We start from the raw sequence: 122,520 nt of genomic DNA, 5'->3' as shown, positions 1-122,520 counted from the left end.
CTTGGGCTCAGGTGATCCTCCCAGAATTATGGCCCCTTTTGATTCCTAGGCAAATTATTCAGACTTCTTAGCCTGGGTGGGTGTGGGTGTGGGTGTGGTTGTAGGTTTAAATAACTGGATCATAGCTTTTAATTATTTTTTTTTGGGTGTGACAATCTCACTGTCGTCCAGGCTGGAGTGCAGTGGCACGATCTCAGCTCACTCCACCAGGCTCAAGCTCCAGGTTCAAGCTATTCTTGTGTCTCAGCCCTCTGAGTAGCTGGGATTACAGGACCCCGCCACCATGCCCGGCTAATTTTTGTATTTTTAGTAGAGACCGGGTTTCACCGTGTTGACCAGGCTGGTTTCAAACTCCTGACCTCAAGTGATCCGCCTGCCTTGGCCTCCCAAAGTGCTGAGATTAAAGGTGTGAGCCACTGCACCCGGCCAAGCTTCTTAATTTTCTGAGACATCAATTCACATTTCAGGAATGATAACACACTGGGAATAGGCTTTTGGCATATACCCAGTGAATTCACTTGTGTTGGCTCATTTGTTACCCAGAACTACCCTGGGTGCCACTGCAAGTGTATGGCTGTGAAATTAGGAGTGACAGCTGTACCTGAGGTCCTGTGGGTAACTCACTGATAACCCACATCTGCCTACCGGAGTTTGGCCTGCTCACACCAACCTGCTTTCACACTGCTAGGAGACCATAAGAAACTAGGCTGAGCGGCAGCAACCAACTCTTCAGCACACATTGACCAAGCACTTTTATTTTATTTTTTATTTTATTTTATTTTATTATTTATTTATTTATTTTGAGATGGAGTTGCACTCTTGTTGCCCAGGCTGGAGTGCAATGGCACCATCTTGGCTCACCGCAGCCTCCACCTCCCGGGTTCAAGCAATTCTGCCTCAGCCTCCCAAGTAGCTGGGATTACAGGCACGTGCCACCACGCCCGGCTAATTTTGTATTTTTAGGAGAGACAGGGTTTCTCCATGTTGGTCAGGCTGGTCTTGAACTTCTGACCTCAGGTGATCTGCCCACCTCGGCCTCCCAAAGTGCTGGGATTACAGACATAAGCCATGGCACATGGCTGACCAAGCACTTTTAGTGTGGCAGTTACCGAACGCAAAACAAAACGAAATTTTTAACAAACTTTTGGCACAGATATGGACAAGATCAGAACAGTCAAGCTTGCTCTAACGGTCACTGAAGAAGGAGGAAGGTAGATCCCCAGAAAATTGCCACTATTTCATCCTTGTTCCTTCGGCATCATGTCCCATTACAGGTGCAAGAGTAGCTTTGTTTTACTGTTTTGCAGATCTCTTGGGAGCTAAGACATGTACTCTGCTTAGGTGTCCAGTCTGTTGTGGTAAGTGTTTTCTTAAGGCAGGGTCCCGCTGGGTCTTGCTCTGCCTCACAGGCTAGATAGAGGGCAGCAGTTCTATCATAGCTCACTGAAGCCTCAAACTCCTGGGCTCACGTGATCCTGCCTCAGCCTCCCGAGTAGCTGGGAGCGCTACCATCCTGGGCCATTTTACTTAATTTTTTTGAGATGGAGTCTTGCTCTGTTGCCCAAGCTGGAGTCCAGTGGTGTGATCTCGGCTCACTGCAACCTCCACCTCCCAGATTCAAGTGATTCTCCTGGCTCAGCCTCCCGAATAGCTGGGATTACAGGCGCATGCCATTATGCCCGGCTAATTTTTTTGTGTTTTAGTAGAGACGGGGTTTCACCCTGTTAGCCAAGATGGAATCGAACTCCTGAATTCAGGCAGTCCACCTGCCTTGGCCTCCCAAAGTGCTGGGATTACAAGCGTGAGCCACCGTGTCCAGCTGGGCCATTTTATTTTTTAGAGACAGGGTCTTACTATGTTGTCCAGGCTGATCTCAAACTCCTGGCCTCCAGTGATCTGCCTCAGCCTCCCAGGGCACTAGGAGTACAGATATGAGCCACTGCACCTGGCCTGTTTTGATACGTTGTTTCACTTGAAGTATTTGAAAAAAATACAGTATCACACAAATGAGTAGTTGGAAAGGGGTGAACCTAAACAGTTGAAGTTGAATGGCAGAAGCAGAGTAAGGTTAAGAAAGTTCTCATTAGGTGGGTGCGGTGGCTCACGCCTGTGAACTTTGGGAGGCTGTGGTGGGCGGACTGCTTGAGCCCAGGAGTTCAAGACCAGCCTGGGCAACATAGTACATAGTGAGACCCCTGTCTCTACAAAAGTTAAGTGGGCATGGTGGTGTGCACCTGTAGTTTCAGCTACTCAGGAGGCTGAGGTGGAAGGATTGCTTGAGCCCAGGAGGTTGAGGCTGTAGTGAGCTGTGATCCCACCACTGAATTCCAGCCTTGTAGACGGAGCAAGACCTGCTCTCAGATACAAAAAACAAAAAAGACCTCATACTACATGAATTAAATCAGTCTGTAGATCAGGCACCAGTGGTAAAGGTCTTTTGTGCCTCTTTTTCAGTGCATTGTAGAATTTTAAAAATAACTGATACTAGGCCTAGTGTAGTGGTTCATACCTGTAATCCTAGCATTTTGGGAGGCCGAGGCAGGCGGATCACCTGAGGCCAGTAGTTCGAGACCAGCCTGGCTAACATGGTGAAACCCTGTCTCTACTAAAAATTTAAAACTTAGCCAGGCATGGTGGCACGCGTCTTTTATCCCAGCTACTTGGGAGGCTGAGGCAGGAGAATCGCATGAACCCGGAGATAGATTGTAGTGAACAGAGATCGTGCCACTGCACTCCAGCCCTGGGCAACAGAGCAAGACTCCATCTCAAAAACAAACAAAAACTGATACTTTGTCTGTAAGGTGATTAAAAATAACAGTGTGAAACATCAGAGGTCTCCATACCAAGAACTTCAGGTCAGGGGTAGAGTGGAGAGGCCATAAATGAGGTAATTCAGTGGGACCTTATAGTACAGCAAAGCATGAAAGCAGTTTTCCTCCACTCTATTTGTGTGTGTTGACCACATGCATTGGCCTCCGCTCTGGTCAGCTGAAACTGTATGTTGATTCACTGGGTGATTTGAGTGACTAAGAATGGCACCTCCCTCCTGGGTGCACAGTTCCCAAAGCCAGCTTGGAGAAACAACCTTCTGAGCACTAGCTGGGTAATCCTGTTCCAGGAGTTGACAATAAGTGGTCAGCAGCCTAATCAGAACATTCACATGTGGCATACCAGCTTGCTAATTAGCCCACTGGTTTGAATTTTCCAACTGTGATGTGGATACATGTGGTTGAATCGGAATGGCCACAAGCTCTACCTCTCATTAACCACACAGAGCTGTGGTCAGTGAGGAGTTAGGGCCAGAGTGGCTGGATCACACTGGCAAGACAATGAGTCAAGATATCTTGGCCAGGTGCGGTGGCTCAAGCCTGTAATCCCAGCACTTTGGGAGGTCGAGACGAGCGGATCACGAGGTCAGGAGATCGAGACCATCCTGGCTAACCCGGTGAAACCCCAGCTCTACTAAAAAATAAAAAACACTAGCCGGGCGAGGTGGCGGGTGCCTGTAGTCCCAGCTACTCGGGAGGCTGAGGCAGGAGAATGGCGTAAACCCGGGAGGTGGAGCTTGCAGTGAGCTGAGATCCGGCCACTGCACTCCAGCCTGGGAGACAGAGCGAGATTCCGTCTCAAAAAAAAAAAAAAAAAAAAAAAAAAAGACATCTCAGGTTATGTAAGGTACTCACGTGGCACTCTGTTATCCAGAGTATTGGAGAGGAAAGGCTGTAGGAATTACTTTGAGGAACACTATGACTTGGGCTTTTTTTTTCTTTTTTATTTTTTTGGAGAGACAGAATCTCGCTCTTGCACAGGCTGGAGTGCAGTGGCATGATCACAACTCACTGCAGCTTCTACCTCCTGGGCTCAAATGATCCTCCTATATCAGCCTTCTGAGTCACTGGGACTATAGGTGTGCACCACCACCACACACACCTGGCTAATTTTTTGATTTTTTTGTAGAGTTGTGGTCTTGCTATACTGCCCAGGCTGGTCTTGAACTCCTGGCCTCAAGCAATCCTCCCATCTCAGCCTCCCAAAGTGCTGCGATTACAGACATGGGCCACGGCACCCAGCTGGTTTTTGTTTTTTGAACTGGCAGTGCACACACGTTACAAAATACAGAAGTGTGAGGCGGCCATATGCAGTCCACGAAGCTTGACATATTTACTCTCTGGCCAGTAGTTAGCAGACCCCTGGTGTATCAGAAACTCTCCCAGCATGCCCATTACCCGATCACCCATTCATTGCCATTCTTAGAGGTAACTACTGCCGTCCATTCTTCTAAAATAGTTGAGCTTGAAATAGGATTTTTGCTGCCTTTGAGCACTGATGTGACTCTGGCCTTGTGATTTTAAATATGGACAGTTGAAATGTGGTGGTCCCAAAACAGACATCTTGAATTAGAATATTTAATTCCATGTAAAGGGTAGGTAGGTGGGTAGTATTGGGGCGCTCGAATCCCAAACACAGAAATTGAAAAGAACATTACAGTGATTGGCTACAGACCCACTCCTTGATATGGCCAGGTACATTCCTCTGTGTGTCGTGGAACCTTGAAAGTAAGTCGCTGTTGGCATTTTACTCCCAACGTTCGTATTTCTCCTTACAAAGAGGAGATTCTCGGCCAGGCACAGTGGCTCACACCTGGAATCCCAGCACTTTGGGAGGGAGGTGGGTGGATCACCTGAGGTCAGGAGTTCGAGACCAGCCTGGTCAACATGGCGAAACCCTGTCTCTACTAAAAATACAGAAACAATTAACTGGGTGTGGTGGCTCGTGCCTGTAGTCCCAGCTACCCAGTAGGCTGAGACATGAGAATCACTTAAACCCAGGAGGCAGAGGTTGCAGTGAGCTGACATAGCGTCACTGCACCCCAACCTGGGTGATAGAATGAGACCCTGTCTCAAAAAAAAAAAAAAAAAAAAAAGGACATTCTCTAATATAACCACCATACTGTTATCACCCAATTAATAATTCCCTAATATCAACCCATATGCAAATTTAGAGAAATTGTCCTCAGAATGCATTTGATAGCTTTTTCTAATCCCCCTCCCGCACCAGCTAGACTCCCATTAAAATTCATTAATTGCATTTCAAGATTAGGTTTCTTTGCCTTTTTTTTTTTTTTTTTTAAGAGACAGGGTGTCAGTTGCCCTGGTTGGAGTGCAGTCAACAGTCATAGCTCACTGCAGCCTCCAACTCATAGATGCAAACAGTCCTCCCAACTCAGTCTCCGGAGTAGCTGGGACCACAGGCCTGCACCACCACTTCCAGCTAATTTTTTTCTTTTTTTTTTTTCAACATGGCCTTCCAATAAATCTATTTTTATTTTTTGTAAAGATGGGTATGCTGCCTAGGTTGTTCCTGAATTCCTGGCCTCAAGCGATCCTCTCACCCTGGCCTCCCGAAGTGTTAGAATTAATGGGCATGAGCCACTGCGCCTGGGTCTGATACTGGCTTCTTCGAGACCAGGCTACTGGCCAGTCTTAAGGCCCCACGTTCTGGGTGTGTCCAGTTTGTGCCTATGTCATTTAGCTTGTTTCCTGTCCTTGTTGGGGTACTTTTTTTTGTCTTGTGTAAAAACTTTGCTTTCTCCTCCATTTAACCTTCTCACTGGTTCACTTTGTGCTCTTAAGCAGCTACCAGCAGCAGAGCCTGTTACCTAAGTGGACAAGGCCAAAGCCACTGCTCTGACAGGCCAGAGGGACTGGCCACTACCCATGGGGACCATCTTGTTTTCTGACTGGAGTCTTCTGGGCTCGGGGATTTGCCTCCTCAATCCTCTCCAGCCTCCCCTGGATGGGAAAAGTACAGCATTAGGTGCTTTATTTTTTAATTTTTTTTTTTTTTTTTTGAGACGGAGTCTCGCTCTGTCACCCAGGCTGGAGTGCAGTGGCCGGATCTCAGCTCATTGCAAGCTCCGCCTCCCGGGTTTACGCCATTCTCCTGCCTCAGCCTCCTGAGTAGCTGGGACTACAGGCGCCCGCCACCTCGCCCGGCTAGTTTTTTTTTTTTTTTTTTTTTTTGGTATTTTTTTTAGTAGAGACGGGGTTTCACCGTGTTCGCCAGGATGGTCTTGATCTTCTGACCCTGTGATCCACCCGTCTCAGCCTCCCAAAGTGCTGGGATTACAGGCTTGAGCCACCGCGCCCGGCCAGTATTAGGTGCTTTAATAAGCACTGGCTTTGACTTACATCCTCACTTGGCCCGCTGGGTCCTGGTGGTCTGCAGCTGTTCTGCCCCTATGGTGGGGAGACAGCACAGCCCATCTTATTCACTAGAGTTAATTCAGGAACCAGAAGCATGCCTGAGACGCTTCCTTCATACTGGAACTGCAATAGGGGAATCACAGTCTTGGTGTTAAATTAGTTCTTCCCACTGTGATGGGTAAATTACCCTACCACTCATTGGCTCTTAGGAGCTGATAAGATACATGAAAGTCTTTTTTTTTTTTTTTTTTTGAGACAGAGTCTCACACTGCCTCCCGGAGATGGAGTGCAATGGCGCCATACTGGCTCACCGCAACTTCCGCCTCCCAGGTTCACGCGATGCTCCTGCCTCAGCCTCCCAAGTAGATTACAGGCACACACCACCACGCCTGGCTAATTTTTTTTGTATTTTTAGTAGAGACAGGATTTCTCTATTTTGGCCAAGCTAGTCTTGAACTCCTGACCTCGTGATTTGCCCGCCTCGGCCTCCTGAAGAGCTGGGATTACCAGGCATAAACCACCGCACGTGGCCACATGAAAGCCTCTTTTTACTTTCTTAACCTGAAGCCAGATTTTACAGATGAGGTTTCATTGGTTGTCAGTTTTTTTGTTGTTTTGAGATAGGATCTCGCTCTGTTGACCAGGCTGGAGTGCAGTGGTGCAGTCATAGCTCACTACAGCTTCCACCTCCTAGACTCAAAGCAATCCTGCCTCAGCGTCCCAATTGGCTGGGCTGTCTGGCCTGGCTAATTTAAATTTTTTTTTTTTTTTTTGTAGAGACTGGGTCTTACTATACTATGTTGCCCAGGCTGGTCTTGAACGCCTGGGCTTAAGCGATCCTCCTGCCTCGGTCTCCCAAAGTGTTGGTTACAGGTGTGAGCCACCACGCCCAGCTGGGTTGTCTGTTCTTTAAAGCCAGATAGGAAACTCATATTTTATTCCATTAGGTTTATCAAAGCAGACTGCCTTCCAAGAGACGGTATTTTTTGGTGTTATAGTTGACAAGGGGTTTTGCCTGCTAAGTTTGCCGAGTAAATCCTCGGACAAGGAATGTGGGTACTGGGCAGACCAAGAGTGAAAAATATTCTCTTGCCCTAAATCAGGAGACTACATTAGAAGCAGACAAGATAGACTCAGGAAATAAAGGCTAAAAGGTATAAAGGACAGGGCAGCTTGTAGCTGACTGCAAGCATTTGGGGTGAGTCTTTTTTTCATGTAATCTCCCTAAATACCGTCCAAATCTCCAAAGTCAAACAAATGCCACCTCCCGCTGCTGGGGCGGGGGCAAAATGAGTAATAATCATTGCTCCCCGTGGTATGTTAGCGCTTCGATTTCTTTCGCTTAGTGGTGATAGCCAAAATGAAACAGTAAGTACAAAACACAGCAAAACAGCATTGGCCCCATCCCTCAGGGCCTCAACCACGCACCAGCCACAGCTGGTCTGGCCGCCCCTGCCCCATTCCTTGAGCTACAAAATGCTGCAGTGATGCTGGTTTGCAAGGCCCCGGAGCTTGGTGCTGGAGATTCAGCATCCCTCCTGGCACAGGTCTGGGCCCCCTCCCTACCCCCACCTGGGGGCTCCTGCAGTAGGTCCCTTGCAGACCCCTCCCGGCTCTGAAGCTGGCTTTCCCGGGGATCGCCTCTTCCAGACCCCGGACTGCAACAGCGCCCTAGAGCCCAGCCACCCACGGCTCCAACCCACCTGGGAGCTCCATCCTCGGCCCTATCTCTGAGCACCTCCCTTCCCCAAACGCCCAGAACCCCTGCCAAGGAAGCCTTTTGCTGCCTGTCGTCTCCCCAAGGGGCCTCCTTTGCACTGGCGAGCCGTTCGGCCCTGGCCCGGCACGCGCTGACTCGCCTCTGTCCCCCGGGTTCCTCGACGTAAGACCGGGTACCGGGACCACGCAGAGGCCAGGGAACCCAGACTACACGGAAGCCCGGATGTGGGCCGGGCGGGGCAACGGCTTTGCTTCTAGCCCCGCCCCGGGGGCGGCCGCCTTCCCCTCGGGCATGGTAAGAGCCAATCACAGGCCAGCGTGTCCCGCTCCGCCAATGGTCGGCCTGTTGCTAGGGCCTGGGTCTCTGCCCCGGAATCGGCCCGCTCAGCGGCCCCAGGGCTTCATTTGTTGCAGACGCGGCCTTCCATCCACTGGGGAGCTTTATCTCCCAATTTCACCCGCTCCTCTCTCCTCTGTCTTTCGCCTGCACCTTGGTTACGTGCTTGGGAGGACGGAGCCTTGGGCTCGTGGTGGGCCCTTGGTCCCACGCCTGCCCTTCTTTTCCCTATCTGAACAGTGACGTGATCGCTCGTGTCCCGCCCCGCACTGGTTTGCTACCCTTTCTTACCTACACATCTCTCCTTCTGGAAACAGCCTTGGGAGGTCTGCGTTATTCCCAGATTGCAGAAGAGGAAACTCCTGACCCCCGATGCACACAACAGCTGGGCGGTTTCTGGTGGTGACCTGGGTCTGACGGGTTCCATCACCTTACACGCGGGAGCCATGGTGCAACAGTGAGGGAGGGAGCAGATCTGGTGTCCTGGGGACACTGAGGCCAAGCCCTGCCTCTCTTTGGTATCCCAGGCCCTCCACAGCTAGGTCCCACCCTGCCTGTCCAACCTCGGCTGCCCGCATGCCCCAGGTGTTACAGCTCCATCAGCCTCCTGTGTGCCCTCCAACGTCCTCTGCTCGAATGCCCTTCCCTCCCACCATGTCCTGGTGGTGATAATTTTGAATCGAACAGCGGCAGCCAGCCAGCGCCAGGGCTCTCCGCCATCATCAGTCCTGAAAGATGTCAGAAATTGAATAAAAACTCCCAGTTTTTTGAATTGAATAAAAACACCTTCCCATCTCCTGCCTATAGAGTTGTATAATCTCAGGCGTAGAGGGAGATGTGTTGCGCAAGTCACTATCAAGGCTGGATTTAGGAATTAAAAATCAGCTTCAGTGTGGCTGCTGACTGTTTAGAAAAGTGGGATTTCTGTCACTCAGCAAAGTCTATTTTATTTTTCTTTCTTTTTTAGAGACCAGGTGTCACTCTGTTGCCCAGGCTGTACCGGAGTGCAGCGGTGCAATCATAGCTCACTGGAGCCTCCAACTCCTGGGCTCCGAGTAGCTGAGACTATAGGTGTGCACCACCACACCCAACTGACTTTCTTTTTTTTTTTTTTTTTTTTTTTTTTTAGAAACAGGGTCTCACTGTGTTGCCCAGACTGGTCTCAAATACCTGACCTCAAGCCTCAGTCTCCCGAAGTGTTGGGATTACAGGTGAAAACCACTGTGCCCAACCCAATGTCTCATTTTTCTGAATAAAGGGCTGTTGGGGAATGAAAGCTTAAGAGCTCAGGATTTGGATTCTCATCCCACCATGTCCTAGTTAAGTGACATAACCTCCCAAAGTATTTAGCCTTTTAGAGTGTCAGTTTCCACATCTGTAAAATGGGAATAACACAATCTACCTCAAAAATGTCTAGCAGTGACTGAGTGCTTACTATCTGCTCTGGGCAGCATTCTAAAGACTTCACAGTGGCCGGGTGCAGAGACTTAAGCCTGTAATCCCAGCATTTTGGGAGGCTGAGGCAGGAGGATCGCTGGAAGCCAGGAGTTCCAGACCAGCCTGGCAATATAATGAGACCCTGTCCCTGCCAAAAATTACAAAATTAGCCAGGCATATTGACAAATACCTGTAGTCCCGGCTACTTGGGAGGTTGAGGCAGGAGGATAGCTGGAGTCCAGGAATTCAAGGCTGCAGTGAGCCGTAATGGCACCACTGCACTCCAGCCTGGTCAACTGAGCAAGATTCTGTCTCAAAAAAAAAAAAAAAAAAAAAAAAGACAAGCATGGTGTCTCATGCCTGTAATCCCAGCACTTTGGGAGGCCGAGGTGGGCGGATCACCTGAGGTTGGGAGTTCGAGATCAGCCTGACCAACATGAAGAAACCCCATCTCTACTAAAAATACATTAGCTGGGTATGGTGGCGGATACCTGTAGTCCCAGCTACTCGGGAGGCTGAGGCAGGAGAACTGCTTGAACCCAGGAGGCAGAGGTTGTGGTGAGCCAAGATCATGCCATTGCATTCCAGCCTGGGCAACAAGAGTGAAACTCTTTCAAAAAAAATTGATAATAATAAGAATACTTCTTAGGTATTAATTCATATAGTCGCATCATTTGCAGATGAAGAAACTGAGACTTAGCAACATGCCCAAGGTCCCACAGCTAAAAAGTCAGTGGCCAAGTGGGATTGAACCCAGGCAGTGTGACATGAGTGCCTGCAAGCATAACTGCGATCTCATGCTGCCTCTCAGTGGAGTGGGGTTGCTATGAGGATTTAATAAGCTAACGAGTGATTGGCAGCTAGCAGGTGCCTCCTAATACGTGCAGTTCTGATTAGGATCAGAAGGGAAACAGTGGTCAACTCTCCTGCAGCAGAGGGTGCGACAGGGCAGGGCAGGCTCCCAGGGCCCAGGTTTTGGCTGCCAGACCCTTCCAAGGCAGAGAGAGTGGGCTGGCTCCTCCAGGAGGGAAATTCAAGGAGGCTTGAAGGCCCTTGGAAACCGAGGCCCAGGGCAGAGAAGAACTGAGCTAAAGGCACGCTGGGTGTTGGGCTGGGGCGAGGGCGGTGGAGGAGGTGTCAGTTTTTCAAGACTGGGCCTTTTTCTTTTTATTGTTGTTGAGACAGGGTCTCACTTTGTCTCCCAGGGTGGAGTGCAATGGCATGATCTCGACTCACTGCAACCTCCACCTCCCGGGTTCAAGCAATTCTCCTGCCTCAGCTTCCCGAGTAGCTGGGACTACAGATACCCGCCACCACACCCGGCTAATTTTTGTATTTGTAGTAGAGACGGGGTTTCACCATGTTGGCCAGGCTGGTCTCACACTCAGGCTCAAGCGATCCTCTCGCCTCAGCCACCCAAAGTACTGGGATTACGGGTGTGAGCCACCGCGCCTGGCCAGGACCAAGTCAATTGCCCCTGCTTGCGCTCTACAGGGCTCAGAACCTGTGGAGAGATTCCTGAAGGTTCTGGACTGGGCAGTGTCGGTGCCTGAGGAATTCATTCTCTCTGGGAGGGCACCAGGGGGCGGTCGCTTACTGTCCTATCTGGGCCTGGGAGTGGGGCGATGTGGGTGCGCAGCCCCAGGGCGTCCTCTAGGGGGCAGTCTCGGGCCTGTCTGGGCAGAGTTCCATCCTCCGTGTGGGAATGAGGCTTCCTGCCTGACCTTGACCTGAGCCCGGGTGGGGATTGATTTATCTTCCTCCCACCCAGAGCCCACCGCCCCCTGCTGAGGGGATCGGTCTGTGGGGCTGCTCCCAGGGTTCAAGGCTTTCAGGCTGGGCAGACCTGGAGAAGAGGGGTCTTTGGGGCCACGGGAGGAATTGCAAAGGGATAGTTTGGGCGTCAAGGCTCAGAGACAGGTGGGGTGGGATTCAGAGAGGGAAGGGGCCTCAAAGAAGGGAGAGGAGCCTGGGGAGGTGAGGAAGTGCAGTCGTGGGTTGGGGGCTCAGAGAAGACAGGAGAACGCCAACGAATGGGGATTTCAGGCCAGGTGAGGCAGCTCACATCTGTAATCCCAACACTTTGGGAGGCAGAGGCAGGAGGATCACTTGATTCCAGGAGCTTGAAACCTTCCAGAGCAACATAATGAGATCCCCATCTCTACAAAAATTTAGAAACTTACCAGGTATAGTGGCGCACACCTGTTGTCCCAGCTACTCGGAAGGCTGGACAGGAGGATTGCTTGAGCCCAGGAGTTGGAGGTTGCAGTGAGCTATGATCTCACCAGTGTACTCCAGCCTGGAGACAGAGTGAGACCCAGTCTCTAAAAAAGAAAACAAAAAGAAAAGAAGAGGCCAAGCACGGTGGCTCATGCCTATAATCCCAGCACTTCAGGAGGCCAAGACAGGCGGGTCACCTGAGGTCAGGAGTTCGAGATCAGCCTGGCCAACATGGTGAAACCCCGTCTCTACTAAAAATACAAAAATTAGCTGGGTGTGGTGGTGTGTACCTGTAATCCCAGCTACTCTGGAGGCTGAGGCACAAGAATCACTTGAACCCGTCAGGTGGAGGCTGCAGTGAGCCGAGATGGTACCATTGCACTCCAGCCTGGGCAACAGAGCGAGACTCTGTCTCAAAAAAAAAAAAAAAAAGAAAAAGAAAAAGAAAAAAGAAAGAAGGAAGGAAGGAAGGAATTCCTGTGCGAGGAGGGACTTGGTGGTGTTGGGAGGGGTGCAGTCAGGTAGTGGAACTGAATCAGGGAGGGACAGAATCAGTGGGGCAGATGGGGACTCACAAGGGGTCCAGTGAGGGCATGAGGGCCGAGAGAGGGTAGGTGACCTCTTGTCTTTTTTTTTTTTTTTTTTTTTTTGAGGTAGAGTTTTGCTTTTGTTGCCCAGGCTGAGTGCAATGGCACCATCTCAGCTCACCACATGAGCTCAGCACCATTCTCCTGCCTCAGCCTCCCAAGTAGCTGGGAGTACGGGCGCCTGTCACCACGCCTGGCTGATTTTGTATTTTTTGTAGGGATGGGGTTTCTCCATGTTGGTCATGACTGGTCTCGAACTCCTGACCTTGTGATCTGCCTGCCTCGGCCTCCCAAAGTGTTGGGATTACAGGTGTGAGCCACCGCGCCTGGCCGACCTCTTTTTTTTTTTTTTTTTTTTTTTTTTTTTTGAGACGGAGTCTCACTCTGTCACCCAGGCTGGAGTGCAGTGGCTCAATCTTGGCTCACTGCAACCTCCACCTCCTGGGCTCAAACGATTCTCATGCCTCAGCCTCCCGAGTAGCTGGGACTACTGGTCCCCACCACCATGCCTGGCTAAGTTTTTTGTATTTTGGTAGAGATGGGGTTTCACCATGTTGCCCAGGGTGGTCTTGAACTGCTGAGCTCAAGTGATCTTCCTGCCTCGGCCTCCCAAAGTGCTAGATTACAGGTGTGAGCCACCGTGCCCGGTGGGAGTAACCTCTTTGTCATCCATACCCCTGATTAAGTTTTCAACCTCCTTATCCTGTGGTCCCGCCAGCCTGAAGACATAAAGCTCCCAGCCATTCCTAAGAGGACTTTGAGGAGCGCATCATATGGAGAGCAGAACGATGTAGGGAAAAAAGGGGTTACTCAGTGCCTGCCCTGGGGTCAGCAGCCAGAATGAAGGCTTTTCTCACGCAGGCCCTTGTTGGTCATGCACAGAAATATCCACATATCCTCGAGTCCCCCTGGAACTTTGGTCTTCCTACAATTGTTTGGGGACCTGGGTAGCTTCCAATATTCACGACTCCCCCTTGATCTTCACCCTGCATGGGACTGACAACACCAATTGACAATCAGAGGTCCCCCAGAAGTGAAGTCTCAGAATGGAAACCGAGCCCAGGGCCAGGCTGCACCCCAGCCCATGTCTCCGCCGGGGTGCATCGGGCCCAAACCAAGGTCTGGTCCCAGCCCAGGGCTTTTTCAGTTTTGTTTTTGTTTTTGTTTCTGTTTTTTTTTTTTTTTTTTTTTTGAGACGGAGTCTTGCCCTGTCACCCAGGCTGGAGTACTAATAGCGCTATCTCGGCTCATGGCAACCTCCACCTCCTGGATTCAAGAAATTCTCCTGCCTTAGCCTCCTGAGTACCTGTGATTACGAGCATCCACCACCACGCCTGGCTAATTTTTTTGTATTTTCAAGTAGAGGTGGGGTTTCACCATGTTGGTCAGGCTGATCTCGAACTCCGGACCTCAGGTGATCTGCCTGTCTCGGCCTCCCAAAGTGCTGGGATTCGAGGTGTGAGCCACCTCGCCTGGCTGGCTTTTTCCTAAACACAGAGCTATTGCAGCCTCCTTGATCAATTCTTTATTTTTTTTAGAGACAAGGTCTTGCTCTGTCACCCAGGCTGGAGTGCAGTGGCATGTCCATAGCTCACTGTAACCTCGAACTCCTGGGCTTAAGAGATTCTCCCCCCGGCCGGGCGCGGTGGCTCAAGCCTGTAATCCCAGCACTTTGGGAGGCCGAGGCGGATGGATCACGAGGTCAGGAGATCGAGACCATCCTGGCTAACATGGTGAAACCCCGTCTCTACTAAAAATACAAAAAACTAGCCGGGCGTGGTGGCGGGCGCCTGTAGTCCCAGCTACTTGGAGGCTGAGGCAGGAGAATGGCGTGAACCCGGGAGGCGGAGCTTGCAGTGAGCCGAGATCGCGCCACTGCACTCCAGCCTGGGTGACACAGCGAGACTCCGTCTCAAAAAAAAAAAAAAAAAAAGAGAGATTCTCCCGCCTTAGCCTCCCAAGTAGCTCTGACTGCAGGCACCACCAGGCCCAGATAATTTTTTATTTTTAGTAGAGCCAGGGTCTCGCTATGTTGCCCAGGCTGAGTGCAGTGGTATGATCATAGCTCACAGCAGCCTCAACCTCCTGCCTCAGCTTCCTGAGTAGCTGGGACTATAAGCACATGCCACCATGCCCAGAAATTTTTTTTTCTTTGAGACGGAGTTTCACTCTTGTTGCCCAGGCTGGATTTCAATGACACGATCTTGGCTCACTGCAACCTCTACTTCCCAAGTTCAAGAGATTCTCCTGCCTCAGTCTCCCAAGTAGCTGGGACTAGAGGTACCCGCCACCATGTCTCGCTAATTTTTGTATTTTTGGTAGAGACAGGTTTTCACCGTGTTGGTCAGGCTGTTCTCGAACTCCTGACCTCAGGTGAACCACCTGCCTCAGCCTCCCAAAGTGCTGGGATTATAGGTGTGAGCCACTGCGCCCAGCCCTAGCTAATTTTTAAAAACGTTTTTGGTAAAGATGGGAACTCACCATGTTGCTTAGGTTGGTCTTGAACTCCTGGCCTCAAGCAATCTTCCCGATTCAGCCTCCCAAAGAGCTGGGATTACAGGCATGAGCCACTGTGTCCGGCCTTGATTCATTCTTTAATCCCAGTCCCTCCTGGCAGGCTCTGCACCCTTGTTCAGTCCTGGGGCAGGGGGCGGGGAGGGGGAAGGCTTCCTTCTACCAGAGTCTGCTGTTGATACCGTTACTGTCATCCTAGGCTGGGCAGCCGCTGTACCCAGCTGAGAAGAAGGGCGGGAGGGGTTGTTTTGCTCTAGGAACCCTGGCCAGAGGGAGTCTGTTTTTCCCAGGGTCCCCAGCCGTGCTCTTTTCTCCCTGGGTTGAGAGTAGGGAGCCCTGGCTGGACACTTGCTTTTGGTTTGCAGGCCAGCCAGGGAGGCTCTCCCACCCTCGTGCTCCTGCCCGAGGCCATCCCACGAGTCTGTTATTGATCCAGAGCCATCCCTTCTCAGCCAAGCCAGGGATTCCCGGCACTTGTCATACTGCCAACTCTCCCAGCACCAACTGGCGGTTGGCAGAGCTATCTCTTGTAAGCAGCCCGCGAAAATATGGCTCGTCCTTGAGAGGCACAGTTAGATGGGCTCGGCGAGGTCCAAAGTCACCTGGCGAGTTGGAAAGCGAAAGAGAACCAGAGGTCTCGACCAGGAGGAGCGTGCCAGGAATGGAGTGATCTCTGCTTGTGCATGGGTCTCCATCCCTGGGTTCCTCAGCACTGGCACCCAGGGCATTGGTTGATGGGTAGAACAGTGCACCCTTTGGGGTGGAGTGCACACACCCCGCTCCGCCTCTAGCCAGACCTGCCGGGTGACTCTGGCCAAATGCAGTCCTGGTTGGGCCTCAAGTTCCCCTCTGTAAGCTGAGGGGTTGGGCCAGCCAGTTTCTGGGAAAGGTACCTGCCCAAACAAATGAGTTCACTGAGGCATGGAGGGAACACCTTTTCTTTTTCTTTTTTTTTTTTTTTGAGACGGAGTCTCGCTCTGTTGCCCAGGCTGGAGTGCAATGACATAATCTCGGCTCACTGCAACCTCTCCCTCCCAGGTTCAAGCGATTCTTCTGCCTCAGCCTCCTGAGTAGCTGCGACTACAGGCATGTACCACCATGCCTGGCCATATTGGCCAGGCTGGTCTCGAACTCCTGATCTCATGATCCACCTGCCTTGGCCTCCCAAAGTGCTGGAATTACAGGCGTGAGCCACCGCACCCAGCGGGGAACACCTTTTCTTTTCTCTTTAAAAAATTTTGTTTGTTTGATACAAGGTCTTGCTCTGTCGCCCAGGCTGTAGTGCAGTGGTGTGATCGTAACTCACTGCAGCCTTGAACTCTTGGGCTCAGGTGATCCTCCTGCAGGTGCACACCACCACATCTGGCTTTTTTTTTTTTTTTTTTTTTGCAGAGATGGGGTCTCACTATGTTGCCCAGGCTGCTCTCTAACTCCTGGTGTCAAGCAAATCTCCCGCCTCGGCCTCTCCAAGTGCTCGGATTACAGGTGTGAGCCCGTGCGCCCAGCCTGCAGTGCCTTTCTCTAATTTGCACTAGACATTTACAGAACAGGGACAGTTTTTGTTTGTTTGTTTGTTTTTTGTTTTTTTCTGAGAGAAAGTCTTGCTCTGTCAGCCAGGCTGGAATGTAGTGGCCTGATCTCAGCTCACTGCAACCTCTGAGTAGCTGGGATTACAGGTGCGCGTCACCACACCCGGCTAATTTTTGTATTTTTAGTAGAGATGGGGTTTTGCCATGTTGGCCAGGCTGGTCTCGAACTCCTGACCTCGGGTGATCCGCCCCCTTCAGCCTCCCAAAGTGTTGGGATTCCAGGGGTGAGCCACCATGCCCAGCCAGATCAGGCACACTTATAGCTGTGATGCTGTTCCCCACCCATCCCCCATTGCCTTGATGTGCCCTCCATGCCCAGGGGAGCTACACTCAGAGATCTCCCCATATTCCCTGGGGGCAACTTCCCTGGGAGGGCAGTATGAGCTTAGCTCGCATATCAGGGATTCTGAGCTTTGAGGGCCAGTGACAGACTGGCTGAGACCAGCCCAGCCTCACCCACATCCCTCTGCTATTCTGCTTCTTCCCTCCCCTCCCTCCCCTGCCAACCCCTGACCTCTGGCACTGTCACAACCCCCCAGGTCCTGGTATGTGCATGTGGGAAGGGTGGGGAGGTGTATAGGGGGCCAGACTGATCCCTGCCCTGCCCTGCCCTGGGCTCTGCCAGGGTGGCACAGGGCTTGTGTGGTCTGGGGCTCTGTCCCTGGGCTGGAGCTCCAGTTCCCCCAACCCTCCTGTCCCTCCTCCTCTCGGTGGCTCTCCCCATCACCAAGAGGCTCTTTGGACCCAGCTCTGGGGTCTCCTGTCACCTTTCTGTGGGCAGCTTTTGCTTGTCTCTCCACCCTTTCGATGGAGCAGTTAAAAGCTGCACCTGCCAAACCCTGAGTTGATTCTATAGCTGGAGTGATGATGGCGCCTGGAAATAATTCACTCCTGGGCAGCCAGGGGCTGCCTGATCTTACAGACTGTGAGGTCAGCAAGCCCCAGACAACATCCCTCCTGGGGTGGAGGGGCAGTTCCAGGCCTCTACAGGCCTGTCCTGCCTTTTTGTTTGTTTGTTTGAGATCTTATCTCACTCTGTTGCTCAGTCTGGAGCGCAGTGGTGCAATCTCGGCTCACTGCAACCTCCGCCTCCCGGGTTCAGGCAATTCTCCTGTCTCAGAATTTGAGACCAGCCTGGCCAACATGGAGAAAGCCTGACTCTACTAAAAATACAAAAATTAGCCAGGCGTGGTGACAGGTGCCTGTAATCCCAGCTGTTCAGGAGGCTGAGGCGTGAGAATCACTTGAACCCAGGAGGCAGAGGTTGCAGGGAGCTGAGATTGCGCCACTGCACTCCAGCCTGGGTGACAGAGTGAGACTCCATCTCAAAAAAAAAAAAAAAAAAAAGAAAGAAAGAAAGAAAGAAAAGGCAGGACAGGCCTGGAGAGGCCCGGAATTGCCCCTCCACCCCAGAAGCAGCACAAAGACTCCACAAATCTCCTAACATCCAGCAGAGACCCCCAGATCTGGGCCAGCCTGCCCTGTCCTGCCAGCCAGAACCCACTATGCCCAGAGGTGCTGCCCCAGGCTCACATCATCTGAGCTGAGCCCTGGATCGAGGGCTGGGACCTGCTGTGACTCCCCACCCTGCTCCAGATGTGGGTCTCTGGACAGGAAACCCACGAGGGAGTAGACGTAAAAAGGCTGGGCCGGGTGCAGGGGCTCACTCCTGTAATCCCAGCACTTTGAGAGGCCAATGCAGGAGGATGGCTTGAGCTCAGGAGTTTGAGACCAGCCTGGGCAACATAGCGAGACTCCATGTCTACCAAAAAAGAAAAAAAAAAAGTAGCCAGGCTTGTGGTGTGCTCCTGGAGATGCCTTGAGCCCGGGAGTTCCAGGCTGCAACACTTTGGCGTGGTGCACCAAGATCTCACTACTCCACGCCAGCCCGTGTGACAGTGGGAGACTGTCTCTAAAAAAGAAGCTGGGGCCGGACGCGATGGCTCACGCCTGTAATCCCAGCACTTTGGGAGGCTGAGGCGCCGGGCAGATCACCTGAGGTTGGGAGTTTGAGACCAGCCTGACCAACATAGAAAAACTCTGTCTCTACCAAAAATACAAAAATTAGCCGGGTATGGTGGTGCACGCCTATAATCCCAGCTACTCGGGAGGCTGAGGCAGGAGAATCACTTGAATCCGGGAGGCAGAGGTTGCAGTGAGCCGAGATCACACCATTGCACTCCAGCCTGGGCAACAAGAGCAAAATTCAGTCTCAAAAAAAAAAAAAAAAAAAAAAAAAAAAAAGGCAGCAGCAAGGTGGTGTGGGGTGATATTGGGGGTAGTGTGGACATGCTCCAGGCCCTCGCCTGCAGGGTACCACCACCCTTCTTAGGGAACCTGGCAAAGTCAGGCTGTGGGCTGAGAAAACAACATGGGAGTCTTTTTTGTTTTGTTTTTTTTTTTTTTTTTGAGACGGAGTCTCGCTCTGTCACCCAGGCTGGAGTGCAGTGGCCGGATCTCAGCTGGCTGCAAGCTCCACCTCCCGGGTCTACGCCATTCTCCTGCCTCAGCCTCCGGAGTAACTGGGACTACAGGCGCCCACCACCTCGCCCGGCTAGTTTTTTGTATTTTTTTTTTTTTTGGTAGAGACGGGGTTTCACCGTGTTAGCCAGGCTGGTCTCGATCTCCTAACCTCATGATCCGCCCGTCTCCGCCTCCCAAAGTGCTGGGATTACAGGCTTGAGCCACCGCGCCCGGCCGGGAGTCTTTTTTTTTTTTTTGAGACAGAGTCTCGCTCTGTCGCCCAGGCTGGAGTCAGTGGCGGCGCAATCTCGGCTCACGGCAAGCTCCGCCTCGAACATGGGAATATTTTGCTACAGCCTCAGACTCTGGGTCCCTCAAAAATTTAAGGACCTTGGGACTGAGCTCCAAAGCTCCCATCTGCTTTTTTTGTTTTCAGACGGAGTTTTGCTCTGTCTCCCAAGCTGGAGGGCGGTGGCATGATCTTGGCTCACTGCAACCTCTGCCTCCCGGGTTCAAGCGATTTCCCTGCCTCAGCCTCCTGGGATTACAGGCACCCGCCACCACATCCGGCTAATTTTTATACTTTTAGTAGAGACGGGGTTTCACCATGTTGGCCAGGCTGTCTCAAATTCCTGGCCTCAAGTAATCCACCCACCTCGGCCTCCCAAAGTGCTGAGATTATAGGTGTGAGCCACCACGCCTGGTCCCCCATCTGCTTTCTATCTCCACTACTTCCCCTGGGCCTGGTTAGAGGGTGGCAGCTAGGGCAAGGGCAGGCAAGGGAAAGGGAGACTGGGCCCTTGGAAGCCTGACTACACCTGGAGGGAGGCCAACTGGAAATAAATACAGGCAACAAGAACTGCTGGCCCAGCCAGCAGCACAGGTCTGAGCCTGTGGGTCGGCCAGGGCACTGCCCAGTCTCCCCACCCCAAGACTCTGCGGGCTCCGTTCTCACCCCAGTTCTGCTTGCCAGTTCCCTTGTGACTGCCAACAGGGATGCCCTGGCCTCAGGGGGTGTGGCGGTGAGAGACAGATACCTCAAAGCTTGCCAGGTCCACTGCGGTGCCCTTGGGGTGTGCTCAAGTAGACGCCAAGCTTTTGACATAGTAATCCTCCCATCAGCTCTGTGGGGAAGTTCAATTACCTCTGTGCCCCTTCACCTGGGACCCAGCCTAGGTGCTCCTGGGAACGCAAACCTCAGGTGCTTCTCCTAGTTCCTCCTCCTTCCTGACCTTACAGCTTTATTGCAATCATAACCTTGCAATCATGGCTTTTTTTTTTTTTTTTTTTTTAAAGACAGGGTCTCACTCTCTCTGAGCTTTTATTTTGTTTTTTTTGAAACAGGATCTTCCTCTGTTGTCCAGGCCGGAGTGCAATGGCACGATCTTAGCTCACTGCACCCTTCAACTCCTGGGCTCAAGCGATCCTCCTGCCTCAGCCTCCTGAGTAGCTGGGACTACAGGCATGCAGTACCACCCTGGCTAATTTTTTTTATTTTTCAGAGACAGAGTCTCACTACGTTGTCCAGGCTGGTCTAGAATTCTTGGCTTCAAGCACTTCTCCTGCTTCAACCCCCCAAAGGGCTGGGATTACAGGTATAAGCCACTGCGCCCGGCCCTACAACCTCTCTTTATGAATGTGAGTCAGCCCGTGTCCAGCAACCTACATCAGTGTACCAACATGGCCCAGCACGGGGCTGGGCACACAGTACACCCTGAGTAAAGGTGACTTGTGGAAGCCAGCAAATGGCAGGTGCCTGAGGCTTCCTTCCACAAATACCAGGGTCTGAGCCAGTGACAGGTGGGTTACTTGGAACTTTATTTGAGAAAAGCAAGATAAACGTATCAAAAGAACACACAGGTTGAGGGTGGGGGGGCGCAGCCAGTGGCGGCAGCAGGGGTGGGCATCCCGGCTAAGGCTTTACTTGGCGGCAGTCTCGTCGGATTTCGCAGCTTCTGGGCCCCCAAGCTGGGCCCGCGACTCGAAGGTGACCGGGATGGTGATCTCGTTGGACTGTGTGGCTAGCTTGGGCATGGGGGCTTCCACAGTCAGTGTGCCCTCAGGGGACAGGGAGGAGGAGACCTGGGTAGGGTCCACACCGGGGGGCAGCCTGGACGTGCAGAGAGAGAAAGCGAGCGTTACATTACACACCGGGTGGGTCCCTGTGCCCTCCTCCCTGACCCCCGCCCCCCGCCACCCACCCACCCACCCCGATCTGGCGCCAGGACTCACGTGTATTTCCGCGTGAAGCACCGGGAGATGTAGCCATGCTCGTCCTGCCGCTCCTCGTGCTTGCCTTTTGGGGGAAGAGGGAAATCAGACTATGGGGGAGGGGACCGCCTCTCGGCCCCGCCAGGCCAGAGGCCCCACCTCCTGCTTGGAAGCAGCCAGGACTGCAGGCCGGCAGGGATTAACGGAGGGGGTTGGGGGTGGGGGCGTGCCCGCCTGTCCGGGCTCTCAGAAACTTCCGGAAAGTTCCTCGATTCAGAGTTTTGGGAGGAATGGAGCAGGGCGCCGAGCTGGGTAGTGAGCAGTGCGCAGGCGCACTTGGAGCCGCACGCACGCCCTCTCCGCGGCTAGAAACAGGGAACCCGCTTATCTGGGGATGGGGTTGTGGGTGGGGAGGGGGCTCTGTGGAAAGGTGCATTTTCTCTCTTCATTGATGGTCTTTAAAAAAATTTTTGTGGTTGCTTTTTAATTTTTTTGTAGTGGGGGGGCGTCTCGCTATGTTGCCCGGGCTAGTCTTGAACTCCTGGCCTCAAGCCATCCTCCCGTCTCGGCCTTCCAAAGCGCTGGGATTACAGAGCACAAAGCGCCCTTAGAAGCGACCTGCACTCCCAATTCCTGAGCAGGGGAATCAGGGATCCTGTTTTTCCCGGTGCTGGGCTAACATTTAACTCCCCAGGCCCCCGGGACCCCCGTTTCAACCGCACCCCCCCCAACGGCCCTGCCCGCCCCGCTAGCCTCCTCCCCTCCCCTGCAGGACAAGGGGGACTCACCGGTGATCTCCACCACGCCATCCTTGGTCTTAACCGTTAGCTCGTCCGGGGCGAAGTGGTTGACATCCAGGGACACGCGCCAGCGGTCCGCCGTGTGCCGGATCTCCGAGACCCCGCTGCTGAGCTGCCGGCTGAGCGCGCGGCTGTAGGCGGGCGCGGCCACCGCGGGGCTCTCGATCGCGGCGGGGGGCAGGGGACGCACGTAGCCTGGCCAGCTGCTGCCGCCCAACCACTGCGACCACTCTTCGGGCAGCCGGGGCAGCCCGAAGGCCTGGTCGAAGAGGCGGCTGTGCGGGTACCAGTCGCGGAAGGGGTCCCAGCTGGGGCCCCGCAGGAGCGAGAAGGGGACGCGGCGCTCGGTCATGCTGGCTGACTCTGCTCTGGACGTCTGCTCGGAGAAGTGCGGGGCGCTGGGCCCGGCTGCGCTTTTATGCGCTTCCAGTCGGGTATTTTTAGCAGGCGGTGTTTGAGGTCTCTATTAATGGCAATGACCCGTTTGAGGGCCGCCCCTCCCCATGCACTCCTCCCCTAGCGTTCAGGGGCCGTGGGCGGGGCGAAGAGGGTTCTGCCCTCATCTGGAACCTTCTCTCGTTAAGGAAAACAAATGAGTTCGAGAGCTCGAAGCTGGAGCCGTGCCACGGCAGGGCACTCGCCGGCCCTGGTGCTTAAGAGCTGCCGACTGTGACCCGTGGCCAGGGCCGTCCTTTTGTTAAGGAGGACAGAGCCAGACAGGTTGGGTTGGGGCATACAACTGAGAAGTAGCAGAGGCAGGATTGGAATCACAAGCGTGTGAGATGGAATGTGATATAAAGCAGGCTGGTGCTTGAGCCCAGGAGTTCGAGGCTACAGTGCGTTATGATCTTACCACTGCACTCTAGCCTAGGCAACAGAGCAAGGACCTGTTAAAAATTTTTTAAAAACGGGCTGGGTGCATGGCTCATGCCTGTAATCTCAGCACTTTGGGAGGCCAAGGCAGAAGGGTCCCCTGAGGCCAGGAGTTTGAGACCATTCTGGGCAACATAGTGAGACCCTACCTCTACCAAAATTTTTTTTTAAATTAGCTGGGCATGGTGTGCACGCCTGTGGCCTCAGCTACTCTGGAGGCTGAGGCAGGAGGCTCCTTTGAACGCTGGTGAGTAGAGGCTTTGGTAAACCTGGATTGCACCACTGCACTTCAGCATGGGCTACAGAGCAAAACCCTGTCTCAAAATAAGTAAATGAATAAATACAAATACAAAGATAAAGCAGTCTGGGCTGGGTGTGGTGGCTCACCCCTGTAATCCCAGCACTTTGGGAGGCTAAGGTGGGAGGATCACCAGAGGTCAGGAGTTTGAGACCAGCCTGGCCAACATGGTGAAACCTCATCTCTACTAAAATTACAAAAATTAGCTGGGTGTGGTGGCCGGTGCCTGTAATCGCAGCTGCTGGGGAGGCTGAGGCGGGAGAATTGCTTGAACCCAGAAGGCAGAGGTTGCGGTGAACTGAGATCTCACCACTGCACTCCAGCCTGGGCGGCAGAGCGAGACTCCATCTCAAAAAAAAAAAAAAAAAAAAGCAGTCTGGTAATCTGGTACTGTTGTTAGGAGTGTGGACTTTGAAGCCAGACTGCCTGAATTCACATCTTGGTTCTGTCACTAAGCAGATGAATTTGTGCAAGTTAGATTCTTTATGCCTCTGTTTCCCCATCTGGAAAATGGAGATTTTGATGATGGTAACAGTCATGCATTGCATAAAGATGTGTAGGTCAGCAAGGGACCTTATGAAGGTCCCATTAAAAAATATGAAGGTGGTCCCATAAAATTATATTATTGGCTGGGTGCAGTGGCTCACATCTGTAATCTTAGCACTTTGGGAGTCCGACGTGGGAGGGTTACTTGAAGCCAGAAGTCTGAGACAAGCCTGGGCAACACAGTGAGACCCCATCTCTACTAAAATTCAAAACAAATTAGACAGGTATGGTGGCATGGACCCGTAGTCCCAAATACTCAGGAGACTGAGGTGGACGAATCACTTGAGCTGAGGAGGTCGAGGCTGCAGTAAGTCTGATTTTGCCACTGGACTCCAGTCTGCGTGACAGAACAAGACCCTGTCTCCAAACAAACAAACAAACAAAAACAATTATATTACCGTGTTTTTACTGTATGTCTTCTATGTTTAATTAATTAATTAATTAATTAATTTAGAGGTGGAGTCTCCCTCTGTCGCCCAGGCTGGTAGTGCAATGGCCCGATCTAGGCTCACTCTAACGTCCACCTCCCGGGTTCAAGTGATTCTCCTGCCTCAGCCTCCTAAGTAGCTGGGACTACAGTGCCACGACACTGGCTAATTTTTGTATTTTTAGTAGAGATGGGGTTTCACCGTGTTGGCCAGGCTGTTCTTGAACTCCTGACCTCAAGTAATCCACCCGCCTGGGCCTCCCAAAGTGCTAGGATTACAGGCGTGAGCCACCGCGCCTGGCCATCTTCTATCTTTAGAAACACTAATACTTACCATCATGTTGCAGCTGCCTCCAATATTTGGTGCAGTCATATGCTGTAGAGGTTTGTAACCTAGGAGCAGAAGGCTAGACCATATGACTTAGGTGTGTAGTAGGCTAGACCATCTAGATTTGTGTAAGTCCACTCTGAGATGTTCCCACAATGATGAAATTGCCTAACAAGGCATTTGTCGGATGTGTCTCTGTTGTTAAGTGACTCATGACTGTAATGGGTTGGCCTGAGGATTCAGTGACCTAATGCAGGTGATGACTTTGGCCCAGAGCCTGGTACATCATAATTATTAGTTGTTACCTGCCTGGGATTGAAGAGAGGGAAGAGGAAGGAGAATTGGTGGGGTTTGGCAATTTTCCCCCTTCCCCTAACAGTGGGGCGGGCCCAGATAAGAACCTCCAAGGCACAGTGTGCTGAGAGGGGCCAGGAGGAAGATTACTGTCACATCTCCTACTATATGTATCTTTCCTTAAGAAGCACTGGTTGGGCCGGGCGCGGTGGCTCATGCCTGTAATCCCAGCACTCTGGGAGGCCGAGGTGGGCGGATCATGAGGTCAGGAGATGGAGACCATCCTGGCTAACACGGTGAAACTCCGTCTCTAGTAAAATATACAAAAAATTAGCCGGGCATAGCCAGGCTGGTCTCGAACTCCTGACCTCAGGGAATCCACCCACCTCGGCCTCCCAAAGTGCTGGGATTACAGCCATGAGCCACCACACCTGGCCTATGGTGGTGCATGCCTGTAGTCCCAGCTACTCAGGAGGTTGAGGCAGGAGAATCGCTTGAACCTGGGAGGCAGAGGTTGCAGTGAGCTGAGATTGTGCCACTGCATTCTAGCCTGTGCAACAGAGCAAGACTCCGTCTCAAAAAAAAAAAAAAGAACTGAGCCCTTGAAGATGAATGTGAATTCCAAGGGAGTGAGCAGAGTGTATGGGTTTTGTGCCTTGAGTTGCACAATCTCTCGGGCAGCAGGGATAGATCCAGTCTGTCCTGATTTCAGGCAAGATGAAGGGAGCTTGTGTCTACAAAGGGCTGGCAGCTCCCATCCAGAGCGTGGCTGGGCCTGGTAGAGCCACACCTGGAAGCGTTTATAACCACACCTGACAGCTCCCTCTGGGGTGGGGCACCCCGGGCTCCCGTCTGGACCAAGGTGAGCAGGCAGAGACAGATGAGGGCCCTCCCTGGCTCCTGACCTCACCTCAATTTTATACAGCTGGGGATGGGTGGGGCTGGGAGCGCTGGGGAGCAAAAGCCTGGGGCTTTCTGATGCTAAGTCCCGTGGGATATCAACCAAGAGCTCCCAAATGAGACCCACTTGGCTCATGACAATGGCCCAGCCAGGGAGGTGAGGTAGAAGTCAGGGGTCCTGTCTGTCTCCCACCATTGGCTCCCAAGAGTCCCAGGAGTTCAGAGGCCTTTCCAGGAGTGATCTCAGATTCATGGTCCAGCCCCATTTCTTCCCTGATAGGGAGCAGGTGGGTAAGATAGAAAGGCATCTACGTCGGGCACAGTGGCTCACGCCTGTAATCCCAGTGCTTTGGGAGGCCTAGGTGGAAAGATCTCTTGGGGTCAGGAGTTCAAGACTAGCCTGGGCAACATGGTGTGAAGCCTGTCTCTACAAAAAATTTTAAAATTAGCCAAGTGTGGTGGCACACACCTGTAGATCCAGCTACTAAGGAGGCTGAAGCAGGATCACTTGAGCCCAGGAGGTCAAGACTGCAATGTGATATGATCGCTCCACTGCACTCCAGCCTGGGCAACACAGCGAGACTCTGTCTCGAAAAGAAAAAAAGAGAGGCATTTATGAGCTCTCTCTCAAAAAGGAAACTGAGGCTCAGAGAAGGCATGGGGACTTGCTGCTACCCCCAGCTCATCAAAGTGAGTGGCCTGGAGTCTGCCCGGATTCTAGGCCCGGGCAGGGCAAGACCTTAGTGGCCTTGGCTCCCCATAGAAGTATGAGGAGTGGAGCCTCAGCCCCAGGATAGGGGCAGCAAGTACAGTGGGACAGAAGTGGGAGGCCCTGGGTACTAGAGAGGCAGGAGGTTGGCTCTGTGAGTCCTTTACAGGAGACAGCAGAAAGCCATTTAATTTCCGTGCACATCGGTTTCCTTGTCTTAAAAAACAGGGATAACAGGCCGGGGTGCAGTGGCTCATGCCTGTAATCCCAGCACTTTGGGAGGCCGAGGCAGGCGGCTCACTTGAGGTCAGGAGTTCGAGACCAACATGGCAAAACGCCGTTTCTACTAAAAATACAAAACTTAGCCGGGTGTGGTGGCACACGCCTGTAATCCCAGTCACTTGGGAGGCTGAGGCAGGAGAATCACTTGAACCCAGGAGGCGGAGGTTGCAGTGAGCTGAGATTGCGCCACTGGAACTCCAGCCTGAGCAATAGAGTGAGACTCTGGCAAAAAAACAAAAACAAAAACAAAAACAAAAAAAAGGGATCACAGGACCTAAGTCAGGGGACAAGGAAGACTGGAATGGCCATGCCTACGAAGACAGGAAAGAGGGAATGTCAGGGTTGTGGCAGAAGACTAGGGCAGCACCCTGCCTGCAAGCTGGGCGATGGGGGCCAGGATCCCATTGGTGTTCAGATGGATGAGGTAGGCTCGAGGGGCAAGCTCCAGGCTCTGAGCAAGTCTGTGCAGACTCTACTACTTGGTGCTCCCCTCTCCCTCTGTGATATGGGTATCAAACTCTGCAGAAAGGGAAACTGAGGCCTAGAGAAATGAGGGGCTTTGCCCAGAATTACACAGTAAATCCAGACTAATTCAATTTTGCAGCATTTGAGGTTCCTGGCCAGTGTTCCTTTTTCTTTTTTCTTTTTTGTTTGAGACAGAGTCTCGTTCTGTCACCCAGGCGGGAGTGCAATGGCACTATCTCAGCTCCCTGCAACCTCTGCCTCCTGGAATGATCCTCGTGCCTCAGCTTCCCCAGTAGCTGGGATTACAGGCACCCACCATAACGCCTGGCTAATTTTTTATATTTTTGGTAGAGATGGAGTTTCAGCATGTTGGCCAGGCTGGTCTTGAACTCCTGAACCCAGGCAATAAGCCCGCCTCAGCCTCTCAAAGTGCTGGGATTACAGGTGTGAGCCACCACGCCCGGACAACCAATGCTTCTTTTCTTTTTTATTTTTTTATTTTGAGACGGAGTCTCACTCTGTCGCCCAGGCGGGAGTGCTGGAGTGCAGTGGTGCAATCTCGGCTCACTGCAAGCTCCGCCTCCCGGGTTCACGCCATTCTCCTGCCTCAGCCTCCCAAGTAGCTGGGACTACAGGCATGTACCACCATGGGCCGGGCACGGTTTGGGAGGCCGAGGTGGGTGGATTCCCTGAGGTCAGGAGTTCGAGACCAGCCTGGCTAAGGGCTCAGTTCTTGAGGGACGACTCTTAGATCACCCACAAGGGAGGAGAGATGGGTAGTTTCTGGCAGCATAGGGGTGAGGTGCGTGGTGGGGCAGAAACTGGGTTTTGGGGACAGATAGGGCGGGGCTTGAATCTGGGTGCTGCTGGCCTGGTGACCACTCTGAGCCCACATGTCCCTATTTGCAAAGTAGAACTAGCAACGCCCCTGCCTGTCTGACAGCATTGTGGTCAGTTTCAAGTGTGTGAATATGTGTGAAGTGCTCGGGGTACAGTAAGTCCTCACGGTGACTGCAAGGGCCTTTAATTGTGGATACTGAGCCTTAGAATAATCCGAATTACCCAGTTGTGTGTTTTTTTGTTTTCTTGGGGTTTTTTTGAGTTGGAGTCTTGCTCTGTCGCCCAGGCTAGAGTGCAATGGCGGGATCTTGGCTCACTGCAACCTCCGCCTCCCAGGTTCAAGCAATTCTCCTGCCTCAGCCTCCCAAGTAGCTGCAATTACAGGCGCCTGCCACCATGCCCAGCTAATTTTTGTATTTTTAGTAGAGATGGGGTTTCACCATATTGGCCAGGCTGGTCTCTTGGCCAGGCTGGTCTCTAACTCCTGACCTCGTGATCCACCCGCCTTGGCTTTCCAAAGTGCTGCGATTACAGATGTGAGCCACCATGCCCGGCCATATGTGCTTTATAGAGCATCAAAGTATCCTATCAGAGTCACTTTTTCTTCCTTTTTTATTTTTTATTTTTTTGAGACAGAGTCTCGCTCTGTCGCCAGGCTAGAGTGCAGTGGCACCATCTCAGCTCACTGCAACCTCCACCTCCTGGGTTCAAGCGATTCTCCTGCCTCAGCCTCCCGCCACCATGCCCGGCTATTTTTTGTATTTTTAGTAGAGATGGGGTTTCACAATGTTGGCCAGGCTGGTCTCGAACTCCTGACCTCAAATGATCCACCTCAGCCTCCCAAAGTGCTAGGATTACAGGCGTGAGCCACCATGCCCAGCCTCCTTTTTTTTTTTTTAATTTTATAGATAGGGTCCCCACTCCTCTGTTGCCCAGGCTGGAGTGCAGTGGTGCAATTATAACCCACTGTATGCTCAACGTTCTGGGCTCATGTGATCCTCCCTGCTCAGCCTCCTGAGTAGCTGGGACTACAGGCACTTGTCACTATACCCAGCCAATTTTACAATTTTTTATAGAGAGGAGGTCTCACTATGTTACTCAGGCTGGTCTTGAACATCTGGCCTCAAGCAGTCCTCCTACCTTTGTCTCCTGACTACCTGGAATTATAGGCATGGGCCATGGCGTCCAGCTAGGAGTCCCATTTTTGAGATGAGAAAACTGGGGGTCTGAATGGCCCCAGGGTCACAAAGCTGGTAAGTGTCTCAGACCTTCCTATTCTCCACCCAGCAAAGGGGAGACTTCCCAGACAGTTCAGAGAGGCCTGTGGGCTTCCAGTGCACAGGGGCAGGAATGCACCTCTTCCACCCTAACCGGGTACCATTTCTCCAGGAGGCTGCACTCTGCCCTCCCCACTGGGCAACCGAGCTGGGCAAGGGGGCCAGGGCTGGGTGGCGGCTCCCACGTGACCCCTGCCCAGCTGTTCTCTGACAGTGTGGCTGGCTCCAGCATCCAGAGCACTGAGCTGCCAGGGGTGGTCTTTCTGGGATAAAGAGGAAAATTCAGACCAGGCGCGGTGGCTCACGCCTGTAATCTCAGCACTCTTGGAGGCCGAGGCGGGTGGATCATGAGGTCAGGAGTTCGAGACCAGCCTGACCAACGTGGTGAAACCCCGTCTTTATTAAAAATATAAAAATTAGCCAGGCGTGGTGGCACATGCTTGTAATCCGAGCTACTCCGGAGGCTGAGGCAGGAGAATCACTTGAACCCAGGAAGCGGAGGTTGCAGTGAGCCGAGATTGCGCCACTGCACTCCAGCTTGGGCAACAGAGCAAGACTCTGTCTCAAAAAAAAGAGGAAAATTCTAGCCCCAGGGATTTCCAGGGCTAGAAAAGCCCCGGAAGCCACCATGGAGTGGGGTGGGGGGAGGGGTGAGAGGGCAGGTCATAGCTCTTCCCCCTCTTCACTGCCCACTGCAAGGTCCAGGGAGTCCTTCATCAGACGGTCCCTCCCCTCACCTCTAGCCCCCAAATCTGGGGTGCTCAGCAGCATCCCCAAGACTAATCCCCTTCCTTTCACTGCGCCCAAGGCCTTGACCACGCTAGCCACGCCTTCTGCAGGCCTCTGCCAACCGCAACTGAACCAGCCCCGCCTTCGCTGGCCCGGCCTCAGAGAAAGTGCCAGAATCTCCAGGCAGCTGCCCGAGCTCCCCAGAGAGACCTGACAGCTGATGGATGACTCCAGCCCCCGGGCCTGCTTGGAATTGAAAATGTGGACAACAGTAATCAGAGCACCGGGGGTGGGGTATAGAGGACGCTGGGTCTTTCTGGAAACATCTAGACACTGCCTCTCTGGGAGTTCACTTCTAAAAACCCACCTCCAGCCTGCCCCACTCCCTGGACCTCTGGTTTCTGGCTGGACTGGGAGGGGGCCACGCCACCCCCATCACCACTGAAGTGGGGGCCACAGAGGGGCCAGGTGGGAGGGCTGGGAATCTGTCCTCCCTCCCCTTCCACTCTGACTGTCTAGCTCTGGAGTCTGGGGACCTGGGTGTCTTTGACTGCAGCCTTGGCCAAGGGCCGGCATCCGTGACTCATTTTCTTGATCTGTACAGTGAAACCATTGGACTGGATGTTCTAAGTCTCCTTCCAGGGCAGTGAATCAACAGTTTCTCCTCCACTCTTCCCCTCCCCTCCAGGTCCCCTGCATTACCTACTCCACAGCCTAAATGCTGCAGGAGAGGGGTGTGCACATGGGAAGGGGTGACAAAGATTCCCTGCTTGACCAAACTTTTCTCAGACTCTGGAACCTCCTAGGCCCCTCTGCATAAATCTAGTCTTTTTTTTCCCCCCCCAGACAGAGTCTCACTGTGTTGCCCAGGCTGGGGTGCAATGGCTCGATCTCAGCTCACTGCAACCTTCCCGGGTTCAAGTGATTCTCCTGCCTCACTCAGTTTCCGGAGTAGCTCGGATTACAGGCATGAACGACCATGCCTGGCTAAGTTTGTATTTTTAGTAGAGATGGGGGGGGTTCACCATATTGGCCAGGCTGGTCTTGAACTCCTGACCTCAGGTGATCCACCCGCCTTGGCCTCCCAAAGTGCTGGGATTACAGGCGTGAGCCACCGTGCCCAGTTCGTAAATCCAGTTTTTGCAAGAAACCTGTGGAGTCTGTTTAACAAGAACCCCTCACCCTCGACATCTGATCACCCTCCAGATCAGGTTCCTCATCCTCTACCATCTCCAAGGTGATGTCTGATCTCCCTGGCTGGCCTTCAGCTAGAATCCTGCTAGGTCGGTTGAGCCAGAACCCCCTGATATTTGCTCTTAGTAATTTTCCATCCACTCACCCCACCCTACTCCTGGGCCATAAATTCTCACTTGCCCATGCTCTATTCAGAGTTGAGCCCACTCTCTCTTCCCCCACTGCACAATCCCATTGCAGTCCCACCTATATAGCTCTTGTGATGGTCCTGAATAAAATGTTCCTGCTCATGCTTTAATGAGTATCATAGAATCATTTTTTAAACAGTGGAGGTAGGAGTGAGGGGAGGACAGGAGACACTCACCAGGCTTGAGAGGGGAATGTTCCCTCCCTGTCAGCCAGTTAAGCCTGGATGTGACCTGCGCTGCTTTAAATCAGAGTGAGATGGAGAAAAGGGGTGAATGGAGTCCTTCCTAAGCCTGCGGAAGAGTGGGATTCCTGTCCTGAGATAGATTCAGGTTTCCCCCTTAAGAGAGCCCTAGAAAGTGGGTAGGTGCAGGGGGAGGTAGGAGACCCCCAGGCATCCGGGTCTCTAAGATGCCTCCTTGGGTGGGTGGAGCCGGGCCTGGAGGCCAGCAGGTACCTACTGATGGGGCCAGTTTGCCGAATACTCCCTCAGCTGAGAGAGGAAGGCAAGAGGCCTGGGGCCTTCTAGAACATCTCAAAAAAAGGCAGGCAGGCTGCTCGAGGTGGCTCATGCCTGTAATCCCAGCACTTTGGGAGGCTGAGGCGGGTGGATCGCTTGAGGCCAGGAGTTTGAGACCAGCCTGGCCAACATGGTGAAACCCCATTCTTTTTTTTTTTTTTTTTTTGAGACGGAGTCTCGCTCTATCGCCCAGGCTGGAGTGCAGTGGCGCAATCTCGGCTCACTGCAAGCTCCGCCTCCCGGGTTCACGCCATTCTCCTGCCTCAGCCTCCCGAGTAGCTGGGACTACAGGCGCCCGCCACTGCGCCCGGCTAATTTTTTTCTATTTTTTAGTAGAGATGGGGTTTCACCATGGTCTCGATCTCCTGACCTTGTGATCTGCCCGCCTCGGCCTCCCAAAGTGCTGGGATTACAGGCGTGAGCCACCGCGCCCGGCTGAAACCCCATTCTTTTTTTTTTTTTTTTTTTTTTTTTTTTTTTTTTTTGAGATGGAGTCTCGCTCTGTTGCCCAGGCTGGAGTGCAGTGGCCGGATCTCAGCTCACTGCAAGCTCCGCCTCCCGGGTTTACGCCATTCTCCTGCCTCAGCCTCCCGAGTAGCTGGGATTACAGGCGCCCGCCAACTCACCCGGCTAGTTTTTTGTATTTTTAGTAGAGACGGGGTTTCGCCGTATTAGCCAGGATGGTCTCGATCTCCTGACCTCGTGATCCACCCGTCTCGGCCTCCCAAAGTGCTGGGATTACAGGCTTGAGCCACCGCGCCCGGCCTGAAACCCCATTCTTAATAAAAATACAAAATTTAGGCCAGGCGTGGTGCGCCATTGCACTCCAACCTGGGCAACAAGAGTGAAACTCCATCTCAAAAAAAAAAAAAAAAAAAAAAAAAAACCCGCAAAAATTAGCCGGGCATGGTGGTGCACACCCGAAGTCCCAGCTCTTAGGAGGCTGAGGCACGAGAATTGCTTGAACCTGGGAGGTGGGGGTTGTAGTGAGCTGGGATTGTACCACTCACTGCACTCCAGCCTGGGCGATACAACGAGACTCTGTCTCCAAAAAAAAAAAAAAAAAGTTGGGGGTGGCTGGGGATGGGGGACAGGCTGGGACAGCCAAGCTGGGCAGGTGCCTTGTGTCCTGTCACCCTTGGTCTGGGGCTGTAGGAAACTGATTAAGGAGAAAGGGGAAAATACAGTTGGGAAAACAGGAAACAGGAAAGCTCTGTCCGGCCTCCTGGCTGTTGTATGTGTTGGAAGGAAAAACGTGGTATGGAGTAGAGGCTCCCCTGGGCCCTGCCTGAAGAGAGAGAGGGACCACGACAGGACCAGAGTCACTCCAAACCAGAAGAGTGCGCCCCAGGCTCAGGACCCTCCGGCGAGAAATGCCCATATCCTGAGGACGGTCCTCTGCCCACTGCTCCAGGATTAGTTTCCTGTTTTCCTGCCGGCCGTCCTGGTCCTAGTCTTCCCTTTCCCCAGGGTATAGAGCATAGTTCAGTTGGCTGACTGAGTTCAGACAGGAGGGGCCTGGTATGCTCCTCACCCCTCCCCCACGAAGCTGGGACGGGCACGCAGGATGAGGGCTCGGGGCTTCCAGGCTGGGAGGAACCCTGGCCCAGGCGTCTGTCCTTTGCTCCAAGCCTGTTGGTCCTGGCTGCATTTTTTCCTTACTCTCTGTCGTCCTCTAGTGTCATCTTGCCGCCACCACGCCTCACCTTTGGTGCCCAGGCCTCCCCCAAAGTTTCTGCAACCATTCCTCTCTGTTCCCTCCTTCACTCGCTGACTCATTCAACAAACATTTCTTTCTTTCTTTCCTTTCCTTTCTCTTTCTCTCTCTCTCCTTTCTTTCTCTTTCTTTCTTTCTTTCTTTCTTCTTTCTTTCTGTCTTTCTTTCTGTCTTTCTTTCTGTCTTTCATTCCTCCCTCCCTCCCTCCCTCCCTCCTCCCTTCCTTCCTTCTTGTTTTTTTTTTTTTTTTTTTTTTTTTTTTTTTTTTTGAGACAGACTTTCTCTTTTGTTGCCCAGGCCGGAGTGCAATGGCGTGATCTCGGCTCACTGCAACCTCTGCCTCCCTGGTTCAAGCAATTCTCCTGCCTCAGCCTCCCTAGTAGCTGGGATTACAGGCATGTGCCACCATGCCCGGCTAATTTTGTATTTTTAGTAGAGACGGGGTGTCTCCACGTTGGGTAGGCTGGTCTCCAACTCCCGACCTCAGGTGATCCGCCTGCCTCAGCCTCCCAAAGTGCTGGGATTACAGGCATGAGCCACCGCGCCCGGCCAACAAACATTTCAAAGTGGCCTACTTGGGCGATCCAGAGACAGAGAAGACATGTCCTGGCCTCCAGAAGCTCAGAGCTTTGGGGAGAAATAGACATGCTAGCAAATAAATCACTGGAAGAAGAGACTGGGCCCTAAACACAGGCTCCCAGAGGACCCCAGAGACAGCAGTAGTCACGGCATCAGGAAGGCTGCATGGAGGAGGAGGTGGCTGAGCTGGGCCTTGACCTGTGAGCTCACCTGAACCCGTGGAGGCAGAGAAGGCATGAAGGGGCCAGGTGGGCTCAGGGGTATTGGAATCAAGGGCAGTGATGGGAGATGAGGTGGGAGGGCGCCCCGGGAGGAGCCATGGATGGCACGTGCCAGGCGGTCACTCAGAAGGCCTTCCAAGGCCTGTGAGCTGGTGGATGTGGCCATAGGAGGCAGGTTCTGCACAGCAGGGAGTTCTTTCTCATTTATTCTGTACTGTGTCCTCAGAGCCAGCAACTCTGCCGGGGACATAGGAATTGTTCAATAAGTATTTGTGGAATGAGTAAATGGGTGTTCAGATTTGCCTGTTAGAAATAATGGGAGTGGTCGGGCACGGTGGTTCATGCCTGGAATCCCAGTGTTTTGGGAGACTGAGGCAGGAGGATCACTTAAGACCAGGAGTGTGAGACCAGCCTGGGCAACATAGCAAGATCCCATCTCTATAAAAAATAATGGCCAGGTGCAGTGGCTCATGCCTGTAATCCCAGCACTTTGGGAGGTCAAGGCAGGTGGATCACTTGAGGTCAGGAGTTTGAGACCAGCCTGGCCAACATGGTGAAACCTCATCTCTACTAAAAATATAAAAAATTAGCTGGGTGTGGTGGTGCATGCCTATAATCCCAGCTACTCAGGAGGCTGAAGCAGGAGAATTGCTTGAACCCAGGAGGCAAAGGTTGCAGTGAGCCAAGATTGCGCCACTGCACTCCAGCCTAGGTGACAGAGCGAGACTGTCTCAAAACAAAAACAAAAAATAAAAGCAAAAATTAATGGTGTGGTGGAGTGCACCCGTAGTCCCAGCTACTCAGGAGGCTAAGGCAGGAAGATCTCTTGAGCCCAGGAGATCAAGGCTGCAGTGAGCCATAATGGTGCCACTGCACTCTAGCCTGAGCAACAGAGTGAGACCCCATCGCAAAACAAAACAAAACAAAAAAGCAGGAGGGATTGGAAAAGGCAAGGAGGCAGGCTAGCCAGTGAGGAGGCTGGCAGGGCCAGGTGCTGAGGTGAGGTGGGAAGGAAGCAATTGCAATGCCTGGGAGCAGCCTGGCTGTGGCGTGCAGAAGGCGGCAGTCAGGCTGGGCAGTGATAGAATGGGATGGGAGGTTGGGGGACGGAGCAGCTAGGCAGCAGAGTCCCTAGGCCCAATGCCATGCTCAGTGTGAGACAGGCTGAGTTGCAGGCCAACACCTCGGTGTGTTTCACACATCTCTAGCACAGGGCCAAGTCTGCTCCCCATAGCCCAGCCCCTTGCCTGAGGCCAGTTTTGTTTAACTTGTTAGAAAGGGTTACAGAGATCTTTTTGTTTCCTTTTTCTTTCTTTTCTTTCTTTGTGTGTGTGTGTGTGTGTGTGAGATGGAGTTTCACTCTTACTGCCCAGGCTGGAATGCAATGGCAGGATCTCAGCTCACTGCAACCTCTGCCTTTCGGGTTCAAGTGATTCTCCTGCCTCAGCCTCCAGAGTAGCTGGGATTACAGACACCCGCCACCACGCCCGGCTAATTTTTTGTATTTTTAGTACAGACGGGGTTTCACCATGTTGGTCATTCTGGTCTCAAGTGATCCACCTGCCTCGACCCCCCAAAGGACTGGGATTACAGGTGTGATCCACCACACCCAGCCAATCACCAGGGCCTCTGTGAACAGCTTCCGTGGATCGGAAACGGAGCCACTGGCCAGGTGCCCCTTCTAGTTTTGAAGAAAAGAAACTGGAACGGGGTCATGTCATGGCACAGCCCCAGCTCTGGGGACTGGGCCAAGGACACCTGTGTCATGGCCCACGCAGAGGTGGGAGCAGGGGCCACCTCAGCCGCACCCTCACTGGAGTTGGACCGGGGTTCTTAACTGGTGGGGCGCTAAAAGCCTTCGGAGTATCTGTGAGATAGATCCAATGTTACAGGCCACACTGCGGGCATGTGCACATTCTTCTGGGAGAAGGGTTCTCAGCCTTCATCGGATTCTCAAAGAAGACCTGATTCAAAACAAGCTTAAAACCCACCACTCTAAGACAGAGAAACAAAGGAGAAGAAGGGGAAGGAGGAGGAGGAGGTGAGAGGTTAAGAAAGGAAAGGAGGAGGAGAAATTGTGTATTTCTTTTTTTTTTTTTTTTTTTTTGAGATAGAGTCTCACTCTGTCGCCCAGGCTGGAGTGCCGTGGTGTGATCTCGGCTCACTGCAAGCTCCGCCTCCTGGGCTCAAGAGATTCTCCTGCCTTAGCCTCCCAAGTAGCTGGGATTACAGGTGTCCGCCACCATGCCCAGCTAATTTTTTTGTATTTTTAGTTGGGATGGGGTTTCACCATATTGGCCAGGCTGGTCTTGAACTCCTGACCTCAGGTGATCCACCCGCCTCAGCCTCCCAAAGTGCTGGGATTACAGGCTTGAGCCACTGCACCCGACGAAATTGTGCATTTCTTTAGATCTAATAAAAGTAAGAAATACAGGCCAGGGGCAGTGACTCATGCCTGTAATCTCAGCACTTTGGGAGGATCGCTTGAGCTCAGAAGTTCGAGACCAGCCTGGGCAACATGGTGAAACCCTGTCTCTACCAAAAAAATACAAAAATTAGCTGGGTATGGTGGTACATACCTGTAGTCCCAACTACTAGGGAGGCTGAGGTAGGAGGATTGCTTGAGCCCAGGAGGTTGAGACTGCAGTGAATGGAGATCATGCCACTGCACTCCAGCCTGGGCAACTGAGTGAGACCCAGTCTCCAAGTTTTTTTTGTTTGTTTGTTTTGTTTTTTTTTGAGACGGAGTCTCACTCTGTTACCTAGGCTGGAGTGCAGTGGTGCAATCTTAGCTCACTGCAATCTCCGCCTCCTGGGTTCAAGTGATTCTCCTGCCTCAGCCTCCAGAGTAGCTGGGATTACAGGTGCGTGCTACCATGCCCAGCTAATTTTTGTATTTTTAGTAGAGATGGGGTTTCTCCATCTCTACTAAAATGGTCTTGAACTCCTGACCTCCCAAAGTGCTGTGATTACAGGCCAGGAGCCATGGCGCCTGGTCCTCAAATTTTAAAAAATAAATAAATAAATAAAAAGGAAATTCACTTCTCTAAATCATTCTTTCCAGGCCCCTTGCGAGCTGGTAGCCAGAGGCAGGCACGGTGTTTTCCGTAAGTGGCCACCATTTTTTTCTTTTCTTTCTTTTTTTTTTTTTTGAGATGGAGTCTCACTCCGTCACCCAGGCAGGAGTGCAGTGGCTCGATCTCGGCTCGCTGCAACCTTTGCCTGCTGGGTTCAAGTGATTCTCCTGCCTCAGCCTCCTGAGTAGCTGAGATTACAGGCGTGCGCCACCACACCTGGGTAATTTTTGTATTTTTAATAGAGATAGGGGGTTTCACCATGTTGGTCAGGCTGGTCTTGAACTCCTGACCTCAGGTGATCCATCCACCTCAGCCTCCCGAAGTGTTGGGATTACAGGCGTGAGCCACCGCGCCCGGCTGTGGCCACCTTTTAAATGCTCACTCTATGCCAGTCACAGTCACCAAGCTGAGGACTATCAGAATATTTCATGCCCACCTGATCTCAACCCTGTGTCACATGGCTGGGAGGCACAGGAGCCAGGACACATGCCCACATGCTGCCTGTGACCGTGTCCCAACCACTACGCGACACCCCACCATGTCGTGAGGGTCCCCTGTGCCTGTGTCCACCCTGGGTCTCCTCCCTCTACCCCGTCCCCACCCACTGCTGAAGGTAGTCTGGGTGTTTGGACTCAGGCAGCCCACCCTGCGGGGTGTTCAAAGTCCACCGGGCCTCCAGGCTGGGAGGAAGGTCCCTTTGGGTCCCTGTTTTAGCCTCAAGCTCAGAGGCAGGGGGATAGACACACTGGCTCCCGGATGCCAGCTCTTCTCTCTGGGGTCCCAAGGAGCAGTCTGAGCATTTCTCCTTCCTTGGAGGAAGACCTCCAGCCCCGCTGCCCTCCTGAATCTCCCGGGGTGCCCACATGCACAGAGGCCTGGTCTCACCACCTGCCATCCGGGCACCAAGGGTTTTATTCGAGTCCAATTTTTATCCGCACCGCGGAGAAAGAGGGAGAGGGGACACAGAGAAAGCGGGGAACCCGGACCAGACCCCAGACCCCTCCCCCCACTGGAGCCCGGGGCATCTGCCTGGTTGGGCCAAGGAAGACTTTGTGAGATCCCTGAGGGCCCCAGGAGGAGGGGGCTGGGAGCAGCAGAAGAGGACTGGGGGCCACCACTTCCCCATGGATGCCCCAGGCCAGGGCCCTCAGTCTCTTTCCTCCCCTCCCTTCTGAGGGCTGCAGCCTCCATCTCTGCAGAGGCTCGTCTGGCCACGGCCCCATCAGACCCCCAAGATACTCCCTCAGCAGGTCCAAAGCACATGTTATCCTATGCCTGTGACCCTGGGCTGCCATCCAGTCCATGTCCCAGACCACAGGCCCATGCTGCCCTCCTCTTGGGTGGGGCTGGGGGCACTACTGACCTGTCACCTGCTCCCTCCCCGGGGATCTGTCTCTACTCCCCGGGGGCTGCTCAGTCAGTGGACAACTTAGATGTTCTCTTTCCTGCAGATTCCACCCCCCATCTACCCCTTTCCTCTCCCACCTCTTGACCGAACCCCTTTTGACCTCAGGGTCAAATGTACCTGAGGTCTGTATCCCCCACCTCTTGTCATGCAGAAATCCTGGCTGGTAGGACCTCAGCCCAGGGCACGGGGTGAGGACAGCCTGGCCTGGAGAGGTCGGACCAAGAGTGAGGTGCCTAGCTCCCCAAGGCTGGGATTTTGGGGGCCACCGGTCTGGACACTCCTGGGTCAGTGGAGGAGCTTAGGGGAGGCTGTGGGGCCAGCCACCAGCCCTCAGCCAGGGTCCTCCTGCAACCAGCTCAAAAAGACACAGCTCCCCAGCTTGGATGGGGGTGCACCAAGGGTTAGGCTGTTCTTTCTGTCTAGCTCTGATCCCGCGTGCCGTACCACCTCCTCATCTGCCCAGTGATAAGAGAGGAGTGGAGGAAGCTGTGCAGTGGGGAAGAGGAGCTCCCAGGGCTGGCACCTTGCAAGGTGTCCCTGGCTGCACTGAGCTAAGGTGAAGTGACAGAGCAGATCGTGGACTCTGGTACCATCCACCAGTAGCAGTCCCCAGCCTGGTGAGTTGGCATCAGCAGGAAGGGGGATGGGGAGATCCCTGTGTTCGTAAAGGCTCTTTGTTCCCCGGGCACAGTAGGCGGACACGAGGTGGGAGAGGACACCCATAGAAGCAGCACATCTGGCTTCTCCTTGTCCACCGGGTGCCCACCCTCAAAGTCTTCCCTGGTCCCATCTGCCCATGCACTGGCCCTGAGACCTCTTTGTAGCCATGGGGGCAAGGAGGTACAGCCCCCTCCCCACCGGGGTCCTGGGGCCCGCCCCTCGCCTCTCCCAGTGCCAGGGGGGCACCAAGCTGAGTCTGTCTGGGCTCAGAAGCCCCCGCTCTCAGAGCTGCTCCGGCTGTGGTAGCTGGGACTGGGGGTCCTCGAGGGGCTGCGTGTCCGGCTGCGGGTCCCGTGACTGCGACTGCGGTAGCTCTCATGGCTGTGGCCAGGGCTGGGGCTGCGGCTGTGGCTCCGGGTCGAGTAGTCGCTGCTCAAGCAGCTGGAGGAGGAAGAGGGGCTGGGCCGGTAGTACGGAATAGGACGCTTGCGGGCGCTGCCGGGAAGGAAAAGCTGATTACAGGCCATCCCAGACCCTGAGAACCATCCCGGCAGCGGCCAGGGCTTCCTGCCTCAGTTTCCCCTGAGCCCTGGCCTCAGCGACACCTGCCTCCTCCAAATGGAATCTGATGGTCAGTGGTTACTTGCAAATTCCATGTTGATCGTTTTGCTTTTCTTCACCTCTGCAGGGAAAGGAGCCCACGTTTCTGCCTGATCCAAACACTTGATAATAAATACTGGTTGAGGCTGGGCACGGTGGCTCACGCCTGTAATCCCAGCACTTTGGGAGGCTGAGGTGGGCAGATCACTTGCAGTCAGAAGTTTGAGACCAGCCTGGCCAACATAATGAAGCCCTGTCTCTACTAAAAATACAAACATTTGCCGGGCATGGTGACAGGCACCTGTAATCCCAGCTACTCGGGAGGCTGAAGTGGGAAGATGGCTTGAACCCCAGAGGCGGAGGCTGCAGTGAGTGGAGATTGCGCCACTGTACTCCAGCCTGGGTGACAGAGCGAGACTCCGTCTCAAAAAAAAAAAAAAAAAAAAACTTGTTGAATGAATGAAACTTGCAAATATGGATGGCTCCCATCACCCAAGCAGGTGTGGAAGTGTCTGTGACTACATCCCAGCCCTGCCTCTCTGTTTCCATCCCCTCTGCAATCAAGGAGTTTGTTGCTTTCAGGTCACTCAAAAGGAACAAGGAGGAGAGTCCTGGCCGCTGCTCACGCCCACGCCCACGGTCCGGTTCAGTCCCAACGGCCCCACTCCTCACTCAGCTACCTCCCACTGGCCCAGAGTTAGTTGGAAGCCAGGAGGCTATGACCCAGAGAAGAGAAAAGAGAGGTTAAGGGGCAACACCGCCCCATCGCAGGGTTAATTCTGAGGAAGAAAACAGGTATACATTAGTGGAGGAGGAGGCAGCCTGGGAGAGGGGCTGAGTGGGTGCCAGGTGGAAGGTGTGAGGGCCTGGCATACGGGCAGGGTGTGTGACCTGTTTGGGGGTGTCCCCAGCCTGGTGAATTGGCATCAGAAGGAGGGAGGGGCAGGAAGATCCCTGGGTTTGAAATGACTTTGTTCCTTGGGCATGGTGGCTGGACAAGAGGTAGGAGAGGACATCCGTTAGAAGTAGCACAATCTGGTCGGGCACGGTGGCTCACGTCTGTAATCCCAGCACTTTGGGAGGCCAAGGCGGGGTGGATCACCTGAGGTCAGGAGTTCGAGACCAGCCTGGCTAACATGGTGAAACTTCATCTCTACTAAAAATACAAAAAAAAAAAAAAAAAAAAAAAAAATTAGCTGGGCATGGTGGCAGGTGCCTGTAATCCAAGCTACTTGGGAGGCTGAGGCAGGAGAATCACTTAAACCTGGGAGGTGGAGGTTGCCGTGAGACGAGATCGTGTCATTGCACTCCAGGCTGGGTGACAAGAGCGAAGCTCAGTCTCAAAAAAAAAAAAAAAAAGCACAATCTGGCTTCTCCTTCAAGGTGGTCTGGCTTTGAGCTCTAGGGCAATGCCCCCCCCGCGCTTCTTGGTTATCTGGATCACCAAGGATTAGGAGGGGCTAGTTTGAGAATCATACCCTGTTAGAACTGAAAGGTTGCTCATGAAACCCTGGTTATTGTACAGGTGACAACCGAGGCCCAGAGAGGCACACCGATCTCCCAAGGCTGCCCAGCAAGGCAGTGTTGGGCTCAGAACTTTTTGCTTGTGTTCCCCCCACCCCCTGCCAGTGTAATCTAGGGCTTCAGGGTGATTTCCACAAAGGCAATCCATAATGTCACCCGGAGACCCAGGCCCAGACACTTCCAGTCCTAGCAGAGAAACGGATCATGGCTTCACCAGCCACGCCCTGGGCACAGCCCCACAGCTGTGTAGGGCAAAGGAGAGTGGCTGGCTCCTCTGACAGCTGCCCTAGAGACCAGACTGCTGTGCCCCCTCCTCCAAATCCCCCAGGTTAGTGAGAAAGAGAGAAGCAGACAGACGGACAGCTGACCAGGGCCAGACCAGCTCACTTGGGTATCTCCCAGGCGGCCTGTGCAGAGGGGTCCGCCTGGCCCCCAGGCTGACCACAGGCCACTCAGCAGGCTGGACCTTGAGATGAAGGAGAAAAGGAGACATCATTGTCCGGAGACGGATGTAGGGAGGGCAGGAGGGGCTCCGGAGGGATGGCGGGACTCTTGCAGAGCTAAATTCCATGCCGGCTGCTGCTCACCCAGACCGAAGTACAGAGCTCCCTCCCCTTCATGGGCCCTCAGGTCCCCACCGGGACCCTTCCCTCTGAGGCCTCCTGCACCTGTCTCTCTGATCGCCCCCAGCACCTCCAGTTCTAGCCCCCTCCTCCCCTGGCCCCCTACCCTGGCAGAACCCACTCATTGTCCTTTAGCCCCTCCACCCCGCTCCCTGTGCCAGGTTCAGTGGATCCTCGGAGAAGGTCCCCGGGCCGAGGTCTCTGTCCCTGATCCGGGTCAGCGGCCCCAGCCCTGAGCCCCTGGCCCCCCAAGATCCTCCATACCTGGTGATGCGCCGCGGCTCCATGAAGCTCGGCGAGTCCCGGCGCCGCTTGCGGATGGGCGAGTAGCTGCGGGAGCGGCGCCGGGCGCGGGTGGCCTCGGCCTCAGAGTGCCTTGCGCGGCCCTCGCCGTCCTTATCCCTGCGGGGCCGGCCCAAGGTAAATGAGCGACGCTGCCCGGCCGCTCCACCCCACAGCCCGCCCCGTCGGCCCTGTCCGGGCGGACACTCACCTGCTGAGGGGCTTCTTGGGCGACGGCGAGCGGCTGGGGCTGCGGGGCCGCTTCTCCGCGGAGCGCGAGCGCGATTTGGAGGGCGAGCGGCTGGAGCTCCAGGAGCGGGGGTGCGGGCCGGGGCTGCGCGACGAGCTCTCCCCTTCCGGGCCGCCGCGCCGGCCGTGCGCGCCCGGGGACGGAGAGGTGCTGGCGGGCCGCGCGCGCGGGGGCCGCTCCTTGGCCCTGGAGGAGGAAGACCGCGCGGGACAGGGCTCAGCGAGCAAGGAAGGGGGGTGGAGGTGGGGAGGGTTCCCTGGGGCGGGGCTTAGGCAGAGGGGCGGGGTCCGTGTAGTTTGTGTTCAGTTTGTGCAGAGTGCGCAGTGAACGCGGAGCCTAGTGAGGGGCAGGGGTCACTTCAGGGGGAGCCCCGTGATGGGGGCGTGTTGGGGGAGATCAGTAGAGGAGATTGGTCTGCGGGATGGTGGGGAGAGTGATCAGTAAGCGGGGAGCCTCATGGGAGGAGAGGGGGTTCCCGGGGGCAGCGATCAGTAAGGGGAGAGGGATCTGCTGTGGGGAAGGGGTCAGGATAACCGGGGGTCGCTCAGGGTTGGGGAGGGAGCTCCATGGGGGCTTGACATCAGTGGAGGGGGACTGGGATCAGTGTGGGGAGGGAAACTCCCTAGAGTTTGGAGGTCAGTGGAGGGGGTGTAACTCCTTAGGGAGAGTTGGGGTCCCCCCTGTGAGAGGGGAGTTGGGATCAGTGTGGGGAGGAAATCCATGGGAGGATCCATGGGGTCCATAGGGATTTGGGGTCCATGGAGAGGGAGGGGAGCTCCGTGGGGGTTTGGGATCCGTGGGGGGTTGGGATCTGTGGGGCGTAGATCACTGGGGAGGGTGGGATCCGTGGGGGGTAGCTCATGGTGGGGTGGAATCCGTGGGGGTAGCTCCGTGGAGGGGGTTGGGATCCGTGGGGCGGGGGTTGGGATCCGTGGTGGGTAGCTCAGTGCGGGGAGGGATCCTGTGGGCGGGTATCCGCTAGTGGAGGGGAGTCCTGTGCGGGATGGGGGCGGGAGTCCAGCTCGGGGTCCGAGCACGCTCACCGTTTCCCGTGTCCGCCGTGGCCTCGCTCGGAGCCGGGCTCGGGCCCGGGGCCGGGGGCGCCGCCGCCGCTGCCGGAGTCGCTGCTGGAGTGGGCCCTGCTGAGCGAGCGCGACGAGCCCCGAGGGGGCGCGGGCCGGGCGCGCCGGCGACCCCTGCGGCGGGGCGCGGACGCCGAGGACCGCGAGCGCCGCCGCCTCCGCCTCCGCCGCCGCCGCCGCCTGCCCGCCCCGCCCGCCGCGCGGCCTCCGCGACCTTGGGACGACGGCGCCGAGCGCGGGCTCGGGCTCTCCTTCCCCCGCGCGGGCGGCGTGGGTGCGGCGGCCGCCGCCTTGTCACGGGCCCTGGGCGAGGGCGAGTTGGGCTTCTGACGGGGAGAGAGGCAGAGAGGGCACGGAGGGGGGAGAGGGAGACGAGAGAGACAGAGAGAGAGAGAGGAGAGAGGAGACAGAGAGGAGAGAGAGGGAGAGAGAAAGAGAGAGAGAGAGAGACAGAGACAGAGAGAAAGAGGAAAGAGGAGGGAGAGACGGAGAGAAAGAGAGCGAGAGACAGAGAAAGAGACGGAGAGAGAGAATGGAGAGAGACCATAGACAGGGAGAGAGAGAGAGACAGGAGAGAGGGAGAGAGAGAAGAAAGAAAGAAAGGAGAGAGGGAAGAGGCAGAGAAGAGAAAGAGGAAGAGAGAAAAAGCGGGAGAGAGAGAGTGAGAGGGACAGAGATGAGAGAGGGCGAAAGAGTGAGGGAGAGAGATGAGAGAGAGAGGAGAGAGCGAGACAGGAGAGAGAAAGGAGAAGAAAAAAGGGGGGAAGAGAGAAGGGGATAGAGACAGTGAGAAGAAGAGACAGAGGAGAGACGGGGCGGGGGAGGGGACAGGAGAGAGAGAGAGAGAGAGAGAGAGAGAGAGAGAGAGAACAAGAGAGCGAAAAGAGAGAAGGATGGAAGCCAGGGAGAAACAGAAAAAATCCAGACAAGCGGGGGGCAAGAGTGGAGGCAGAGAGAGGACAGAGCAAGAGGAGCGAGAGGTTGGGGTGAGAGAGCGGGCGGGTAGGGTGGGGGGAGAGAAGGAGAGAGGGCTTTCACCGGGCCCGGACCGGGGGCTGCCAGTCCCGGAGCATCGCACACACGGTTCCCCGCGCCTGCCCTGCCTCTGCCTCTCCTGGGTGTCCACCTTCTGGCCTCAACAGTGCAGCTCATGCAGGGTTCTTGGCATGCAAAACACAAGAGGGACGGAGCGGTGGGGGGCGGGGGCCAAAGGGGGAGGGTCTCCAGGACAGGCGTTGGGGCTGGCATTGCCCCCCGATGGGACGGACGATTCCCGGCAGAGAGAAGAGAGAGCGGCACCGGGAGCGGGGCCAGGGCCAGCCCACCAGGCCGGGCCCCCAGCGCTTGGGGGTGGGCGAGGGGATGGAGGGGGGGCGTCACACGGCACACAGATGGGGGAGGGGGCGAGGGGGACAACTGAACTCAAAACTGAACCGAAGAAAGGAAGGAAAAACAGAAATAAAAAAACAAAATCCACAAATGTCATTAGATACCAAAAATCAAAAACAATATCTGATCCTGGGGAACCTGACATTTTTCTGTTAATATTTTTTTTGTTTTCCGGCCCTGCAGAGAGCTTTGGAGCTGTCAGTAGCACCCGACTGTCTTTCTGTTTCTCTCTTTTCTTTTTCTTTTTCTTTCTTTCTTTTTTTTTTTAAGTTCTGATTTTTAAGTCCCTCTTGGTTAACGTCCACTTACCAATAAAGTGGCACTTCCTCCTTTAGTAGGTAAGGTGTGTAAGAGAAGGGAAAAGTGTGGTAGTATAAGTTCATCATTAGATTCACAAAAATGCAAGAGAGAGATAGAGAGAGAGAGAGAAACGCAACCACCCCATTCTAGGCCTGAGAGGAGGCCACGCCACCTCTGGAGGAAGGGCTGGCAGCGCCCGGCTCCTGAGTGGGCACCTCTTAGGTGACCGCTGGATAGAGATGGCAAATGTTTTTCCAAAAGTGGAGTTAGGACACAAGGATTGGAACACAGAAAACCAGGAAGCTCACCTGGCACCATCAAAAGGGCCCTGGCTGGGATTCAGGAGTCTGACAGCCTGCCTCTATCTCACCGAACGAGCGTGGCCATGTCAATTCCCCAGTCTGGGCCTCAGTTTCCCCATCCACAAAATGAGAAGGTTGACTTTTGCTTCCTGATGTCCCTTCCAGGGCAGAGATTCCAGGATTCTCTGCATGCCCCCTGCCCGTCCTTCCCGTCTCCCTCCCTACACACAGCTGATCCCTCCTCCTGTCCTTGGCCCTCTATCTAGTAACAGTTGACTGTCCTTGTCTGTTTATAGGTCTGCTCCTCCCCGAAAATCCTCCGATCACCACTCCCAACTTGACTTTGAGCACTTCCAGGGCAGATGTGGTATCTGATTCACCTCTGTAACCTCACTTTTTATCACAGAACTTGGAGCCTAGTAAAACCTTGATTCTGTTTGCTAAGGAAGGAAGAGAGTCCCAGAAGCCAGGTGGTGCCTGGACCAAGCTCTTTTGGCAGGCTGTTTCTTTTTTCTTTTTGAGAAGGCATCTCACTGTCTCCCAGACTGGAGTGCACTAGCGTGATCTTGGCTCACTGCAACCTCTGCCTTCCAGGTTCAAGCAATTCTCCTTCCTCAGCCTCCCAAGTAGCTGGAACTACAGGTGTCTGTCACTACGTCTGGCTAATTTTTGTATTTTTAGTAGAGATGGGGTTTCACCGTGTTGGCCAGGCTGGTCTCGAACTCCTGACCTCAAGTGATCCTCCCCCCGGCCTCAGCCTCCCAAAGTGTTGGGATTATAGACGTAAGCCACTGAGCCCAGCCATTGGCAGGCTGCTTGGATGAGAAGACAAAAGCTGCTGCCACCTCTTAGGGCACCTTGCTGCCAGGGACTGGAAGGAGCATGGTTTCCTTGGCATGGCACTGGGTGTTTCCTGCAGAGGGCAAGGTGGTGCCCAGGCCTTTCCCTGCAGGGCTGGAGTTGAGCTGAACATGGAAGTAGAACCAGGAGGTCAACCTCATTGGTGGAAAGGCACAGATGGCTCCTGATTGGTGCCTACAGCAGCCAATGAACACTAGCCATAGGTGCCCAAAGTCAATCAGGCCATGAAGACCTGTCCTGGGAGAGCTTAATGTCTCCATTTGGGGCAGAGGCAGGCATAAGTGGGCACAATGGATGTTACCTGGTATTGGGGTGCCCCTTTGAGCACCCCTGACTCTCCTGATCACAAGCTCACCCCTCACCCTAGGCTAGGAGAATTGGAGGCTGGATTGGCCCCTCTTTTTTTTTTTTTTGAGACAGAGTCTCACTCTGTTGTCCAGGCTGGAGTGCAGCGGCATGATCTTGGCTCACTGCAACCTCCGCTTCCCGGGTTCAAGCGATTCTCCTGCTTTAGCCTCCCAAGTAGCTGGGATTACAGGTGCGTGCCACCACGCCTGGCTAATTTTTGTATTTTTAGTAGAGACAGGGTTTCACCATGTTGGCCAGGCTGGTGTTGAACCCCTGACCTCAGGTGATCCACCTGCCTTGGCCTTCCAAAATGCTGGGATTACAGGTGTGAGCCATGGCGCCTGGCCTTGGGTTGACCCCTCTGAAATGGCAGTTCTATTCCCAACAGGAGACCCTCAGTCCCCTGACACATACTCCCGCAACTCCAGAAGGCAGCGAGGCAGCCAGTGCCCCAGCACTTTCAAGCGCCCCCAGCTCATTCTTTTCCCTCAATAGGAGGCAAATGAGAAAGTTTCTGGGATTGTCGTATTTGCAGTTTCTGTCCTATACCCTGGGTCGTCAAAGAGTGCAAAGTGAACACATATGAGGTGGGGGAAGCTTGGGAGCCAATTCACAGTAGCCCACAACTCAAGGTGACACTGGTCTCCTTCTTTAAGAAATCTTTGCTTGCTACTTTGGTTACGGGAGGTAGCGCGGCAGGGCTTAGGAATCAGCCTGGCTGTGAACCCTGACTCCAACTCTGAATTTGGATCTGAGCCAGCTACTTCCTTCCTTTCTTCTTTCTCTTTCTCCTTCCTTCCTTCCTTCCTTCCTTCCTTCCTTCCTTCCTTCCTTCCTTCCTTCCTTCCTTCCTTCCTTCCTCCCTTCCTTCCTTCCCTCCTTCCCTCCTTCCTTCCGTCCTTCCTTCTTTCCTTCCTTTTTGTTGTCTATTTGTTTGTTTTGAGACAGTCTCACTCTGTTGCCCAGGCTGGAGTGCAATGGCGCAGTCTTGGCTCACTGTAACCTCCACCTCCCAGGTTCAAGTGATTCTCCTGCCTCAGCCTCCTGAGTAACTGAGGGATTACAGGCGTGAGCCACCACGCCAGGCTAATTTTTTTGTATTTTTAGTAGAGATGGGGTTTCACCGTGTTGGCCAGGCTGGTCTTGAATTCCTGACCTCAAGCGATCCACCTGCCTCGGCCTCCTAAAGTGCTGGAATTACAGGCGTAAGCCACCACGCCTGGCCTGAGCCAGCTGCTTCTGACTCAAAGAAACGAGTTAACAGTAGGTGAGGAAGACCACGGGCCATGATGGGTCCTTCCCACAGATGCTGCAGAGCCCTCCTGACTTCCCACTACCTTATGCTGAGAGTGGGGTGGGAGTGTTAGGAGCCAAAAGGGTCTAGGTTGGGTGGCTGTTCACCCCCATCATGGTCCTGTCCCCTACTATGAAGGTCCAAGCCCCCAGGTCCAATCCCCTGTGCTGATTCGGATACTTCCTGCCTGCTATTTTTGAAGACCAAGTTCTTCCCTACTTCCTTCTCATCTCCTCCAAGTCACGGTCCTGCCATGGCCCAAGATGATAGTCATTGGAAAAGTGGAACATCCTGGAATTGGCCTTGGTAAGAGTTTGCTGTGAGACCTTATGGAGGTCACCTGACTGTGGGGAGCCTCAGTTTCCCCATTGGTAACATGGGGATAAGCGGAGTCTTTGCTGGGTCAGCCTATATTGGGGTTGGGAGACTTTACAGAGCACAAGCAACTAATGGTCTCTTCACAGGGTCAGAGCAGTGCAGGAAGGACTGGGGGATCCTATGGGGTGTCCACCAAGTACCAAGATAGCAGAGGATGGGAGGAAGGCACCTCTCGTGTCCTCCTCCACCCATCCCTCTGGAAGTCTTCAGGAAGGGGTCACCATGCACCTGCCAGAGTCTGAGCCTCGTCCTCAGCTTGGCTGGGTCTCATTCTTCCTGGGAATTGAGGAAGATCCAAGGCCAAGCGCTATGGGATTTCATAGGATGCTCAGAGACCTCCAAACCTCCCCTCCAGGAAGCTGCTCTTTGTGCCTTGGTGCCTCTTGCAGGGATCTCCTCTCCCCACCTCCCACCCACAGCCTGGTTAATGCCTATTGGCATCCCTACCCTCAGCTCCAGGGTGCCTTCTCCAGGCTGCATCACATCCGCTTCTCTATGATCCCATAGAACCTGGTTCCTTCCTTCCCATAGGGACTCTGCCAGGCTGTGCTAGCCAGGGGGCTGCTGTGGTGAGCAGGAGCTTCCCACTCACATTTCAGCTTTTTCCCTCTCATCACACTCAGTGTTCTTCATCTGTCCTCCATCCTGGGAGGCCCAGGTCGGCCTGCCTCTCTCCTGGCACGGACATCCAAATGGGGCCTGGCACAGAGGAGGTGCTGGGCACATGTCTGCTTAGTGTATGTGGGAATGAATGAATGAATGAGTGAGTGAGTGAATGAGGGATCTCGCCTGCCTCTGAGCTGTGTTCCCAGGAGCCCCTCCTCTCCTTTTTACCACTTGCTAGCTGACATGTTTTCTTTTGCTTGTGTTATATATATATACATACACATATATATATATATATAATTATTTGTTTGTTTTTTGAGATGGGGGCTGGCTCTGCTGCCCAGACTGGAGTGCAATGGTGCAATCATAGCTCACTGTAGCCTCCAACCCCTGAGCTCAAGTGATCCCCCCACCTCAGTCTCCGCAGTAGCTGGGTCTACGGGTACACACCACCATGCCTGGCTATTTATTTTATTTTATTTTTAGTAGAGATGGGGTCTTGCTCTGTTGCTCAGGCTGGTCTCAAACTCCTAGACTCAAGTGATCCTTCCGCCTCGGCCTCCTAAAGCATTGGGATTACAGGCAAGAGCCACTGCTCCCAACCTTTGGGTAAGAAATGTCTGAGGGTCAAGTGGAAAAGATGGTGGAAGGGAGTAGTAAGGGGGCAGTGTGCTCACCTGGTCCTGGTACTCTGAAGGACAAGAACAGGTAAACACCTGAGATGCTTTACTCTTGCTTCCTTTGAGGACTTAGACGACCACCCACCTCTAACTCAGCGTTTGAGATCCCAGCTTGTGGGTCCCTGGTCATATCAGAAACTCCTCAAGGAGGGACCCTCCCCTTCCTCATCAGGCTTCAACAGAGTTTCTCCTGTCAGATCAGCAGCACTTTCCTTCTTTTCTTTCTTTCTTTTCTTTTTTTTTTTTTTTTTTTTTTTTTTTTTTGAGGGAGCAGGGACTGAGTCTCGCTCTGTTGGCCAGGCTGGAGTGCGGTGGTGCAATCATGGTTCAGTGCAGCCTCAAACTCCTGGGCTCAAGCGATCCCCCTGCCTTAGCCTCCTGAGTAGCTGAGACTACAAGTGGTATCACCTCACCTAGCTTGCCCTTTCTCCCTTTTTAAAGAGTCACTTGTTGGCCAGGCACAGTGGCTCACGCCTGTAATCCCAGCACTTTGGGAGGCTGAGGTGGGCAGATCACGAGGCCAGGAGATCGAAACCATTCTGGCTAACATGGTGAAACTCCATCTCTACTAAAAATACAAAAAATTAGCCAGGTGTGTTGGCGAGCGCCTGTAGTCCCAGCTACTCGGGAGGCTGAGGCAGGAGAATGGCGTGAACCCGGGAGGCGGAGCTTGCAGTGAGCCAAGATCGTGCCACTGCACTCCAGCCTGGGTGATAAAACAAGACTCTGTCTCACAATAAATAAATAAATAAATAAATTAAAAAAATAAAGAGCCACTTGCTGTCTCCCCTCTTGGCACCACCCAGTGTTGAGAAGGATGTTCTGAGTGGGTGAACTCCCTGACACCTGTCCCCGGGATAAACATGGGGTGGGGTAGGGACGAGTGGCTGGGCCTTCTCTTTTCAAAGCTGAAGATGGAAGTCGTGGAGGCCTCATAATGGTTGGAATGCTGAATGCCCTTTTTTTTTTTTTTTTTTTGAGACGGAGTCTCATTCTGTCGCCCATGCTGGAGTGCAGAGGCACGATCTAGGCTCACTGCAGCCTCCGCCTTCCGGGTTCAAGCGATTCTCCTGCCTCAGCCTCCCAAGTAGCTGGGATTACAGGCGTGCACCACCATGCCCAGCTAATTTTTGTATTTTTAGTAGAGATGGGGTTTTGCCATGTTGGCCAGGCTGATCTCGAACTCCAGACCGCAAGTGATCCGCCCACCTCGGCCTCCCAAAGTGCTAGGATTACAGGCGTGAGTCACCGCACCTGGCCAGAATGCCACATTTCTCTAGCTGCTCCCAGGTGGGAAAGGAAACAGTTTAATAGGCAGGGGTGCGGAGGTGGGGTCCCCTAGGGTCCACCTCCAACTCTAGTACCCTCAGTGTGGCTGGATGAACCCTGGGCTGAGAGTCACAAGTCCCAGGACCTAGTCCTGGTTCTGCTGCAGCATCCTGTGGGCCCCTAGCCCCTGCTGGTTGTTCGTTTGGGATCCTTCTGCTCTGAGGGTCCACATTAAGCTGTTCAAATTCAGAAGATGGAAGGATGCTGAGGGTGGAAGGAGCCCCTGTCTGGGTTGGATCATGGACCAGGCAGCGCGGGCAGGTAAATTACCTGTAAATTACCTCACAGAGACTTTGCTAAGTAGGCCCTCTAGGTTTCAAACCTGCTCCTGGCCAGCTCACTGCCCTGCCCACTGTCACCCCAAATGAATCTACTATCGCACCCAATAGATGGAAGCTGGAGGCTCAATCCTGGTGCCCGTTTCTCCTCCAGCGCCCTGCAGCTCCCACCCCAAAGCTCCGTCCTGCAGCCAGGGAAGGATTCGAGGAAGCCCAGAGTTCCCTTTGGCTCAGTAGGCCCCCGAGGATGGGATGGGGCTTTTCCCTTGTGCCTGACCTTGGCCAGAACTTCCTCCAGGATCTGGAGGCCAAGAGGCCCCACAATGGCTCCTCTGCCACTGCCTATTGCCCGAAAGGGCCCTGAAGGCCAGCGGGGTGACCAAAGTCCCAGGGGCTGGCAGGGATGAAGGGTGAGGAGGGGCTTCGCAGCTACTCCAGACAACAGAAATCAAATTGGCTTCACTGCAGCATACAGTTCAGGAAAGAAACACAAACTTGGAATGCTAAACCACACAGAAATGCATTCGGACAACAGAATGAGAAAGAAGGCGTGAAGGAGGATTTAGGGGTGGAAGTCAGGGATGGAGAGGAAGAAGGAGGGAACAGGGAAGCTGGAGAAGGGGGGGAGATGGGCTAGAAAAGTTGGTCGGGGAAAGTCAAGAAAACCAAACGACAAACCAGGAAACATAGCTTTGTAGCTCATTTGAAGAAAGTGCAAGTTACAAATGAGTAGTCACTAAAATAAAGAAAGAAAAGGGAGGAAGATGAAACCAACCAGGGCAAGATCGAGAGAAAGAGAGAGAAAGAAAACCACATTCAAACCAAGCAAAGTGGCGGGGCTTATCTGGAGATGGGAGCGAGAGCGCACAGCGGAGCTGGGATACCTACCTTCTCAGTGGTCAGGGACAGGAATGCAATAATAAAAAAGAAAAGAAGGTCTCCGCATTGGGAATGCAGAATTGGGGAAAGACAGTGACCCTAAACTGTGCTCCCCCTCTGAGCCAGTAGATGGGTGGCCGATGTGGCTTTTGTCTCATCCCAGGGATGGGAGGGGGCTCTTGCCCGGCCATTTCTGTTTGCTCTTTTTTTTTTCTCCGTTTTAAACAATGGGCTCCACTAGCCAAGCTTTCTTTACTGTTCAAACAACAGAAAACCTCCACAGAGCATGCAGGAAGCAGCTGATGGAAGAGAACCACAGGGCGGGCTACAGAAGGTCTGGCAGCATGGGAGAGAGGCCCATGCCGGGGGAGAGAGATGGAGAGGAAGAGAGAAAGGGACAGGAGGCAGACAGACAGAGAGACAGACAGACGAACAGACAAAATCAGACAGAGATAGAAATGGGAAGAGAGGGAGAAAGAGAAACAGAAAGACAGAGACAATGACAGAAGCAAACAAACAGAGAGGCAGGAAGAGAGAAAGGTGCCCCCAGACAGAAAGAGGAGACAAGCGCTGTTTAAACAAGGCCAATCGGAGTGGACAGATGGGTGAAGGGAAAATGTGCATTTAAAAGGGAAGGCAACCGATCTGGAGGAGTGATCCTGCCTCAGGTCAATCCCACTCCTTTCCCTCTGGCTTCAGCATCATTTTAGCAAAATTCATCCCTTTTGCCTTTTTCTGTTCCTGGATAAGGCAGGTCAGTGGGTGCCTTGGTACCTTTTCTTGGGGGTCACCCGAGGCTGGCCATTACTTGATAAAATTTGGACCAGAGAGAGAAGCCAGAGAGAGCCTGGAGGCCATGATCCTGAGCCTTCTCTGCCACCCTCAGCTAAGGGTGTTACCTTCCAGGCAGCCCCTGACACTGTGGGGTTTTTTTGGTTTTTGGGTTTTTTTTTTTTTTTTTTTTTTTTTTTGAGATGGAGTCTCGCTCTGTCACCCAGGCTGGAGTGCAGTGGTGTGATCTCAGCTCACTGCAACCTCCACCTCCTGGGTTCAAGTGATTCTCCTGCCTCAGCTTCCTGAGTAGCTGGGACTACAGGCAGGATGATAGCTCACTGTAGCCTCCAACTGCTGGGCTGAAGTGATCCTCCCACCTCAGCCTTCCAAGTAGCTGGGATTATAGGCATGCACCATCATACCTGGCTAATTAAAAAAAAAATTTTTTTTTGGAAGAGATGGGGGTTTTGCTATGTTGCCCAGGCTGATCTCAAACTCCTGGTCTCAAGCAATCTTCCTACCTCGCCCTTCCAAAGTACTGGGATCACCAGCATGAGTCGCTGTGCCTGCCCCATCCCCTGAAACTTCTAATGCTAGAGACTTCTAAGGTGAGCAAGCAGTCCCTGGGATAGGAATGCAATAATAAAAAGAAAAGATGGCAAAGTCTGTCTACTCTTTCTGGGCCTTGGGAGGGTGAGCCTAGCACCAGGCTGTGCTGGTGGGGGCTGGTGGGAGGCCAGTGAAGGTACCAGGGAAGACTGGACAGAAGGGCTTGTCCCAGGAGGTCTCCTGATCCGTTTCGTCCTCTTCCATCCTACATTGTGTGACCTTGAGTGACTCTCTTCCCTCTCTGTGTCTTGATATTTATTTTCCCACATGTATGAACTGTGAGGGTTTAGGGTTCCCTGAGTCACTGAAGCAACAATCATATAGAGTGGGTTTCTGTAATGTGGGGGCCACCTGCACCCGGGTCGCTCAGTGTGGGCAGACCTCAGTCTAGGGACATGAGAGAGCAGGAAGCTGATTTCTGGAGGGGTCTGATGGGGGAAAACAGGAGCTGAGACAACCAGCATCCACCTCCCAAATCCTCCTTCTGCTCAGGGCTCCTGGACTGTGCTTCCCATTTTTCACCCTCTCCACAGCTTGGCTGGATTCTAGAGGTCAGAGGGCTGCAGTCTATTTTTTTGTTGTTGTTTTTTGTTTTGAGACAGGGTCTTGCTCTGTTGCCCAAGCTGGAGTGCAGTGGCGCAATCATGGCTCACTGCAGCCTCAAACTCCTGGGCTCAGGCAATCCTCCTGTCTCAGCCTCCTGAGTAGCTGGGATTACAGGTGTATTCCACCATTCCCAGCTTTCTTTTTTTTTTATTTAAATTTTTGTAGCAACAGGGTCTTGCAATGTTGCCCAGGCTGGAGTGCAGTGGTGCTATCATGGCTTACTGAAGCCTTGGACTCCTGAGCTCAAGTGATTCTCCTACCTCATCTCCCTCAGTAGCTGAGACTACAGGCACATGCCACCATGCCTGGCTCATTAAAACAAAACAAAAAATTTTTTTTTTCTCGTAGAGATACAGTCTTGTTCTGCTGACCAGGCTAGTCTGGAACTCCAGGCCTCGAGTGATCCTCCTGCCTCAGCATCCCAAAGTGCTGGGATTACAGGTATAAGCCACCGCACCCTGCTTGGGGTCTACTTTTGGATCTACCTCTAAATAGCTGTGTGACCTTGAACCAGTCACTTGACCTCTCGGAGCTGCAGTTTCTCCTGTAAGCATCAGAATCCAGAAATTCCTGTGGGGTTCAACCATCACCTGGGAGTGACCACATCACTGGCCTCAGTCTCAAGACCAAGACGGATTTTTTTTTTTTCCAAGATGGAGTCTCACTCTGTCACCTAGGCTGGAGTGCAGTGGCATGATCTCCGCTCACTGCAACCTCTGCCTCTCAGGTTCAAGTGATTCTCCTGCCTCAGCCTCCCAAGTAGCTGAGATTACAGGCACACACCACCATGCCTGGCTAATTTTTTTGTAGTTTTAGTAGAGATGGGGTTTTGCCATGTTGGCCAGGCTGGTCTCGAACTCCTGACCTCAGGCAATCCACCTGCCTCAGCCTCCGAAAGTGCTGGGATTACAGGTGTGAGCCACCATGGCAGGCCGAATTTTTGTATTTTTAGTAGAGCTGGGTTTTCATCATGCTGGTGAGGCTGGTCTTGAGCTCCTGACCTCAGGTGATCCGCCTCCCCTCGACCTCCCAAAGTGCTGGGATTACAGGTGTGAGCCACCATACCCGGCCCAAGATGGAATTTTTCTCTTGCCTGGAGTGTCTCAGCTAAACTCTGCCAGGTGCCTTCAGACCTCTCCCTCCCCCACAGTTACCTAAGGATCTGAGTCTGAGGTCTGACACTGATGGTCCTGAACAACCTGTCCCGCTTCCTGTCCCCCGTGTCCAGCCCATTACACTAAACTGAACCAAGGAGTAGCAGCAAGCTCCAAGAAGCTCCCTGGGAAACCCAGGACAAGTCTCTTCCCCTCCCTGGGTCTCCCAGCTTCTCTCCAGCTTCCTGGGGAATGCAGCAGCACAGGCTGCACCACTGTAGTTAATTTAAAATCTGCGGCAGCTCCAGCCTGTGCTTGGAGTTGAAAGGAGGATTTGCTGCCACTGCTGACTTGGCAGGAGCTGTTGGTGTGGGCGTGATTTTTTTTTTTTAGAGTTATCTTCCCTTTTAAATTCAGATTACAAAGGAAAAAAAAGTATATAGAGATGTGTATATGATTAATGTTCACTTAAAATTCAAAAGCCATCTCCGCATTAAGAGGAAAGGTTCCCACAGTAACACACACAAAAAGAAAATTCTAGAACATAGAAGATAGGAAAAAAAAAAACCCAGAGAGATAGTTTGCATTTCTGTACATTAAAATAGGGAAAAAAAAAAAAAAAAAAGGAAAAGGGAATACAAACAAAAACAAAACAACAGAAAAAGTTACATAAACTTGCCCACCCTCTTCCCTCACCAGCTAAACAAGAAATGGAATCACAGTATTACCACGTTTCAAATGGGAGGCTAAAAAACAAACAAAAACATAGACGGGGTTAAAAAATGTTGAGCTTTCCTTTTTTTCCGTTTGTTTCTCTCTCTCTGTTTTTTTTTTCTTTTCTTTTCTTTTTTTTTTTTTTTTTTTTTTTTTTTTTTTTTTTTAAGGTGTCGTCCAAGAATACCACCCCCAGTATTTTTTCCCAAAGACAGTTTCGTTCATGGTAAAGTCTGGGACCCCTCTCCCATCCCCCATCTCACTTTTCTGCATATGAGAGAGAACTAGCCTCATTTGACTCCTCAGAGGTCTTTTTTAGGCAAAGAGGCAGGGATCTGAATGCAGGTTTGAGACCCAGGATGCTCTGAAGTCCCAGATCTCCCAGGACCACAAGGGTGAGGGACAGGATTTGGGGACCATGCTTGGTGAAAGGAGTCACAAAATGCCGTCTCCAAGAAAACTCCCAGGGCTGTGCCAAACTAGAGTCCGATGCTGGGAGGGAGACAAGATGTGGGTGCTTCAGAAACTCCCGCCCCGAGGCTGGTGGTTGGGTCCCCTTCCCCACCTGCCCTATCCCGGGGAGTCTGCCTAGTGGCTGTGGCTATTTTGTCTGCATTGGGGAGGGGGTGGAGGTGGGATCATTGCTCAGGACTCCAGGGCTGGAGAGAGGACCAGAAGTACGAAGGAACCCACTTTCAGCCCTGACTTGAGAGAACCTGCCTCTCTGTGTCTCTCGGGAGGCCCCAGGAGGGGGGTTGAGAAGCTAGCAAGAAGGTGTTTGGGGTCCTGTGCTCTTGGGACTCCATGCCCACAGGGGTGGGGGATGGTGGGTGTCTCTCTTGTGGGTTTGTTAATCCTCTCCAGCCTCTGCCATGCCACCCTCAGCTACCTCTGCCTGCCCTCAACCCCCTCCCAAGACAGATCAGGGGACATCAGTGTCACCCTCCCTGGGTGGCCCAACCAAAATCCCCCGGAGCCTAGGAGCCTGGTGCCTGGTCAAGGTGGGACAGTCTAGAGACAGGTAAATGTCCTTCAATAAAACTTAACCTTGAGACCAAGAGCCTTCAGTCAGCTGCCCTTGACTTTCCTCTCTGAGGCCGTGGGAGTAAAGGGTGTTTGAGAAAAGAAAGGGAGTGAAAGGAAACAGCCAAAAATCAAAATGAAACTGACCAACACGTACATGTTTGCTGCGGAGACCTGAGGTCTGGGGAGGGGCAGCTCTCCCACTCCCAGCTGAGGCTTTGGGGTTGGGTGGGGGGCAGTCTGCGGGTCTGGGAAGGAACCTGCAGGCCTCCCCACCCCAAGCCACACCCCCGCCCACCCCAGTGCCCCTGCCAGCACTGCAGCCCCCTCTCTCTGAGGGGTCTCAATCGTGTACTCTATAATCAACAGACCAGAAGGGGATGTGGACCTTCCCTGGGGTCTGGGAGAAGCCCCCACCCAGGCCCAGTCCATCCACCTGGGGACAGACTGAGACGTCTTTCTCCTCTGCCAGCTCCCCCATTGCACCTGCCTGTAGGTCTTCGGACATCTGTGCCCCTCTTGGAGGAAGGGTGGGGACAGTTTTGGGGGGGGTGGTGTTGGTGTGGGGTCTCTGAGGCACCCTGGCAGGTGCCTCAGGAGGGTGGCCATGGGAAGAGGAGCCGGCAGGTTTGAGACACCTGTCCAAGTGTGGGCGGTGCCTGGAAAAGGGCAGAGTCTCCTGGGAGCAGGGACTTTAGAGGGCAGAGGGACTGAGATGGGGGAGGGGGCTAAGGGAGGGAGGGGCTGGGGAGAAGGTTAAAGGAAGGGTAGGTGGGTGCTCAGAGGTGGGGCCAGGGCTTGGTGGGAAGAGGGAGACTCAGGGCCCAGGTGATGCCCAGCAGGGGGTCCTGTCTCTGGAATCCTGCTCCTGCCTGGGACTCCTATCAATGTCCATGCCCCTCCCACTCTAATATGCCTGGGGAGGGGACGAGACCCTGATTCCTCCCCAGCCCTGTACCCAACTCAGTGCCCCGTGGTCAACCCCCCTCTGGCCTTCAGTTTGCCAAGCGCAAAGGGTGGCCCAAGACCGCAGACGCCCCTCACCCTGACACTAGGGCCAGGTGGGCGCACCGGCCTAGCACTCCTGGCGGCTCCCGAGCCAGGACGCCCCCAGCGGGGAGCCGAGGAGGGAGGAAGCGGCCGCCCCCGCCCCCATGCCACACTTATCGCCCCCTGCCCCTCTGGCGACCCGCCCAACCCCGCACGGCGCAGCCCGCGGCGCGGGAACCCTCCGCAAAGCGAAGTGTACGTACATCGGCCGGGCTGTGCGCCGAGCCGGGGCGGCCCCCGTGCGCTCCGCTCCGCTGCCCGCTGCCGCCGTTCCGCTGGGGCGACCCCCATCCGCTGCCGCCCGACGGGGAAGGCGACCGGCTTCCGCTGGACCGCTGGCTGCCCGTCTTTCGCCCTTCGTCTCGGTGCTTGGGGCTCAGCCTGGGGTTGGGCGCCAGGGAGAATGGGGGAGCCGGCGTGGGACACTCGCTTTGCAAGCAGTTGCGCCTCCACTTTCCCCCCTCCCCCGCATTTTTTCCATCTGGGCAAAATGAGCTACCTTTAATGGCCTGATTCCGTGATTCTAAAAGGCCTAGTGTGCTAGGGCGGGAGGGAAGAGGGCAGCTCCCCACCTGCCTTTTCACCATGCTGAGAACCTTTCCACTTAGAGAGGACTTGATCAGGGTGAGCCAGTCAGGCTGTGCCTCGATTTCCAATTCAGGCGGAGGCTTAGGGGCCTTAGGGCAGCTCTTCCTCAAGTTATCACTCCCCTGGTATATTTCTCTTTTTTAAAATTATTATTAGGCTGGGCTTGGTGGCTCACGCCTGTAATCTCAGCACTTTGGGAGGCTGAGGCAGGCAGATCGCTTGAGGTCAGGAATTCGAGACCAGGCTGGCCGAAATGGCGAAACCCCATCTCCACTAAAAATACAAAAATTAGTCAGGCATGGTGGTGCACGCCTGTAATCCCAGCTACTCAGGTGGCTGAGGCTGGAGAATTGCTTGAATCCAGGAGGCGGAGGTTGCAGTGAGCCAAGATTGCACCACTGCTCTCCAGCGTGGGCAACAGAGCAATATTTGTATATAAAATATATATATATATAATATATAATATATACAATTATTATTATTACTTTTAATTTAATTCAATATATTGCCCAGGCTGGTCTCGAACTCCTGGCCTCAGGCGATCCTTCTGCCTTGACCTTCCAAAGCGCTGACATTACAGCTGTGAGCCACCACACCTGGCCACCCCAATAAATTTCTACCCACTGATGAATTGACATTCTGTCCACCAGTCCTGCTCCCCAGCCCTTGGAGGGTGTTTAATCTGCAACCCTTAAACCCCATCAGGAGAAAGCCTCCCAGAGGCCCAGGCCTACCTGCTGGGAGATCTGGAATCACTGTAGTGGGAGGAGAGGGAGGGGCTGTGGGAGCTGCCACTGCTATGGCGATGAGACCTCCGGCCTGGGGACTCTGTGTGAGGCCTGGCATGGATGAGGGAAATCAGCCTGTACCTCACTTCTGCCCCTCATTCCCCCTCACAGCCCCCAAGTTGCCCAACCTCCCACCAGGATCCCGGTGGAAGGCTACTGAAAGCCAGTGTTCATCAGTCCCCTAAAGTGTCCTATAAAAGGTACATCAGCAGTGTTCGTGCTGGCCGCAGAACCTATCTGGTCCATATGGGTCATCTGTGAGAATTAGGAAAAGGACCCCTTTTCTCTAGACAACCCCAGCCTCCCAAGACCCCCCTCAGCCCTCACCAGGTGATCCTGGGACTTGCGGGGTGGGAGGAAGGAGGGTGGGGGAGTCACGAGGACTGGGCTTGGAAGGACCCTGGATTGGAAGGCAGGAAGCCTGGGTTTCGATTCCAGCTCTGACTGAGTGAGAGCCCTTGGCTTTCTCTCTAGATGGTAATTTTTCCATCTGGGCAAAATGAGCTACCTTTAATGGCTGATTCTGTGATTCTAAAAGGCCTAGTTTGCTAGGGCGGGAAGGAGAACAAATAGGGGGGCGCTGGAGAGTAGGGAGGGCGTTTACCTCTTCCTCTCTTTGTTCTTCTCTTTTCTTTTGCTCTTGGAGCTTCGAGATCTGCAGAGAGCAGAGATCACAGTGATGGTGTGACCCAGGGAGGGTGTGGCCTTCATGCCCTGGAGCCTGGGTATGCACAGGTGTGGATCTGAGATTTGTTCCACTCTAGGGCCTGAGCCCCCTGGCTGGTGAGGACTTTTCCATACTACTCCCCTGCTTTGTCCCTTTCACTTGGCCAAGGCTCAGTCCTTCCTCCTCCTGGAAGTCCTGGCCCGTGAACACCTCCTCCCTGGGCCACAACTGCTGCCCAGTCTGGGAGGGCCACAGAAATGTGGCTGGCCCCAGATAAAGGGGGGTGCTGTAGCCGGGCGCAGTGGCTCACGCCTGTAATCTCAGCACTTTGGGAGGCTGAGGCCGGTGGATCACTTGAGGTCAGGAGTTCAAGACCAGCCTGACCAACGTGGAGAAACCCTGTCTCTAGTAAAAGTACAAAATTAGCCAGGCGTGGTGGTGCACGCCTGAAATCCCAGCTACCCGGGAGGCTGAGGCAGGAGAATCACTTGAACCCGGGAGACGGAGCCACCAGATCCCTTCAGAGGTTGCGGAGGCCGAGATCGCACCTTTGCACTCCAGCCTGGGCATCAAGAGCAAAACTCCACCTTGGAAAAAAAAAAAAAACCAAGAAAAAAAGGCGGGGTTTGCTGTTTGCAGGTGTAGCAGCCTCAAGCCTCAGGTCTGGGCCAGGTAGAGATGGTGATTTGCTCTGGTATTGGACTTGGGACATGCTCAATACTCATTCCCTCGAGTATTGGGATATGGCCTGATAGTCATGCCTCCTGAGCCCCCTTCCTCCGTGTGCTCCTATACTGGCCCAGCCCTAGGCCAGCTCACCAGGGGTTTAGGAAAGAAATGCTTTCCCAAGGACATGATGTCCCTGCCTTTTTTTTTTTTTTTAGTCTTGAGATGGAATCCCACTCTGTTGCCCAGGCTGGTGTGCAGTGGCACAATTTCAGCTCACCGCAACCTTCACCTCACCGTTTCAAGCAATTCTCATGCCTCAGCCTCCCAAGTAGCTGGGATTACAGTTGCCTGCCACCATATCTGACTATTTTGTGTGTGTTTGTTTTAGTAGAAACAGGATTTCACCATGTTGGCCAGGCTGGTCTCAAACTCCTGGCCTCAAGTGATCCACCCGCCTCAGCCCTCCAAAGTGCTGGGATGACAGGTATGAGCCGCCGTGCCTGGCCAATCTCCCTGTTTTTGAATGACAGCTCTGGATCCATCTCCAGGGCTGCCCCCTCCCAACTCCCACAGCTTTCCGTCACATCCCATCCAGTCCTCTGGGGCAAGTCCCCCAACCCAGCAACCTCTAACTTTGATGAAAAGCCTGAGAAGCTTCTGGTTAGCCCTCAAAGGTCTCACCCAGCCCCAGTCCTCAGCCCCATCCTTCCTGGTGCCACCAGATCCCTTCAGTCCTTCTGACCCCAAAACAAAGCCATGCTAAGAACTACAGAAATGTGCTTCCCGCAGGAGCAGAGTGAGTGCAGGGCAGGCCCGGAGGCTAAGGATTTGGGTGCTGGAGGCTGCTTTGGGCTTCAGTCTCCCCATTGGTAGCTGGTCTATTCCTAGTTCACTTTTAGGACCTGTCCAGGAAGGATGGGAGCTGGCCATAGGGTGTGTGTAAGCTAATGGTGGCCACTGGGGGGCAGTAGGGACTCACACTGATCCATAGATGCTGGGAGGCCAGGGGAAGATGAAAAATTGGGGACATTGGAGGGGCAGGATTAGGTGTTTATGTAGGCTTCTCCCTACTTGGCAAATTCCCACTGCAAGGAAGGAACTCCGGACTCTGCCCTTCCTCTGGGCTGCTGGGAGGGAGTCTGGCTCTGATGCCACCCCTGGAATGTGACTGCCCAACAACTTTCTTCCTTCCAACCTGACCTCTCCTCTCCTCTCCTCTCTTCTCCTCTCCTCTCCTCTCCCTTTTCCCTTCCCTTCCTTTTCTTTTCTTTTCTTTTTTTTTTTTTTTTTGAGACAGAGTCTTGCTCTGTCATGCAGACTGGAGTGCAGTGGTGCGATCTCAGCTCCCTGTAATTTCCTCCTCCGGGGTTCAAGCGATTCTCCTACCTCAGCCTCCCAAGTAGCGGGGATTACAGGCGCCCATCACCATGCCTGGATAATTTTTGTATTTTCAGTAGAGACGGACTATGTTGGCCAAGCTGGTCTCAAAGTCCTGACCTCAAATGATCCACCCACCTCGGCCTCCCAAAGTGCCGGGATTACAGGCATGAGCCACTGCGCCCAGTCTTTTTTTTTTTTTTCCTGAGACAGAGTCTCGCTCTGTCACCCAGGCTGGAGTGCCATGCACTCCACTGCAACCTCTTGGCTCACTGCAACCTCTGCCACCCTGGTTCAAGCGATTGTCGTGCCTCAGCTTCCCGAGTAGCTGGGATTATAGGAGCTCGCCACCACAGCCAGCTAATTTTTGTATTTTTAGTAGAGACAGGATTTAACCATGTTGACCAGGCTGGTCTCAAACTCCTGGCCTCAAGCTATCCGCCGGCCTCAGCCTCCCAAAATGCTGGGATTACAGGCGTGAGCCACCGTGCCTGGTTCAGGCTGTTTTCTGCTTTCTCAGCAACCCTCTTCTCCTGCATCACTCTGCCCCTGCCTGGAATCCTGTCTTTCACTTCCTCTCCCCTCCCCCAGTCCACCCTGAACAAGCCACCGCCCTGCTCAGAGCTCCCCCACGCTAGCCCCCAGCCCTTCTGGGTGGAGGATGTTCCATAACCGGGCAGTCAAACCCGTTGGGAGGCTAGCATCTGTCCCCGAGAAACTCTACCTCTAGCCACAGCTCCCCGACCCCGCCTCCTATCCATGGAGCCTTCCCAGCTCACGATGGAGGTCCTCCTGCCTGGTGAGCTCTTTCCCCGCAAATTCGGGGTCTTGGTGTTTCTGCTTGTCTAACCGGCACCTCCACAGACAGACACACCCCTTGGGCATTGGACCTGCCATGTTGTCTAGAAATTCTTGGGGTCCCCACGTCATGGCTGACGCATGGGGCAGGTGAGGGTTGCAAACAGTTGGTTTTCCTGTTCCTCCTCCACTGCCCAGTCCTCCCAGCCTGGCTCTGGGAAGGAATCCTGGAGCTGAAGGATGGAGCCAGGTGGGACCCTCAAAACCGCCTCCCATCATTGTGTCATTTGGGCTTTGGTCCCTTAAGGGACCACTGACCGTGTCCTCTGCAAAGCACCGCTCACCTGTGCCGTCTCTTCCTCCGGGACCCAGAATCAGACCTGTAGGGCAATAAAGAAGTTCTCTTGAGCCTGCCTGGGGTGGCCCAGGGGGACCTATGAAGGGCCACAGCCCTGGCCCTGGGCCCCACGGGAGGAAGAGGCGGCCCCAGGGTGGGGGCAGCAAGGGTACCTGTCTCGGCGATGCTTCTTCACACTCTTCTTCTTCTTTCGGAGGGGTGAGGAGCTCCCACAGCTGTGGACACAGGGAGGTGGGCTCTAGTGAGCTGGGGTAGGGGGTGGGGGGCTGGAAATGGCTAGAGAGGCCTGGGTGCTTGGGACCTTGAAGCTGGAAAGGGAATTCCAGGCCATGAAGCCCCAGGTCCCTTGTACAGAGTGACCCGAGGCCCCAAGCGTCGCCAAGGTCCCTCAGGGTAGTTGATGGCGCTGCCTATGTTGTCCCCAAGTCACCCTTCCAGCCCACCCCCGGCATTGTAGGCAAAGATAGTTTCAAACCCAGAGGTCAGAGGCTCCAGTGGTGGGACTCATGGCCTCTGTAGGGGCAAAGCTTGCACCCTGGCGGTGTCCATGCAGGCCCTGAGGGTCCAGGCCTCCGGCATCTGGGGAATGGCCTTGGAATCTCTCCCACCCACAGACATCCCCTGCCCTGGGCCCAGCCAGCTGTGTCCCCACTGACCTGCACTCGGACTCCAGTCTCCTCTTTTTGCTGACGGCAGATGCCAGGAAGAAAGGACAGACAGACGGATGGGGTTAGTTGGGGTCCCAGACACTTGCCATGGTCTCACACAGCACAGGGGAGGGTGGACAGAGATTCGGGGATGGCAGATGAGGCCCCTCCTCCCCAGGACCACTCGCACTGGTGTTGGTGGGCACGGGACCCCTGGGGGAGGGCAGAGGGGGAATGGGAGCAGGCGCTGGTAACACATAGGCCGGGTCAGTGAGTCTGGCTCTGGGGGATTCAGTGAGAGGCAGGTGCTAGAGAAGGGCTCAATGAAGGGCGGATCCCAGATAAGGGGAGGGGCTCGATGAGGGGTGGGGCCTAGTGGGGAGGGGCGCTCGATGAGGGGCGGGTCCTAGAGAAGGGGAGGGGCTCGGTGAGGGGCGGGCCCCAGAGAAGGGGAAGGGCTCCTTGAGGGGCGGGACCTAGGGAAGGGGAGGGGCTCGTTGGGGGGCGGGGCCTAGCGAGGAGAGGAACTTGAGGCCTGGGATGGGTTCAGTTACCTGGAGGGCACTTAGTCGGGGGACCGCATGGTGAGGGCGAGGGACGGGCTCAGAGAGGGGCGGGGCTCACAAATGCGGCATGGTTGGGGGGTCCTCTGTGGGCCAGGGACTGGCACCTGGGGAGAGACCCCACCTCCTCCCTTCCCGCTCCGGCCAGGCGCGGCTCTCACCGGCTTCTCCGGTGGCTGCCTTTCTTTTTCTTCTTTTTCTTGGGAGGGGGCGATGCCGAGCTGCTAGACCAGTGCTTGGTCCTGGGGGAGAAGGGGCGGGGGTGGGGGCGGTGAGGGGGGGCAGCCCCGCGCGCCCCCCACCCCCGCCGCGGCGGCCGCTGACCTGTACCCGCGGTGGCCGCGGTAGCAGGCGGCGGGACAGTCACAGTCCACCGGGCCGTCGTCGTCGTCAAAGGGCGCGTACTCCAGGCCCGGCTCAGCGCCCTCGGTCAGCCGCGGGGTCTCCGCCACACTGCTGGCGACAGGGACGCTCACCACCTGTCTCGGGACGGCTTTTCTCCGCCCCTTTTCCTGGCGCGGGGGGCCTGACCTAGCCCCCCAAGTCTGCGGGCTGCTACCCAGCTGGAGGAGGGGCGAGAGGCACCTGCAGCCCCTGCCCTTACAGGGCTAGGCAGAGATTTGGGGAACCCAACGGGGCACATCCCCGACCTCACGGTACAATCTTTTGCAAAAAAGAAAGAGGATAACCGAGCCCCTTATTTAGCCTGCACCCCTTCGAAGTTCTCACCATCTCAGTAAGCCCCCTCCTCTTTTTTTTTTTTTTTTTTTTTTTTTTTAAATTTTGGAGATAGGGTTTTGCTCTGTTGCTCAGGCTGGGTTGCAGTGGTGGGATCACAGTTCACTGCAGCCTTGAACTCCTGGGCCCAAGCGATCCTCCCTCCTCAGCCTCTTGAGTAGCTGGGACTACAGGCGTGGACCCCCACCCTGGCTAATTTGAAAAATTTTGCAGAGACAGGGTCTCACTATGTTGGCCAGGCTGGTTTCGAACTCTTGGGCTGGTTTCGAACTCCTGGCCTCAAGCGATCCTCCCCTTTGATCTCGCAAAGTGCTGGGATTCCAGTCATGAGCCACTCTGCAGTCGTGGGTGGGGTGTGTGTGTGTGTGTGTGCCTACTCCTTATATGAGGCTACTCTTCCTCACTGAATCCCCTCCGTATCCCAGCCCCATTCATTGAACCTCCCCGTCAGTGAACCTCCCATTTGATCCCTGTGCCCCTAACCCTGCTGTCCTATTCTGGGAACCCCATCCCCATCCCTTCTTTCTCTCACTGAACCCTAATTTCTCTTTTCTTTTCTTTTCTTTTCTTTCTTTCTTTTTTTTTCAGAGTCCCACTCTGTTGTCCTGGCTGGAGTGCAGGGGCCCGATCTCGCCTCACTGCAACCTCTGCCTCCTGCAACCTCCTGCAATCTCACCTCTCTGCAACCTCCGCCTCCTGGGTTCAAGTGATTCTCCTGCCTTAGCCTCCGGAGTAGCTGGGATTACAGGAGCCCGCTAATTTTTGTATTTTGAGTAGAGACAGGGTTTCTCCATGTTGGTCAGGCTGGTATGGAACTCCCGACCTCAGGTAATCTGCCAGCCTCGGCCTCCCAAAGTGCTGTTACAGGCGTGAGCCACCGCGCGCGGGGAACTCTAAATTTCTCAGAGTCCCTTCTTCCTGGCCTAGCTCCGCCCTCCCCGAGCCCCGTCTCAATGATGTGAGTCTTTCCTCACTTGGAAAGTTCTAGTCCCTGAGGCCCCTCCCGCTGGCTGAGTGCCTCCGTGCCCCTCTTCCCCTCCTTTCCTCCAGCCAGGCCTCTGTCGCTGAAATATTCATAGCCTCTCCTCGCCCTCCCCTCTGCAGCCTCCAGGGGGCCCCGCTGCTCGTCTCCGACAGCAGGACTGTGCTCATCAATCAAGCCTGGTGGCAGCGGGTGGGGGCCTCCGATACTCCCTATCCATCTTGCAGAACTCTCCTTTTAGCTCAGCAGGGACCAGACGCCTCCTGTCCCTGCTCCTGGAGCCCCAGCCAGCCTCTGCCACAGATGTTGGCTCCGTACAGTCTCTTCTCAGAGTGCTTCTTTTTTTCTAGAGGTAGCTGGGCTCGAGGCAAGAGCCTGAGCTTTGAAGCTCCAGACAAGGGCTCATCCTGCACTGTCCTGAGTCGCCTTGTGACCTGGGGCCTGCCGTGTCCCCCTGTGAGCCTATTCTCCAAGGCGAGAGTGATAACTCAATTCCAGGGCTGCTGGGAGAATTTGCTGAGGTCATAGGTGCTGTGCAGTTTCTTTTTTTATTTTTTATTTTATTGATTTTATTTTTTGAGACAGAGTCTCTCCCTGTCGCCGAGGCTGGAGTGCAGTGGTGCGATCACAGCTCACTGTAGCCTTGAACTCCTGGCCTCAAGCAATCCTCCCACTCCAGCCTCCAGAGAGGCTGGGACTACAGGAGCACACCACCACTCCCAACTAATTAAAATATATATATATTTTTGTAGAGATGGGGTCTCACTATGTTGCCCAGGCTGGTCTTGACCTCCTGGCCTCAAGTCAGGAGGATTGCTCAAGAAATTCTCTTGCCTTGGCCTCCCAAAGTGCTAGGATTACAGGTGTGAGCCACCATGCCTGGTCTTTTTTTTTTTTTTTTTTGAACAAGCCTGGAAGTGACCCTCCAGAGGCCTGTCCCCAGGGAGGTGGCCCCCACCTTCCATTTTTTATCCAAGCTGGCTCAGACAGTGCCCTCCCCCACCAAGATGGAGGCTTAGCCCTGGTTTCAGCAGAGCTCCCCTTACTCCTAGGTGCTATTCACCTGGCTCACTCCTTCCCCTCCCCACAGCAATAGAGGTGAGGGCTTGGATCGGCAGCACATTAAGGACATGAGTTTTGGATTTGTCAGAGGCATGTGAACCAGAGCAACTCCATCTTGAATAAGGGCCGTATAAAATGAGGCTAAGACCTACTGGGCTGCATTCCCAGGAGGTTAGGCATTCTAAATCACAGGATGAGATAAGAGGTCAGCACAAGATACAGGTCATAAAGACCTTGCTAATAAAACAGGTTGCAGTAAAGAAGCCGGTCAAGGGCCTAGCAGGTAGCTCATGCCTGTAATCCCAGCACTTTGGGAGGCTGAGGCAGGCAGATCACCAGAGGTCGGGAGTTCGAGACCAGCCTGACCAACATGGAGAAACCCTGTCTCTACTAAAAACACAAAAATTAGCCGGGTGTGGTGGCGCACGCCTGTAATCCCAGCTACTCGGGAGGCTGAGGCAAGAGAATTGCTTGAACCCAGGAGGTGGAGGTTGCAGTGAGCCGAGATTGTGCCATTGCACTCTAGCCTGGGCAAAAAGCATGAAACTGGAAAAAAAAAAAAAAAAAAAGAAGCCGGCCAAAACCCACCAAAACCAAGACGGTGACGAGAGTGACATGGCAACATCAGGAAGTTACCCTATATAGTCTAAAAAGGGAGGCATGAATAATCCACCCCTTGTTTACCATATAATCAAGAAATAACCATATAAATGGGCCACCACCAGCCCTTGGTACTGAGTACTCCATACTCTGTCTATGGAGTAGCCATTCTTTTTTTTTTTTTCGAAACAGAGTCTTGCTCTTGTCGCCCAGGCTGGAGTGCAGTGGTGTGATCTCGGCTCACTGCAACCTCCACCTCCAGGGTTCAAGCAATTCTCCTGCCTCATTCTCTTGAGTAGCTGGGATTATAGGCACCTGCCACCACGCCCGGCTAATTTTTTGTATTTTTAGTAGAGACGGGGTTTCACCATGTTGGCCAGGCTGGTCTCGAACTCCCGACCTCAGGTGATTCACCCGCCTTGGCCTCCCAAAGTGTTGGGATTATAGACATGAGCCACCATGCCCTGCCTGAGTAGCCATTCTTTTATTCCTTTACTCTTTTACTCTCTCTCTCTCTCTTTTTTTTTTGTGAGACGGAGTCTCGCTCTGTCGCCCAGGCTGGAGTGCGGTGGCACAATCGGCTGACTGCAAGCTCTGCCTCCTGGGTTTCCGCCATTCTCCTGCCTTGGCCTCCAAGTAGCTGGGACTACAGGTGTCCACCACCATGCCCAACTAATTTTTTGTATTTTTAGTAGAGACGGGGTTTCACCATGTTAGCCAGGATGGTCTTGATCTCCTGACCTTGTGATCCACCTGCCTCAGCCTCCCAAAGTGCTGGGATTACAGGCGTGAGCCACCGTGCCCAGCCCTCCTTTACTCTCTTAATAAACTTGCTTTTGCTTTGCACTGTGGACTCCCCCTGAATTGTTTCTTGAGTGAGATTCAAGAACCCTCTCTTGGGGTTTAGATCAAACCCCTTTCCTGTAACAGATTCACAGAGTTTGAATCCAGGCATGACTAACCTCTCGGTCACACCTATACATTGAGGAAAAGAACAGACCAGCTTTGAGGAGAGGATTAAGTAAGATGCTGTCTATGAGGCCTGGCCTGTGACTGTCATCCCGGAAGGGGTAGCTACTATTAAACAGAGGGGCCTCTGCTGCTACTTACACACCAACACCTCTTTGGGGGAGAAAAGATGCTGCAACACGGAAAATGAGACAGAGGGAAGGGAGGCAGGCCACAGCTACAGGGTGAAAGACACATTTTTAGGGAACCCACTAAGTGACTCTTTGAAGTCTGATTTTGTATTTTAAAAAATGTAACCAGGCAGGGTGTGATGGCTCATGCCTGTAATCCCAACACATCGGGAGGCCAAGGTGGGAGGATCTCTTGAGGCCAGCAATTTGAGACCAGCCTGGGCAATATAGTGAGACTCCTGTCTTTACAAAAAAAAAAAAAAAAAAAAAAGCAGGGCACAGTGGCATGCACCTGTAGAGTCCCAGCTACCTGGGAGGCTGGGGCCAGAGGATGGCTTGAGCCCAGGAGTTTGAGGCTGCAGTGAGCTATGATGATGTCACTGCGGTCCAGCCTGGGTGACACAGCGAGACCCCATCTTTAAGAAAAAAATAGCTGGGCGTGGTGGCTCATGCCTGTAATCCCAGCACTTTGGGAGGCCAAGGCGGGCGGATCACCCGAGGTCGGGAGTTCGAGACCACTTTGACCAACATGGAGAAACCCTGTCTCTACTAAAAATACAAAATTAGCAGGGCATGGTGGTGCATGCCTGTAATCCCAGCTACTCGGGAGGCTGAGGCCGGAGAATCGCTTGAACCCAGGAGGCGGAGGTTGAGGTGAGCCAAGATCGCGCCACTGCACTCTAGCCTGGGTGAAAGAGCGAGACTCCATCTCAAAAAAAAAAAAAAAAGAAAAAAGAAAGAAAAGAAAAAATAATATTACCCAAATATGACAGGGTTAGCTAGCCTTGAGGGCATTCTCAAGAACTTCATTCAATTCCCAAACAAGTCCCAATTCCCAAGCTGTGTGATGCCTTGATGTCACACAGCGCATAGCGAGGTTTTTCTGGGGTGACAAAGGAGAGGCTCATGTCATCCCTCGGCTTGTGCAGAGCTGAACACCCCCACATTCCTTTGTTTAAACTTCTCTTTTCTTCTCCATGCTCCTCTTCCTGAGGCCGGTGGCGTCCTCCCTCCTATGCTCGTCCCTGAAATTCCCAACACCCTCATCTCATGAAACCCCATCCTTCCAGGGCCCATTACCCCTACACAGGTCTTGAGCCACAAAAGTGCCTGACACATAAAACATAGCCTTTAGCAAAACTTAAGGGGACATTGAATATTGTGTGGGTGAGCTGGTAGGAGCAGGGAGCTTCAGTTGATACTGACGCAAAAATGAGGAAGGTTATTTACAAAATAAAATAGCCCAGGCTGGGTGCGGTGGCTCGTGCCTGTAATCCCAGCACTTTGGGAGGCTGAAGCAACTGGATCACTTGAAGTGAGGAGTTCGAGACCAGCCTTACCAACATGATGAAACCCCATCTCTACTAAAAATACAAAATTAGCCAGGCATGGTGGGAGAAGTCTGTAATCCCAGCTACTTGGGAGGCTGAGGCAGGAGAATCGCTGGAACCTTGGAGGCGGAGGTTGCAGTGAGCCAAGATCATGCCATTGCACTCCAGCCTGGGCAACAAGAGTAAAACTCTGTCTCAAAATAGCCCAGTTTAGCCAGGCACAGTGGCCCACGCCTGTCATCCCAGCAACTCGGGAGGCTTAAGTGGGAGTATTGCTTGAGACCAGGAGTTTAAAACTAGCCTGGGCAAGAAAGCAAGACCCCCATCTGTACAAAAAAACATGTAGATTAGCTGGATGTGGAGGTGCATGCCTGTAGTCCTGGCGGGTTGACTACTTGAGCCCAGGAGTTCAAGGCAGCAATGAGCTGTGATTGCATCACTGCACTCCAGCCTTGGTGACAGTGAGACTCCATCTCAAAAAAGAAAGAAAGAAAGAAAGAAAGATGAGCACAGAGTAGAGGAGCAGACACGAGGTCTTGGAAACTTCTGATACAGCCTGTCCCGAGAGTCCCAGGGATAAACAGGGACCTGGGCTGAGGCTTCCTTTACTGGCTTTGTGCTGTGTGGGATCTCCCAGGGTTAAAATCCTAGACTCTCCTATCCTGCTTCTCCTAGATGACACTAGCACTAAGAACAATGTTTTTTTGTGTTTTTTTGTTTGTTTGTTTGTTTGTTTTTGAAACAGAGTTTCGCTCTTCCTGTTGCCCAGGCTGGAGTGCAGTGGCGCGATCTTGGCTCACTGCAACCTCTGCCTCCCAGGTTCAAGCGATTCTCCTTCCTCAGCCTCCCGAGTAGCTGGGATGACAGGCATGTGCCACCATGCCCAGTTAATTTTGTATTTTTAGTAGAGATGAGGTTTCTCCATGTTGGTCAGGCTGGTCTCAAATTCCCAACCTCAGGTGATCCACCCACCTCAATCTCCCAAAGTGCTGGGATTACAGGCGTGAGCCACCATGCCTGGCCAAGAACAATGCTCTTTAATGTTATTTATTTATTTATTTGAGATGGAGTCTTGCTCTGTCACCCAGGCTGGAATGCAGTGACGCGATCTTGGCTCACTGCAACAACTTCCACCTCCTGGGTTCAAGCCATTCTCCTGCCTCAGCCTCCTGAGTAACTGGGATTACAGGTGCCCACCACCATGCACAGCTAACTATTGTATTTTTAGTAGAGTTTCACCATGTTGGCCAGGCTGGTCTCAAACTCTGACCTCAAGTGATCCTCTCACATTGGCCTCCCAAAGTGCTGGGATAACAGGTGTGAGCCTCCGCGCCTGGCCTGTTCTTTAATGTTTAAAGAGTACTTCACAGTTCACAATCCCATTCATAGCTCCTCAATGATTTACAGAAATTGCACCCCCTTCCATTTTGCAGATGAGAAAACTGAGGTGCAGAGCAGAAAAGGAACATTCCCTATAATGTCAAATTTTAGTAAGGCATTTAAGTTGAGGCTAAGGTGAGAGGATCACTTGAGGCTGGGAGTTTGAGAGCAGCCTGGGCAACATAGTAAGATCCCATTTCTACAAATCAAATGAAATGAGGCCAGGCGTGGTGCCTCACGCCTGTAATTCCACCACTTTGGGAGGCCAAAGTGGGCAGATCACTTGAGGTCAGGAGTTCGAGACCAGTCTGGACAACGTGGCTAAACCCTGTCTCTACTGAAAATACAAAAATTCACCGGGCATGGTGGCACGTGGCTATATCCCAGCTACTTGGGAGACTGAGGCAGGAGAATCGCTTGAACCTGGAAAGCATAGGTTGCAGTGAGCAGAGATCACACCACTGCACTCCAGCCTGGGTGACAGAGTGAGACTCTGTCTCAAAAACAAACAAACAAACACCTATATAAGTTCATCTAGCAACTGGCTTTGAGAACTCATGTGCAAATAACACAACCCTTGAATGCGCTGGCTGACCTTCCCTGCTGGAGATGTAAGCTAACGTGAGGCCTTCCAGCTCACTCATCCCCTTCCAACTTGATAGATACTGTTATGGGTGTGTGCTCTCTGAGTCCTAGATTTGTTTAAAGCTTTATGCTCTTAAATTTTCATGTTTTCTTTTAACATTTATTTTTGTTTTTATTTATTTTTTGAGACAGAGCCTCGCTCTGTTGCCAAGGCTGGAGTGCGGTTGTGTGATCTCGGCTCAGTGCAACCTCCACGTCGTGGGTTCAAGAAATTCTCCCGCCTCAGCCTCCCAGCTCCAGAGTAGCTGGGATTACAGGTGTGTGCCACCATGCTTAGCTAATTTTTTGTATTTTTAGTAGAGACGGGGGTCTCACCATGTTGGCCAGGCTGGTCTCAAACTCCTGACCTCAAGTGATCCAACCGCCTCAGCCTCCCAAAATGCTGGGATTACAGGTATGAACTACCTTTTTTTTTTTTTTTTTTTAAATTTTTAATAGAGATGGGGTCTTGCTATGTTGCCCAGGCTGGTCTGGAACTCCTGGCCTCAAGCAATCCTCCCACCTCAGCCTTCCAAAGTGCTGCTGGGATTACAGGCGTGATCCACCATACCCAGCCTTAAATTCATGTTTGCTAACTAGTGTACTCCAGGTCATGTCTGGGGAGTAGGCAGGGGAAGTTTTACCCCCTTGTGAAAACAAACTGAGCCCCACAGAGCTGATCAAAGTGGACCCAGTCAGGGTCTGCTACAAAGGGACAAAGAACGTGTGGAAGTGGAACACAGCTCCACAGAAGACGGGCGTCGGGCTGACCACCATGGGCAGAGCAGACTGCCAGTGGCTCTTTCTCATACCAGCACTTTCACTAATTAACTGGTCCTGTTTCCCATTAGCCAGGAGCACAATGGCCAACTGACAGATGAAAGGGCTCAGATGTGGGAAGGGGGCAAGGAATCCAGGCAAAGGGTCCGCCCTCTCTGCTCATCACTTAGCCAGGCTGCCAGGCCTGCCAGGGGCCCTGGGTGGGGGTAGTGATGATAGAAACAGAGATGAATCCGGTCTCAAGCTTTTTCCTTTGCTTCTCAGACTGCGGGGCAACAATATGACACAGTCCATATTATGATCATTACTGACCCAGGCCCCAGGTGCGATGAGCACTTTACATGTATTAATCTTATTTATTTATTTATGAGATGGAGCCTTGCTTCGTCACCCAGGCTGGAGCCTGCCTCTGTTTCTGTTTTCCTCCTACTCTGGCCAGAGAGATGAGGATTAAGTGGGGTAAGGTGGGAAACACTTTACTCCTCACTACCCAGCAATACAGAAAGTCTGCAAGAAGGGTTTCCCTGTTTCCCACTGAGGTCTGTCTGTTCCTACAGCGCTGCCAGCCTTTACGATGACTAAGGCCGGGCGTGGTAGCTCACGCCTGTAATCCCAGCACTTTGGGAGGCCGATGTGGGTCGATCACCTGAGGTCACGAGTTTGAGACCAGACTGGCCGACATTGCAAAACCCTGTCTCTACTAAAAATACAGAAAAATTAGCGGGGTGTGGTGGTGGGCACCTGTAATCCCAGCTACTCAGGAGACTAAGGCAGGAGAATTGCTTGAACCTGGGGGGTGGAGGTTGCAGTGAGCCGAGATTATACCACTGCACTCTAGCCTGAGCGATAAGAGTGAAACTCCATCTCCAAAAAAAACCAAAAATTAGCCAGACCATGGTGGCATGCACCTGTAATCCCAGCTACTCAGAAGGCTGAGGCAGGAGAATAGTTTGAACCCGGGAGATGGAGGTTGCAGTGACCTGAGATTATGCCACTGCACTCCAGTCTGGGCAACAGAGCAAAACCCTGTCTCAAAAATAAAAATAAATAAAATAAATAAATAAATAAATAAATAAATAAGATGACTGCAACAGGAGAATCACTCAGAAGGTCTGCTGGGATAGCGGAACAGCAAATTAATGAATATAATTAACTCCATTTTTGTTTAAGAGACTTTTACCCATTCCTGCATGTAGGCTAAGATTTTTTATTTTATTTTATTTTATTATTATTATTTTTTGAGACGGAGTCTCACTCTGTCGCCCAGGCTGGAGTGCAGTGGGGCGGTCTCGGCTCACTGCAACCTCTGCCTCCCGGGTTCAAGTGATTCTCTGGCCTCAGCCTCCCAAGTAGCTGGGATTACAGGCATGCACCACATACCCCAGCTAATTTTACTTCTAGCCAGAGAAACATGAGATGTTGGTGCTGGGCGGGGAAACTCAGGGTGAACAAGGGGAAGGCCCATGTGAGTGGATTCAGCAGCACTCCCTGAGCACACGGTGCCTGCCAGGCATGGAGCTCCGCCAGCCATGGCTGGACACTCCCAGGCACAGGCTGTGCCCACCCTCGTAATGCAGCCTCCTCCAGTGTTTGTATGGTTTTGAGTGGTTCACAGTTCGCCTCTGATCTGAGACAATATTTGCCTTGCTATAACTTGCCTGTTTGATCCAAGGCCCACCCAGAGACCCAGAGCAAACCGGGGTTCCTCCTATCCTGTGACAGGAGGCAGAGGCGTGACCTCAGCAAAGCTATACACCTTTTTTTTTTTTTTTTTAGACAGAGTCACACTCTGTCATCCAGGCTGGAGTGCAGTGGCACAGCTCACTGCAACCTTCGCCTCCTAGGTTCAAGTGATTCTCGTGCCTCAGCTTCCTGAGTAGCTGGGATTACAGGCCTGCACCACCATGCCCAGCTAATTTTTGTGTCTTTTGTAGAGACTGAGTTTCACCATGTTGCTCAGGGTGGTCTCAAACTCCTGAGCTCAAGCAATCCTCCCACCTTAGCCTCCCGAAGTACTGGGATTACAGGCGTGAGCCACCATGCCCAGCCTTACACCCTCTTTATCCACCAAGTCATTGGTCATGGTAGCAGTGGGATTTGGTGTGTGGGCTCTTACTTCCCAGAGTGTGTGCTTACTCCGAATTTTATTTTATTTTATTCTGTTTTATTTTTTGAGATGGAATCTCGGTCTGTTGACTAGGATGGAGTACAGTGGCAGGATCTTGGCTCACTGCAACCTCTGCCTTCTGGGTTCAAGCAATTCTTCTGCCTCAGCCTCCCAAGTAGCTAGGATTATAGGCGTGCGCCACCATGCCCAGATAATTTTTCTATTTTTAGTAGAGACAGGGTTTCGACATGTTGGCCAGGCTGGTCTCGAACTCCTGACCTCAAGTGATCTGCCTGACTTGGCCTCCCAAAGTACTGGGATTACAGGCTTGAGCCACTGTAACCTGCCCAAATTTCGTTTCTATAGGAGGGAATCATTGGGGCTTGCCTGGGGTCACTTTGTCGGCCAGAGACAACGCAGGGCTCAGGGCATATCTGAGGTCTTCCGATTTGCAGCTCAGAATCCCCTGAGCTGAGATCTGGGCTGCCTCCCCTACCCCTCCCACTGCTGAGCCATAGGTAGGACCCAGGGTGGGTAGGAGGAGGCCGTCGGTGATGTCCAGATGTCCCTGGGCCAGGCCAACATTTCCAGTGGGCAGAGTTCATGCTCTCCTCTCCTCTTCCTCCTCTTCTTCCTCTCCACCCCCTCACCTGAGTCCCAGCCAGACCAAGCCACCTGAGGGAGCACCTGGACAGGCCCCTCTAGTACCCAGCTGCTGCCTGAGCCTGCACCCCCTCTCCCCCATCCACACACAGGTAAGCACTCACATGTGGCCCCCAGACCGGTCCTCCCTGGTGAGCACTCCCTCCTTCTCCATCAGCATCTGCCGGAATGTCCCCACTTTCTGCCGAATCTCCTCCTCCGAATACCTGCGGGGGCACAGAGAGGGTGAAGGGGCTGGTCTCCCGAATTTGGTTCCCTCTTTCCTGCCCCCCACTCAGCCCAGTTCCCCCCAACCCCTGGGTCACAAGCACATACTCCAGCTTGCAATAACCTGTCCAAGGTCACAGAGTACTGAGGAAGCTCAAGTTCATTGTACACAAGCCTGGCTGGGTGCAGTGGCTCTCGCCTGTAATCCCAGCTCTTTGGGTGTCCAAGGCAGGCAGATCACCTGAGCTCAGGAGTGCAAAACCAGCCTGGCCAACATGGCGAACCCCTATCTCTATGAAAAATACAAAAATTAGCCGGGTGGGGTGGTGGGCGCCTGTAAATCCCAGCTACTCAGGAGGCTGAGGTAGGAGAATCCCTTGAACCCAGGAGGCAGAGGTTGCAGTGAGCCAAGATTATGCCACTGCACACCAGCCTAGGCGACCCAGAGACTTCATCTCAAAAAGCAAACAACAACAGCAACAAAACATTGTACACCAGCTCAATCAACCAACCAAGTAACAAACAGACAAAAGGAAAACTTGTTCCCAGAGATGGGGAGAGGTGACCCCTTCGCCCCTCAGGTGAGGCTGAGCCCCTCCTCTGTACCCTCCTCCATCCCCAGGGCAGGCCTCCCTCCCACATCCAGACTGCAGTGGCTCTTTCGAGAATTTTAGGGGATGAGTGAGAATTTTGGCTTTGAGACATACACAGCCTTTTCTGCTGGCCTCCGTGACATCCGATCCTTACACAGCCATGGGCGGTCCTCAAAGCACCCCCATTTCTGCAAGAGGTAAGGCTGCCAAGTGGCTTGTGGGGGGCTTGTCGGTGGGCAAGGGGTAGTTTCATTGCTTTTTTCTGCTGCTGGCTTGCGGTAGGGGATGGCTGATGTCTGGGCCTCAAATGAAAGTCCCTGACGTCTCTACTCCCCTTCTCCTCTCACTATAAGCCCAGTCTCAGTCTAGGGACCAAAGTGCGGTTATCTGCTCCTCATCCCTGCTCCCACTCCTGGGGTCAGTGGTCATTCTCTCTCACTGCTCCTTCATGACAGCCGCTACCTGGCCTTCCAGTTCCTCTGGGGTCTCTTCCTCCAGCCTGTGTCCACACTGCCCCTGGAGGTCTTTGATCATGCAGCCCTGGCCCTGTGCCTGGCACATAGCAGGTGTCCAGCAGCTGTTACTGAAGGGATCCTCTGACAACCTCGAAAGGCTGGTCACATTCCCATTTCACAGATGTAGAAGCTAAGGCAAAGTGAATTGACTTGCCCAACCTCACAGAGCTGGGAAATGGCAGGTGCCAGGATTCAAAAACAGGACTGCTGTACTCTTTGGGCTCTCCTTTTCATCACTGGCCCCCGTGGCTCAGCTAAGAGGCTTGACCTAGAAAAATATGAGGGCAGGGGATGCTCAGAGGTGGTGGTCACACTTGAGGCCTCTTTGTCCAGTAGCCAGATGTCACCCTGGGGTCCCCAGCTTCTCCCAGCAAGATGCCCTGGGCATGGAGGGACCCTCCCTAGGCCTCTTGAGTTGTTTCAACCCAACACTTCCATACACTTGTGTACACCTATACAACTTTTCTTTTCTCTCTCTCTTTTTTTTTAATTTTTATTTTTTGAGGTGGAGTTTTGCTCTGTCGCCTGGGCTGGAGTGCAGTGGTGCGATCTCGGCTCACTGCAACCTCCAGCTCCCGGGTTCAAGGGATTCTCCTGCCTCAGCCACCCAAACAGCTGGGATTACAGGTGCCTGTCACCATGCCCAGCTAATGTTTGTATTTTTGGTAGAGACAGGGGTTTCACCATGTTGGCCAGGCTGGTCATGAACTCCTGACCTCAGATGATCCACCCAGCTCAGACTCCCAAAGTGCTGGAATTACAGGCATGAGCCACCGCACCCGGCCACTATACAACTTTTCTAGTCTTAGCTTCTACATCTGTGAAATGGGAACACAACCTGCCTTTCAAGGTTGTCAGAGGATTCATGGTGGTGATGCCCTTATAGCACTTTGCACAGTGCCTGGCATAGAGTAGGTGCCCAACAAATGGTAACAACTAAGGCTTATTTGCCCCAGACCTTTCTCTCTGCTCTCCCTGGGCTGTAGGTCATTGTCTTGGACAGAGAACATGGTGAGGGGGAGGTAGGGATGATTAATGGATACCAAAAAATAGAATGAATAAGACCTACTGGCCAGGTGCAGTGACTCACGTCTGTAATCCCAGCACTTTGGGAGGCGGAGGTGGGCGGATCACCTGAGGTCAGGAGTTCGAGACCAGCCTGGCTACCATGGTGAAAACTCGTCTCTACCAAAAATATAAAAAATTAGCTGGGTGTGGTGGTGCACACCCCGTAATCCCAGCTACCCAGGAGGCTGAGGCAGGAGAATCGCTTGAACCCGGGAGGTGGAGATTGTGGTGAGCTGAGATTGTACCACCACACTCCAGCCTGGGTGACAGAGTGAGACTCCATCTAAAAAAAAAATAAAACAAAAACAAAGACAAAAACAACAACAACAAAAAAACATCTACTGTTGGATAGCCCAACAGGGTGACTACAGTGAATATTAACTTAATTGTATATTTTTGAATAACTTAAAGAATGTAGTTGGATTATTTGCAACTCAAAGGATAAATGTTGGAGGGGATGGATACTTCCTTCTCCATGATGTGCTTATTTCACATTGCATACTTGTATCAAAACATCTCATGTACCCTACATTAATATACATAATACGTGTAACTATTATGTATATTAAAATTTTTTTAATTATTTAAATTTTTTTCGGACCCAGAAAAGTTTTAAAAAATAATTTTAAGAAAATTAAAAAAGAAGACATAAAAAAAAAAGACATGGTGGCAGCATGGGTCCAGCCCTCCCCACTCAGCTATCCATGAAAATGGTATGTTTTGTTTTTTCCTTTCAGAGATCCCATCTCTCTACTCCCTCCTTCCCTCTGCTCCTTCAACAAATATTTGTGGGATAGCAATTTGACAAGTATCTTCAAAAGCCTTTTTTAAAAATGAACACATCCTTTGATTCATAAATTAGCTTCCAGGTTTACCCTGTGGAAATAATCATGGCAAAGATTTGACTCCTTGGATGTTTACAGTAAGATGGATGCCTCCCCCCATTTCAGGTTCAATACTAGCGTTTGCATTTCCATAGCAACCCGTACATCCCAACTCCTGGCAGGTGGTTCAGGCTCCAGTAATTATCTGTTGGCTGGTCTGTATCCAACACTGGCCTGGAGTTTGCTGCAGGCAGGAGCCTTGTCTGGTCCCCAGGGGCAGTCCCAGCACCTGGCACCATGCCTGTCACATTGTGGCATCCAGAAATTTGTGCTAAATGAGTGACTGGTGACGGAGAGGCATGGAGAGTTTTAAGATTGGATTCTCCTTTTGAAAAGATGGCTCTGGTGAATTCATGGCTGGAGAAGAGGTAACTGGAGGCAGAAAGCTGGTGTTGTGCTACCACAGGGATTCAGAAGGAGACAGTGAAGCCAGAGCAGGGAGAGAGGTCTTGAGGATGAAAGGGGAGAAATGGACAAAAAGCCATCTAGGAGGGAGATGGTTTGGGGACCAATTGGTTGAGTCAGGGGGATGGGACTTGGGGACCAATTGGTTGAGTCAGGGGGTCTGGTTGGGTAAGAAGCACCACTTACTTCTTCTTTTTTTTTTTTTTTTCTATTTTTTTTTTTTTTTTTTTTGAGACGGAGTCTCGCTCTGTCGCCCAGGCTGGAGTGCAGTGGCCGGATCTCAGCTCACTGCAAGCTCCGCCCCCGGGTTCACGCCATTCTCCTGCCTCAGCCTCCCGAGTAGCTGGGACTACAGGCGCCCACCACTTCGCCCGGCTAATTTTTTGTATTTTTTAGTGGAGACGGGGTTTCACCAGGTTAGCCAGGATGGTCTCGATCTCCTGACCTCGTGATCCGCCCGTCTCGGCCTCCCAAAGTGCTGGGATTACAGGCTTGAGCCACTGCGCCCGGCCTACAGCCGGAAAAAACTTCTTCCGCAAAACTGTATCTAGTGCTGAAAAGGTTGGGGACTGCTGCTCTATTAGTTTAGGAAAGAACTGATTGTTTTAAGGAGTCTGGGGTATCTCTCCTTTCCCTCTTTCTCCCTCTGTTGCCATGTGACATGCTGGCTCCCCTTCTTTTCCACCATGACTAAAAGCTTCCTGAGGCCTCGTCAGAAGCCAGTTGGATGCCAGCACCATGCTTTTGTACAAGCCTCTAGAACCGTGAGCCAAGTAAACTTCTTTTCTTGATAAGTTACCCAGCCTCAGGTATTCCTTTAGAGCAATGCAAAGTGGACTAACACAGACGTGATGTATTTACATCACTTTGCACAGTGCCTGGCATATAGTAGGTGCTCAGTAAATGGTAGCAACTGGTCAGACACGGTGGCTCACGCCTGTAATCCCAGCACTTTGGGAGGCCAAGATGGGTGGATCACTTGAGGTCAGGAGTTTGACCCTAGCCTGGCAAACATGATGAAACCTTGTGTCTGCTAAAAATACACAAATCAGCTGGGCCTCTTCTCTCTCTGTTCTGCCTGGAGGCAAAGGCTGGGATAAGGGGATGCTGCTACCCAAACCCCTCGCTCCCTGTGGAGGCGGCAGAGCCGGCCAGCCTAGGGCCATGCAGGAAGGCTGGCTAGCATGGCCAAAGCCTCAGACTCAAAGTCAAGGGCTTCTAGGCCGGGCATGGTGGCTCACACCTGTAATCCCAGCACTTTGGGAGGCCGAGACGGGCAGATCACTTGAGGTGTTTGCGACCAGACTGACCAACATGGTGAAACCCCATCTCTACTAAAAATACAAAATTAGCTGGGCATGGTGGCACATGCCTGTAATCCCAGCTACTTGGGAGGATGAGGCAGGAGAATCACTTGGACCCGGGAGGCGGAAGTTGTAGTGAGCCAAGATGGTGCCGTTGCACTCCAGCCTGGGTGACAGAGCGAGACTCCGACTCAAAAAAAAAAAAAAAAAAAAAAAAAAAAAAAAGTCAAGGGCTTGTGTGTGGATGGGGGAAGAGTAATGGGGCAGTGACGTCTGTCCCAGGGTCCCCAGTCTCTTGGCCCAGGTGCTCCCCCAGCCAGTCTGGCTCCCTTAGTCCTCATGCCACTCCATGGGCCATAAGGGAAGGGCATGCCAAATGCATTGTGGCTTTGGGGATTCCTGGGTCACTCTCTGGGACAGGAGTGGGGTGAGGGGACACAGAATTTTAAGAGTTCCTCAGAGTGAAAAATGTTTAATTTTGTCTGTCTGTGCCCAGACCCAGTGCTTCCTAGATAATCATTTTCTGCACCAGAGCTTTGAGAGGCATGGTGGCCTTTTTATTTGTTATTTTTATATTTTTTAAAGTAGAGATGGAGTCCTGCTATGTTACACAGGCTGGTCTCAAACTCTTGGCCTCAAGCGATTCTCCCACACCAGCCTCCCAAAGTGCTGGGATTACAGGAGTATGCCACTATGCCCAGCTAATTATTATTTATTTATTTATTTTTGAGACGGAGTTTTGCTCTTGTTGCCCAGGCTGGAGTGCAATGGCACGATCTCAGCTCACTGCAACCTCCATCTCCTGGGTTCAAGCGATTCTCCTGCCTCAGCCTCCAGAGTAGCCAGGATTACAGGCATCCACCACCACGACCGGCTAATTGTTTTGTATTTTTAGTAGAGGCGGGGGTTTCACCATGTTGGCCAGGCTGGTCTCGAACTCCTAACCTCAGGTGATCCACCTGCCTCGGCCTCCCAAAGTGCTGGGATTACCGGTGTGAGCCACTGCGCCCGGCAATTGTTTATTTTTTGGTAGAGGCAGGGTCTTCCTATGTTGCCCAGGCCTCCTGGCCTCAAGAAAACCTCCTGTCTTAGTATCCCAAAGTACTGGGATTACAGGCATGAGTTCCTGCATTAGGCCAGACAGCGACCTTTTGCTTTGTTTTGTTTTGTTTTTGTTTTTTGTTTTTAGATGGGGTCTTGCTCTGCCACCCAGTCTGGAGTGCAGTGGTGCAATCATAGCTCGCTGTAGCCTCAACTTCTCAGGCTGAAGTAATCCTCTCACCTTAGCCTTCTGAGTAGCTGGGAACACAGGCATGTGCCACCACACCTGGCTAATTAAAAAAATACATTTTTTTGTAGATGGGGAACAGGTGGGCTCACTATGTTGCCCAGGCTGGTCTCAAACTCCTGGGCTCAAGTGATCCTCCCTCCTCAGCCTCCCAAAGTGCTAGGATTACAGGCATGAGCCACAATGACTGGGATGGTAGCCTTTTTATTCCCATTTTAGATGAGCAAACAGAACAGGGAGAGGGGAGGGCTCAAAGCTCCAAGCCTAGGCCGGGCACAGTGGCTCACGCCTGTAATCCCAGCACTTTGGGAGGCTGAGGCTGGCAGATCATCTGAGGTCAGTTCGAGACCAGCCTGGCCGACATGGTGAAACCCTGTTTCTACTAAAAACACAAAAAATTAGCTGGGTGTGGTGGCACATGCCTGTAGTCCCAGCTACTCGGGAGGCTGAGGCAGGAGAATCACTTGAACCAGGAGGCAGAGGCTGCAACGAGTAGAGATCATGCCATTGCACTTCTGCTTGGGCAACAAGAGTGAAACTCCATCTCAAAAAAAAAAAAAAAAAAAAAAAGGTTCCAAAACTAGCTAGGAATGGAGCTGTGCTCTGTCACCTCACCCACATCCTTACAAGAAGAGGCATGGCATCTGGGCACAGTGGCTCACCCTTGTAATCTCAGCACTTTGGGAAGCTGAGGCAGGTGTCTCACTTGAGGTCAGGAGTTCAAGACTAGCGTGGCCAACATGGTAAAACCCTGTCTCTACTAAAAATACAAAAATTGGTTGGGTGCCATGGCTCACGCCTTTGATCCCAGCACTTTGAGAGGCCGAGGCGGGTGGCTCACGAGGTCAGGATTTCAGGACCAGCCTGACCAATATGGTGAAACCCCGTCTCTGCTAAAAATATAAAAATTAGCCAGGCATGGTGGCATGCACCTGTAATCCCAGCTACTCAGGAGGCTGAGGCAGGAAAATCACTTGAACCCAGGAGGCAGAGGTTGCAGTGAGCAGAGATCGTGCCACTGCACTCCAGCTTGGGCGACAGAGTGAGATTCCATCTCAAAAAAAAAAAAAAAAAAAAAAAAAAAAAAGGAGGCATGGCAAGAAGATAAATAGGGTGGCAGGGAGGATGCCGGGGGCCGGGTGGGAGCATCACATCAGAAAGGCTGGAGGCTCCGTCCCGCCCCGCGGTGATTGCAGACTGCAAGCCAAGGCTGTCTGGGAAGGTGACTCCAAGTACGCCATCAATCGCCAGTGGATTAGCCAGCCAGCCATCAATATTGAGGAAAAGGATTGCTTTTTAATGGGGCCAAAGAGTGTGTGTTCCTGTGACTGATGTGAATATTTGTCAAATGCCTGAGAACCCAGTAAATAAACGCGACCGAACCAGTGTTTCTAGAAATGGATATTAATGACTCGATTTGATAAAAGAGCAGGGGCGCCTGGTGTTTATTGGGCACTTTGTGGGGACGGGCTGGGGGCAGGGCAGTCCCACGTGTGTCTTCAACGGAAGACTCTCAGAACAGCTCCGGAACACAGGTGCCCCTATTTTCCAGGTGAGTAAACCATGGCTTGTCAAGGTCAAGATAGAGCCAGAAGCCTGGATTTGGGAGTCGCAGAATGCCTGTCCTGCCATGATCAAATGCTGCTGCAGATGGGGAGGGCAGGGGGAGGGTCACCCAAGAGCTGGATTTTTGGGGGTGGCTCCAGGATAAGGACCACCTCAAGTGAGAGCTTGGGTGGGGGAAGGAGCCCTGACTGAGCAAGTGGGGACATAGTGGGTGCTTCCCAGGGAAGCAGGGATCCTTGATGCTGGGGGTCTAACACCCAGGACAAGGCCAAATGCCATCACCTTTTGCTTGGGGAGGGGTTCGGTAAGGGAAGGTTCCTTGAAATGGTGGGGGTATTTGAAGCGGAGGGCTTTCAGGATGGGAAAGTACAGAGAAGAGGAAGGGACTTAGTGAGGGGAGAGGGGCTCAGGATGGGGATGGGTTCATCAAGGGGGTGGAGTTCTGGGAGGAGGAGGAGCAGGAACGTGCAGGGGACACCTTGTCCGTCCCTGTCAACCCTCTTGTCCTCTGCCCACACTCCCCTCCCTCCTCGACTCTCCAGACAGAATTTGGCAGACATTGCAGGGTTGGTTTGTTTTTGTTTTGTTTTTGAGATGGAGTCTTGCGCTGTCACCCAGGCTGGAGTGCAATGGCGCGATCTTGACTCACTGCAACCTCTGCCTCCCAGGTTCAAGTGATTCTCCTGCCTCAGCCTCCCGAGTAGCTGGGATTACAGGCACTCACCACCATGCCCGGATGATTTATTTTTATTTATTTATTTATTTTTTGAGACGGAGTCTTGCTCTGTCACCCAGTGACAGAGTGCAGTGGCATGATCTCAGCTCACTGCAACTTCCGCCTCCAGGTTCAAGTGATTCTCCTGCCTCAGCCTCCTGAGTAGCTGGGACTACAGGTGCATGCCACCACGCCCGGCTAATTTTTTGTATTTTTAGTGGAGCTGGGGTTTCACTGTGTTAGCCAGGATGATGTCTATCTCCTGACCTCATGATCCGCCTGCCTTGTCCTCCCATAGTGCTACGATTACAGGCATGAGCCACCACACCCCGCTTTTGTGTGTGTGTGTTATAGAGATGGGGTTTCAGCATGTTGGCCAGGCTGGTCTTGATCTCCTGACTTCAAGTGATCTGCCCACCTTGGCCTCCCAAATTGCTGGGATTGCAGGCGTGAGCCACCGTATCTGACTGGATTCACAGATTTAATTCACGACCTGAGGGTCTCACTGTAGGAGATGTTCCCCACCTCGCCCCTTCTTGCCCCTGCTCCTCGGGGTCTCATTCTCTCCTCTGGTACCCACAGCTCATCAACATGTTCCCTTGCCAGCTGGAATCTCCTTTCTGTGTGTCCTCAGCATCCTGCCATCCATCCATCTATCCCTCTCCGCAAGGGGCCTCCTGCCCACTACCTGGTCCTCTGGGTGAGGTGAGCACCAGGTCCCCATTACCCCTTCTTCTCCCTACAAGCAGCCCTGCCTGGTAGTCAGTAGGACTCTTCATCCTGGTTCCACCTTGGCCCCCGCCTTGGCCCCCCACCTTCCAGTTGGCCTTCAGCAACTCACTGTCTCTGCCTAAGCCTGGGGGTCTTCCTAAGCTCCTCAGAGATGGTGGCCCCTGTCTAAGGGAGCCCAGGAGGCCTGGGGTGGACAAAGGTGTGACTTGGAAGGACTGCAGGACACAGGCTGTGTCTGGCCCCATGTGGCTCGAGGCTCCAGCCCTCCTGTGTAGGGAGTTTCTGATTTCTCAGCTCACTGACAGTCTGATGGGCAGCCACTGCTCCTGACTTTGACTCCTTCAGCAGCCAGCCCACTAGTTTCTTTCTTTCTTTCTTTCTTTTTTTTTTTTTTTTGAGAAGGAGTCTCGATCTGTTGCCCAGGCTGGAGTGCAGTGGCCCAATCTCGGCTCACTGCAACCTCCGCCTCCCGGGTTCAAGTGATTCTCCTGCCTCAGCTTCCCGAGTAGCTGGGATTACAGGCACGCGTCACCAAGCCTGGCTAATTTTTGTATTTTTAGTAGAGACAAAGTTTCACCATGTCGGCCAGGCTGGTCTCAAACTCTTGACCTCATGATCCACCCTCCTAGGCCTCCCAAAGTGCTGGGAATACAGGCGTGGGTCACCGCGCCCGGCTAAATATTTTTTTTTGTATTTTTCATAGAGACGAGGTTTCACCATGTTAGCCAGGCTGGTCTCGAATTCCTGACCTCAAATAATCCGCTCGCCCTTTCAAAGTGCTGGAATCACAGGTGTGAGCCACTAGGCCTGGCCGGTTTTTGCCATTAAAAGTAATGGCGATTACTTTCGCAACAACCTAATACACAAATGAAAGATGAGCTGGACTTGCAATGGCTTCACCCCAATTGGTCTGGACTCTGGACTCTTGCCTGGACAAGGCTCGTGGGTTCCCACGGTCGCCCGACTCTGCCCTAATAGTCCCTAGCCCCGCCCTTCTCCCCGCCCACGACGTTCGCCACGCCCACGAGCAGCATCACTCCCTCCTCCCGCCCTCGCCCCGCCTATCTCCCCAACCCAGCCCCGCCCCACGGCCCGCTCACCCCTGCTCCTCCATCATCTCCTGCAGCTCCATGCACTTGAGCTCCACGCGCCGCTTGCGCTCGTGGTCCAGGATCTCGCGGTGCGCGCGTTTCACCAGGCCCGGCTCCGCGGTACGCAGCTCCTCCTCAGCCCGCGGCCAGGCCCCCGAGGAGGCGCTGGGCTGCGGGAAGCCGTTCGCGGCGTCGGGTGGGGAGGGCATGCTGGCCGCGCCGTTGTTCACGGTGGAGGACATCGTGGCTGGCCCCGGAGCCGCTGGCCCTGAGGGACAGACACAGACACGAGGCGGGATGGTCACTTCTTGGCCACCTGCTAAGCTCCTCTCTGCTCGAGTTAATCCTGGAGATTTAAGGGCCCACTCATGGCTCTAATCCGCTTCCTTTCCTGGTGCAGAGGGAGACGGCTGGTTTGCACCTTTGGGTCACACCTCAGGGCACGAGTGGGTTGGAATCTGGGCTTTTTCCCATCTGTAAGGTGGGCGGATGCAGGCCAGACTGGATGGCCTCTAAAAGCCATTGGCTGGGAATTTGTGTCACCTCCAGGAACTACCGAGGATAATCCTCTCTGGCTTACATGGATGCTTGGGCCAGACATCCCAGCGCCCACTTGCACACATCATTAACTCCCCAGCCATATTTCTCCTTTAGGTTCAGTTGAAACCGTTTACACACACACCAGGCCCACTGTCGTGGCTCTGTCCAGTGGGACACAGATTACATTCCATGTGTTCCTACCTCCCAGTCTGCTCCCAGGGCAGCCGGCACAGAGGGGAAGATGAAAGCCTACCCAATTCCCACCCCAGAGGCAGATTTTAGCTCTCTGTTTGATCTGGCCAACTTCTCCAAAGCCGACATTCCAGATAAGCCGGGCTCACCCAGATTGGGCCTACAGGACTATCCCCTCGTTTGTTCTGGAAACACTGCTTCTGGTGATGTGACCAAGGCTGACACTGACTAGCTTTCCAGGCAGCCACGTCCTCCTGTAGGCTCAGGGTGGGGTGGGAGTCAACTTGGCTTGGAGCTAAGAATCTCTGACTCCATGCTAGGCCCTCCAAAGTAGAGCAGACACACACACGCACGCGCGCACACACACGCACACATACTCCAAGGACTTCTATCTTAACAGAGGGGAGGCACCTCCTGAGCTATTTCCATTTCCTTTCTCCAAGGCTCTGCTAGTTGCTAAGCAACAGGGAGGCCTCATTCCCAGGGAGTGGGGTGGGAGGGAGGGAAAGGAAGGAGGGAGGAAGGAAAAGAAGGGATTGGGTATGCCTGGACATCTTGGATCAGGCCTTCCCTGTGACACTTCTCCCCCAACACACCCTCCTCTCTCTGGCCTCAGAGTGATGGGATGGGGGTGGGAGTGTTCAGAGCTACAGAAACTGGAAGGCAGAGAAGAGAGAGGGACTGTGACAGCTACAGGAGGCTCGGAAGGGGACAGAGTGACAGCAGGCAACAATGGTGATGAAAACATAAGCTCTTCTCATATGGCCTTCCCCCTGAGTCCCAAGTGCATGGGTTCTAGGCTGCGTTTTTCCACTCCTTGCTGTGTGACCCTGAAGATGTCACTACCCCTCTCTGAGCCTCTGATTTCCACCTGTTCCTGGGAGCATCTGCCAGAGTCTTCTGGAGAGGGGAGTGCCTGGGGGCTTAGAGACCAAAGCTGTTCTTCTAACCCCTCTTTTCCACTCTCACACCTGCTAGCTTCCCACCTCTGTCCCTAGACCAGCCCTATACCCCAGTTCCACCAGGGGTTTTCCTGGGACACTCCACAAGCATCACCCACCCCATGCCGCAAACAGAGCCCTGCTCCCCACCCACCTCAACTGCAGGGCTTGGCTTATGGGTGACCCCTCTATCTGTTGGTCATCTGAGCCAGGGACATGTGTGGAGCTTGGATACTCCTATTGCCCTGACCCACAACAGTTCACCTGTCATCAAGTCAGGTCCCTCATCCCTTCTTCTTTGTTCATTTTTTGAGACAGGGTCTCACTCTGTCACCCAGACTGAAGTGCAGTGGCACAGTCATAGCTCACTGCAGCCTTGAACTCCTGAGCTCAAGCGATGGCCTCCCACCTCAGTCTCCCGAGTAGCTGTAACTACAGGCATGTGCCACCATACCCAGCTAATTAAAACAAAATAATTTTTTTGTTTTGTAGAGTCAAGGTCTTGCTATTTTGCCCAGGCTGGTCTTGAACTCCTGGCTTCAAACGATCCTTCCATCTCAGCCTCCCAAAGTACTGAGATTACAGGCAAGAGCCACTGCGTCCAGCCCCATCCCCTCTTCTCAACATCTCTCACATTTATCCACTTCCTCTCCTCCCCTGTTACCACCTGGACCCAAGCTCCTTCCTCCACGCAGGTCCACTGCCTCACTGCGGTTGCCTGGCCTCCCTGCTCTCAGACCTTCATCCTCCATTGGCAACTTGGCAGATGGGTCCAGGAGCAAATTAGACCATGTCATGCCCTGGTTAGCAGCCTCCCGTGACTCTTGTCACCTTGGCTTAAAGCCACAACATGGCCCTGCCTCCTGGTCCAGCTCCATCTCCACCACTCCCCACCACACACATCCTCTTCCACTTCTCTTGGCTCCAGGCCCTTTCCTGGGACACTCTTCATTCTTAGTTGTCCTCAAAGTCACTGCTGATAGGCATCATCACCTTTTGGAAGCATTTCTTTCCCCTCTGGCTGGTGTCAGCCTCCCAGAGCTCTTTTTTTTTTTTTTTTGGAGATGGAGTCTCACTCTGTCACCCAGGCTAGAGTGCAGTGGTGCAATCTTGGCTCACTGCAACCTCCACCTCCTGGGTTCAAGTGATTCTCCCGCCTCAGCCTCCTGAGTAGCTGGAATTATAGGTGTCTGCCACCTTACCTGGCTAATTTTTGTATTTTTAGTAGAAATGGGGTTTCACTATGTTGGCCAGGTTGGTCTTGAACTCCTGACCTCAGGTGATCTGCCCTCCCAAAGTACTGGGATTACAGGCATGAGCCACCACTCCTGGCCTTACCTCCCAGAGCTTTTGCTATTGTTGCTGTGGGTTCACAGGTCTGGCTCCCCCTGGGCTGAGGGCAACTTAGCTTTCAATTCCTAGCTCCAGCTAAGTGCCTAGTGCATGTGAAGCTCAATGCGCCCAGGCTGAACAAAGACGGTGACAACAGGAGGCAAGATAGAAGAATACATGGCATGGTCCTGGATACAGCCTGCAAGACCCCTTTGCATTCTGTTGAATGCTATCTTGCAACTTCATCCCATGCTGCACCCCGTCCTGCAACCAACACCCAGCCCCTTAGCCTTGGTCCTCATCCCCCAAATGCATGCTTTTACTTCCTCCTTTGTGCCTTTGCCTATGTGTTTCCCCTCCGCTGGAGTCCGGTTCTTCACCTAGGGAACTTCAACTCATCCTTCAGGGCCCAGCCCAAAAATCACCTCCTATGGGAAGTCTTCCGCTCTTCCAGCAAGGATGAGTCATTCCCTCTTTGTGCTTCTGCATCTTTTGTCCACACTTTTTTTTTTTCCCGAGACGGAGTCTCGCTCTGTCGCCCAGGCTGGAGTGCAGTGGCCGGATCTCAGCTCACTGCAAGCTCCGCCTCCCGAGTTCAGGCCATTCTCCTGCCTCAGCCTCCCGAGTAGCTGGGACTACAGGCGCCCGTCACCTCGCCCGGCTGGTTTTTTGTATTTTTTAGTAGAGACGGGGTTTCACTGTGTTAGCCAGGATGGTCTCGATCTCCTGACCTAGTGATCTGCCCGTCTCGGCCTCCCAAAGTGCTGGGATTACAGGCTTGAGCCACCGCGCCCGGCCTTTGTCCACACTTTTTAAATGCGACATTTAGATACCGAGATTTAGTTGGCTGTTTGCTTCTAACTCCTATTCTAGACTGTGAGCCCTTTTAGGGGAGGGGACCATCCTTTCATTCTGGCTTATTAGAGCCTACCCCAGCACCAGGCAATGCAAGAGGCACACTGAAAGTGTGGGGAGAGAGCACGAAGGCACCAGTGAGAGCCCTGGAAGCCATGCTATTCTGCACATCTTCCCTCTGACCTGGGCAAGGCTCCCCAGCCTCGAACTTGGCCTGAGCTCCTGGAGGGCAGAGGGTGAAAACTGGTGAGAGTCGTTCTGAATACACTCAGATCTCCAAACCCTGCAGTGCTAGGAGAACACCTGGCTAGCAATGCTAGGTGCCCAGGGTAATCTTTGCAGAAATGATTGAGGAGGAAAGGAGAGCTATATGAAGAGAGGCGTGGCAGATGCAGTCTGGATTTTCACTAGAACAGATGGTGGATTTGACCAATTTCACCTGGTGAGTTGGAGAGGCACCGGGCAGGAATCTGAGGCAGGTCATTAACAGAATGACCCAAAACATTGCACACTAAGCCCATTTCCTTCCAAGTCAGGTTTGTTGGGCCAGCAGACTAGGGGGTGACTACAGGACTGCAGGCACAGGGTCCCTCTGTGAGTCATATGACATTATATTTTATGAAATCATTGTGAGGCTGGGCTCAGTGGCTCACACCTGTAATCCCAGCGCTTTGGGAAGCCAAGGTGGGTGGATCACCTGAGGTCAGGAGTTCAAGACCAGCCTGGGCAACATGGTGAAACCCCGTCTCTGCTAAAAAATACAAAAATTAGCCAGGCACAGTGGTGGGTGCCTGCAATCGGAGCTACTCAGGAGGCTAAGGCACGAGAATCACTTGAACCTGGGAGGTGGAGGTTGCAGTGAGCTGAAATCGCACCATTGTACTTCAGCCTGGGTGACAGGGCGAGACTCTGTCTTGAAAAAAAAAAAAAGAAATAAATAAAAAGAAATTATTGTGAGATTTATCCCTCCCTCCCTCCCTCCCTCCCTCCCTCCCTCCCTCCCTCCCTCCCTCCCTCCCTCCCTTCCTTCCTTCCTTCCTTCCTTCCTTCCTTCCTTCCTTCCTTCCTTCCTTCCTTCCTTCCTTCCTTCCTTCCAGACTCTCGCTCTGTTGCCCAGGCTGGAGTGCAGTGGCATGACTATAGCTACTGCAGCCTTGACCTCCTGGACTCAAGTGATCTTCCTGCTTCAGCCTCCAAGTAGATGAAAGTACAGGTATGCCACCATGCCCAGCTGATTTTTAAATTATTTTTGTGGAGATGGGATCTTGCTATGTTGCCCGGGCTGGTCTCAAGCTCCTGGGCTCAAGTGATCTTCCTGCCTCAGCCTCCCAAAATGTTGGGATTATAGGCATGAGTCACTGCGCCTGGCCTCACTGTGAGGTTTCATAAGGTGACACTGTCCTGGTGGGTGCTAATATCCCATTTTGTTGTAATTGGTTGATTGATTGACCTATACTCAAAAGGAGCTAGTTAATGATCAATGTCATGTTAGATGTAGGTATTTAGTGGAGAATCACAGGGCACAATTCTCACCACATCTGATCCAATATGTTCACTATTGACTGGATAGAACACTGGTAGTCTGACAATCAAATTCACTGAGGACACAGCGTGAGAGGACTGGTGAATATACAGTCAGAATCTAAAAGGACTCAGTAGTCGGAGACATTGGAAGGATCTAAGAAGGTAAAACAGGGCCAGGTGCGGTGGCTCACATCTGTAATCCCAGCATTTTGGGAGACTGAAGCGGGTAGGATCACGAGGTCAGGAGTTCCAGACCAGCCTGGCCAACATGGTGAAAACCCGTCTCTACTAAAAGTACAAAAATCAGCCAGTCATGGTGGTGCATGCCTGCAATCTAAGCTGCTCGGGAGGCTGAGGCAGGAGAATCACTTGGACCCGGAGGCAGAGATTGCAGTGAGCTGAGATCGCACCACTGCACTCCAGCCTGGGCAACTGAGCAAGACTCTGAGAAAAAGAAGAAGAAGAAAGAAGAAGAAGAAAGAAGAAAGAAGAAAGAAGAAGAAAGCAGAAGAAAGAAGAAGAAGGTGAAACAGGATAGTGAGGAGTGCCACATTCTGAATCTGGGTCCCAAACTAAAATTGGAATGGGGTAGACATAGTTTACAAGCAGAATGTTTGGGAAGGATTATGGGGATTTTCAATGATTACAGACTCAATTTGAGTCAATATCACAATGTGGCTGCCAAAAATGCATGTTATTTTAGGATATATCAACAAAAATAGGATGCTAAGGAGGGGGAAGATTATAAGAATATACAGGTGGTCAGAATACCTAGCTTCAAATATATGAACGTTTGTAGAGGATCTAGGTCAAACCTGGCTGAATTGACTGAGAGGCTTGTTAGAAGTAGCGATGTTTAGCTAGCATTGCCAGATTTGCCAAATAGGAACCCAGTTAAATTAAATTTGAATTTTATATTTGGAACATACTTCTACTAAGAAATTATTCGTTGTTTATCTGAAATTCAAATTTAACTGAGTGTCCTATATTTCATATGTCAGTGCTACCTGGAATCCAATCCAGATCCACTGAATCAAAGTCTCAGCTGGGTGCGGTGGCTCACGCCTGTAATCCCAGCACTTTGGGAGCCTGAGGCGGGTCGATCACGAGGTCAGGAGATCGAGACCATCCTAGCTAACACGGTGAAACCCCTTCTCTACTAAATATACAAAAAATTAGCCAGGCGTGGTAGTGGGCACCTGTAGTCCCAGCTACTCGGGAGGCCGAGTGGAGAGAATGGCGTGAACCCGGGGGGCAGAACTTGCAGTGAGCCAAGATCTCACCACTGCGCTCCAGCCTGGGTGACAGAGTGAGACTCTGTCTCAAAAAAAAAAAAAGGTCTCTGGGGATGAAATTTCTCATGTCCCCCAGGTGCTCCTGGTATAGCCCAAGTATGGACCACCAATTAGGGGGAGGTGGGCAGTGGTCTAGAAATAGCCATTTTCAAACTTTATTGGGCATTAGAATCACCAGGAAGACTTGTTAAGACACAGATTTGTTTTGTTTTGTTTTGTTTTGTTTGAGACAGCGTCTTGCACTGTCACCCGGGCTGGAGTGTAATGGTGCAATCTCGGCTCACTGCAACCTCTGCCTCCTGGGTTCACATGATTCTCCTGCCTCAGCCTCCTGAGTAGCTGGGATTACAGGTGCACACCACTACACCCGGCTAACTTTTTGTATTTTTAGTAGAGACGGGGTTCCACTATGCTGGCCAGACAGGTCTTGAACTTCTGACCTCGTGATCCTCCCGCCTTGGCCTCCCAAAGTGCTGGGATTACAGGCTTGAGTCACCGCACCCAGCAAGACACAGATTGTTGACTTCACCCCCAGAGTTTCTGATTTGATAGATGTGGAGTGGGACTTGAGAATTTGCATTTCTAACAAGTAACACCAACACTACTGGTCCTTAGACTACCCTAAGAGGAGCAAGGCCCTAGCCGATCTGCAAGACAGAGCCAAGATTCTCGTAGGCAAGTCATCTAGTGTTGATTTCAGCTTAGTTCAAAAAAGAGTCTTGTCTTGTTTTATTTTTTATTTTATAATAATCAAAACTCTTTAAAAACCAAGGAGTTCTGGCCGGGTTTGGTGACTCGCACCTGTAATCTCAGCACTTTGGGAGGCAGAGGCGGGACTCTCAGCACTTCGGGAGGCAGAGTCAGGAACTCGAGACCAGCCTGGCCAATACGGTGAGACACTGTCTCTACTAAAAATACAGAAAATAGCTGAATGTGGTGGCATGTGCCTATAATCCCAGCTACTTGGGAAGATGAGGCATGAGAATAGCTTGAACCCAGGAGGCATAGGTTGCAGTGGCCTGAGATCGTGTCACTGCACTTCAGCCTGGGTAACAGAGTGACATTTCGTCTCAAAACACAAACAAACAAAACTAAGCAGTTTGTCCTAGGATGAATGAGGTCCCTGTTACAGGAATTGTTTAAACATGAGATAGAAACGATATTCATGCATTCACTCAACAAACACTCACCCAGCATCTACTCTGGGCCCTACGTTATTAGAGGCTGCGGGTATAGAGATGAACATGACGCCATCACGGCCCTCTAGAAGCTCACAGGCTGGTTCAGGAGACTGACAGGTAAACAGCAGTGTAGTGTGATAAAAGAGAACTGGAGAAGTGTCTGTAGCCCTGCTTGGTTGGTCAACGCAGGCTTCCCAGCAAGGCTGGGAGGCAGCAGGAGGCAGGGCTGCCAGAGCTAGTGAGGATGACCAGGATTCAAGAAATAAATGGGCCAATCTGGCAGGGTTTGTAATTGACTGGATGTGGGATGGGGGAGGTAGCTTAGATGACACCGGGTCTCTGGTCTGGGTGACCAGGTGGGTGGTGCAGTCATTTACTGTGATGGGGAACGTGGAGAACAAATAGGGGTTGCTTAAGGGTGAGGGGTTTGCAGGGGCAAGGAGGCAGAGATGGAGTCTAGAGCCATAACTCTAACTTGTTCTGGTCCTTGGAGGCATTGACACTGTCCTTCTTTGGAGGCAGTGCAGCAAATGGGAAGTCTTTACATTATCACTGATTGGCTGTGAGACCCTGAACAAGTCCCTTCCCCTCTCTGCACCCTTGTTTCTCCCACTGAACAATGACTCAAAGACCCCATGGGTCCTTTCCTACTCTGGAAGTCTGGGTAATATTAACTCTAAATGTGTGGCATCAGGCTGGATGTGGTGGCTCACGCCTGTAATCCCACCACTTCGGGAGGCCAAAGCAGGTGGATCACCTGAGGCCAGGAGTTCGAGACCAGCCTGACCAACATGATGAAACCCCGTCTCTATTAAAAATACAAGAATTAGCTGGGGGTGGTGGTGCATGCCTATGATCTCATCTACTTGGGAGAGTGAGGCTTGAACCCAGGAGGTGGAGGTTGCAGTGAGCCGAGATTGCACCATTGCACTCCAGCCTGGGCAACAACAGCAACTCAATCTCAAAAAAATAAATAAATAGCACCAGACCTTCAGCCCACTTCCTTTCTGCTGATACAGCCAGGAGCCAGGGCCCCACCGGCCACCCTTAGAGCTCAACTGAGGCTGCCCCCAGCATTGGGTCAGCTCCCAAGGGCAAGCCCAGATACTGGAGCCAGCCAAACCCATGTGCAGATTAAGTCATTAAGCCCTAGTTTAATGCCTGCCAAAGGGGCACACTCCCTCTTCTGCAAGCCAGGAAGTGGTTAAAGGCCTAGAGGCCTGATTTTCCAGCCTCCTGGCTGGGTCCTTGGACTTGCCTCCCTCCCATAAGCCCAAGCCTGGGTTTCCTGAGCAACCTGGCTGTGGACAGAATGGGCCACAAACTGGATGCTGCTACCTGCAAGTGATTAATTGAAGGTGAAACAACTCATCTGTACTGCAGGGTCCAGCCTGTTCCGGAAAGTCAGCTGCTGACAGGCACAGAGGCCTCTCAGCTAATGAGGTCAGAATTCACCCTGGGGCTCAGAGGGAGAAGATGCTCAGATCGGTAGTGACCCGGTCAGGTCTGGGTGAGAGGGAACGGGCTGTAGTGAGAAGTGAACCACAGATGGGTCTGGGAGGAGACCTGACCCTGCCCTGGAGACCCCTGATTTGAGAGGGAGACAGGATGGTGATCTTTGGGAGTTCATGAGCTGAGAGACCCAGGGCATGTGACTTCAACTCTCTGGGCCTCAGTTTCCTTGCCTGTAAAATGAAACGAATTAATAATAGTGCCTTCCTCACAGGTTTGTTGTAAAGGACTAGAGCATGGGAAATGCCCTCATAGTACCTAGTGTGCAATGAATGTCTCATAAATGGCACTGGAGATCATTATTATTATTAATTGTTATTATTATTGTAGAGACAGGGTCTCACGATGTTGCCCAGGCTGGTCTCAAACTCTTGGCCTCAAGTGATCCCCCTGCCTTGGCTTCCCAAAGCAAGGGGATTACAGGAGGGAGCAAACTCCTCCATGCTCCCCAACTCTCTGGCAGCATCGCAGCCCTCCAGCACCATGGACAGCACCCCCGTCAACAATTGAGGGGTCCCACTTGCTCCTCGGGCTGAGAAGCCTCTCTTGCCGGATGGGGGGGAGCGGGGGCCGGGAGGGGGTGGGGAGGGGCGAGGGCGGGTGCAGTATCCTTCCCCTAGGGGCTTTTTTCCCTGGCCCTGCCAGCCAGAGGCAAGCCTCCCCAGAGATAATGTCAGGACTCAGAGCCTCCACACGCTACAAAGTACAGATTCCCACAGCTTCAAGTGAACACTTGAGCACTCCGTCTGCGGTCACACAATTTAACCACCGTCTTACTTCTAAGATCTTTCTGCTGTCTTCTATGAGGGCCAGGAAAAAGAGTGTTAGACCAGGACAAAGACTTGGAGTCAAAAGACTTTAGCTTAAATTCTGGCTCCACTACTTCTGCCTGGGTGATCAGGAAAAGTCGTTAAACTTCTCTGAGCCTCAGTTTCCTCATCTGTAAAATAGAGTGTTGGGATTCGATCAGGCTGGTGGGAAGAATATTAGTTATGATAACCACAAAACCCTTTCGGAAGGCCTGAGGGTTTTCACATGACTTCGGTAATAGACCCTGGCGAAGACGGCCTGGTCCCATTACCTTTAGTTAAATGGATTAGAGTAGTAAATAACAGGATGTGGGGGAAGTTATCTAGTTAACTTGTTTACTCATGTGGTCTTAAGACGAGTCTTCCATGTGTGCTTTTTATTCGGGAAGTCCTCAATGTCAATTACCCTCTAATGGCGCTGACTCAAGCTTTGGTTAACTAATCTTAATGAATAAATGTGAGTCTCCCTAGCTGATCCGGGCGGCCGCAGTGACAAACCTCTCTTGGTGTGTAGGCGGTCACTCAGCAGGACTGGCAAAACAGAATATCTGTGTATCAGTGCACGTTTTATTCATCCATCATTTGGGTCAGGGTCTGCGGGCAGACCCTCACAGCTAGCGCCCTCTTGAGAGGAGCAAGACCTCAATGGAGGCCGGGCGCGGTGGCTCAAGCCTGTAATCCCAGCACTTTGGGAGGCCGAGACGGGTGGATCACGAGGTCAGGAGATTGAGACCATCCTGGCTAACACGGTGAAACCCCGTCTCTACAAAAAAATACAAAAAACTAGCCGGACGAGGTGGCGGGCGCCTGTAGTCCCAGCTACTCGGGAGGCTGAGGCAGGAGAATGGCGTAAACCCGGGAGGTGGAGCTTGCAGTGAGCTGAGATCCGGCCACTGCACTCCAGCCTGGGCGACAGCGCAAGACTCCGTCTCAAAAACAAACAAACAAAAAAGGCCTCAATGGAGACAATATTCCCTAGTCTTGTAGCTTGTAGCTTGGTGGGATCATTCACTCATTCTTTCTTGCAGTAACAGGCTTGTTATGAAGACAGATCCTGATGCCATTCTCTCACCCACCCACCCACCCAGTCTTGTGGGAGCCAAACAGAGACCAGGGAGGCTCCACCTTTGCCTAGCATGGTCAGGGGAGGTTTCATGAGGAGAATGATGTTAGAAATGTGCCTTTGAAAGATGTGTCTTCGGCCGGGCGCGGTGGCTCACGCCTGTGATCCTAGCATTTTGGGAGGCCGAGGTGGGCAGATTGCCTGAGCTCAGGAATTCGAGATCAGCCGGGTCAACACGGTGAAACCCCATCTCTACTAAAATACAAAAAATTAGCCAGGCCTGGCAGTGTGCACCTGTACTCCCAGCTCCTCCGGAGGCTGTGGCTGGAGAATTGCTTGAACCCGGGAGCTGGAGCTTGCAGTGAGCCATGATCGTGTCACTGCACTCCGGCCTGGGGGACAGAGCAAGACTCTGTCTCAAAAAAAGAAAAAGAAAAAGAAAAAAAAAAAAAAAAAAAACAGGGAAGAGAAGGGACAGGGGGAGGGGGAAGTGGGGGGAGGGGAGGGGAGGCTCTGTCAAAAAAAAGGGAAGGGAAGGGAAAGAAGGGGGGCAAGTGGGGGGAGGGGAGGGGAGGGGAAGGAAGGGGAGGGAAGGGAAAGGCAGGAAGGGAAGGCAAAAGCCAAGGGCATGTTAAGATCCAGGGACCCTTGACTAAGAGGGCTACAGTGGAATGGAATTTCTGATCCAGGAAGCTGCATTCCTGTGAAGGTGGTGGCTGCAAACACAGGATGAGACCTTCCAGAGAAAAAGCCCAGTGTGGGGGCAGCAGGCGGGCAGGGATGTGCCTCCTGAGGAAAAAGATTCTTTGTAACTGTCAGAAACGAGACAGAACTGACAAATACGCATGAAACCAGGTCCTTAAGTTGTGAAACTCATTCTGGGTTTTGTTAAAAATAAGTGTGCTCAACAATCGTTTGTCAAGATACTTTATCAAGCTGGAAAAGAAAAGCCATCTGCATCATGTCCAAGGAATCTAGGTGTGTCCCCACTCCAAATCCTGGCATTGAAGCCAGGTGAAGTCATGACAGGGACATATTCCCTGGAGCACTCTCCTACTGACCCTTCCCTTCTCTGTGTAAGGACCCTTCTGCAGGCCTCCAGCCTTGAACACTTTATATTGAAAGCTTCCCCTGTGCTCACTGCCCAAGAGTGTGGGGCTGGGGGAGTAAGGACCAGAGGACCAAGAGACACCCCATCAACTCCAGGGTTGGGTCATTCATTCAGGTCACAGCTACTTGTGAGTGGCTACTCTGGGGTTCACCAGAGGACAAGAGAGAAATGCAGAAGGAGAAGCACTGGTGCTTATCAGGCTGGGGATGATGGAGGCATGACAGAGACATCTAACGGAGCTGGGTTGTGTCAGAAAAGGAGCATAACTAGGAGGTCTCCCCAGAGGAGAGATCTTGAAGCATAAGTAGGAGTTGGCAGGACAAAGGAGAAGGAGAAGGATGTCCTGGTCAGGGTGTGGGGGTGAGCGGGAAGAAGGCATGGAGAGGAAAGAGGGAAAAGCATGGACTTGAAGCTGGGCGCTGTGGCTCACTCCTATAATCCCAGCATTTTGGGAGACTGAGCCAGGAGGATCATTTGAGGTCAGGAGTTCGAGACCAGCCTGGCCAACATGGTGAAACCCTGTCTCCACTAAAAATACAAAAATTAGCCAGGCTTGATGGCGGGTGCCTGTAATCCCAGCTACTCGGGAGGCTGAGGCATGAGAATCGCTTGAACCCAGGAGGCAGAGGTTGCAGTGAGCCGAGATCACGCCACTGCATTCCAGCCTGAGCGACAGAGGGAGACTCCATCTCAAAAAATTAAAAAAATTTAAAAAAAAAATAGCATGGGCTTGTCTTGCTGAGCCCACTGAGCCAGGAGGGGAAGGAGGGCCATGTCCCCAGGGCCTTCAGACTCAGGCTGAGGACCTAGGACCATACCCTGCAGGCAATAGGGAGCCAGTGCAGGGTATTGAGCTGGGGAGGTCAGATTTGCATTTTGGAAAAATCTCTCTGGCAGTTTCTTTTGTTTTCTTTGTTTGTTTGTTTGTTTTTTCTTTTTTTTGAGACGAGGTCTCCTTCTATCACCCAGACTGGAGTGCAGTGGTGCAATTATGGCTCACTGCAGATTCTACCTCCTGGGCTCAAGTGATCCTCCCAACTCAGCCTCCCAAGTAGCTGGCCACTACTACACGCAGGCACATACAACCATGTCCAGCTAATTTTTAAAAATTTTGTAGAGACAAGATCTCACTCGGTTGCCCAAGTTTGTCTCTAACTCCTGGCAGCTCAAGCAACCCTCCTGTCTTGGCCTCCCAAAGCTCTGGGATTGCAGGTGTGAGCCACTGCGTTCACCTCTCTCTTGCAGCCTGATGCCCACAGGCCCCTAAAGGATAACCCAGTCCACATGAGCCAAGACAGACCTGTGCCCGTCAGCCAGTCGCAGATGCGTTCAAATCACTTACTAGGTGTGCTTAAGTGATGTAACCTCTGCCTTATCTGTATAATGGGATTAATACATAAGTACCCCCACCTCAGGGTAAGGAGTAAAGGAATAACATGTATACAGTGCCTGGGGAGGTGATAAGCTCTATGCATTAAGCATTAGCTGTTATCAGCCATGAACTATGCCAGTCAGTCTAAACCATTACAGGCATGAGTTAGACCGGGAGGAAATATAGATCCATATAAATCAGAACAGATCAGGTCTGTAATTACCATTTTAAATCATTACAAACACCCATAGCCCAATCATGGCGTTTTTCACAGATACAAACCCACGTAGACCAGTAGAGACCAGTCGAGATGGGTAAGAAGGGGCCAGGTCCGGTGGCTCACACCTGTAATCCCAGCAATTTGGGAGGCTGAGGTGGGTGGATCACCTGAGGTCAGGAGTTTGAGACCAGCCTGGCCAACATGGTGAAACCCCTTTACCAAAAATACAAAAATTAACCGGGTGTGGTGGTGGGCACCTGTGATCCCAGCTACTTGGGACGCTGAGGCAGGAAAATTGCTTAAACCCAGGAGGCGGAGTTTGCGGTGAACCGAGATTGCACCACTGCACTCCAGCCTGGGCAACAAAGCAAGACCTTGTCTGGAAAAATAAAAATAAAAAAAGATAGTAAGAAGACACTGCAGAGAGAGGCCTGGGAGGAAGTGGCTCAGGCAGCCGGCAGAGCCCAGTGAACTTCCTCCATGACTCCTTGAAGTCTCTCTGGAGAGGCGCTGGTGCTGGCACGGCTGTTCTGTTCGTTACCCAACCCTCCAGAAGACGCGGTGAGGGGAGGGGAACTGCTGAAAGCATTGCTTTCAATAATTCAGCAGCTGGAGCTTCTTGCCGCCCCTGCTGGAGCTGGAGGAAAATCTTGGCCAGAGCCCCCACGCTGGGGCTGGCTGGGAGGGGGAGGGCTGGTTCCTGGAGGGGCAGGCAACCGGGCTTGCAAGGGTGCAGGCACTACAGCTCTGCATTTTGGCCATAGCTCTTGTGGTCCCTCTTCTGCCCTCCCCTTTTCAGTCTAGGGCTGGGTCAAGCCATGCCTGAGCTGGGCTCAGGCTGACCCTTTCCCTGCCATCTCAGTCTGTGCTGGGGAACGGAGGTGGCTAGGCTGGCAAAGTTCCCAGGGCCAAGATGGGGTGTTGGGGACGGCGAGGCAGAGATGACAAATCTGCAGACCACAGGAGAAAGTCCTGGTGGCTTAGCTGGCAATGTGTCCAGCCCTATGCTAGTCCAGCTCCACACCACATTCTGCTCCACCCAAGAACGCACTGACCCATGCTGTTCCTCATGCCTGGAAGGTTCTTCCTCATCTACCCATCCTGCAAAACTGCTCAAGCATCACCTCCTCCGTGAAGCTTTCCCTGACTGCCTGGAAGGACTTCCTGGGGGACGTGCCTCTGCTGTCACCCTCTGGCTACTACTCACAATCTAGCATGACTGTTGCTCCCTGGGTGACTGAGGGCTGTCCAAGGGCAGAGACTGGGCCGATCTACATCTGTACCCCTAGTGCCCAGCACAGGGCTTGGCACAGAGCAGCCACCTGGAACTGTTTGTTGAGACCCCACCTGTGTTTACACCAATAGGCACTCACTACTTATTGTTTTACCACCATCATCTCTGGGAACTACAGAGGGAGAGGTCCTTGGTCACTGCTCTCACTATGCCTAGACTATGTGCATGCTGACATTTACATGGGCCTCATGTACTTTGGGTCATCTACTTTGTAAATCCTGGAGTCCAGCCTTGTCTTTGTTTGTTTGTTTGTTTTTGAGACAGTGTCTTGATGTGTTGCCCAAGCTGAGTGCAGTGGTGTGATCTCAGCTCACTGCAACCTCCACCTCCTGGGTTCCAGGTTCCAGCCATTCTCATGCCTTAGCTGCCCAAGTAGCTGGGATTACAAGCGTGTGCCACTAGGCCCGGCTAATTTTTTGTATCTTTAGTAGAGACGGGGTTTCACTATGTTGGTCAGGCTGGTCTCAAACTCCTAACCTCAAGTGATCCACCCGCCTTGGCCTCCCAGAGTGCTGGGATGACAGGTGTGAGTCACTGCACCTGGCCCCAGCCCCGTCTTTGAATAGATAGGAAGGACTTGCCTGGTCGAGGCTCCTGTCTTTGCTGGCTCTGATTTGGGTTCCTGGAGCACAGATTTGGGTGGCAATGAAGCAGGCTGCCCACTGCATCCCCTCAGGTGTCTGCTGGGCTGGCTGAGATCAAAGAGAAAGCCGGCTGGGAGATGGAGCATCACTGACAAGGGTCAAGGAGGGACAAGGAGGCCTCCGCTGTCTGCTGCCTCCAGAGGAGTCCACAGTACAAGTAATGCAGCCCAGGTGAGAACAGGTAACAATGCTCAGGTAAGATCAGTGCAGACTGATGTAGCCCAGGACAGGTCATACAGAGCCTTGTAAATGGGACAGACCCAGCCAAGCCAGGAGCTCAGACCGACTGATCAACAGAGGACAGTGAGGACACTGCACCCCAGCATGACAGACAGCTGGAAGGTATCAGAACAAGCAACACTGGCTACTGAAAGCAATACAGGTCGGGCGTGGTGGCTCACGCCTATAATCCCAGCACTTTGGAAGGCTGAAGCAGGCGGATCACTTGAGGCCAGGAGTTCAAGGCCAGCCTGGCCAATATGGCCATCTCTACTAAAAATACAAAAATTAGCCAGGTATGGTGGCGGGTGCCTGTAATTCCAGTTACTGGGGAGGCTGAGGCAGGAGAACTGCTTGAACCCGGGAGGCGGAGGTTGCAGTGAGCCAAGATCACGCCGCTACACTCCAGCCTGGGTAATAAGAGTGAGACTGTGTCTCAAAAAAAAAAAAAAAAAAACAAAAACAATTAACCAGGTGTGATAGTGCATGCCTATAGTCCCAGCTACTTGGGAGGCTGAGGCAGGAGAATCGCTTGAACCCGGGAAGCAGAGGTTGCAGTGAGCCGAGATTTCGCCACTGCACTCCAGCCTGGGCAACAGAGTGAGACCTTGCCAAAAAAAAAAAAAAAAGAAAGAAGGAAGGAAGGAAAGAAAGAAAGAAGGAAGGAAGGAAGGAAGGAAGGAAGGAAGGAAGGAAGAAAGGAAGGGAAGAAAGGAAAGAAAGAAAGAAAGAAAGAAAGGAAAGAAAGAAAGAAAGAAAGAAAGAAAGAAAGAAAGAAAGAAAGAAAGAAAGAAAGAAAAGAAAAGAAGAAAAGAAAAGAAAAGAAAAGAAGAAAGAAAGAAACCAGACCAGTTCAACCTAGTAGACCAATCTGTAGAGGCCAGAACTGATATGAAATAAGCAAGTAGTAGTTAGGTCTCTTCTCCCCTGCATTCTGCAGGAACAAAAGAATCCCTGCTTACTCAGTTCTTCTGCTGTTTATCAGGGCCCTCAGTAGCCTTGTGGGAGGCTGAAGCCTTGCCACCAGGAGCAGACAGCTTCCCTGGGGCTGCTGAGCAAGAATGGAGATTGGGGGTGGGGTGGAGGGTGGGGGAATGTTCTACAGAAACAGTTTCAGCTTAGCCTAAGAAAGAACAGTCTTATGACTGAGCTGCCACTGATGGCAGATGGCGGTTTCTGTGTCTCGGGAGGGTGCAAATCAGAAGGCCATGGTGGCGATAGGGAGAGAGTACCACCCTCAGCATCTCTCTATGGAGAAAGCATGTGACAGAAGCCCGTGCTCTCTGAGGACCCTCCCAAGCTGGCCCTGAGGACTGACCCTGCAGTGAAATTGGATAAGCCTGTGTGCTTTCCCCAGTTTTCATCACCTCCTTCTCCTTCCCCCAGGATCAGATCCCAACTCTGGCTCCAGGCTCACACCTGGGAGCTAGGCAGAGGAAGGCACGATGGGCTAGAAGTTGTATAACCAGATCCCCTTTCCTTTCCTGGCTTCAGTTTCCCTCATCTGGACCAAGTGTCAGGGGCCTGGATACTGGCGGGGCTCGGGTGGTGTTAGTCTAAACTGTACCCTTTTGTAAGCTCCCTGCTATTTTGCAGACCTTAGTTAAAGCGAAACATTTTACGGAGGTTCAGGCTGTGAGACACATCCTACCTAACCACCTGACCACAGGGTGGACAAAGGCCTGACTGAAGAAACAGCCTACCTCTTACGATATTCTGCTGGGAGAAAATGCAGAGTACCACATTCTGCCGGAACAAGGGCCAGAACTTCCTCATCACTGGGACATCTTATTAATATCCTGCTGGGCAAGCCATATTGCCCAGACCCCTTCCACCCCTACCTATAAATTGTGCCAGCCTGTAAGCAGCGGTGGTCTCTGACATTAGGCTGGCCCCCCACTTCTGTAGGTTTTATGCTGAATGTAACACCTGCATTTGCGCCCGGATGCGGTGGCTCACGCCTGTAATCCCAGCACTTCGGGAGGCCGAGGCGGGTGGATCACCTGAGGTCAGCAGTTTGAGAACAGCCTGGCCAACGTGGGAAAACCTGGTCTCTACTAAAAATACAAAAATTAGCCGGGTATGGTGGCACACACCTATGATCCCAGCTACTTGGGAAGTTGAGGCAAGAGAATCGATTGAACTTGGGGGAAGGAGGTTGCAGTGGGCAGAGATTGCACCATTGCACTCCAGCCTGGGTGACAAGAGCAAAACTTCGTCTCAAAAAACAAAACAAAACAAAACAGAACAAACAAACAAAAAAATCCCTGCATTTGCTTTTGAGTCGCCTTATTTTTGTGTGTGTGTCTTTCCATAACCCCCGCCTTCCCTTCAAAACCTAACAGGTGGGGCTGGGCTCTGAGTCCCTGGCAGTGCAAGACTGACAAGAATCAAAACTGGATGGTAATGTGCACCCCCACCCTACCCCTACCCAGGCCAGAGCTGTCAGCAGGAAGGGTGTGTGCTGGACAGACAGTCCCGCCCCTTCCACCCGTTGGGGAGGGTGATAGGAGAAGCCAGGGGCAGCTGCCTCCACTGCCCATACAATCTCATTATGGAAAATTCCCTCTATTGACTCAGCTCCAATCAAGCTGGCTGCCTGGGGGGCATCCCCTCAGGTTTCTGCTGGGCCGACTGAGATCAAAGAGAGAGCTGGGCTGGGGGCTGGAGCATCACTGACTTTCCCATCGATCCAGATGCGCCTCTTGTTGCTAGGCAACAGCCTCCCGTCTCTCCTGGTCCTTCCTCCCCCCAGGGGCTGCAGAATTGGACAGTAAAAGGGGAGAGAGGGAGAGACCCCACATTCACTCTCCATGTCATCCCTTCCCAAGCTAGAAACCTCTGTCACCAACCCGGGAACTCCTCCTCCCCAGAAAGCAATTTCCCTGTCCATACTGAGAGCTTGACCCTCCCACCAAAATGAACCTCTTCTCTCCCCTCACATTTGTATGCGCCTCCAGTGTACTGGAAATTCACCCCTCCTCTGCTCCATGTAAGCACTCTCTCAGGAAGACAGGCCGGGGACTCGCCATTGAAGAAATCAAGGCTCAGAGAAGGGAAGGCACCCTCAAGGACTCAGTGGAAAAGTCAAGATAAGACTGCAGACTCCCTGTCCAGGCTCGGTGGCTCATGCCTGTAATCCCAGCACTTTGGGAGGTCAATGCTGGGGGATCATCTGAGGTCAGGAGTTCAAGACCAGCCTGGCCAACATGGTGAAACCCTGTCTCTACTAAAAATACAAAAAATTAACCAGGTATGGTGGCACAGGCCTGTTGTTCCAGTTACTCAGGAGCTGAAGCAGGAGAATCACTTGAACCTGGGAGGCGGAGGTTGCAGTGAGCTGAGATCATGCCACTGCACTCCAGCCTGGCGACAAGAACAAAACTCTGTCTCAAACAAACAAACAAATGACCAGCCTGGGCAACATAGCAAGACCCTGACTCTACAAAAAATACCCAAAAAAAATTAGCCAGTGTGGTGGTGCATGCCTGTAGTCCCAGCTACTCAGGAGGCTGAGGTGGGCAGATCACGAGGTCAGGAGATGGAGACCATCCTGGCTAACACGGTGAAACCCCTTCTGTACTAAAAATACAAAAAATTAGGTGGGCGTGGTGGCAGGCGCCTGTAGTCCCAGCTACTCGGCAGGATGAGGCAGGAGAATGGCGTGAACCCAGGAGGCGGAGCCTTCAGTGAGTCCAGATCGCACCGCTGCACTCCAGCCTGGGCGACAGAGAAAAAAATAAAAAAAAGACTGCGGGCTCCTAACTCCCAGCCCAGTATTGGACTAAATATGGGAGCCATTCAATCTTCAGATTATGTCTCTAAAGACAAATGCACATTCCCATGTTTCAGTGGGTTGGCTTTTTTTTTTTTTTCTCTCTCTTCCCAAAACGTAGGATGCATTTCATAGTAGTTTTTTTTTTCTTGTTGTTTTAAGTGCTATAATTTAAAACTGTTAGTTGTGTTTTAAAACAGGCATAAAAATGTACTGTGGGTTTTGGGGGCTGTAATTGACTAAATAATGCAAATCTGATCATTTCATCACAGTTTAATATTCTGCATATTTTATCTACCCTATACTGCTCATCTTTCCTGTTTCTTTTCTTTTTTTTTTTTTTTTTTTTTTTGAGTGAATATATACACGTCATCCTAGCAGTTGTTCTGTGGTGACCTACTTATTTCAAGGCTTATTTCGAATTTTGAGGTCTCTCTCCCTCTGAGGTCTTTACAGGCCTTGGGGATGGAGGAAGGAACGTCTCCCGGCCGGGCACAGTGGCTCATGTCTGTCATCCCGGCACTTTGAGAGGCTAAGGCAAGAGGATCACTTGAGATCAAGAGTTCAAGACCAGCCTGGGCAACATAGCAAGACCCCATCTCTATTTTTATTATTATTTTTTTTTACGAAAAGGAAAGTTTCTCAGTCTTCCCCCCGGTCCCTGTCAAACCTTTCCTTAAACAACTTGTTTCCCAAGGTGTGAGGGGCCAGAACTCAGAAGTTGGGGCTCCCTGAGAGGTGCCAGGAGGTGCACAGTCCCTGAGCAGCGGTCCTGGTGGCCTTGGAACTGCCACTGCCTGCCACCTGCACACTCCCAGCTGTTAGCATGGTGACAGCTCCTCCCCGACTCCCCTGCCCGGCACCAGTCACACACTTCAACTCGGAGAAGAACGGCTTTTCAAGGTCCTTGACAAATGGTAACCAATTAATGTCAATTAATCTGATTAGCCTAAATAGTTAATTAAGCAGCTAATTTACAACATCGTTGACAATAACCCACAGCTCCTGAGGGATGGTGGGTGGGAGGTAGAAATGGCAGGGGTGCTGAAGGGAGGTCCTCCTTGCTCTGGGAACAGGTGAGTCCCTTCAGGTCAGAGTGGGTGTGGGAGCTCCCGGTGCAGCAGTGGCCTCTCCAAGTCTCCACTCTGCTCTGCTATCATCCGAGAATCTCCATCAGAGTACCCAGCCCCAGGCCAGGCTCAAAGGGGCTGATTTCTGTGGGACAGGGTGAACCACAGCATGGTGGAGGAGGGAAAAGGCCTCCTGTCTGGGAATCTGTTCCACCCTAAAATCCCAGAGAGGGCTGGGCACAGTGGCTTATGTCTGCAATCCCAACACTTTGGGAGGCTGACGCAGAAGGATCACTTAGTCCAGGAGTTCAAGACCAGCCTGGCTACGTGGTAAGACCCTATCTCTGCTAAAAATTAAGGAAAAAAAAAATTAGAAAGGCATGGTGACGTGCACCTGTAGTCTCAGCTACTTGGGAGGCTGAGGCAGGAGGATCGCTTAAGCCTGGGAGTTCGAGGCTGCAGTGAGCTATGATTGTGCCACTGCATTGCAGCCTGGGTGACAGAGCAAAACCCTGTTGAAAAACAACAACAACAACAACGAAAACAACCAAAAACCCAGAGAGGAGCCTCTGCCGCCCCTTCCCATCCACACCAAGCACCTTAGAGCTCATAACCCCTTTTTTGTCCCCAAACTACAGAGAAGCCCTGAGAGAAAATTCCCATCCTTCAACCCATCCTACAGATGAGGAAACTGAGTACTTCCTAGATGCCAGGCCCCCTGCTTGCACTGACAACCTGCAGCGATGAATCCCACGAGGTCCCTGCCCTTAAAGAACAGCCACTGTGGGGCCTCACAGTACCTTGGCGCACCTTTGCGCGTCAACCGCTTCTCCTTTTTTTTTTTTTTTTTTGAGATGGAGTCTCGCTGTGTCACCCAGGCTGGAGTGCAGTGGCACAATCTTGGCTCACTGCAAGCTCCGCCTCCCGGGTTTACGCCATTCTCCTGCCTCAGCCTCCCAAGTAGCTGGGACTACAGGCGCCTGCCACCTCGCCTGGCTAGTTTTTGTGTATTTTTTAGTAGAGACGGGGTTTCACCGTGTTAGCCAGGATGGTCTTGATCTCCTGACCTCGTGATCCGCCCGTCTCGGCCTCCCAAAGTGCTGGGATTACAGGTTTGAGCCACTGCGCCCAGCCACCACTTCTTAGCTGAGTGATGGTATTTACCTCTCTGTGCCTCCATTTCCCCAACTAGGACCTACCTACTTCATTGGATGTCGTGAGGACTAAATAAGTTAATACATGCACACAGAAAATACCAAATGAGTTGGAAAGGTAAACCACCAGTCTGAATGGGGTATAAAGCCGGGCACAGTGGCTCAGGCCTGTAATCCCAGCACTGTGGGAGGCCAAGGCAGGCGGATTGCCTGAGGTCAGGAGTTCGAGACCAGCCTGGCCAACATAGTGAAACCCTGTCTCTACTAAAAATACAAAAAATTAGCTGGGTGTGGTGGTGGTCCCCTGTAATCCCACCTACTAGGGAGGCAGAGGCAGGAGAATCGCTTGAACCTGGGAGGTGGAGGTTGTAGTGAGCTGAGATCTCGCCATTGCACTCCAACCTAGGCGACAGTGAGAAAAAAAAAAGGGGGGGGGTGTAAAGTGAACCAGGGAAGAAGCAGCACCGGGCCCTTGAGGGCACCCAGATTGGAACAGGGCATCACGCAGAAGATGTCTGAGCAGAGCCTGAAGCTCAGGGAGGTAGAGGAAGAGGGAGGAAGGGCATTCCAGGTGAAGGGAACCACATGTGCAAAGTGATAAGGCACTGGTTCTCAACTCTAGTTTGTACGGTCACGTTGGAGCTTTAAAAAATGCAGACCTTGGCTGGGCGCAGTGGCTCATGCCTGTAATCCCTGCACTTTGGGAGGCCAAGGTGGGAGGATCACTTGAAGCCAGGAGTTTGAGACCAACCTGGCCAATATGGTGAAACCCCGTCTCTACTAAAAAGACAAAAATTAGCTGGACGTGGTGGTGCACGTCTGTAATCCCAGTTACTTGGGAGGCTAAGGCAAGAGAATCGCTTGAACCTGGAAGGCGGAGGTTGCAGTGAGCCAAGATCGCACCACTGCACTCCAGCCTGGGCAACAGAGCAAGACTCCATCAAAAAAAGAAAGAAGGAAAGGAAGGAAGGAAGGAAGGAAGGAAGGAAGGAAGGAAGGAAGGAAGGAAGGAAGGAAGGAAGGAAGAGCAGACCTTGCTGGGTGCAGTGACTCATGCCTGTAATCCCAGCACTTTGGGAGGCCGAGGTGGGAGGATCACTTGAGGCCAGGAGTTCAAGATCAGCCTGGGCAACATAGCAAAACCCTGTCTTTAAAAAAAATACAAAATCAGCAAAATTAGCCAGGAGTGGTGGCATGCACCTGTGGTCTCAGCTACTTGGGAAGATCATCCGAGCTGGGGGAGGTCAAGACTCCAGTGAGCCGTGATTGTGCCACTGCACTCCAACCTGAGTAACAGAGTGAGACCCTGTCTCAAAAAAAAAAAAAATGCAGACCTCAGCTGGGTGCAGTGGCTCACACTTGTAATCCCAGCACTTTGGGAGGTCGAGGTGGGAGGATCACTTGAGGTCAGGAGTTCAAGACCAGCCTGGGCAATAGACCGTGTTTTGTAGAAACTCTGTCTCTACAAAAAAAACTTTAAAAAATTATCTGGGCATGGTGACATGTGCCTGTAGTGCCAGCTACTCAGGAAGCTAAGGCAGGAGCGTTGCTTGAGCCTAGGAGTTGGAAGCTGCAGTGAGCCATGATTGCGCCACTGCACTCCAGCCTGGACAAGAGAGTGAGACCCAGTCTCTAATAATAATAATAGTAATAGTAATAGCAATAATAATAATAATACAATTCAGACTCCTAGGCCCCACACTCAGATTTGGAATCAGTTGTTTTGGGTGGGTCCTGGGAATCTGCTTTTCATGGACAATTCTAGAAAGACTGGGGCAGGTACCTCTGCACCTAGGGACCATGGCTGCAGTTGTTCTGGGTGTCCAGGTTGGGCTGAGCCACGGAGAGGAGAGGAAAGGTCCCAGGCCATATGACCCATGTCCTGAAAACACACCGCAGGCCCCCTGTTGTCTCCATCTGTACAAATCACACCTGCTTTTCAGGGTGACCTTCCTGGAACAGCTCTGGTCGTGCACTTACCTACTGGGAACATTCCTGGCATTATCTGCCGTCCACGGAAAAAAGGCTAGGCTGCCTCACCTGGCACTACCCCTTACAGTGAGGCCCCTGTCTCCAGCCCGGGCTTTGGCTCCTCCGCCCAGACCTTGGCACTCCAGCCACGCTGTTCCCCAAGCGCCTGGTGCTCTTACCTCCTCCTCTCTGCTCCTGCCAAAAACACCCTGTCTCCTTGTGCCTCCGCCTGGCAAACCTGCATTTATTCTATGAGCTCCATCTGTGAGGCCAGCTCAAAAGTTAGCCAAAGTCAACCAGGTCAGGCAGTCCTTCCCCACACTGGTGTCCCGGTAGCCCTTGGAATGCTGCTACATAACCCCTAGTCCATCTAAAAAACATTCTTGGCTGGGCACGGTGGCTCATGCCTGTAATCCCAGCACTTTGGGAGGCTGAGGTGGGCAGATTACAAGGTCGGGAGTTCGAGACCAGCCTGCCCAATATGTTGAAACCCCATCTCTACTAAAAATACAAAAAAGAAAAAAAATTAGCCGGGCATAGTGGCAGGAGCCTGTAGTCCCAGCTACTCGGGAGGCTGAGGCAGGAGAATCGCTTGAACCTGGGAGGTGGAGGTTGCAGTGAGTTGAGATTGAGCCACTGCACTCCAGCCTGGGTGACAGAGCGAGACTCCATCTCAAAAAAAAAAAAAAAAAAAATCTCCAGGGCTTCTGGGGCTCAAGGACTGTCCTGCTCCTCCCATTTTTTTTTTAGAGATGGGATCTCACTATGTTGCCCAGGCTGGAGTGCAGGGGCTATTTACAGGCGTGATCATAGTGCACTGCCGCCTCAAACCCCCGGATTCGAGCGATCCTCGTGTCCCAGCCTCCCAAGTATCTGGGACCACAGGTGCAAGCCGCTTGCCCAGCTCCTGCTCCTCCTCCCTTTACCTAGTGCCTAGCACAGGGCTTGGAGATGACAATGTGTTCATGCAGCTTTTAAGTGGGGAGGAGCTGCTGCTGTGTGATGAATGAATGAGTGAATGAATGACCATCTCTGCTTTCTGATGTCTGAAGAGCAGGAGAGAGAAGAAGAGAGCATTTGAGAGGCGGGGAAGAGAGAGGTGTTCTGAGGAGAATGATGGATGGGTCGCGAGGACCAAGACATATGTGTCAGATAGGGCTTGACAGAGAGGGAAGACAGGGCTTCCCCAGGAAGGACCCCCTGAATGTGCCAGCTTTCCTGCCTCCCCAGAAGCCCCCTCTGGGGCCTTGATGGGAGAAGATGTGGCTTGGAGGTTCTGCCAGTCTTAAAGCCCACCCCTCTGACCTGGGGCACTCTGTCTGATAGCAAGGGCTGTGCCATCAGCTGGAGATGGGTGTAGGGGGCAGGTTGCCCAGCTCCCAGAGGCACGTCTCTGGTATCCTATACCCCATTTCAGCGGTACCGTCACCTCCTGATAAATAGGCAGACAGACACGTCCCTGACCTCTTTGCTCTTGGTCTCTTTCTCTCCCTCTCTGCCTCCTACCCCATTGCAGCCAGAGGGGGCTTCCTGAAGTGCAAAACTGAGCATTTTATGGCATTGCTCCAGAGCTTATGGTTGTCATTCCTTTCTGAATACATTTCCAGGTCTTGACTGGGTGCAGCGGCTCATGCCTGTAATCCCAGCACTTTGGGAGGATCGCTTGAGGCTAGGCATTTGAGACCAGCCTGGGCAACATAGGGAGACCTCGTCTCTACAAAAACATTAAAAAATTAGTTGGGTGTGGTGGCACATGCATGTCATCCCAGCCACTTAGAAGGCTGAGGCAAGAGAATATCTTGAGCCCAGGAGCTGGAGGCTGCAGTGAGCTATGATCTCGCCATTGCACTCCAGCCTGGCTGATGGTGAGACCCTGTCTCAAAAACAAACAAACAAATAAAAACAAACACAAACAAACAAAAAAATTCCAACTCTTCAAAGCCAACCACTCCCACTGGGCTGCCTTCTATTATCAGCCCGCCCTCTGTCCTGTCCTATGGCCACATTAGGTAACTCTCTACCCGCTGAATCCAGCCAGGAGGTTTCATACCTCTGTGCCATTGCCCATGATGCTGTCTGCAGTGCCAATCCTCTGCCCTCTCTGTCTGGCACTTCCCCTGTCATTCTTTGAGGCCCAACTGAAATGTCCCCTCTCCCAGAAGCCTCCTCTGACTCTCCATATCACTTTAGATGACTTAGTTCTAGCAGAACCTCAGTGGTCATCAGTTTTCATGACTGCCTTCCTTCCCACCGGTCCAGAAGTTCCTCAAGATCAGAGGCAGAGTCTGATTCACCTCTGTGTCCTCAGGCCTCGTGCTGTGCCCAGAAAACAGGAGGCTCTCAGTAAATGTCAATTGTATAGTCTCACCCACTCAAAGGGTGACCTCAACCTAGCAGAAGTGCACTGGATTTTACCCTTCCTAGGTGCTTTTTTGGAGACAGGATCTTGCTCTGTCACTCAGGCTGGAGTGTAGTGGTGCAGTCATAGCTCGTTGCAGCCTTGACTTTCTGGGCTCAAGTGATCCTCCTGCCTCAGCATCCTGAGTAGCTGGGTCTACAGGTGAACACCACCATGCCCGGCTATTCCTTCCTTCCTTCCTTCCTTCCTTCCTTCCTTCCTTCCTTCCTTCCTTCCTTCCTTCCTTCCTCCCTTCCTTCCTTTCTCTTTCTTTCTTTCTTTCTTTCTTTCTTTCTTTCTTTCTTTCTTTCTTTCTTTCTTTCTTTCTTTCTTTCTTTCTTTCTTTCTTTCTTTCTTTCTTTCTTTCTTTCTTCTTTCTTTCTTTCTTTCTTTCTTTCTTTCTTTCTTTCTTTCTTTCTTTCTTTCTTTCTTTCTTTCCTCTTTCTCTCTTTCTTTCTCTTTTTCTCTCTTTCTTTCTTTCCTTTCTTTTCTTTCTTTCCTTCTTGCTTTCTTTCAACAGGGTCTTACTGTGCACCCAGGATGGAGTGCAGTGGCGCGATCTTGGCTCACTGCAATTTCCACTTCCCAGGTTCAAGTGATTCTCGTGCCTCAACCTCCCAAGTAGCTGGGATTACAGGCGCCTGCCCACCAGGCCTGGCTAATTTTTGTATTTTTAGTAGAGATGGGATTTCGCCATAGTGGCCAGGCTGGTCTCGAACTCCTGGCCTCAAGTGATCTGCCCATCTCGGCCTCCCAAAGTGCTGGGATTACAGGCGTGAGCCACTGTGCCTGGCTTAATTTTTTCTTTTTCTTTCTTTTTTTCTTTTTCCTTTTTTTTTTTTTTTTTGTAGAGATGGGTTCTTATTATGTTGCCCAGATTGGTCTTCAACTCCTGGGCTCAAGTGATCCTCTCACTTTGGCCTCCTAAAGTTCTGGGATTATAGGCATGAGCCACCATGCCTAGCCCTAGGGTGTTTTCAAACCCAAGACCTGAGTCACTTCTAGTATCACCTGGAGGCAAGTATCATCATGTCCATTTTACAGAAGAGAAAAAGGGTGGAGGTTGGAGGCCAGCTGAAATCAGGGTCCAGGAGATTGGGAGCCACCTGATTCCAGTTCTAGGTGCTTTCTTCTGGGGTCTTGTTGGATCCAAGCCCTTGCCGCCCCCTGAGCCCACCCTGCCAGAGATGTATGATGCTCTCATGTCCTCCTTCCCTAGCAGTTCTGGTAAATCCTCACCTCAATCCCTGGCAGAGGGGCGTGCCTTACTTTCTGTCTGACCTATCCCAGGCCATAAAGTTATTTTCACCAGGGGAAATTCACATGCGCAGATCCCAAAGCTGTGCCCACCCAAGACGGGCAAGGCAGGGGCAGGGCAGGGGAGAGATTCTCTCTGCAGCTCTCAGCTCCACCCATGCCCAGCCTTTATAAGGCTATTAAAAATATGGTTTTGGAAGAATGTTTATTTATTTACTTATTGAGACGGAGTCCCGCTCTGTCGCCCAGGCTGGAGTGCAGTGGTGCGATCTCAGCTCACTGCAGCCTTGAACTCCTGGGCTCAAGCGATCCTCCTACCTCAGCCTCCTGAGTAGCTGGGACTACATGTGTGCATCATCAAGCCTGGTCAATTTTTATTTATTTATTTATTTATTTATTTATTTATTTATTTATTTAGGTAGAGATGGGGTTTCACTATGTTTCCCAGGCTGGTCTCAAACTGCTGGGCTCAAGTGATCCTCCTGCCTTGGCTTCCCAAAGTGCTGGGATTACAAGGGTGAGCCACCAAACCTGGCCCTAAAGAGTCTTTAAAGACATCAGAGAATGCTCATGATAGAGTAAAAACAGCAACAGACTCCCCCCTGCAGCATGTTCCTGGTTATTTAACTCTATGTACCTATGGACACATGGAAAAAAGCCTGCAAGGAAATACCATACCGTATTCAAAGTGGTTGTCTCTGGGTGGTGGGACTACTGATCATTTCTATTTTCTCCTTGGCTTCTGTATTTCCCAAGACTTGTACAATGAAGATATGTCATTCTCTCTCTTTCTGTGTGTGTGTGTGTGTGTGTGTGTGTGTATTTGTGTGTGTGTCTGTTCGTGTGTTTTCTTCTTTTGAGATGGAGTCCCACTCTGTTGCCCAGGCTGGAATGTAGCTGTGCAATCATAGTTCACTATATCCTTGAACTCCTAGACTCAAGCAGTCCTCCCACCTCAGCCTCCCAAGTAGCTGGGGCTACAGGCATGGGCCACAACACATGGCTAATTTGTTATTTTTATTTTTTTTTAGTGAGCCGAGGTCTTGCTATGTCGCCTAGGCTGAAGATATGCCATTCTTAGAATCAAAACAATTCAGTACAACTTGCTTTTACCTGTCTCTGTCCTGGGAAGTTCTGGGAAATGGTGGTGAGGAGGGAGTGCTGGACTAGGAGGGGGCTCAGCTAAGGAAGCCCCCTGGACCCTGGGGTCCAGGTAACTGGCCAGACCTCCTCACAGCCCTCAGAGGCCTTGGCAGGATGTTAAGGGAGCCGTGGCACTGTCCGTCAGCTTCCGCTGGCACAGCAGCCTCTGCAGTGGGCAGGAGGCCAGGGCGGGGGTGGCAGGAGGCTGAGGCCAGGCTGGCTGCCGAGGAAGCAGCGCTGCCGAAGGACAGGCCAGAGGCTTTAGGCTCTGGAGGAGTCCTTGGAGGGTGAGGACTGCTCTGGAACCAATGTACACATGGCCCCAGGGGCCTGTCTTCTAGGCTAATAGTCAGCGAGGCAGCCTGAACCTGGCTCACCCACCCAGGCCCTCTGAAAGCCCTTTTCTAGATGGCATGGGGCCAAAAGGGCTGAGCCTCTGGGATGGAGATGTCGCCTTCCTGCGCTCATGACCCAGAAGAGGGCAGAGGGGCAGCACGCCAGAGGTATCACCAGGTGCTAAGCCACAGTGAAGGCCTAGGCTGGGCGAGGCAGGGTCTGTAATTGTCGGTAACAAGCCCTTCCCTGTCATGATCCCCTCTGTTCTCCTGGGCATCCCGCTCCTCCTGCTCTCTCTCTCTTTCTTTCTCTCTCTCTCTCTCTCTCTTTCTCTCTTTCTCTCTCTCTTTCTTTCTTTCTCTCTCTGTCTCTCTCTCCAATCCCTTTCGCCTCTCTGAACCCACTCCCCCTCACTCTGCCCACCCAAACGCCTTCCCTTCCCCTCATCTGATTCTTCTCCATTCTTCAAAAGCTGTTCTTGGATGGGTGTGGTGGCTCATGCCTCTAATTCCAGCACTTTTGGAAGCCAAAGCAACATAGTGAGACCCCATCTCTAAAAGAAATAATAATAATTGCTGGGTGTGGTTGTACGTGCCTGTAGTCCTCGCTATTCGGGAGGCTGAGGAGGGGGGATCACTAGAGCCCAGGAGGTCGAGGCTGCAGTGAGCTGTGATTGTGCCACTGCACTACAGCCTGGGCAACAGATTGAGCCCCTCTCTCAAAAAATTTAAAAAAAAAAAAGGGTTTTGACCAGATGACCTCCCACACATGAAGGCCCTGTCAGTCCAAAGATTTAAACATCTCTCTGCCCTATAAATCTATATGTCAGGAAACCTGCGGTTCCATCATTAGAGGTAGAAGTCACCTCCAGTGTTTCAAGCTTTGATTTATTGGAACTGAGATTTCAAATTCACCTGTCCCAAGTCACCTACAGTCTTGGGTCTTAATTAAAAGTGGGGGAGGAAATAGGGCTTAGACTGGCCCAGTGGCCACCTACAGCTCCCAGGACTCTTTGGTTGAACCAAGATTAGAGTCCTTTCTGGCTGAGAATTTGAGGTGAGCTGCAGGGACACCGAAGATGTCTTCCACACACCTCCCAGGGTTGTTCATCAGAGCCCACAAGGCCCCCAAGGACCACAGGCATGGGACTAGGGAAGCAACAGAGGTGAGGTGATTGAGGCTTATTCATGGAATTGTGGGGAAAATAGGAGAGTTTGCAGCTGGTGTTGTAAAGACAGGAGGCATGGCTGGGTGCAGTGGCTCACACCTGTAATCCTAACACTTTGGGAGGCTGAGGCGGGAGGATCATCTGAGGTCAGGAGTTTGAGAGCAGCTTGGCCAATGTCGCAAAACCCCATCTCTACTAAAACTACAAAAATTAGCTGGGCGTGGTGGCACACACCTGTAGTCCCAGCTACTTGGGAGGCTGAGGCAGGAGAATCATTTGAACCCAGGAGGCAGAGGTTGAGTGAGCTGAGATTGCGCCACTGCACTCCAGCCTGGGAGACAGAGCAAGATTCTGTCTCAAAAGAAAACAAACAAACAAACAAACAAACAAAAAAAGAGAGAAGAGGCAAGCCCTGCTGGGGGACTGGGTCAGTGTGGAAATGAGTCCAGGCTGAGTGGGAGGGACTGCAAGAAATGGAGGCGAAGTTCCTTCTCAGTTCAACACCTTGGCTCAGTGAAGGAGTTGGGCAGACGGGTGATGAGAGATGGGGGAGGGTTCCATGAGGGGAGAGGGGATTAGGAGCGGGGACTCACTGAGGGGCAGGAGGCTGAGTGAGAAGAAAGGAGCTGGGAGAAGTGATGTTCAGAGGAGAGCAGCTTTCTTTTTATAATTTTTTGTAGAGATGGGGTCTTGCTATGTTGCCCAGTCTGGTCTTGAACTCCTGGCCTCAAGGGATCCTCCTGCCTTGGCCTCCCAAAGTGTTAGGATTACAGGTGTGAGCCACTGCACCTGGTGTTAAACCCCATCATTTTAGTGTTGGGGACACTGAAACCAAGAGATGGGAAGGGACACATTCAAGGTCATACAAGGAGCCAGGATCAGAGAGAGGGCCAGAAAGAAGGTCCTTGGACTCCTATTCGAGAGTCCTTCAGTTGCCTTCACCACATGCCACCCACCTCTCCAACACTCACTGGCCTACAGTGCCTGGGTTGATTCTCGCCCTGGGGAGCCTAGAGAATTGGGGGCAGAGTGGTGTTGTGGAAGTCTCCTTGGGGTCCTGAGGCAGTGGGTGTGGGTTGCACCAAGACCTTGCTCTGTGACCTTGGGAAAGTCCCATCACACCTTCAGGCCTTGTTTTGCTCCTGTGTGAAAGGCAGACAGCAGCACCTTCGGCTCCAGGTTATGTGAGGATGAGATGAGATCATGTATATGAAGTTACAGGACCATGGGCAGAGGCTCAGTGTATGTGTAGGAGTGAAGAAAGAGGGGCTGGGCTCCTCTAACCTCCCCGTCGGTGCCCCTGGCAGGCTTCTGAGATAGAAAGAGCTATGATTTTGTCCCTGGGAGACAATAAAATGTGGGCAGAGGAGGGAGAAAAGTCAGGAAGGGAGGCTGACCCCAGCGGCGCTAGTAGCTGCTCCTGGCCATGGACCATCTCAGGAGGTGAGGGTGAACCACTAAGAAAGGAAGGAGCAGTCACTGGCTTGCAGAGGTCAGCAAGAGGTTGGGAGGCAGAGGAGGTGCAAAGAGGGTGCAGAAGTGAGCAGATGGGACTGTCAGACCCAGACCCCCTCTTTGGTAGATGTGACGTGGTGGAGGCACCCTGCTGGCCAGTTCAAGTCACATTCTACCTCCAAGTATCCCAGTGACCTTGCGGGAATCACCTCCTAACTACACTGTACGCCCTCACCCATCTCACTCAGGCTCCCCACCTGTAAAGCTGGCATCATAAATCAAGATGCTGGCATTGAACTGGGCCTTGATAAACAGGATGGGACAGGTCATCAGTAACTCTCCCGCCTCCAGGAGGACAGCACAAGTGGCTTCATGACCTTGGGAAAGTCACTCAAGCCTCATTTCTCAGCTATGCAATAGGGACAATGATGCCTTCCTTGTGAAGCTTCCGCGAGGATTAGCTGAGTCAACCGTTGCATTGTGCCCAGCATGGAGCTTGGTATGAGGCTCTCAACCACTGTTCATCTCCTCCGGGAACAGAAAAATGTACTTCAAATAACACGGAACACTCTTCCACATTTATCCAGCTCTTCTTTAAGAAATTCTTACTTGTCTCCTATTTACCAACACTCACCTAGCATTTTATACCATAGAAGTCGTCTCCCATCCCCTTATCCAGATTATTTCTTTCAACAGCAAAGTAGACCTTGTTAACACTACACCTGCTTTACAGCTTGAAAACAGACTCAGAAAGGTCAATGGCTTACCTGAGGTCACATAACCTAGATTTGATTCCATGTCTTTCTGACATCAGAGTCCATGACTCCCAACCCACATACCCCTACCTCTTAAAACCCAGTTGACTCTTCAGTCACTCTTCAGGAATACCTCCTCCACCCCACAGGAGAGTGGGATGGGGCATAAAGTTAAGGAACCAGAAAGCTAGTGTTGTGTGGGAACAATTTCCTAGCCAGCTGGGTCCTATTTTTGGCTGAGGAAGAAGCTGGAACAAACCGAGGCCATGACCTTAAGATGCCCCCTGGACAGAGGAACTTGTGCACATCTCTCCATCAAAGCCCAGCACCTGCCATTTCTCTTGCCATGGGACAAAAGACCAGCCCAAGCCCCCTGATGCTAGGGTGAGTGAGGTCTTAGGGAAGCAAGAAGTTATGGCTGGGATACGGCACAGGCATTGAAGTACCAGGTCAGACCTTGGTACAACCTTCCCTTCCTCCCACTAAATCTCTCCCCACAATGGATCTGCTGTCAGGAGTAGGAACTGCAGGAGGCTTCAACACTGTCCAGGCAGGAGCCCTGGAAGGGAGGGGGAGGCGGAGGCAAGGCAGAGGTTGCGTCTTTTCTCAGCTCTCCTCTTTACCAGGAATTCACTCTGGGGCAGGGCTAACTCTGGGCTCTAGAAACTCTCTCTGGGCATCTGTGGGGAGGGGTGTGTGCACAGAGAACCCCCTCGCAAATTCCTAGTATCTATTTTCTCTTCTGTGTCCTCCATCCTCTTCCCAGTGCAAGAGTAAATGCCATCCTGTGAGACCCAGTTCTCCTTGCCAGCTCCTGCCTCCCTAGGGGCATTTGGGCAGCCGGGAAAGGGGCCAGGCTGTCCCCTGGGCCAGCACCTCCTGCTGGACAGAGGCCCAGCATCCAGGTGGGGTCCTGCTCCCTCCACCCGGGCCAGTGACCAGCATCTCCATGGGGTCCCTGCATCGGTCCTCCCTTCCCTGGGGAGCAGGTCCTTCTCCTCAGTGGGACTGCAGTTGGGGGGCCTCTCTGGCACCCTCATGGACCAGGCCATGGTCATTTATGTCCAAGGGAGTCCTGCCCGTGACCCCAAAGAGTCCCCACTGTCTCCATCCCTCTCAGTGAAATGAATGTCCCTCATCTCTGCTCCCCGGGCGCCTGGCACCCCCGGACAGACACCCTCGCCGTCCCCCCATACTGCCCCTCTGCTCCGGGGAGCCTGCAGACCACCGGGGTACTGGGGAGGCCTGAGATTCCACCCAGCCCCAGCCCCTCTGGGAGATGCCCCCGCCCCACAGGCGCTCTCACCTCCCCGCTGACCGCCGCGATCTGCCGGGCGCTGGGGCCAGGCCCTCGGGTCCCGCCGGTCCGGGCTGCCGCCTCGCCTGGGCTGGGTTGGGCAGGGCAGCTCCGCTGCCCCCGCGGCCCCGCACCCTCCGCCTCCCCGCGGGAGCCGCCGCCGCTTGCTGAAATGCTGGACAGCGCACAGCCACCGAGGCGCCTCCCTGCCCGCCCGCCGGCCAGAGCGGCCCGGCCCCGTGCCCGCAGCGCCCTCCGCAGGCCCGGAGGAACGCCAGCAGCGGAGGCAACGGCCCGGGAGGCTGGGACGGACCCTCCCCCCTCCCGCTCCCCCTCCCTCCCGCCCTCCTACCCGCCGTCCCCGTTGCCCCCCACCTCCCCGCTCCCCGCCCCAACCCCTGGCCTCCGGGGACATCTGTTTCCCCCACTTGCGAGAGGGGGCACGCCAGCCCTGGAAGGCGCCTGGGTCAAGGGAGGTTATTAGTTTGGGTCTGGGAAACGCATTCGGTGTGCAGAGGCCTCGCCAGGACACTGTCTTCCCACCCAGTGTTAAAGAAGGCACCAGGGGCTGGGCGAGGTGGCTCACGCCTATCCCAGCACTTTGGGAGGCTGAGGCAGGAGGATCACTTGAGGCCAGGAGTTCGAGACCAGCCTGGTCAATATGGGGGAACCCAGTCTCTACTAAAATTACAAAAATTAGCCAGGCGTGATGGCGGGCACCTGTAATCCCTACTACTCAGCTACTTGGGAGGTTGAGGCAGGAGAATCGCTTGAACCTGGGAGGCGGAAGTTGCAGTGAACCAAGATCGCACCATTGTACTCCAGACTGGGCGACAAGGACAAACCTTAGGGTCAAAAATAAAATAAAAGGCACCAAGGAGGTTGAGGTGGGAGGATTTCTGGAGCCCAGGAATTTGAGGCTGCAGTGACCTATGGTCATGCCACTGCACTCCAGCCTGAATGACAGAGGCTGTTATTTTTGACACCATCTCAAAAGTTAAAAAAAAAAAAAAAAAAAAAAAAAAAAGGATGGGGTAGTGTGGGAGACATCACAATGGAGACAGGAGATTTCCAAAAAAACAATTTTTTTTTAATTTTAAAATTTTGGCTGGGCCGGGCGCAGTGGCTCAAGCCTGTAATCCCAGCACTTTGGGAGGCTGAGAGGGGTGGATCACGAGGTCAGGAGATCGAGACCATCCTGGCTAACGTGGTGAAACCCTGTCTCTACTAAAAAATACAAAAAACGAGCCGGGCGAGGTGGCAGGCACCTGTAGTCCCAGCTACTCGGGAGGCTGAGGCAGGAGAATGGCGTGAACCCGGGAGGCAGAGCTTGCAGTGAGCCGAGATCGCACCACTGCACTCCAGCCTGGGGGACAGAGTGAGACTCCGTCTCAAAAAAAAAAAAAAAAAAAAATTTTGACTGGATGCGGTGGCTCACACCTGTAATCCTAACACTTTAGGAGGCTGAAATGGGAAATCACTGAGCTCAGGAGTTCGAGACCAGCCGGGCCAACATGAGGAAACTCTGTCTCCATGAAAAATACAAAAATTTGCCAGATGTAGTGGCGTGCAGGCACTTGTGATCCCAGCTACTTGGGAGACTGAAGTGGGAGGATGGCTTGAGCCTGAGAAGCAAAGGTTGCAGTGAGCCAAGATTGCTCCATGGCACTCCAGCCTGAGCAACAGGGCCACATTTTGTCTCCAAAAAAAAAAAAAAAAACTTTAAATTTTTGATAGAGATAGGGTTTCACTGTGTTGCCCAGGCTGTCCTTGAACTCCTGGCCTCAAGCAGATTGGGATTACAGGCATGAGCTGCTATGCCAGACTGTTTTATTTATTTATTTATTTATTTATTTATTTTGAGACAGGGTCTCGATCTGCTGCCCAGGCTGGACTGCAGTGGTGTGATCATATCTTATT

At 52.7% G+C, this 122,520-nt stretch overlaps 2 protein-coding genes across 13 annotated transcripts; both read right to left on the bottom strand.

Annotated features, from left to right (window-relative positions):
• Window positions 1-20,873: 20,873 nt before the first annotated feature.
• Window positions 20,874-22,619, bottom strand: HSPB1 (heat shock protein family B (small) member 1). The gene is made up of 3 exons (XM_037990466.2): window positions 22,072-22,619; window positions 21,305-21,368; window positions 20,874-21,182 (listed from the first exon to the last, which is right to left on the bottom strand). Exons 1-3 carry the CDS (start codon window positions 22,433-22,435, stop codon window positions 20,993-20,995), a joined length of 618 nt encoding a protein of 205 aa, XP_037846394.2. The 5' UTR covers window positions 22,436-22,619; the 3' UTR covers window positions 20,874-20,992.
• A 15,805-nt stretch (window positions 22,620-38,424) lies between these two features.
• SRRM3 (serine/arginine repetitive matrix 3) lies at window positions 38,425-120,800 on the bottom strand. 12 transcript variants are annotated; one of them, XR_012091699.1, is made up of 17 exons: window positions 120,610-120,799; window positions 86,727-86,985; window positions 76,454-76,555; window positions 65,268-65,399; window positions 65,105-65,185; window positions 64,390-64,419; window positions 63,886-63,948; window positions 63,720-63,755; window positions 60,469-60,519; window positions 59,811-59,915; window positions 58,692-58,869; window positions 43,936-44,300; window positions 42,854-43,078; window positions 42,625-42,762; window positions 41,478-42,203; window positions 41,316-41,369; window positions 38,425-41,204 (listed from the first exon to the last, which is right to left on the bottom strand). XR_012091699.1 is itself a non-coding variant. In XM_073012691.1 (16 exons), exons 2-16 carry the CDS (start codon window positions 86,957-86,959, stop codon window positions 39,989-39,991), a joined length of 1,938 nt encoding a protein of 645 aa, XP_072868792.1. In that variant the 5' UTR covers window positions 86,960-86,985; window positions 120,610-120,798; the 3' UTR covers window positions 39,873-39,988. The 12 variants fall into 12 exon arrangements, 5 of the variants coding, with proteins under 5 accessions (XP_037846396.1, XP_072868791.1, XP_072868792.1 ...); XR_012091701.1 differs by having other exon boundaries at window positions 41,316-41,366; XR_012091700.1 differs by having other exon boundaries at window positions 40,006-40,108; window positions 41,105-41,369.
• Window positions 120,801-122,520: the final 1,720 nt, after the last annotated feature.

This window comes from Chlorocebus sabaeus, chromosome 28, assembly GCF_047675955.1.
Source record: "Chlorocebus sabaeus isolate Y175 chromosome 28, mChlSab1.0.hap1, whole genome shotgun sequence".
In the NCBI taxonomy this organism is placed as follows: Eukaryota; Metazoa; Chordata; class Mammalia; order Primates; family Cercopithecidae; genus Chlorocebus; species Chlorocebus sabaeus.
This window is presented reverse-complemented; position numbering and strand designations above follow the sequence as displayed.

Coding starts and splice junctions, on each gene's coding strand:
- HSPB1 (XM_037990466.2), bottom strand. CDS start 22,435: ATGACCGAGCGCCGCGTCCCCTTCTCGCTCCTGCGGGGCCCCAGCTGG. Junction 21,369..22,071: donor TGGCGTGGTGGAGATCACCG/GTGAGTCCCCCT, acceptor TTCCCCCAAAAG/GCAAGCACGAGGAGCGGCAG. Junction 21,183..21,304: donor TGCTTCACGCGGAAATACAC/GTGAGTCCTGGC, acceptor CTGCACGTCCAG/GCTGCCCCCCGGTGTGGACC.
- SRRM3 (XM_037990468.2), bottom strand. CDS start 86,959: ATGTCCTCCACCGTGAACAACGGCGCGGCCAGCATGCCCTCCCCACCC. Junction 65,400..76,453: donor GACCGGTCTGGGGGCCACAT/GTGAGTGCTTAC, acceptor CCCTGTCGCCAG/CAGTGTGGCGGAGACCCCGC. Junction 63,949..64,389: donor AGACTGGAGTCCGAGTGCAG/GTCAGTGGGGAC, acceptor CTGTGTCCACAG/CTGTGGGAGCTCCTCACCCC.